Source organism: Delphinapterus leucas, unplaced genomic scaffold (assembly GCF_059928025.1).
Source record: "Delphinapterus leucas isolate spDelLeu-1000000601 "Yukka" unplaced genomic scaffold, BTC_Dleu_Yukka2 spDelLeu_asBTCV2_sq25, whole genome shotgun sequence".
NCBI lineage: Eukaryota > Metazoa > Chordata > Mammalia > Artiodactyla > Monodontidae > Delphinapterus > Delphinapterus leucas.
Genome location: NW_028322234.1, coordinates 12,237,677 through 12,362,934, shown reverse-complemented (window position 1 = coordinate 12,362,934; position 125,258 = coordinate 12,237,677). Strand labels below are relative to the sequence as shown.

The 125,258-nt window shown below is 54.5% G+C and overlaps 10 protein-coding genes across 22 annotated transcripts; 4 read left to right on the top strand and 6 right to left on the bottom strand.

The window, feature by feature from the left end:
- Nucleotides 1–14,923: 14,923 nt before the first annotated feature.
- Nucleotides 14,924–22,562, bottom strand: S1PR2 (sphingosine-1-phosphate receptor 2). Of its 2 annotated transcripts, none has more exons than XM_022557556.3 (2): nucleotides 22,381–22,562; nucleotides 14,924–17,386 (listed from the first exon to the last, which is right to left on the bottom strand). In XM_022557556.3, the coding sequence occupies exon 2, from the start codon at nucleotides 17,342–17,344 to the stop codon at nucleotides 16,286–16,288; it is 1,059 nt and encodes a 352-aa protein (XP_022413264.1). In that variant the 5' UTR covers nucleotides 17,345–17,386; nucleotides 22,381–22,562; the 3' UTR covers nucleotides 14,924–16,285. The 2 variants fall into 2 exon arrangements, with proteins under 2 accessions (XP_022413264.1, XP_022413266.1); XM_022557558.2 differs by lacking the exon at nucleotides 22,381–22,562 and adding an exon at nucleotides 18,888–19,281.
- Nucleotides 22,563–33,557: 10,995 nt separating this feature from the next.
- Nucleotides 33,558–40,917, top strand: MRPL4 (mitochondrial ribosomal protein L4). 2 transcript variants are annotated; one of them, XM_089905490.1, is made up of 9 exons: nucleotides 33,558–33,849; nucleotides 33,944–34,001; nucleotides 34,088–34,238; nucleotides 36,552–36,603; nucleotides 37,969–38,086; nucleotides 38,882–38,988; nucleotides 39,080–39,189; nucleotides 39,284–39,360; nucleotides 40,646–40,917. In XM_089905490.1, exons 1-9 carry the CDS (start codon nucleotides 33,793–33,795, stop codon nucleotides 40,789–40,791), a joined length of 876 nt encoding a protein of 291 aa, XP_089761616.1. In that variant the 5' UTR covers nucleotides 33,558–33,792; the 3' UTR covers nucleotides 40,792–40,917. The 2 variants fall into 2 exon arrangements, with proteins under 2 accessions (XP_089761616.1, XP_022413165.2); XM_022557457.3 differs by having other exon boundaries at nucleotides 33,559–33,849; nucleotides 33,935–34,001.
- An 8,280-nt stretch (nucleotides 40,918–49,197) lies between these two features.
- Nucleotides 49,198–58,037, top strand: ICAM1 (intercellular adhesion molecule 1). The gene is made up of 7 exons (XM_022557307.3): nucleotides 49,198–49,382; nucleotides 51,021–51,281; nucleotides 54,874–55,182; nucleotides 55,554–55,841; nucleotides 55,922–56,176; nucleotides 56,379–56,627; nucleotides 56,715–58,037. Exons 1-7 carry the CDS (start codon nucleotides 49,316–49,318, stop codon nucleotides 56,894–56,896), a joined length of 1,611 nt encoding a protein of 536 aa, XP_022413015.1. The 5' UTR covers nucleotides 49,198–49,315; the 3' UTR covers nucleotides 56,897–58,037.
- A 95-nt stretch (nucleotides 58,038–58,132) lies between these two features.
- Nucleotides 58,133–59,749, top strand: ICAM4 (intercellular adhesion molecule 4 (Landsteiner-Wiener blood group)). The gene is made up of 3 exons (XM_022557308.3): nucleotides 58,133–58,822; nucleotides 58,941–59,246; nucleotides 59,370–59,749. Exons 1-3 carry the CDS (start codon nucleotides 58,243–58,245, stop codon nucleotides 59,486–59,488), a joined length of 1,005 nt encoding a protein of 334 aa, XP_022413016.3. The 5' UTR covers nucleotides 58,133–58,242; the 3' UTR covers nucleotides 59,489–59,749.
- Nucleotides 59,750–60,996: 1,247 nt separating this feature from the next.
- ICAM5 (intercellular adhesion molecule 5) lies at nucleotides 60,997–67,761 on the top strand. Its single transcript, XM_022557304.2, has 11 exons — nucleotides 60,997–61,232; nucleotides 62,167–62,436; nucleotides 62,618–62,938; nucleotides 63,160–63,447; nucleotides 63,837–64,091; nucleotides 64,213–64,461; nucleotides 64,951–65,193; nucleotides 65,272–65,550; nucleotides 65,652–65,891; nucleotides 66,300–66,566; nucleotides 67,319–67,761. Exons 1-11 carry the CDS (start codon nucleotides 61,151–61,153, stop codon nucleotides 67,591–67,593), a joined length of 2,769 nt encoding a protein of 922 aa, XP_022413012.2. The 5' UTR covers nucleotides 60,997–61,150; the 3' UTR covers nucleotides 67,594–67,761.
- A 2,127-nt stretch (nucleotides 67,762–69,888) lies between these two features.
- On the bottom strand, nucleotides 69,889–73,358 carry ZGLP1 (zinc finger GATA like protein 1). The gene is made up of 5 exons (XM_030764427.2): nucleotides 73,110–73,358; nucleotides 72,487–72,861; nucleotides 71,605–71,690; nucleotides 71,155–71,248; nucleotides 69,889–70,988 (listed from the first exon to the last, which is right to left on the bottom strand). Exons 1-5 carry the CDS (start codon nucleotides 73,244–73,246, stop codon nucleotides 70,859–70,861), a joined length of 822 nt encoding a protein of 273 aa, XP_030620287.1. The 5' UTR covers nucleotides 73,247–73,358; the 3' UTR covers nucleotides 69,889–70,858.
- A 376-nt stretch (nucleotides 73,359–73,734) lies between these two features.
- On the bottom strand, nucleotides 73,735–78,299 carry FDX2 (ferredoxin 2). 2 transcript variants are annotated; one of them, XM_022557154.3, is made up of 5 exons: nucleotides 77,947–78,299; nucleotides 77,805–77,859; nucleotides 77,554–77,596; nucleotides 74,362–74,449; nucleotides 73,735–74,163 (listed from the first exon to the last, which is right to left on the bottom strand). In XM_022557154.3, the coding sequence occupies exons 1-5, from the start codon at nucleotides 78,183–78,185 to the stop codon at nucleotides 74,007–74,009; spliced, it is 582 nt and encodes a 193-aa protein (XP_022412862.1). In that variant the 5' UTR covers nucleotides 78,186–78,299; the 3' UTR covers nucleotides 73,735–74,006. The 2 variants fall into 2 exon arrangements, with proteins under 2 accessions (XP_022412862.1, XP_022412863.2); XM_022557155.2 differs by having other exon boundaries at nucleotides 77,490–77,596; nucleotides 77,947–78,229.
- A 33-nt stretch (nucleotides 78,300–78,332) lies between these two features.
- RAVER1 (ribonucleoprotein, PTB binding 1) lies at nucleotides 78,333–92,202 on the bottom strand. Of its 3 annotated transcripts, XM_022557149.3 has the most exons (14): nucleotides 91,918–92,202; nucleotides 90,289–90,355; nucleotides 88,233–88,702; nucleotides 84,307–84,498; nucleotides 84,058–84,187; nucleotides 83,628–83,722; nucleotides 82,690–82,777; nucleotides 82,135–82,346; nucleotides 81,946–82,039; nucleotides 81,746–81,870; nucleotides 80,891–80,965; nucleotides 80,286–80,426; nucleotides 79,815–79,898; nucleotides 78,333–79,727 (listed from the first exon to the last, which is right to left on the bottom strand). In XM_022557149.3, the coding sequence occupies exons 1-14, from the start codon at nucleotides 92,185–92,187 to the stop codon at nucleotides 79,581–79,583; spliced, it is 2,190 nt and encodes a 729-aa protein (XP_022412857.3). In that variant the 5' UTR covers nucleotides 92,188–92,202; the 3' UTR covers nucleotides 78,333–79,580. The 3 variants fall into 3 exon arrangements, with proteins under 3 accessions (XP_022412857.3, XP_022412856.3, XP_089761613.1); XM_022557148.3 differs by having other exon boundaries at nucleotides 81,746–82,039; XM_089905487.1 differs by lacking the exons at nucleotides 82,135–82,346; nucleotides 82,690–82,777 and having other exon boundaries at nucleotides 81,746–82,039.
- A 181-nt stretch (nucleotides 92,203–92,383) lies between these two features.
- On the bottom strand, nucleotides 92,384–97,825 carry ICAM3 (intercellular adhesion molecule 3). 3 transcript variants are annotated; one of them, XM_022557151.3, is made up of 7 exons: nucleotides 97,546–97,823; nucleotides 96,618–96,884; nucleotides 94,268–94,576; nucleotides 93,662–93,943; nucleotides 93,135–93,389; nucleotides 92,774–93,022; nucleotides 92,384–92,685 (listed from the first exon to the last, which is right to left on the bottom strand). In XM_022557151.3, the coding sequence occupies exons 1-7, from the start codon at nucleotides 97,625–97,627 to the stop codon at nucleotides 92,492–92,494; spliced, it is 1,638 nt and encodes a 545-aa protein (XP_022412859.1). In that variant the 5' UTR covers nucleotides 97,628–97,823; the 3' UTR covers nucleotides 92,384–92,491. The 3 variants fall into 3 exon arrangements, with proteins under 3 accessions (XP_022412859.1, XP_089761614.1, XP_022412860.1); XM_022557152.3 differs by having other exon boundaries at nucleotides 92,527–92,685; nucleotides 92,886–93,022; nucleotides 97,546–97,825; XM_089905488.1 differs by lacking the exon at nucleotides 93,662–93,943 and having other exon boundaries at nucleotides 97,546–97,824.
- A 2,658-nt stretch (nucleotides 97,826–100,483) lies between these two features.
- Nucleotides 100,484–122,606, bottom strand: TYK2 (tyrosine kinase 2). Of its 6 annotated transcripts, none has more exons than XM_022557235.3 (25): nucleotides 122,590–122,606; nucleotides 121,136–121,200; nucleotides 120,562–120,777; nucleotides 117,471–117,594; nucleotides 117,206–117,353; nucleotides 116,724–116,887; nucleotides 113,449–113,815; nucleotides 112,651–112,860; nucleotides 112,373–112,530; nucleotides 109,698–109,806; nucleotides 109,414–109,603; nucleotides 109,222–109,325; nucleotides 108,944–109,126; nucleotides 108,768–108,855; nucleotides 107,718–107,845; nucleotides 106,695–106,830; nucleotides 106,458–106,612; nucleotides 105,586–105,736; nucleotides 105,015–105,121; nucleotides 104,604–104,796; nucleotides 104,110–104,228; nucleotides 103,567–103,739; nucleotides 103,229–103,346; nucleotides 102,151–102,261; nucleotides 100,484–102,067 (listed from the first exon to the last, which is right to left on the bottom strand). In XM_022557235.3, the coding sequence occupies exons 3-25, from the start codon at nucleotides 120,755–120,757 to the stop codon at nucleotides 101,933–101,935; spliced, it is 3,567 nt and encodes a 1,188-aa protein (XP_022412943.1). In that variant the 5' UTR covers nucleotides 120,758–120,777; nucleotides 121,136–121,200; nucleotides 122,590–122,606; the 3' UTR covers nucleotides 100,484–101,932. The 6 variants fall into 6 exon arrangements, with proteins under 6 accessions (XP_022412943.1, XP_022412945.1, XP_022412939.1 ...); XM_022557237.3 differs by lacking the exon at nucleotides 122,590–122,606 and adding an exon at nucleotides 122,462–122,478; XM_022557231.3 differs by lacking the exon at nucleotides 122,590–122,606 and adding an exon at nucleotides 121,342–122,423 and having other exon boundaries at nucleotides 121,095–121,200.
- Nucleotides 122,607–125,258: the final 2,652 nt, after the last annotated feature.

The window sequence follows — 125,258 nt, the reverse complement described above, 5'->3', positions numbered from 1 at the left end:
ATCCAGAATGTATAAAGAATTCCTACAATGCAAAGACAACTCAATTAAAAAACAGGCAGGGGATTTGAATAGACAGTTCCATAAAGTAGGTACAGATGGACAACAAGCATATGAAAAGAACTTCAATATGACCAATCGGGGAAATGCAAATCAAAACCACAATGAGGGGACTTCCCTGGTAGCACAGTGGTTGAGAATCCGCCTGCCAATGCAGGGGATACGGGTTCGATCCCTGGTCCGGGAAGATCCCACATGCCGCGGAGCAACTAAGCCCGTGCGCCACAACTACTGAGGCTGCACTCTAGAGCTTGTGCTCCGCAACAAGAAAAACTACCGCAACGAGAAGCCCGTGCACCACAACGAAGAGTAGCCCCTGCTCGCTGCAACTAGAGAAAGCCCACGGGCAGCAACAAAGACCCAACGCAGCCAATTAATTAATTAAATAAAAAACACACACAATGAGATCACTTCACAGGCATTAGGATGGCCACCATCAAAACAAAAAGTATTGGGGAGAACACGGAGATTAGGACCCATGTACACTGTTGTTAGGGATTTAGAATAGTGCAGCTGCTATAGAAAAGTGTGGGGACTTCCCTGGCGGTCCAGTGGCTAAGACTCCGTGCTTCCACTTCAGGTGGCACGAGTGTGATCCCTGGTCAGGGAGCTAAGACCCCGCATGCCACTCAGCACGGCCAAAAGTTAAGGAAAAGAAAGAAAAAAGTACGGAGGTTCCTCAAAAAATTAAAAATAGAATTATCATATGATACAGCAGTGCCACTTCTGGATATATATGCAAAAGAATAGAAAACAGGATCTCAAAGAGATACTTGCACACCCACCTTCATAGCAGCACTATTCACAATAGCCAAGAGGTGGAAGCAACCCAAATGTCTTTGGATAGATGAATGGATAAAGAAAATGTGGCATATACATATCGTGGATTATTCAGCAAATCCTGCCCTTTTGCAACAACCTGGATTAACCTCGAGGTCATTATGCTAAGTGCAATAAGCCAGTCACCAAAAGACACACTGCATGATTCCACTTATTCGAGGTATCTAATTTAGTCGCCATGTAGAAAGGGAAAGAACAATGGTAGTTACCAGGGGCTGCGGGGGTGGGGTGGGGGGGAGGGGATTTGTTCAATGGGAATGGAGTTTCAGTTTTACAAGATGAAAGTTTCAGAGATCTGCTACAAAATAATGTGCATGTAGTTAACACTACTGTACTATACACTTAAAGGTTAAGATGTAAATGCTATGTGTTTTTTACCACAATAAAGAAGAAATAAACCATTAATAGGATAGGGTTGAGTTGAAAAAAAAACAAGTACTTATCTGCCACAACAACAAAAAAAAGCATCAGAATGGAGTTAGAAGTTATGGCATATATTTACATTTTTGTATTAAGATTTACAAGTGAACATGTTTGTAAACACACACAAACTAGGTTCCTCCAATGGCTGGTGGAGAGCTTCTAGAAGTGGACCTTAGACCCTCTGGTTGCCATGCATTACCCACACAGGGCAGGATCCAGGAGGACTGAAATATTAGGAATAGAACTAATAGCTATTAATTTCATATTTAATCAGCACTTCTGTACTTACTGTACCAGAATCTTTAGGAGTTATTTAATTTAATCCTTAACCACCATAAAGGGAGATATCAGGACCCCCATGTCCCATGGCCTAGGATATTTGTCACAAAGGAAGCTGCTTATACCCAAGATCACAGGCTCAGTAAGCAGCAGGGACAATGAATCCAGGTGTCTTTAGTTCCAAAGCCTGAATGTAAAACAGTGACCCAGCTGTCAAGCCCTGTAGACCTGTCAGAAGCCAGCATGTGGGTTCCTAACCCACCTTAGGAAAGGGGGCGCTCACAGGACAGGGAAGGAAGAGGAGATAGATGAGCTGACCTGCTCTCTTCAGGGGCCTCAGCTCACAGGAGAGCAGCTGCACTTATTGGAGCCTCCCTCTCAGGTAGGTTCTCTTTTTAATCCCTTTGCCAAGGGATGATTTGACCCATCTTACAGATGGGGCAAGGGCTCAGGGACAAAGATTTGCCTAAGGGCCCCCAGCAAGTTGGTGCCAAAGCTGGGCTTCCAGCCCAGCTGCTCTGCTCTCAAGTTGCCCGGAGACAAAAAGCCAGGCACCACCTCTAATTCCTCTCCTTCCCTCACATGCAGGAGGTGAGCAATCTTTGTTTGTTCTTCCTCTGATGAAATACACCCAGGTCTTTCTGCTTTTTGACTGGGCTGCCGCTCCAACCCAGACTGCCATCATCTCTCACCTGGACTATTGTAACAGCCTCTTTCTTCCCCAGTCTCCCAGACCACTGCATCCAGAGGGCATTAAAAAAAAAAAAAATGTGGGACTTCCCTGGTGGCACAGTGGTTAAGAATCTGCCTGCCAAATACAGGGGACATTGGTTCAAGTCCTGGTCCAGGAAGATCCCACGTGCCGTGGAGCAACTAAGCCCGTGCGCCACAACTACTGAAACCCGCGTGCCTAGAGCCCGTGCTCTGCAACAAGAGAAGCCACCGCAATGAAAAGCCTGCGCACTGCAACGAAGAGTAGCCCCCTCTCTCTGCAACTAGAGAAAGCCCGCGCGCAGCAACGAAAACCCAATGCAGCCAAGAATAAATTAATTAATTTTAAAAAATGTTAATGCCCTTTTCTTTCCCACTAGAACTTTCCAGAACTTCTCATTGCCCTTGAAATAAAATGTAAGCATTTAACTCCATTTACAGGGTCCTGCCCGGATGCAGCTCATTTCCCCCTCATTGAGCTCCAGCTTCGTTGACCCACTTTCAGTCTTTCAAGCTCTTAAGTGCCGCAGGGCTTTGCCTTTGCTGTCAATTCTGCCCAAGCCACTTTTCTGGGAGATTCACAGCTCAAAGATTGCTACTACCCAGAGGCTTCCCCCTGCCCACCTGGAAGCAGCCCCTCACCCCCAGTCTCTCTCTCCTATTATCCTGTTGCTTCATAGCATTTACCACTGTCACAGACTCATTTCTGTCTGTTGTAGCCTTTCTGTTCCACTAGAGCAGAGCAGAGGTCAGCAGTTTTTCTATAAAGGATCAGATAGTAAATATTTTAGGTTTTGTGGGCCACATGTTCGGTTTTAACTACTCAGTGCTGCCCTTGTAGCATAAAAACAGCCATGGACAATACACAAAAGAATAGGTATGGCTGTATTCCAATAAGACTTTATTTATAAAAACTTGACAGGCCAAGGAATTCCCTGGTTGTCCAGTGATTAAGGCTCGGTGCTTTCACTGCTGTGGGCCCAGGTTCAATCCCTGGTGGGGGAACTAAGATCCCGCAAACTGTGTGGCACAGACAAAAAAAAAAACTTGGCTGGCTAGATTTAGACCATGGGCCTTAGCGTGCCGACCCCTGCAAAGACTGAGCTCCAGAGGGCAAGGACTTGGTGGTCTGCCTCGTTCACAGCTGACCTCCAAGGGCTCACTCAGTAGGAATCCAAATATCGGTTAAATAAATATATAGGACATGGGAGATCGCACCTGGGAGGTGCCTGATGCAAATGTTGGTAGGTATAGAGCTGTTTTCTGCCCCACAACACAGTGATTTCCAGTTCACAAACAGGGAGACTGAGGCCCAAATCAGATCAGTTGCAAACCCAGTTTCTGTCTTTTTTTTTTTTTTTTTTTTTTTTTTTGTGCGGTACGCGGGCCTCTCACTGTTGTGGCCTCTCTCATTGCGGAGCACAGGCTCCGGACGCACAGGCTCAGCGGCCATGGCTCATGGGCCCAGCTGCTCCGCGGCATGTGGGATCTTCCCGGACCGGAGCACGAACCCGTGTCGCCGGACTCTCAACCACTGCGCCACCAGGGAAGCCCCAGGTTCTGTCTTTAATCCCTGAATCACCTGCCTCACTCGACTCACCTGACCAGTAATATATCAGTCAAGGTCATGGGGGAGGGATATTGATGGCTTCCAGGAGGCTCCAGAGTGACTGGCTGGACCACCAGAGACTCCTTCCCCACCTAGAAATGGGCTCATCTCTTGAGAGAAGCAACCGGAACTTCCAGAAAGTTAGATTCAGCTCCTGTGGGCATTCACTCTGACCCCACCTCTAGGTAGCATTCACAAACCCCTCAGAAGATCTGCCCCAGCTCCCTGCTTCCCAGGCCACGTTCCTGCCTCTAGCTAGAGGGCCATACTCAAGAGGCCAGGAGAGACCAGGGGTCAGCACAACTAAGGTCCAGGCAGCCCAGAGCACAGGACTGGTGGAGGGATGGTCACGTGTCCTGAGCCACAGTCAGTCAGAAGGCCAAAGCTGAGTCACGCCACATGCTGGGGAATTAGTCTGAGCTCTCACTTGGTGCCAGCCCAGCAGAGGCCCCGGGCGGTGACAGCGGCACTCGAGGGTCCAACAGGAACACTTTGCCACTCTCACTCCAGGCAGGCGGCCAGGCAGGAAGACCACAAGGGCAGGCCTCACAAGCTCTCTCTCCAGGCTCAAGTGACCGGAAATCGGATCTGGGGAAACCAACTCTGGGGTATGCTGGGCAAACCCACCTGCTCCTTTGCAGGGCCCTTGAGCGGGCGAAGGGCTTTCTGTTTGGGATCAAAGGAGGCTTACTGCCAAGCCTGGAGGGGTTTTCCTTCAAACAGCCCTTGAGTCCGTTAGCTGATCTGCCCCTCCAGGGCTACCACCCCAGCTCAGGTCATCCTCCCCTCTGTCCCGGATGCCTGCCCGGCCTCCTTCCTGGGGAGGAGCCCTCTCACCACCTATTCTCTGCAAGGAACTGGGAAGGATCTTCTTAGAATCTAGATCTGATCGTATCACCTCCTCCCTGCCCCACTGAAGGTACCTGAATGGCTTCTCAGTGCTCTTAGGGTAAAGCCAACCCCTACCCCTACAGCCAACCCCTAGCTCTGCCCACATCAGCTTTTGCCACTCATCCCTTGACTCACCCCAGCTGAGCTACATCCTGGACACTCCCTACCCCTTCCTGCCTCAGGGCTGTGGAAGCCAGCCTACTAGAGGGCCTCCAACATTCCTTGCCTCAGTATTCATGCCTTTGTGGAGTCCTCTCCAACAGTGAATCAGGGCCAGTCCCTGTGGCCAAGAGAATACGGTGGAAGTGAAGGTGCAGGACTTCTGAGGCTAGGCCATAAAAGCCATCACAGCACCACCTTGTTCTCATGGGGGAAGCCAGCCACCATGTTGTGAGGATGCTCAAGGAGCCCCATGGGGATGCCCATGGGAAGAGGAACCATTTTGTCAGCCATGTGAGTGAGCTGCTTTAGAAGTGGTTCCTCCAGCTCCAGTCAAGCCTTCAGACGACTGTAGCCCCAGCCTATATCTGACTGTAACCTCATGAGACCCCTCAAGCTGGAACTGCTCACTTTGCTGCTCCCCATTTCCCAACCTATAGAAACCACTGAATGATAATGTTGGGTTGGCCAAAAAGTTCGTTTGGGTTTTTCCATAGCATCTTGCAGAATACATGGGTGGCAGTGTTCTAAGCCACTAGACTGTGGGGCTTTTTGTTATTCAGCCATAAATAATTATTGCAAGGTTTTAGCACTTGCTGTTCCTTTAAACTGGAAAGCCCTGTTTCTCCATATGTCTACTTCTCCCACTTGGAGAGTCGCTAGTCATTCTTCCTATTTTAGCTCACCCATCACCTCCTTCAAGGAGCCTTTTCTGACCTCCCCCAACACTATCAGGGTGTCTCGATAGGCTCTTAAAACCACAGATCTTCCTTTTAGAGCCTTTGCCTCAGCTGGTGATCACACATTTTTGGGTGGTAACTTTATGCCAGCACCTAGCAAAGTACCTACGATGTAGTTGGCACACAGCAAAGGCTCATGTAGCCCTGCATGAGTGAGCGTGTGATGCCTCTTCCCCCACATTGACTGCTCAGTCTGCAAACATCCACCAAAACAACAAATGCACACACCCTTTTATTCAGCTATTCTACTTCTGGGAATTGCTCCTAAGATGTACTCACAAACACGTGCAGTGGTTAGGACTGCACATGGTGGTCCAGTGGTTAGGACTCGGCCCTTTCACTGCCAGGGCCTGGGGTTTAATCCCTGGTCGGGAGACTAAGATCCCACAAGCCGGGCGGTGTGGCCAAAAAAAAAAAAAAAAAGAGAGAGAGAGAGAGAAGTGGGCACAGCCATACACTGAGCCTTGTCTGTAGCAAAATACTGGGAAGAACCTAGTTCCCCATCAGTGGGGATTAGATAAAGGAATTGTTTACCATTCATACGGTGACAGACTCCACAACAACAAAAAAATAAAAGGATATTTTTCTATATAATATCCTAGAGGTTGTTTCCTATTTGTAAGTGGGTGTAAAAAAAGACGTAGGACGGAATGCATAGTGTGCTACTGTTTATGTAAAAAAGGGAGGGATGGAAGGAATTATGTATATTTACTTATTTACACATAAAATCTTGGGAAAGAAACAAGAAATGGATAAATTCCTGGAGATAAGGAATGTTCATTAGCAGGGTTAAATCTATTGGCAAACGAATTTTTCTGAATCTTTTTGCCCTTTTGGAATGCTGGACCATGTGGCTATATTATTTATGTCAAACAAAAACAACTGGCAAAGCATTGGTGAATGGATGGTCTTTTTGGTAAATGGTGCTGGCCCCACTGGATGGCCCTGTGGAAGAAAGTGAACTCTGATCCCTACCTCACACCACATACAAAACTCAATTCCAGATCTTGCAGATCTAAATGCGAAAGCAAAGTCAAGAAAGCTTTTCAAATAAGACATAGAACTTCTTCGTGACTTTGGAGTAGGTGAGTGTCTCTTCAACAGGACACAAAGCACTTTAATCATAAAGGAAAATACGCCAGGCTGTATTAAAATGAATTTGTTCATCAAAAGATACCACTAAAAGACAAGCCACAGACATATGTCTGCCAACCAAGGACTTGTATCTACAATACACAGAGAGTTCAATAAGAAAAAGACAGGCAATCTCTTTTACATTAAGTAGACAAAAGAGTTGAACAGGCACTACGTAAAAGAGGATATCTAAATGGCCAAGACTCAAATGGGAAGCTACTCAATTTCATCAGTCATCAGGGAAACGCAAAATGAAACCTCAATGTGATTAACAGCTCCCACATACACCCATCCATGCCAGGAAGACTAAAATGAGAAAAGAAATGCTCACAAGTTTTAGTAAGACCAGAACTCTCCTGTGTTGCTGGAAGAGCCCCAAATGGTACAGCCATTTTGGAAAATGATTTGGCAATATCTACTAAGGCTAAATGAACTCCTGCCCTCTGACCCAGTAATTCCACTCCTGGAATGAGTGCTTTGGTCCAGGGTACTTCTCCTCAGTTCTGTCACCCACTTCAAGCTTGGGCCTCATTCCTTTCTTCCTTCTAAGACACAAAGGTCCCACCTTGCCTCCCTCAGCCCACCCCAGCCATCGTCAACTGGCCTGGGTCCCATGGCCACTGCCCATTTGCAGCCACCAGTCCCTAGAGAAAAACAGTGGTCAGCCCTCCAGGCATCACTCACCTCCTGGCACACGAAGTGAAAACACACCGTGTCCACTCCTGAGCTGCAAAGAAAATCGTCCTCACCACGCGGAGCAGGGATGAGAATGGGGCCTGCTCTAGCCACTGAATCGAAGAACTTCACATGAAACCCCTCCTTCCCAGAAATGACCACTAATTAGCCAAAACTGCCTCTCCAAAAGCAACCACCAAGTTATTACAACTACCTGGCAAAGAGAGACTCCAGTCAGGGCATCTCCACTCTCCCAGGTGAACCAGCTGACCAGCTGGAAGGACCCGGAAGGGCAGGCACCACTGCCTGGACACCACTTTAGGATACTTGGAGCCAAATGAGCCTTTGTCATGGGAGACTGTCTTGTGCATTGCAGGATGATTAGTGACATCCCTGACCTCTACCCACTAGACGCCAGTAGCACCCCTACCCCCAGGCGGGACAATCAAAAATGTCTCCAGACATTGCCAAAGGTCCCGTGGGTGCGTGGAATCACCCTGGGTGAGAAGGACTGATTTAGACCCATGGAAGTGACAAAGCAGTGGTCTCATTCCAGCCATATTTCCTCTGGGCAATATCTTACAGCCTAAAGCCAGCCCCAAATCAGCATTTTGAAAACTGTAAGTCAAGGATGGTTCACATCAGGAGGGGTACAGTATAGAATGCAGAGTCCTGGGCCCTGGAGTCAGATTCTCCAGGCCCTGGTAGGGCCCAGGTAGCTGTATTTTTTTTCACACCCTCCCCACTTGGGAAGTTTAAGAAGCATTTCCCCCCAGCTTTTTTAAGGTATAATTGACAAATAAAAATTGCATATATTTAAGGTGTACAATGCGATGATTTGACTCATGTATACATTGTGAAAGGATTGCTACAATCAAGCTAATTAACACATCTATCACCTCAGTTAGTTACCATTTTTTGTATGTAGTGAGAACATTATTGTCTCAGCAAATTTCAAAAATACAATACAATTTTATTAACTATAATCACTATGCTGTACTTTAGATTCTCAAAACTTATACATCTTATAATTGAAAGTTTGAATCTTCTGAGCAACATTTCCTCCTTTCCCTCGTCCCCCAGCCCCAGGGCACCACCATCCTACTCTGTGCTTCTGTGAGTTTGATTTTTTTTAGATTTTACATGTAAATGAAATCATACAGTATTTGTCTTTCTGTTTCTGGCTTACTTCAATTAGCATGATGTCCTCCAGGCTCATCCATAGTGTTGCAAGTGGCAGGATTTCCTTTTTTATGGCCGAATAATATTCCCAGTGTATGTGTGTGTGCGTATCATGTTTTTCTTTATTCCCGGTGTATGTGTGTGTGCGTATCATGTTTTTCTTTATTCATTCATCCATTGACAAGCACTTAGGTTGTTTCCATATCTTGCCTACTGTGAGTAATGATGCAATAAACATGGGAGTGCAGATATTCTTTAGGATACTGACTTCATTTCCTTTGGATATACACCCAGAAGTGGGATTGATGGATCATATGACAGTTTTATTTTTACTCCTTTGAGGAACCTCCATACTGTTTTCCATTATGGAAACTTCCTAACATTGTATTATATATTTGCTTTTATGGCCTGTCTCCCCCACTAGAATGTAAGATCTCTGAGGGTAGGAATAAAATAGAGTGTTCAATAAGTATTTTGACAGGTTGGAATTACTTTTTAATAAGCTTATTGAAGTAAAATGTATATACCACAAAATTTTGACCCATTTTAAAATGTAGAGGGCTTCCCTGGTGGCGCAGTGGTTGAGAGTCCGCCTGCCGATGCAGGGGGTGCGGGTTCGTGCCCCGATCCGGGAAGATCCCACATGCCGCGGAGCGGCTGGGCCCGTGAGCCATGGCCGCTGAGCCTGCGCGTCCGGAGCCTGTGCTCCGCAACGGGAGAGGCCACAGCAGTGAGAGGCCCGCGTACTGCAAAAGAAAAAAAAAAACTAGAAATCGATGTTTTCTTAGTAAATTTGCCAAGTTGTGCAATTATCATCACAATCCAGTTATAGAATATTTCTGTCACTCCAATAAGAATCCTCATGCCTGTTTCCAGTTAATCCCCATTCCTACCTTCAACCCCAGGTAACCACCAATCTACTTTCTGTCTCTATAGGCTAGCTTCTTATGGATATTTCATATAATGGACCATACAATTTATAATATTTTGTGTCTGACTTCTTTCGCTTAGCATAATTATTTTGAGTTTCATGGTAAGTGGCAGTACCATTTTGCATTTGAGGTCGGGATTATGAATATACCATTTTACAGACGATGAAACCAGATTAGACTTGTCAGATGATTTGCCAAAAGTCTACTTGGGTTGTCAAGTGTTGGATTTGAGATTCAAATCTGTTTTTTGTTTTGGATTTTTTAATATAAATTTATTTACTTATTTTTTAAATTTTCGGCTGCATTGGGTCTTCGTTGCTGTACGCAGGCTTTCTCTAGCTGCAGCAAGCGGGGGCTACTCTTCGTTGCGGTGTGCAGGCTTCTCATTGCAATGGCTTCTCTTGTTGCGGAGCATGAGCTCTAGGTGTGTGGGCTTCAGTAGTTGTGGCACATGGGCTTAGTTGCTCCGCGGCATATGGGATCTTCCCAGATCGCAGCTCGAACCCATGTCCCCTGCATTGGCAGGCAGATTCTTAACCACTGTGCCACCAGGGAAGCCCTTTCGGTTTTTGTTTTAACTTTAGAGTATGCACTCTTGAAACTAACACCACAAATGCCGCTGACAATGAGTCACACCTACCCAAATTCACTTCCCTTTCGTGACAGATTTAACTATTCTCAGACAAGACATTTAGGGAAAGGTGGTGGATGTCGGATGTCTGACTTTGGGGAAGTACATTTGCTTTGTAGACAAATGAGAAAGATGGCCAGAATGTGAGGATGGGGAGGTGGATTAGAAACACTTTGAAGATGACTAATGAAATGATAGGTCCAAGCGACAGTCCACGGGTGATCAAACCATTAGGGGACAGTCGGATGGTGAATTTACAAACACAGGATCAGGCTGATGGCACGTGAAGCCCTTGATCGGTCTTAGTCCTCAGTAAAAGAGAGAGACAGCCAGACATCATGTCCTCCTGGTGAGTCTCCAGCACCACCTAGAAAGAATTGAATATCTTTCAATTCTTGAATTTGGGGACAAAGGAACCTGTTAAATGACATAAGGGGATGCCATCAGCCAGTACCAAATTATGGGAAACCGCAGTGTGTCCGTGCAGGTTCATCAGTAGTAACAAATGTGGGCTTCCCTGGTGGCGCAGGGGTTCAGAATCCACCTGCCAATGCAGGGGACACGGGTTCGAGCCCTGGTCCGGGAGGACCCCACATGCTGAGGAGCAGCTAAGCCCGTGCGCCACAACTACTGAGCCTGCTTTCTAGAGCCCGCGAGCCACAACTACTGAAGCCCGTGTGTCGCAACTACTGAAGCCCGTGTGCCTAGAGCCCGTGCTCCTCAACAAGAGAAGCCACTGCAATGAGAACCCCGCGCACCGCAACGAAGAGGAGCCCCCGCTCACCACAACTAGAGTAAAGCCCGCGCACGGCAAAGAAGACCCAGCGCAGCCAAAAATTAATTAATTAATTAATTTAAAAAAATAAAGTGGAGAAACTTGGCAGGTACTTCCAAGGGATCAGTTAGCATTGCTAGTAATGGAACTAATTGAGAAAGACGCATCATCCCTTCTTTGGTATTTCTGCCAAAATTGCATAACCTGAATTTAATCATGAGGAAACATCGGACAAACCCACGTTGAAGGACATTCTACCAAATTACTGACCTATATTTTTCCAAAATGTCAAGGTCATGAAAGACAAAGAAAGGTTCAGAAACTGCTCTGATTGAAGGAAACTAAAAAGACAACTGAATGCAAAAAGTGAGCTGGGAGTTTCTTCTGCTATAAAGGTCGGTAATGGGACAATTGGTGAAATCTGATTAAGGTTTGTAGATTTGCTGATTATGATAATTTTACTGAGGTTATATAAGAGAATGCCTTGTCCTTAGGAAACACAGTGAAGTATTTAGGTAGATGTATGTGTGAATAGATAGATACATAAACAGACAGACAGACAGGAGCCTGGACTGCGGGGAAGTGGGCATCGTCCTTCTTACCCAGGATCAATTTTCTCTGAAACGCTTATATATGAGACAGAAATTAATTTCTCTTATTTAAGGTACGAATATTTTGTGTTTTCTGTCATTAGCAGCAGAATATCATTGATATCATTATTAAAAGAAATAGTCCAAAAATCATAAAGTGATGTATGGAAGCTACAATGTCATTCACAATGATAGTAGTGGAAGACAGGAATTTTTGTTGAAATGGCAGCATCACGCCAAGTGAGTTCAGCTGCTCAGTTGCTGCAGAAACTACAGATATGGAATCTAGAATTGTGCAGTCAGTACTGTAGCCAATGGCCACATGTGGCCAGTTACACTGAAATTAATTAAAGTTAAAATTCAGCTTCACACTGGCCACATTTCACGTGCTAAATGGCCACAGAAAGTTCTACTAGACAGCACTGCTCTAGATTAAGGATTCTAGAATGTTTCTCAGAATATGGTCCCAAGATGATGCTTTTTCTTTTTTTAAAAAAAAAATATTTATTTATTATTCATTTTGGCTGTGCCGGGTCTTAGTTGCAGCACATGGGATCTTCACTGTGGCATGCAGGATCTTTTGGTTGCGGCATGCATGTGGGATCCAGTTCTCCAAGCAGGGATCGAACTTGGGCTCCCTGCATTGGGAGCTCGGAGTCTTACCCACTGGACCACCAGGGAAGTCCCAAGATGATGCTTTTTCTAATCACTGGCAGGGCTTGATGAAAAACATGCATCGCTAGGATCACTCCAGACCTATTTAATCAGAATCTCTGACTGGGGAGCGTAAGAATCTGCATGTTAACAGGTTCTTCCAGGCGATTCTGATGCTCCCTAATAGCCAACAGCCTCTGTAGGGAAAAAGGATGTGAAAGTCATCTTGCATCCCTACAGGTTGGTCCATTCCATTCTAGGCTCTGTGATTTGAGAGATATTAGCAAATCAGTTCTTCAGACGGCCATACTGAGGAGAATGAGATGTGATTTGGTCTTCAATCAAGGACTGCCTGAAAAAAAGAAAAAAAAAAAAAGAAAAGGGAATTCCCTGGCGGTCCAGTGGTTAGGACTCCATGCTACCACTGCAGGGGGCCCAGGTTCGATCCCTGGTTGGGGAACTAAGATCCACAAGCTGAGTGGTACAGCCCAATAAAAGGACTGCCTGGGTTCAAATCCAGACCCCTCCACTCATATGCTCCGTGACCTTGGGCACATTACTTGACCTCTCTGTGCCTCAGTTTCTTTCTCGGTCAAAGTGCCTATAATAATGCCTTCCCTACAGAATACAGTACCCCAAAACTGTTGCTTCTCCTATTTTATTTTCTTCACAGCACTTAACATTCACCCATTTGCTTTGGCTTTCATTCATTCAATATTTATTGAGCACGTGCTGTGAGCTGGCTACTGCTCTGAGCACTGAGGCCATTCAGAAAGCAAGATAGACAAAAACTCCTGCTGTCTGGCATTTAGAATGGGACTGGTATTCTAAAGGGGAAATAGAAAATAAACAAGACAGGTACTTCCCTGGTGGTCCAGTGGTTAAGACTCTGCGCTTCCAATGCGGGGGGTATGGGTTTGATCCCTGGTTGGGGAACTAAGGTCCCACATGCTGCGCAGCATGGCCAAAAATATAATAATGATAATAAAATGAACAAGATAAAGAAGCAAAATGTGTTGCGTATTAGCGAGTAGCAAGGGAGGTAGATAGGATAAAAAAAAAATTGTGTTCATGGCCAGAGGCCTCACCCAGGGTGTGATATTTGAATACAGACTTGAAGGAGGAGAGGAGAGTCACAAAGATGTCTGCAGGAAGATCATTCCCAACAGAAGGAACAGCAGGTGCTAAGGTCCTTTGGTGGGAACGTGCCAAGTACTATGAAAGATGCTGGAGATGGTGGTGAATAGGATGCAGTCCTATCTGCAAGGTGTTCATATTTTAATTAGGAAAAAAATTAAACAAAAAAGGGACTTCCCTGGCGGTCCAGTGGTTAAGACTCTGTGCTTCCAATGCAGGGGACGCAGGTTCGATCCCTGGTCGGGGAACTAAGATCCCACATGTTGCGTGGTGCAGCCAAAAAAAAAAAAAGTAAATATTTTAATTAGGGAGAAGTAGACCGATGTATATTACACCGCCAGGTGGTAAGAAGGTGAGGGGCTAGATAGAGGGAAGAAGGTGGTCAGGGCAGGCTTCTCTGAGATGGCATTTGAGCGGATGCCTGAAGGAGCAGGTGAAGGAAGCATGTGGGTATTTGGGGGAAATTTATTGACTCTGGCCTGGCCTGTGCTTCTTCCTCCTCCCAATCCCAGCGAGGGCTCAGGTTTCCAGAGGTTGTCTTTGAATTGCTGGAGGAAGGGGAATTCCGATGGGGGGTGTGGGTCTCAGCTTCTGGCCACCGTCTGCCCCACTCCTCGCTTCAGCTGGCTGCCCTAGCTTTGCGCTGGTGTTGCTGGGCGGAGCTTCAGCTTGAGGGCCTGGGTTCCCCATCAAAGCTCCAGATCTATCTTCAAAGGAGCCGCTGGGCCCTGTGCCTGTGGGCAAAGGAGTGTCACTCTGGAGCCGAGCTAGGGACCCATCTTTCAGCTGCATCCTAGCTGGGCATATCCTGGATCCTGCTGTTGCTGGTGGAGGCTGGCAGCCCACACTCCTCACTCCTTCCATGGCAAAGAGGGGTTTGAGGATCTTTTCTCTGACTCAGTGGTGGAGCTGGCAGGATCTAGAGTCAGCCCGCCTGAGTTCAAATCCAGACAGGCACTGGCCCAACCAGCTGTGTGACCCTGAGCAGCTCACTTAACTTCTCTGAACCCACATCTCCATAAAAGCAGTTTATAGTAACTCCAGCCTCCTGAGGATTCTTTCTTCCTGCCTGGAAAGTGCTTGAGGAAGGTGGGCCATTCCTTTCAGGAACACTGTGCTTTAGAGCGGTATCTGGGCCTGTGTCTCCCAAGACCATCTCTCTAGCTCCCCAGGAGGGATGTGTACTGGGGATGAAGAAGCGGGGCCCCCACCGCCCGCCAGGCTCTCTCTTTGAAGGATAGCATGGAGGTCCTGGGCCTAATTAATCACTGGGAGGGGCCAGATAACTGCCCTAGGGAGAAAGTCAGTGTTGACCCTGTTTTCTCAGAAGCCACTGCAATCCTGTCTCTGGCTGGGCCAGGGCTGGGGGCACCGAGGAAAGGCTGGCAAAGGATGAATTGTCTGAGCAGTAGCCACCCTCCCCTGTCCCATCCACCCCCAGCCACAGGATGCTAATGGGGGAACTGCCACCTTAAGCCTAAAAAGACAACAACCACCAGAAAGAGACATTGAACCGTTTATTGGCCTGGGCCTGGGTCTCAGGCATGAGGGGCATCCGGGGAGCTGTATGAGGGGAGACAAGCCCCCGACTGGCTCCTTGACCCCCCAGAGATCCCCTCTCCCAGCCTTTGCAGTCATGAGAAATCACTTTGAGGCGTGAAGTTTCCTTCCCCCAGGTGAGCTGCACCCCAGCTCTCAAGTGGGGACATAAGCAAGGAATTACAAAGGAGTCTGTGCGGGGACCAGATCCCTCTTTGGTAGCTTCAACACAGACGTGAGGAGACAAAATAGCATCGATTCTGGGGAAACAGGGTGAGCAGAAGGGATCACAGACATCACACACACACACACACAGACACTGACAGACACACATAAATATACATTTGTACCGCAATGTCCCTTCCATCTGTCCACAGAATTTAGCAAAGTCCTTCTGAAGCGGGCAACAGGAGGGCATCCCACAATTGTCCTCGGCACCCCTACCCCCATGCTCCGTTCAATACAACCTGAAAGGAGGCACAGCGGGCTCAAGGCTGCCCTGCCTTATGAGATCTGGTACCTCGGCTGGGTCTGGAGGTGAGAGAGTTTGGGGGTGGTTGTTTTTTGGGGGTCTGGGGCCCTGTACCAACAGCTCCCCTAGAACTTTCTCCAATTCCACCCTGCCCCACTGGGAGGCCCAGAGCCCTCTTCAGGCCCCCAGACCGGTTTTTCCAGCCCTGGGTGATTCCTCTGTGCCCCAAATAGTGCAATTGGCCAATGAGGTCTGAGAATGGGGGTTAGTTCCCCACCGCCACGTGCTTTCCTGGCATCTCACTCACAAGAGTCAGAAGAAAGGGAAGAAGTTGCCAAAGTGGCAGCTGGTAAAATTTGGGGAAGCTGTGGATTTGAGCCCGGGAACTGTTAGCCAGGGCCGCCCAGAACGGTCAGGGAGGAGGTCTCCAGCCCCTCAGGACAGTGGTTCTAGGGAAGTGGAACCACAAGAGAAGGTGGCAAGGGGGCTAAATTCAGAGAGGGGAGTCAGGCCCAGGGCGGAGGCTCAGACTGCCCCTGCGCTGTGCTCCTCTCGAGCACCTGCCTGCTGTCACCTGGGCTCTTTCCAGGTCTGCCCCCCGCCCGGCCCTCCCCACGATGCAGTTCTGAAGAGGTCACTCCAGCCACCTCGCTGGCCTCCAGGACCCGGCTGCAGTTGTGCCATCCAACTGGTCAGTGCCTCAGTCAGCCAGCCCAGGTGTGAAACATCTTCATCACCCAGGTCTGTGGAATGGGGGCATCTTGCTTGGCAGCCCCATGTCTCTGTCCCAGGGCACCCGGTGCCTCTCCATGGAGCCCTCTGCTGTGGTGGCCTGGTTGTCAGCCCACTTGCCCCTCAGACCATCGTGTTGCCCTCCAGATACGTGGGTGATGTGGGCATGTGTGTGCCCCTCTCCAGGGAGCTGGAGCTGCGGAGAGGCAGGAGGCGGTGGCCCGGGGTCCCGTCCCGCCCGCCTTGCACCCCTGCTGCCCGCCGCCAGCACTGCAGCGGCCGTAATACCTCCCGCCTCAGGTCCCGGCTGCGCCATGTGTAGATGACAGGGTTGAGCAGTGAGTTGAGGGTGGCAAAGGCAAAGAAGTAATGGGCCTGGTAGAGGACAGGGCAGGCCCGGACAGGACAGGCATAGTCCAGGAGGAGGATGCTAAAGGCGGGCAGCCAGCAGAAGATGAAGACGCCCAGCACGATGGTGACCGTCTTGAGCAGGGCCAGTGTCTGCGGGCCAGCCACGTCGGCCTGGCTGGAGCGGACCACACAGTAGATGCGGATGTACAGGGCTACGATGGCCGACAAGATGACCGAGAAGATGGTCACCACGCAGAGGACGTAGGGCTTGGCGTAGAGCGGCAGGACAGTGGAGCAGGCCTCCAGGTGGCCCAGGCAGTTCCAGCCAAGGATGGGCAGGCCGCCGAGAACCAGCGAGATGAGCCACGAGGCCGCAATGAGCAGCAGCATGCGGCAGCTCTTGTCGCTGCCGTAGAGCTTGACCTTGGCGATGGCCACGTGCCGCTCGATGGCGATGGCCAGGAGGCTGAAGACAGAGGCGGAGAGCGTGATGAAAGCAGAGCCCTCACGGGCGAACCACTGCACGGGTGTCAGCCCCAGTGTGACAGAGCCCGAGAGCAAAGTATTGGCTATGAAGGCCACGCCCGCCAGCAGGTCTGAGGCAGCCAGATTGCCCAGGAACAGGTACATGGCCGAGTGGAACTTGCTGTTGCGGGCGACCGCGATAAGCACCAGCAGGTTTTCCACCACGATGGCGCAACAAAGCATGATGATGAGGGCTGAGGCCACCTGGCGGGAGGGCGTCTCTGTCGTGTCCAGATTCTCCTTGGTGTAATTATAGTGTTCCTTGACCTTGCTGGGGCTTAGGTACTCCGAGTACACGTTGCCCATGGTGGGGCTTAGTAGCCGGCTGGGGCCATGGGGCTGTCAGAGCTGCAGAGAGAAAAGACAGACAGACAGGTCAGTGCCGTGGCTGCTGCCTGGGCTGACTCTGGACGGCTGTGGTTCAAGTCCCAACTCTGTCACATGAAGTCAGAATTATCATCATCTCTGCTTTACAAATGGGAAACCGGAGAGCTCAATTCACCTTCCCAAAGCCTCAAAGCTAGTCAGTGGCAAGAGCCTCAGACACCCACTCCAAAGCCTCTATAACCCCTAGGCTACAGTGTCCTTCAACGGAACAGAAGCTCCCCCAAAGGGCATGAAAGACACAAAATGGACTTCCGGAAGCCTTACCCACCTACCCAGAGAGGGAGTCTTAGCCAGGACCTGGAGGGATTGTCTCATTTCTTGAAAACACTGGAGCCTCGGGCCTCATGCCGCCTGCCAACCTGGGTCAGTGAGATGCTCTCGCTGATAGCACCATCCACCCACTGCCCTGGATTTCAGGCTGGGTCTAAGCCTAGAGGCCATACGTGTTCCCAAGATAAGGTCTTGGGGAGACACCTGAGGTTTGAGCATCACAGAGGTCATGTCGTTTTCAAGGACTCAGACCCTGCAGGCAATCCAAGGTTCAACTCTGCTCCACCTCTGACACGCTGTGGGATATTGTGCCAAGTCACTCAACACTTGACCTCTAAGTCTCAATGGCCTCATCTGTGCAGTGGGGAGAAGAAAGCCCACTTCAGAGGGGTGATGGGAAAATCCTGTTGAACGATACACGAGGCACCCTTAGCATACAGCAGGCACTCAATAAATATTAGCTAATATTATTAGCTTCCCTCTTCCTGCCACACCCACAGCTAGGGACTAGGTGCTCTCCTCCCAATCTTTTGGTAAGGGATGTTGAGTGAGCCAACCAGGCAAGATTCCCAACAGCCTGATTTCATCAGCACCATCTAGCCCTGCCCTGGGACAGAGGGTCCTAGCATGGTGGGCAGGGCGCTGGCACCCCCCTCCCCAGCCAAGATGAAATCCAGATGTGAGGCCCTTGGACTCAAACAGGGTTGAGTCCCAGCTCCCCAGTCACATCCGGTGCAGGGAGGCTGGGGGGGGGGGGGGTGATGGGATGGGGGAGCCACAGGAGACCCGTCTGGGAGGTCCTGGCTGGGAGGATGGGGCAGCTGTGCGAAGCCATGTGAGTGGTGAGGGGGCGTGAAGCCCGGCAGGGAGGGGGGGACGGTATTCACTTTCATGAAAGCCTGAGTCACCCCTCTCTCAAGGAAAACTGAGCCGTGGGGGGAAGGGGCGGGAAGATGCTCGTGGGCAGAGAGGGTGAGAGGCCGACTTCATGGCCTCCCCCCAGCTTGGTAGCTGGGGGGCAGGGTCTCAGAGGAGCTGGTGCCTTTCACGAGGGGCACAGGGGAGCCAGGAGGAAGCTCCAGACCAGCCTTTAGTTCAATGCGGGGGGGCCGTGGGAAGAGACCTCCCCAGGTCCCTGGAAACACGCCTAGCAAGGACCACGTGCACGCCAGGCGTGCCAGGAGCACCGTACCAGAAAAGGCTGGTTAGGCCGGTTCCCAGTGAGCCTGGGAGTGATGAGGGGCTTCCGGGGTCGTCCAGCCATCTCAGTCCCGGACACCCCCTCAGAGGGGGTGCCCTGGCTCCTGGCCCGATAGAGACAGCTGCTCCCCCTGGGCGAAGGGACATCCGTCCTAGTTTGGGAACAGAGAAGGGCTTGTGCACATCCCCAGGGACTGTCGCCCCGCCCTGATCGCCACACAGAGGCTCCTTGTTCCCCTGCCGGACAAGCCCCGGTCGCCCCGATGCCCTCTGCCCATTGCAGCCGGCTTGGCCCAGGTTTGGGCCTTACCAGACCGGCCGTCGGGCCAGAAACAGCCCGCGCCCTGATTGGCTCATTTTCAATTCCAGGGCATTGAGCAATTCGCCTATTGGCCTGAGCTTTCCATCCTCGACATTCGATTGGCCCAGTTGGGGGCGCTCTATGGCTAGCACTACTGATCTGGTCCTTTACAGGCGGTTGGAGCTCACTTCTTTCCAGGACATTATTAAGACTGTGTGGATGTCCCCGGGGAGAGTTTGAACCACGGCCTGACCGCTGGGTCACCCCGACCAGACGCCCCCAGGCTGCCCTGGCCTACTGCCCCTCCTGGGGATCATAATTGAGAATCAAGGACCCATCGCAGGTCTGGGAAGCACACTTGCTGGTGGGCTAGAAGCCCAGGGTGTGTCCCAAGGCCGCCCCCTCCGCCGCTGCTCAGACCCCTCTCTTGTCTGGCAGCCAAGAGAAAGATTTATGGCCGCTTCCTAGGGAAATAAGAAATGGTTTCAGGACTTCCCTGGTGGCGCAGTGGTTAAGAATCTGCCTGCCGATGCAGGGGACACAGGTTTGAGCCCTGGTCCAGGAAGATCCCACATGCCGTGGAGCGACTAAGCCCGTGCGCCACAACTACTGAGCCTGCGCTCTAGAACCCGCGAGCCACAACTACTGAGCCCGTGTGCCACAACTACTGAAGCCCGTGTGCCTAGAGTCCGTGCTCCCCAACAAGAGAAGCCACCGCAATGAGAAGCCTGCGCACCGCAACGAAGAGTAGCCCCGCTTGCCGCAACTAGAGAAAGCCCGCGCGCAGCAACAAAGACCCAACGCAGCCAAAAATTAAATAAATAAATAAATTTATAAAAAAAAAAAGAAAGAAAGAAATGGTTTCAGCCCTCGTACCCCAGGGACTGACCAAAATGTCTGTCTTCTTCCCTGAGGGGAAGATCCTCACTTTGGGCAGCCTCAGGAGGGGTGGTTCATTAGAGAAGGGGAATCTGAGGCCCACAATGCCTCCGTCTTCTCCACTAGGACCTTGCTTAAGGCAGGTTCATGCTTCCCAGAAAGAGGAAGCAGGGTCTGGAGGTTGGGGCTGGCACAGTCACCCCCAGGCCTTTCCTGCTTCCCCTCCCTGTGTCAGGCTCCCAGGCCTGGCTAACATAGGGCCTGACTCCCTCCCAGAAGACGTCCCTGGGCTCAGCACTGGGGAATGGCCAGGCCTGAAAGGGAGCAAGGGGGACAAGTGACAGGGTTTGGAGGGAAGGGAAGCGAGACAGACCAAGACTGTTCAGGGGGAGGTTAGGAGAGTAGAAGGCAAGAGGAAGCCTCAGTGGCTTCCAGGAGCCCCTCCCCCAAGTTCCATGGAGGCAGACCCTGTGGTTACTGTTCCCCTGGGCACTCACTGGTCCCATGCCCCATGCCCTAGGGCAGCCCCCTAGGCTTGGTTTCCCCTCAGTTGCCCTCTACACTGCCAGTCTCCAGGCAGCATCCAGGGGGAGCTTTTAAATTTATAGCTCCAATATGTCACTCCTCAGCTCCAGAGTCTTCCATGGCTCCCCACTACCTAAAATGGCCTGGCCCCTGCCCACCTCGCCTCCTCCCACTCTCCCCCAGGGTCAGTCCACTGCAACCACACTGGCCTCCGACGTGTCAGCCCCGTTCTTACCTCAGAGCTTTTGCCTCTGCTGTTTCTCCACCTGACATGGCCTTCCCACAAAGCCCATCTTTCAGGTTTCTGTTTGGTGGCCTCCTCTAACCACCAGGCTATCCTAGCCGCCTTCCCTAGGCCCTTTCTACCTCAGCATCTTTTTATTATATTCACAGCACTTGCCAATTTCAGCAATAATGATTGTATTTCTTGCTTTCTGTCTGTTTCCAGGGTAGAATGTGTGTCAGAGGACAGCAACTAAGTCTGTTTTCACTCCCTGGAATGATGCCTGGCATACAGAAAGCGCTCAGAAAACATGTAGGATGGATGGATGGATGGATGGATGGATGGGCGGATGGATGACCAAACGAATGAGGCCCCAGTGGGCCCCCGAGGGCGGAGGCTCCTAAACTCAGCCCAGGCCCAAACAACAGCAAGGGAGGCTGGAGACGCCCCTGGTCCGCTGGGAGGCCACCCCCACCAGGCGAAGCCCAGCTGGGCGTCTCCGTGGAGACGGCGCCACGACCCGCCCCCGCCCTCGGGCTGCAGTCTCGGCCTCCTTATCTGGCGGTGGAATGCACGGTATCCACACTCGCTGCCTCTGGGGCCGCGCCTCCTCTCTCCCGCGACAGCCACACGCGGGTGACCCACACATCTCCAAGTGGGGGTGGGGGGCTCCTCTGCGTCCAGCCAGGGGCCCAGCCTCGATATTCCCAGAGGACTGGGGAGAGGTGGGGACAGATCCCAGCAGCAGCTGCACCGCGAATGCCGCACGCGTGTCGCACCACGCGGGGGACCGTGGGCTCAGCGCGTGGCGCCCGGAGCGTCCGATTAGGGCACAGTCGGGAGAGGGGATGGAAATCCCCGGGTGAGTCAACTCGTGCCAGAGGAGTGGGCGAGGTTCCCACGCTTGGCTGGGCCCGGAACCACGCGGGGTCCGCGCCACGGGTGCCTTCACCCACGCCCCATCCCCGGGTCCCAGGGGAAAGAAGAGACGCCGGAGCCACGCAGTCAGGTTCACTTTCCTTCCAGAACAAAGCCACGACCCCGCGGGGGGACTGGAAGAGACGAACTACTCGGGGAAACTGAGGCAGAGGACCAGATGTGGAGGAGGTGGGCAACTGCCTTCCTCTGGGGCCCCGCCCCTTGGCCTGGAGGTACTGCGGCGCGCGGCACCTTTCGCCTTCGCCCAGCCGGAGTCAGAAAAGAGGGGAGTCCTCCCCTCCCCCATACACACTCCCCAAACCCCCGGTCCGGGGGCACGCCATCCAGCCTCCCAGTCTCCGGCCGAAAGCGCTCGGATTCCGCCTTCTCCTCGGGGCCAACTTCCTGCCGCTGGAGAAGGCGGGAGCTCAGTCTGGGGGTTCGCGGCTGAGGTAGTGGGGCCTCCTGGGGTCGTGGAGAGGGCGCACGATGACCACTCTCTCGGTGCAGCAGGAGCACGGGCGGCGCGTGCGCGCCCGCGACGCCCCCGACCCCTGGCCGGCGCCCCTAGCTCCGATCCCGCGACCTCCGGGGACCAGGGCCCGCCCTTTCTGCTTCCCCCTCGCCACGCACGCTCACCTGGCTAGGCCGACCCGGGTCCTTGCCCTGGCCGGAGGGGCTTTGGCGTCTGCGTCCCCGGGACGGCCGCGGCTAGGGCTGGGACTGCCCGCCGGGCTCCTCTGCGTCCCGGGGCTGGGGACCGGGGACGTAGGGGGACCGGGAGAGGCGCCGCCTCGGCCCCCACTTGCCCCGCCCTATCTCCGCCTCCTTTCCGGCGGCAGCAGCAATGAATTCCAGATGTGGCCTGCCCAGCGGGGCGCGCGCGAGGGCGGGCGGGGAGGAGGCGCGCGGGGTCCCTTTGTCCGCACCCCCACCTCCAGCCCTGCCCCTCCCAGCCCCCACCCGTGAGAAGCGGTCGGCGCATGACGTCACGCAGCCCCGTGCTGTCCAGTCGCTCCTGGCCAGGTGACCTCAACCTGAAACGACTGTCTTGGATTGCAGATGTACTCTTGGCCCATCCCTGGGAGCCTGGAATTGGAGGAGCACATGGAATCCCCTTTATTTACTCAGCGAGGAGCCACGAAGCACCTACTAAGTGTCAACACAACAAATAGGCATTAAGTGCCCACTGTGTATTCATCCAACAAATAAGCAAGTTCCTACTATGTGCCAGGCCCTGCCTCAAAGAATGGATTGGTTTTTGCCTTGATAAGGCCCCAGAATTCAGGCGCTGGTCCCTCTGCCCTAGAAGACTGGGCGCACCCAGAAGCTTCCACTGCCTCTGTCAGTCGATTGCTCTCGCTGTGGTTGACCAGCAGGCCCAGGCTGAGTCCTGCCTTTCAAGTTTTGAGGCCCAATCTTCTATCCACTTCTTTTTTTTTTGCCATGGCACGAGGGATCTTAGTTCCCCGACTGGGATGGAAACCATGCCCCCTGCAATGGAAGCGTGGAGTCTTAACCACTGGACCACCAGGGAAGTCCTATCCAGTTCTTTAGTTTCCCTCTTTTCCTCATTCAGCTTTTCCTGGGCATATCTGGGTGCCTGGCTGCAGAGATGAAGCACAACTTCATTTACTGATGCGTGTGTGTGAAATCAGTGACTAGACAACACACCCCTCACTCCTTCAACAAATGTTTTTGGTGTACCTGCTGGGCACAGCGGTGAACAGAACAGGAAAAAAAGCCCTTGCCTTCATGGAACTCATGTTCAGGAGGGTACTATTTGTGAAGATGAATACATAATCTGCTTATATGTTTACTTACCACATACAGTAAGCACCTGCTATGTGCCAGATACCACACTAAAAGGCTGGAGATAGATCAGGAAACAAAACAGATAAAACTCCCTGTTCCAATGGAGTTGATGTTCTACTGTATGTGCTCAGAATATCCAGAATATTGCAAGAAGAAACTGATAAATTTCCTGGGCGAGGAACTGAGAGATAGGGAACAGGGGACAGGAGGGAGGTAGTTTTCACTCTGTGAATGCTTTTGTACCTTTTGACTTTTGTAACATGTGCCCTATTCCAACAATAAATTAAATTGAAAGGTAGACTGCTTGATACCCAGACAGTGCAAGAAAAAGGAGGGAGAGGGTATTATCTATCTTCTCTCTATCTATCTATCTTTTTTTTTTTTTTGCGGCACCACGTGGCTTGTGGGATCTTAGTTCCCCAACCAGGGATTGAACCTGGGCCCTCAGCAGTGAAAGCGTGGAGTCCTAACCACTGGACCACCAGGGAATTCCCTATATGTATATGATACTTCAGTGAAGAGTGTTGAAAAGCAAAATGACAAAAAAGTGTTGAAAAGCAAAATGACAAAAAAGCATTATTCACAATAGCCAAGGTATGGAACCTAAGTGTCTGTCAACAGATAAATGGATGAAGATGTGAGATATATATATATATATATATATATATATATATATACACACACATATACACACACACAATGAAATATTATTCAGCCATGAGAAAGGAAGTCCTGTCATTTTCAACAACATGGATGAAACTTGAGGGCCTTATGCTAAGTGAAAAGAGCCAGACAGAGAAAAACAAATACCACATGGTATCACTTTTATGAGGAATTAAAAAAGAAAAAGTCAAACTTACAGAAACAGAGAGTAGGAAAAGTGGTTGCTGGGGCTGTGGTGGGTGGGGAAATAGGGAGAGATTAGTAAAAGGGTGCAAACTTTCAGTTATAATAAGGTCTGGGGATCTAATTTACAGCATGGTGACTACAGTTGGTAATACTGTATCAAACAATTGGAACTTCTGAGAGAGTAGAACTTAAATGCTCTCACATCCACAATAAAAAGATAAATATGTGAGGTGAAGGATGTGTTCATTAACTAGATGGGGGGGGAACTCCTTTCACAATGTATACATATATCCAATCACCTGGATGTACACTTTAAGTATCTTACAATTTTACATGTCAGGGATACCTCCGAAAAGCTGAAAATTAAAAAAAAAAATTGTGGATGCTTAAATCCCAGACAATGCAACCCATTTCAAAAAAAGGGAGAAGTTCAGCACACTCTTTTGTATGCATATTACACTCCATAGGCAGTGCTGAACAGCAAAACTTTGGAAAAGGAAATTAAAGTTGATCCGTTTATGCCTATTAGAAAGTAAAATTGGAGTAGTCTTGATATGAAACTGTGTTCAACATGTTAAGATGAAAAAAGCGCAATGTAAACCAGTTGCTTGCTTGCCTGCCTGCATTTCTGGGTATATTTATAAGGGCTGTATAAATACACACACATTTGCCTGTGGACCTACAGGCCGTCTCCAGGAGAAGGGCACAAGACACCGTCACAGCTGTTACCCCCAGGGAGGGGGACAGGGGGGCGGCAGGGGAACAGGTGAGAGGGGACCAGACTTTTCATGGTGTACCCTGGGGGTGTGGGGGGGTACTGTTTGAAATTTTTAGCTCATATTACCAATTCAAAAAATTTACAAAGACATGAAAAATCAAATCGAAGGTAACAAATCACCAGACTTCTAATGTAAAATTGTTCCTGTAATAATAATAATAACAAATAGTATCAATAATATAAATAAACAATAACATTGCTAATAAACATCTATGCTATTATTCAACGTGTCGCTATGAAATAAATTTGTATTAAGAGTAAACATATTGGGGGCTTCCCTGGTGGCGCAGTGGTTGAGAGTCCGCCTGCCGATTCAGGGGACACGGGTTCATGCCCCGGTTCGGGCAGATCCCACATGCCGCGGAGCGGCTGGGCCCGTGAGCCATGGCCGCTGAGCCTGCGCGTCCGGAGCCTGTGCTCTGCAACAGGAGAGGCCACAACAGTGAGAGGCCCACGTACCGTGGGTGCAAAAAAAAAAAAAAAGATAAACATATTTAAGTTATGAATAAGGAAATGAATATTAAGAATCAATATATTAATGTTACATACAGGTATACAGCATATATATTTATATAATGCAACATAGAATGCTCTGTGCCAGCTCTGGTGATACCTCGTTGGTTTCTGCCAACCAAAACTGACAGTCCGTTGGAGGAGACCGAAGAAACCAGACCGTTCTAACACAGGGTAGCAGGGCTTTGATGGGAAGATAAGAAAAGCCAGAGAGTGAATTCACTCCTTTTCCTGAGCCAGATTTCATTGTCCACTCAGCTCCGGGCCAGATCTTGGGGTCCACTCAGACCTCAGCACAACCTTACCAAATCCTCTGCCCAAATGAAGTGCAGCTGTACAACCTCTAGAAACCAGGTGTTCAACCCACAGAGGACAAAGTACTAAAAAAACTGGGTCCTCTCCTCGCCAGAGAGCTATCAGAGCGGAAATCTAAGCCCTCTGTGAGGATCTGAGAGCTGGGGAGGAAGTGCCCCCCCCCCCAGCTTGCCTTGGCTGGCTCAGCAGTTTGCTATCCCCTCAGGGACCTGTGTGAGGGGGTACTATCAAGGCTGCAGACATATCCGGCCGTCTGTTAGGGGGACCATGGCTCCGAGACAAAGGTGATGTCCCCAGGGATACACAGATACACCAGCAAGCTACTTCTGCCTCCCCCCCTCACCTCCCACTTCTGGGGTAACATGAGGTCTCCACTGGGTCAGCTGAGGGAACAGGCTAGAGAATTGGGAAACACTGGCATAGACGCCCTGATGGTCCAGGGGGTCAAAGGGGAAAGGTGAACCATCCCTAGGGGGGATCCCTGAGTGAGAGAACAGCAGGAGAGGAAGGAAACGGGGCCCTTGCCTTGGGGAGCTCCCGAGCAGGGGAAAAAGAAGAAAAGGAAGAGGCTTGGAGCAGCCTCCACTAATTACAGGGCCACTGACAATAGTGGCTTACACTCACACGGACAGACTGTGCTGGGTGCGGCTCTGTGAATCCTCCAGCCCTAGGAGGTGGGTATTATGATTATCATCATCATCCCATTTTTTTAAATAGACGTTATTTTTTAGAACAGTTTCAGGATGACAGCAAAACTGAGCAGAGCTAATTCCCTGCTGGTCCAGTGGCTAGGATCCCATGCTTCCACTGCAGGGGGCACAGGTTCAATCCCTGGTCGGGGAACTAAGATCCTGCATGCCGCGTGGCATGGCCAAAAAAAGAAAACGAAAAAGAAAAGAAAAGCAAACAAACAAAAAAAAACCCCAAAAACAAAATTGAGCAGAAAGTACAGAGATGTCGCATATATCCCTTGCCCCACACACACGTAGCCTCCCCACCGTCAACAGCCCCTACCAGAGTGGCACATTTGTTACTTTCGTTTTTTAAAATATATTTATTTACTTATTGGCTGCATTGGGTCTTCGTTGCTGCACGCGGGCTTTCTCTAGTTGCAGTGAGCAGGGGCCACTCTTCTTTGCAGTGCGCCGGCTTCTCATTGTCGTGGCTTCTCTTGTTGCGGAGCACGGGCTCTAGGCGCGCAGGCTTCAGTGGTTGTGGCGCACGGGCTTAGTTGCTCCGCGGCATGTGGGATCTTCCCAGACCAGGGCTTGAACCCGTGTCTCCTTCATTGGCAGGCGGATTCTTAACCAGTGTGCCACCAGGGAAGCCCACATTTGTTACTATTGCTGAACCTACACGGACACATTGTTATCACCCCAAGTCCATGGCTTACATGAGGGTTCACTCTTGGTGTTGTACAGTCTGTGGGTTTGGACAAATGTATAATGACATATATCTACCATTATATCAATAGTATCATACAGAATAGCTTCGCTGGCCCAGAAAGCCTCTGTGCTCTGCCTATCCATTACCCGCCCGACTCGTTGGCAGTCATTGATCTTTTTCTGTCCCCATAGTTTTGCCTTTTCCTCACCCCATTTTAAAGATGAGGAAAGTGAGGCACACAGTCGTGGTAGGATTTGAACTAGAGCTCTCTGTCCTCTTTTTCATCCCAAGTCCCAGACCCAGTCCTGCCGTAGTGACGCCCGTCCCCATTCCTCCCCCATTGATTTGGAATAGAAGGGCGGTGGTTATCACTGAGGACCACGTCGGTCACTGGTGACATGTAGAATGTTCTTCTCTGTAGTCCAGAGGTGAAGGAAACCCTCTGACCTCTGATCCCACCCCACCCCAAACTTTGTGAACTCCCCCCAGTTGATGAGGTCTGGGACTGTCCTCCATCCCCTCTGGGCCTCCACTCTCCCCCCACCCCCAGCTCTCAGGTTTTGGCAGGAGGAACTGCACAAGGAGAAGTGTCTGAGACAGGTCCCAACTTTCTCAACATCACCCCAGGGCTGGGGGAGGGGCCCAGCTGCCGAGAAGCTTTCCAGATGCTGATCTTGGCAGGCAGCGGAGCTGCAGCGGCCTTGTTTCGTCCATCCACGGGCTTGAGGTCCACTTTCAGCTTCAGGAATGGGGTGGGGAGGCTGCCGGTGGAGGCCAGTCCCTGCCACGTCTGCACCAGATGCAGTTTTAGCCCATTGAGCCTGGGAAGGGTGGGCTGTCTCTTCCAGATGAGGGAGACGTACATAGTTAGGGGAGAGGGGAACCCCAAAGGCCCACTTCAGCCCCCCTCCAGCATAATAATAACAGCTGACCCATATATCATGTGCCAGTTACTGTCCTAAGCTCTTTGCAAACCCATCAAAAGCTCACAACAGCTCCTTTAACTAAGGGATGAATAGACACACTGCAGTTTATCTTCACATGGAAGACCACTCAGGCATATAATATTTGAAACCTCGAGTTCTGAAAGGAACAAGCGATATAGAACAACATGGATGAATCTCACATGCATTATGATGAGGGAAAGAAGGCAGACACAGAAGACTATATACTATATGAGTCCATTTCTATGCCATTCTAGAAAAGGCAAACTGTAGGGACAGTGAGCAACCAGTGACTCGTAGGGCCTGAGGGTGGAGGGAGGGGTTGACTACAAAAAGGCGTGGGGGAATTTTTTGGTGATGGAACAACTCTATATCTTGATGGTGGTGGCGTTTATATGACTGTATATGTGTGCGGAAACTTGTGGAACTGTACACTGAAAAGGGGAGACTTTATTTGTTTCAAATTGTATCTTAAACAGAAACCCCTCACAACTGCCTTACATCAGTAAAAGTCCACTTAGGAAAACAGACATATCTCAAACAGAGGGGCTTTAATACAGGGGTTGGTGACCTAGATGAGAAACCAAAGCATGGTGGGGGTGAGATAACTTGCAAATTAACAAATAGGGAGGCCATGTCCAGTGGGAGATGCTGTCAGAAGCAGATGAGGGGAACTACCCTGGCTTCTCCCATCTTCTCGCCCTCCAATCTACCCTCAGTGCCTGCCTTTGGCTAAATCTGGGCACAGATGGCAGGGGACAAGGGGGCTATCCTGTGTAGGGGTCAGCCCTTAGCCATGGGGCAGGGACAGAGCAGGGAATGGGTGACCTGAGTGTACACAGGTGCAAGGCGGACACAAAACATGAGGAAAGGGTGATTATACCCCCATTTTACAGAGGGGGAAACTGAGGCCCAGACATCCCATGTGCCTTACCCAGGGGTTCAAGCCCTGAGGGGGTCTGAGTCTCTGCCAAAACCCAGGGGGCTGTCCCTGTGCCTTTTTTTCTGCTCCACGCACCCGCTTTGATGCTGAACTGAAGGGAATGGAAACATCTACGCAAATCAGGCCCGTCCCTAGGGGTTGGGGGAGAATGCCTCAATGGGGATCCCTCCTCCTCCTCACACGTTGTGGCAGTTACCCACAAACTGAGTTGCAAACAAACACACAGCAGATGTTTTGGGAGTTGATGGGGATGTACTTTAAACAGCTCCCCCAAAGAGGTCAGACCGCCCCCCTATCAATCCTGCACTCATACCCTGCATCTTCTATCTGAAGGTTGCCCCCCAATATTCCAGCCTTGACTCTGGCCTTTGTGAAAACCCTGGCACAGTGATGGGGGGCTAGGAATGGCCAGGTGTTGGGGGGCCCTCCAGCTTCCAATATATGCTCCCTAAATTGCTATCATGCCCGTGGCCAGCAAAGACCCTCTCTGGGCTGCAAGGCTGATGCTGGCCCATTGGGGACAGAGGTCACCTACAACTGAGCCTTTGATCCACAGGAATGGGCTGGACACCTCAACCTTTGACTCCACCCAGGCTTGGGCCAAAACGGTCAAACTTTGAGCCTCGCAGTGTGAAGGTCTCGAGGTCATTACCTCCCTTTCATTAAGGCTCACAATCAGTAACGCCAGTGGGGGAACCGTGTGCAAACTGCTTTCTCTACATTCCATTTGTTCAATTACTATGTATTGAGAACCTTCTGGGTGCCTGGCACCCTTCTCCTTCTTAGCATGGGGGCCCAGCAGTGAAAGAAACAAAGACCTCTATCCTCCAGGAGCTGATGTTCTAGTGGAGGAGACAGACAAGAAGCAGGATAAATAAGAACATGATGTCCTCTGTTAGAATGTGGTGTGAGTTCTGGAAACAATGATACTGGGAAGGCAGATTAGATATGTGGGGTAGGAAGGGACTGTGATTTTTAGACCCAGTGTCACCTGAGAAGTAAAGACCTGAAGGAGATGAGGGAGTGAACCAGGCAGATACTTAGGGGAGAGTGGTCCACGTACAAAGGACAGCCAGTGCAAAGGCCCTGAGGCTGGTGTGAGATGGACAGGTTCTGGTGAGAAGACCAGTATGGCGGAAACCACAGGGAGATAGAGGGGGACAGTGAGAGGAAGTGAGGACAGGTCCTGCGGGGCACTGTGGGCTGCAGTGAGGACTTCGGCTTCTTTTCTAAGGACTTTGGCTTTTGCTGTAGGAGGCATGGAGGGTCCTGAGCAGAGAAGGGACGGATCTGACTCAAGTATTTACAGGCTCCCTTTGTGGGGGTGGGGGAAAACACTGTGGGAACTGAGGATGGAAGGAAAGAGAACTCATCCTCCACACAGCTCAGTAGGGGAGAGTTTGTGTGTGTCCCACCTACCAATTAGGGCCAAACTCTGAAAGTGCTAACCACTGGCCCAGGGACACCCAACCAATTAGCAGCAGCCCCTGGATCTGAACCTGTCTATGTGACTCCAGTGCCATTGGGTAAATAATCATTCATTGGGTACCTTAGGTACCTGTGACCTCAGGGGGTTACAGATCTTGAGACCCAAGAGACAGAGAGGGGGGCTCTGTTTCTGGTAATACCCCTGCATTAGGATGATGAACAAAGGAATTCACTCAAGAAACATGTATTGAGCACCCACTGTGTTACAGGCACTATGCTGGCTGCAGGGAACAAGACAGAGCAAAATTTCTGCCAAGAGGGGGAGGCAAAATTTCTCCTCTACTAGGGAAGACAGACAAAAAGCATTAAAAAAAAACCCAGGAGGGACTTCCCTGGTGGTCCAGTGGTTAAGAATCTGCCTTCCAACGCCTGCCTTGGATCCCTGGTCGGGGAACTAAGAGCCCAAATGCCGCGGGGCAACTAAGCCCGCATGCCGCAGCTACTGAGACCCCACGCTCTAGAGCCCACGCGCCACAACTAGAGAGAAGCCCGAGTGCCGCAACTAGAGAAGCCCACACGCCACAACCAAGACCCGATGCATCCAAATAAATAAATAAACAAATATTTTTAAAAAGATAAAGATCCTTAAAAAAAAACCCAGGAAATTATATAGGATGTTAGAAGATAAGTACTGATGGGAGAAAATAGGGCGGGATAAGGCAGTCAGAAGGGCCAAGGGTGGGGATTGCAATTTGAAATAGGGTGGTCAGGACAGGCTTCTCGGAGGAGGTGACATTTGAGCAAAGAATTGGAGGTGAGGGATCGAGCCATGTGTAGCTCTGGGAAAAGTATGATCCAGGCAGAAGGAACAACAGTACTAAAGGCCCTGAGGTGGGTTCAACATAAATGACTGAGTCAATGAACTAAGCTTGTGGCCATCAGGAAAGTCCAGCCACCCCTTCCCCCAGTCCCCACTTCTGGCTTTTGCAACTGCTGTTTCCTCAGCCTGGATCACATTTTTTCCTTTGGACAAACTCCTGATGGACCCTCAAGCCTTAGCTCTCCGGTTGCAGCTTCAGAAAAGTTGCCTCTGAGACCCCCGCCGCCACAGATTAGCAGTTCTTCCCCTGTGCTCCCACAGACCCTGTAGACCTCCCCTCCCCCATTCTGATCTTTCAACCTTCTGTACTGGGCTGTGAGTATCTCAAGGGTGTCTGCTGGATTTACCCCAGCAGTACACAGTAGGTGCCCAATAAATCATTAAGCAGCTAAGTGCTGTTCCATCCTTCACCACATAAAATCTAAACTCTCTTGCACAGGACAGACATGTAAATCTGTCTGTAAAATAATAAACTGGTTCTGGGAGAAGACACACAGCTGGTTGTGGTGGTGGCTTCTGGGAAGGGAAAGAGGTGGGTGGGGGCAGGGCAGGGAACAGAGGGTGGAGACAGACTTTTCACTCTAGCTTTCTTGTTGTAGTTTTTGGACTTGTCTTTAAGAGGTGTGTGAATTACTTATGCAAACATAAAATGAATAAACAAAATTGTACAAAATTAAAAGACCTTTTAAAATTGCAAAGTGTGTGGAGTTTGAAACACATATCCACAGTTCTTGCAAGGATAGAATGCACAATGAAACACATTATAAGTTTTCATTAATACTTCACAAAAATATCCATATGTTATATATCAGATGCAAAAACACAAAACAAAAGCCTTCAAGTCTTCCACGGTCCACCCCCATCCCTACCTTGGCTTTTTTTTTTTTCCTTTTTGGCCTTTTATTATTTATTTTTATTTGGCTGCATTGGGTCTTAGTTGTGGCACGCAGGCTCTTCGTTGCAGCATGCAGTCTTCTTTCCAGTTGCAGCACCCGGGCTTACTTGCACCGCAGCATGTGGGATCTTAGTTCCCCCCACCAGGGATCGAACTCCCGTCCCCTGCATTGGAAGGCGGATTCCTAACCACTGGACCACCAGGGAAGTCCCCTACCTTGGCTCTTGTCTTGCTTTGATGATAAAACTCACCTTCAAAATAATAGTAATAATAATAATAATAAAGCTACGCATGCTTTGCCTCCATCATTTCATCGAATCTCACACCTCCCCATTTTCCAGATGAGGACACTGAGGTTGGCTCCCAGACCACCGTTCTCGGCGGCTAAACTCGGTCCATTTCTCACTGGTAATCAAGTGCTCAGGTCTGGCCCGCCAGGGCAGGCTGCTATGGGCTCGTGGCGCCGCCTGGAGGCCTGACGGGGAACGTGGCAAAGAACCTACAAAATGAGCGTTTGGATTTCTGTTGGTGAGAGTGGACGGGGGAGGCAACGCAGGATCTGTGGACTCCCCAGTTTGCTCTCGGAGAGTCCTGAAAGTCTGAGATGCGACAGGACCTTGGCCTAGGAGATGGGGGGAGACACATCTCCTAACCTGACGCATTTGAGGGGGACGTGCCCTGGGGGAATCTAAGAGGAGAAGCACGATCCGCCAGGCCCTACCCTGAGGGCTTTCTGTGAGAGATAACGTCCTGCATTTAAACAAGCAAACAAAACCACGTTTCTGGAGAAACCAACCGCTACGGTCTTGGAGGCCCAAAGCGGGCGGGCCCTGGGGACGTGGCCGACAAAAAAAAAAAAAAAAAAAAAGCCTAACAGTTATTGGCCATATTCCCTTAGGTGCCCGCCCTAGCACCGCCCAGCCACTTTTCCAGACTGAACGAGCTCATTGGCTGAACGAGGAGCGCGCCCTTTGAGCAGGGAGGTTTCATTGGCTGGATTACCGCACCGGCTCTTTGGGGGCGGGACCGAAGAGGGGGCGGGGTTTCTTGCTGTCGGGTCGCGCTCCCAGGTGTTGCAGAGGGTTCTTTAGGCCAGCAGTGAAAATTAGCGTCTGGGGTTAGTCTTGGGGCGGAGGTAGGGACAGGCGTTAGCGGACCCCGCCGTCTTTGCTCTTGCTCGCCCAGCTTTCTAACGCCGAATACAAGCCCGGCCGGCGGCGTCGCGGGCGTGACGTCATCGCGAGGCGTCGAGAGAGTCCCGCAGAGGAAGCCTTGACCTCTCTAAGCGTGGGGAGCTGCGGTACAATGCTGCAGCTAGTCCAGGCAGGCGCGCGGGCCTGGCTTCGGCCCAAGGGCTGCCGGGTGAGGCCGGGGACTGAGGGCGGGGTCGGAGGACAAAGGTTGGAGGGTCCGGGGATCGTCTCTCAGTCTTGCTTACCGTTTACAGGGCCTAAAGGCGCTGGCAGAAGAGGCAGTGCAGCCGGCGGAGAAACCAGAACCGGTGGCGAGCGCGGGTGAGGTTGCTGGGGTTGCCCTAGGAGGGGAGGCAACCGGAAACTCTGACCCTTGCTCCTGACCCTTGACCTCCCAATCGCTCCAGGTCCTCGGGTGCCCGTGCTGCGCAGGTGCGAGCTCCCGGTACTCGCGCACCGGCGTCCCTTGCAGGCCTGGGTCGAGTCCCTGCGGGGCTACGAGCAGGAGCGCTTGGGTCTGACCGAGCTGCACCCAGACGTTTTCTCCGCGACGCCCAGGTAAGTGGGAGCCGAAATGGTAAACTGGGTGGCAGAAGGACGAGGAGCGGGGATTTAGGAATCAGGATGACCTGGACTCGAGCCTCAGTTTCTCCACCTGTTAGAAGAGAGTGATGAAAAAAAAAAAAGAGAGAGAGAATGATGGTTTTTCTTGCTGCAGAGTTGTGTGAAGGTGAGGGCTGAGAGGTAACATCCTCTGAGGGTTAGGGACGCAGAGCTCTGGAACCCGAGTGACTGGATTCAAACCCTGCCTTCCCCCTTGTGCTTCAATGTCTCTATTCTGTCAAACCTCAAACGATTAAATGAGATCATTCTAGCCCATAATATGGTCTGTAGAAATGTTGGTTATTGTTGCTGTTATTGGTTTTTGCAAAAATGAGCACTAACAGTGGTTAAGTCCTTACTGTGTGCCTGGGACAGTCTGTTTGTATTTTATTTTATTTTATTTTTGGCCACGTGGCTTGCAGGATCTTAGTTCCCCAACCAGGGATTGAACCTCAGCCCTCAGCAGTGAAAACACAGAGTCCTACCCACTGGACTGCCAGGGAATTCCCTTTTTTTTGCGGGGGGGGAGCATATTTGCATTTTAAAAATATATATTTATTTAGCTGCGTCGGGTCTTAGTTGCCGCACGCAGGATCTTGGTTGCCGCATAGGGGATTTTCGTTGCAGCATGCAGGATCCTTAGTTGCGGCATGCGGAACCTTTTTAGTTGTGGCATGTGAGATCTAGTTCCCTGACCAGGGATCAAACCTGGGCCCCCTGCATTGGGATCGCAGAGTCTTAGCCACTGGACCACCAGGGAAGTCACCCTACTTGCAGTTTAGTTAACTAGATCCTCATAGGACCCTAGGAATGGATTCTATTATTCTTATTTCGTAGGTAAGGAAACTGAGCACAGACAAGTTAAGAAATTTGCCCAAGGTCACACAGCTTATAAACTTTAGAGCCAGATCTCAACCCTATATGGGCCAACTCCCAGGACCAAGTTTTCGCTTGCCAAGGTGTGTGATGTCTCTTACGTGTATGTGTCTGGCACATAAGTGCTATTAATCTATTACTGTTACTTATTTGTATGGTTTGCTCTCTGTCTTTACAGAGTCCCAGTCTGCTAGAGGGTGATAAAAACGACATATTTTGTTTATTCTGTAAATACTTATGAAGCACTTACTATGTGCCGGATTCCATTCTAGGTGTCAGGGATACAGCAGTGAATGAGCACCGAGGTTGCTGATGTTGCTCCCAGTCTAAGCCGGGATCAGCAAACTTTTTCTGTAAAGAGCCAAAGAGTAAATGTTTTTGGCTTTGCAGGCTGTAACGTCTCCATGGCAACTCCTCATCTTTGTCGATGTAGTACAAAAGCATCCATAGGCAGTGTGTAAGTGAATGAGCATGGCTGTGTTCCAGTAAAACATATTTACAAGAACAGGCAGCAGGCCAAATTTGGCCTTACTGGCCATAGTTTGCCAACCCCTGGCAAACCAGCCTGGCAGCACTGTCCAATGCGAGCCACGCATGTAACTGAAATTCTTCCAGTAGCCAAGTTTTCTTTCAAATAGTGAGAAACAAATGAGATTGATTTCAATAATATATTTCGTTTAGCCTGATAAATCTAAAATGTTGTCGTTTCACCATGTGGCACTGGCCACCTTTCAGGGGTGGCCAGACACATGTGGCCAGTGTCTACTGTATGGAACAGCACAGGGGTAGAGAGGCAAACCAGTCTGTAAAGAAGTGGCAGTAAGGAAGTCGTAATGGTAGGAAAGGAGTAAGGTAAAGTCCTCTTTAGCAAGGGGACTCCTCCTGGAGATACCACTTGGGCTATGACTGGTAGGCAGAAAAGGAACCAGCCAGGGGAAGAGCATTTCAGGCAGAGGGAACGGCAAGTGCAGAGGCTTGGAGGCTGGACTCCATAGAACGGACACAGAGTGGAGCTGGAGGTGGTGTAAGATGGGCTCAGAGAGGGACCGGGGCAGGTCACACAGGACCCTGGAAGTGGATGGGGACGAGCCGGAGGTTTTTTTTTGTTGTTGTTTGTTTGTTTGTTTTGCGGTACGCGGGCCTCTCACTGTTGTGGCCTCTCCCGTTGCGGAGCACAGGCTCCGGACGCGCAGGCTCAGCGGCCATGGCTCACGGGCCCAGCCGCTCTGCGGCATGTGGGATCCTCCTGGACCGGGGCACGAACCCGTGTCCCCTGCATCAGCAGGCGGACTCCCAACCACTGCGCCACCAGGGAAGCCCCGGAGTTTTCATCTAGTCGGGCGGAGAGGGTTTTAAGTGGAAGTGGGCCTGTCGTGTCTCCTTCCTTCACAGGCTGGATATCCTGCACCAGGTTGCCATCTGGCAGAAGAACTTCAAGAGAATTGTGAGTGCCCTGAGTGGGGCGGGGGTGGGGGGGGCAGAGGATGCCCCTGCTGTGTCTTCTCTGGACTGTGGGGCTCAGGCCCCATCTTCTCTCTCCTGACCCATTCACCGATGGGCCATTTGCCAGGCATTTTGTGAACTGCCACTGTGCCCTGGGCATTGTGCTGGGGGACAAGACAGGCAAGGTCCCTGTCCTTTTGAAGCTCCCAGTCTAGCTGGTGAGGAGAACATGAATCAAGTAGTCATGCCTGTAAATGTATAATTAGGGAAGTTGTCTCAGAGAAAGGGGCGTTTAACCTCAGGTGTGTGACAGGCGCTAACCAGGTGAAGCGGGCAGTGGGGCTGGGGTGGAGGGCATCGGAGCAACACAGGCAAAGCCTCTGTGGCAGGGATCAGAAGGGGCCCAGTGTGGCCATGGAGGTCAACAGGGGCAACGTGAGGTGTTTGGATCTTACGCCAAGAGCGCTGATGATGCTGTTATCCATCAGAGTCCCCGTCTTCCATCCGCCCACCTCAAGTCTGGCGAGTCCTCCCTGGCTCGCCGTGGCCCTGGAAATGAAGTCATCAGCCTGGCATTGGAAGCCTTGCATGATCCTCTAACCCGCACCTCTCCCTGATTCTCCCTAACCCCCGCGTCTTTCTCCATGCCCCACCTTCCTTTTATTTATTGATTTATTTTTATTATTATTATTTTTTTGCGGTACGCGGGCCTCTCACTGTTGTGGCCTCTCCCGTTGCGGAGCACAGGCTCTGGACGCGCAGGCTCAGCGGCCATGGCTCATGGGCCCAGCCGCTCCGCGGCACGTGGGATCTTCCCGGACCAGGGCACGAACCCATGTCCCCTGCATCGGCAGGCAGACTCTCGACCACTGTGCCACCAGGGAAGCCCTCCTTTTATTTTTTAATTTAATTTTACTTATTTATTTATGGCCACGTGGCTTGCAGGATCTTAGTTCGCTGACCAGGGATCGAGGGATCGAACCCCTGTGCCGTGCAGTGGTAGCTCAGAGTCCTAACCACTGGACAGCCAGGGAATTCCCCTAGCTTCCTTTTAGTTACAACTACATGGGAATCATTCAAAAAATACTAAGTACATACTGTGTGTCAGGCAGCAGAGCCCCTGCCTCTCTGAGGCTGGCGTTCTGGAGTGCAGGAGGGAACGCTTGATTTATCTCTCCCTTCCTCTCTCCCTCCCAAAGCACTCCGTGCTTGTCCCGATGGAGCCCCAGTCTCTGTGTCTCCTGTCCGGCTCCCCAGCGGCAGGCCAGTCCGCCCAGCTCACTGCTGTGTTCCTGGGCCTGGCACCTTTCGTCTGCAATGGCACCTCCCTTGTGAACCTGACTCTTTCCTCACTCTGCGCCCACAGAGCTATGCCAAGACCAAGACCAGGGCCGAGGTGCGGGGCGGTGGCCGGAAGCCCTGGCCACAGAAAGGCAGTGGGCGCGCCAGGCATGGCAGCATCCGCTCCCCAATCTGGCGAGGAGGTAAGCAGGTCTGCCCACGTGCGGTCAGAGGTTGGAGAGTCCATCCACTTCGCCCCATTTCCCTGCAGCTCTGGCCTTGGCCTCTCATCAGGCCATGGCCACAGCCCCTTTTGCCCCACTTCCCATCTCATCTCTCCTGGCCCACACTTCACACAGCACCCAGAGGGCTCTTCCTAAACCTCCCAGCTCCTGCGGCCTTTGCGTGAAGTCTGAGCCCCTCATCTTGGCCTTCCAGGCCCTGGTGGCTGCAGACCGCACCCCCTTGTCCCTTGCACACCCTCCAAGACCAAACAGAGCTGACTCAGAGTCATCTCCCATTTGTCTGGCCAATCCCTCTCATCCTTCCGATGTGTTTGGGCCATGCCTCCTCCAGGAAGCCCTCCCTGACCCTCTCTGGGTCTCCCCACCCCCTGCAACCCCCTGTGCTGCCTGGTTCCCTCTGGGATCAAGTCTCTGGCTGAATATGAATGGCGTGGGGGCAGGGATCCTGTCCCGCATGTTTCCTGCTGCACTCCCAGCGCCCAGCAGAGGGAAGACACACGGGTAGACCATCCTCACCCCAGGTTTGACGGCTGAAGACACCAAGCCCCAGTGAGGTGAAGTTACCTGTCCCAGGTGATGCCTGATGCAACCTCCCCTCTCCATCCCTACCTGAGGCCCTGCCCTCTTTGCTGGGGTTCTGCCTGGCCGAGGGCAGCCTCCCTCCTACCTCCCCTGTGCCAGCCACTGGGGCAGATTTCTGACCTCCAAGCCCAGCTGGGGCCTTCACCTATTCACGTACCTCTGCCCCCACAGGAGGCGTTGCCCATGGCCCCCGGGGCCCCACGAGCTACTACTACATGTTGCCCATGAAAGTGCGGGTGCAGGGCCTCAAGGTGGCGCTGACCGTCAAGCTGGCCCAGGTACAGCAGCAGTCCTGCTGGGAGCCACGGGGGTCCTGGGGTGTGGGCTGTGGGTGCAGGGTGGGCTCAGACTGTCCTTTCCTCCCACCAGGACGACCTGCACATCGTGGACTCCCTGGAGCTGCCGACCGCAGACCCCCAGTACCTGATGGAGCTGGCCCGCTACCGCCGCTGGGGCGACTCCGTCCTCCTTGTGGACTTGTGAGGGTGCCGGGCAGAGCAGGGGTGGCCGGGGTAGGGGGACGGGGGGGTGGTCCGTCCTCGGCAGGGGCTCACCTCTTGGCCTCTGTTTCAGAGAACACGAGGACATGCCCCAGAACATTGTGGCAGCTGCCTCTGGGTTGAAGACCTTCAACCTAGTCCCTGCTATTGGTGAGCAAAGGGCCCCGCTCTGTCTCCCAGACCCCCAGAGAGTACAGCATGGGCCAGTTCAAATCCTGTGTCTGCAACTTGGTCACAGAGTGGTCTTGGGCAGTGGCCACCCTCCCCCACCCAACCCTCAGTTTGCCCAGATGGAACGTTGGGAGAATGATGTGTTTCTTAAAGAAAACTTCTGAGGGGAATTCCCTGGTGGTCCAGTAGTTAGGACTCCATGCTTTCACTGCCATGGCCCGGGTTCAATCCCTGGTCCGGGAACTAAGATCCCACAAGCTGCACGGTGCAGCCAAAAAACAAAAAACACTCTGAGGTCACATCTGTCCAAGCTTGGGCCACAGTGCCAGGCGTGGAGTGAGTTCGAGGGCCCACGGGCTGTCCCCACCCGGCTCCTCACTCGGAGACGCAGGATCAGGGCTGTCCTGAGTACGTCACACCAGTGGCTGCGGTGACTAATCCCCAGGGCTCTCTCCTGGTCTCCTGACTGTGTGCCCGGCTGCCTCCTGGACAGCGGCACGTGGGGTCTGCTAGTCATCCTGGCACACGAGACCTTCCTCCCAGCAGCTCCGGCCCCAAACCACACTGTCCCCCTCCACTCCGGTCTGTTAGCTCACCCTGTCAGCGCTGTCTCCAAACATATCCAGAATCCCACCGCTTCTCACCGCCCTGGGCCAGCTCCCACCATCTGCCTGGACTGGCACAGTTAGGGCACAGTGGCCTGTGCCCTGGTCCCAGGCTCCAGCTGACCGACTCCTCCCCACAGTCTGTCCTGCACTCCCGTCCCCCCGCTCCCACTACGGCCACCAGAGGGCGCCTGAGCACCTGAGTCAGGTCCTGTCCCTCCTCTGCCCACCACCCTCCAGGGCTCCCTCGTCACTCAGGGTAAAAGTCCAAGTCTTCCCCGGAGGACCACAGACCCTGCATGCCCTGCCCTGCCCTGTCCTCCCCTTCCTTCCCCTCGTCACTCGCTGCAGCCCCATGGGCCTCCCTCAGTACATTGTGTTTGTTTATCTGCTCTGTTTACCGTCAGCCTCCCGCACTGGGGTGTGAGGTGGGAACCGTGCCCAAGCGCAGGGCACAGTTGGGTACTTAGGATGCTCTCGGTTGGAAGTTGACGAGCTAAGGGCAGTCTCTTGCCCAGGGTCTCGCTGGGGGTGAGCGACTGAGCCAGGGTTTGAACCCAGGCTATGGGGCTCGGGACCCTACACCAGACCCTGGTGTTTCTGTTGGGGGCAGGGGGGACCCGCCCTGACTGTGCCTCCACCCCGCCCCCCCACCCCAGGCCTGAACGTGCACAGCATGCTCAAGCACCAGACCCTGGTCCTGACCCTGCCGACCGTCGCCTTGCTGGAGGAGAAGCTGCTCTGGCACGACTCGCGCCACACGCCCCTCTACCCCTTCCGCCTGCCCTACCGCGATTTCCCCTGAGCCCCACGCTGCACCTCCAGGGCCCATCGGCCACCCTCCTTCCTGCTCACTGTCCACGCGGTGCGCCTGCTCCGAGCCCGGCCGAGCCCCCGGTGGGCTTGGGAGCCTCCCGCTCACCCTGCAAGGGCGGCCAGAACCCTCATCCCGGTGGGAAGCTGAGGCCACTCACAGAGCAGCCAAGCAGGCATCACTACCGGGAAGGGGCCGCTGACAGGAGCTTTGCCCCAAGTCTCTTTTGTGTAAGATAAATTTTACTTTTTAATCAAAGAGGAGAAACAGAACAACAGCTCCTTGCCGTTTTGTGAATAAGTCCATCTGGCGAGTTAGGCTCTTTCCCCGGCGCGCGGCACCGCTGGGTACCCGGCTGCCTCAAGGCACTGTTTATAGAAATGACCCACCATCAACTTTTCTGGGGTGAGTCAGCCTCCGAGCACGCAGAGAACCAGCCATCGCTAGGAACCCACTCATGGTGCCTCCCGATCCCAAGCACTTTCACCAAGCGCTTGCATCCCCGACGGGGCTTGTGGTCCCATTTATTATGGTCCTTCAGTCCAAGTGTGGACCTGATTCCCCAAGTGGGTGCAGTGTGGAGACCTGAGCTTTCATCACAGTGATTTTCCCTAAGCACAGAGTCAGTATCAACGTGGTCAATAAATGAGTGAATAAACATTTTTTTAAAACACCAAACCGGTATCCTGATCCTTGAGTCTGCTGGTGTTATTTGCCCCCCACAAGTTGTTGTTGCTAATTGTCACAATACAGACTATAAAGTAACGAGGTCAGTTTCTTTAAACTCAGCCCGGGGCTTCCTTGGTGGTGCAGCGGTTAGGAATCTGGCAGCCAATGCAGGGGACACAGGTTTGAGCCCTGGTCTGGGAAGATCCCACACGCTGCGGAGCAACAAAGCCCATGCACCACAGCTACTGAGCCTGCGCTCTAGAGCCCGCGAGCCACAACTGCTGAGCCCACGTGCCACTACTGAAGCCTGCGCACCTAGAGCCCGTGCTCCGCAACAAGAGAAGCCACCGCAGCGAGAAGCCCGCGCACCGCAACGAAGAGTAGCCCCCGCTTGCAGCAACTAGAGAAAGCCCGCGTGCAGCAACAAAGACCAAACGCAGCCAAAAATAAATAAGATTTATTTTAAAAATCTTAAAAAATAAAACAGTATGAATGCAAAAAAAAGCCAGAACTGCCATCTGGTGTGCAGGCCCAACCAGGCAGCCGCAGTGACCCATCGACTGGGCTGCTTCTCGCCGAAAACATCTCTGGAATGCTTCTTGGGAGTGCCTTCAGAGCTTACAACACGTTCTTTGAAAGTCCTCAATGAACATAAATTGTGATCCTTAAAGCATCAGATTTGACTGAGTAAAAAAGAAAAAGCTAGGACTTCCCTGGTGGTCCGGTGGGTAAGACTCTGCACTCCCAATGCAGGGGGCCCGGGTTCAATCCCTGGTGGGGGAACTAGGTCCCGCATGCCGTGGTGAAGATCCTGCGTGCGGCAACTAAGACCCGGCACAGCCTAATTAATTAACTAAAAGAAGAAAAAGCTATTTGGAGCCAGTAGTAAGAAGGGGGTGCAGGGACTTCCCTGGTGGCACAGTGGTTAAGAACCCACCTGCCAATGCAGAGGACATGGGTTCGAGCCCTGGTCCGGGAAGATCCCATATGCCACGGAGCAACTAAGCCCATGCGCCACAACTACTGAGCCTGCGCTCTAGAGCCCATGAGCTACAACTACTGAAGCCTGCGCGCCTAGAGCCCCTGCTCTGCAACAAGAGAAGCCACCGTAATGAGAAGTCCGTGCACTGCAACGAAGAGTAGCCTCCCCTCGCCACAACTAGAGAAAGCCCGCATGCAGCAACGAAGACCCAATGCAGCCTAAATAAATAAATAAATAAAATTTATTTTTTTTAAAAAAGAAGAAGGGGTGCAGAGACTGGTTGGGAAATGCTGGGCTAAACCCAAACCATTACCTACCTCTCCCTGTGCCTCTCACCAGCTCCGCAGGGACACCGAGGCCCCAGGTAAGACCCATCTGTTGTCCTGACAGTGCCCAGCCTAGTCGTAGCCATGCATAATCAGGCTCAGTCGTCCACATCACAGCCATCAGGAAATAGGGTGAAGGAAGGGGTCAGAACCTGTTGCTGACACTGGGATCCCTCTGCCACATCAAGGATGGAAAAAGACATCAGAAAAAAAATGATCCAGGGTCTAGAATGTGCTAATAATCAGGGCATAGTATGTGTATTAGTTTCCTAGGCTACCTTAACAAAGTACCACAGACTAGGGCTTCAACTACAGAAAAATACTGTCTCATGGTTCTTGGAACCAGAAGACCAAGATCAAGATGTCATTCCTTCGGAGGCTGTGAGGCAGGCTCTGTCCCATCCCCCTCCCCTAGATTCTGGTGGTTTGCTGGCATCCTTGGTATTTCTTGGCTTGACGCATCACCCTGATCTCTGTCATCATCTTCAAATGGCATTGTCCCTCTGTGTGTGTCTGTGTTCAAATTTCCCCTTTTTATAAGAGCAACAGTCATGTTGGGTTAGGGCCCACCCTAATGACTTCACGTGAACTTGATCACCTGCAAAGACCCTATTTCTAAATAAGATCACAATCTGGGGGTTAGCACTTTTTTTTTCCCCCGGGGAAGAGACGTAGTTGAACCCATGACAGGGTGCAAGGGGAAGGAAGGAACAGGATTGGCCATGAGGACTGTGGAAGTTGGCACATGTGGCTTCATCACATGTCCTCTTTGCTGATGTCTATTTTGAAATTCTGTATAATTTTTTTTTTTTTTTTTAGAAAGAGAGAGATGGGTGAAGACATTTCTTCAGAGGAGCTTCAGATATGCTACCTGCACATCCATCACTGGTCGGGGAAATAAGATCCCACATGCTGCGCGGCATGGCCAAAACAAAACAAAAAGCCCTATCACACCCTCTTGGGACATGCGTTAACCCAGAGCCTAGAGAGGAAGGTGACTTCACAGCCTCTGGAAAATATCCCTGAAGGCAGGACACCAAAGACTCAGGCTGACCCTGGCTTAAGAAAGTTCGAGTGAGTCAACAGGGCTGGGATCTGACTCCCAGGAGATCCAGGGGCGAGAGGTAGGCGGTTCTCATGGTGGAGTCAGGGTGTCTGCTTCTTGGTGGTCAGCATGGAGACCCACCAGGAGAAATAAGAGGGTAGGATCAGACCCCAAGGGCTGAGGGAAGAGCCACAACCCATATCAAAGATGCCTCCAGGCCAGCGAAGGGGTCTCCAGGAAGAGGAGGCCTCAAAGAGCCCCCCCAGAACACTTTAACACGCTGCTGGGGTACCCAAAAGGGCAAAGCCACCAGCCATGTAGGAAATGCCCTGTCCCCTCCTCCTTGCACCTGGGCAGGAGGGACCCACAGGCTGGTGAGAGGAGGTGAGGGGGACAGAAAGAGGGTCAACAGCAGGGGGACTAGGCCCTTCTTCTCTACCAAGGCTTCCAGCCTGGAGAAGCCTCACCTGGGGCTCCCATCCAACACCAAGTTCCGAGATTTGAACGTGATGCTGATCGGGGCCTGAGTCCGGGGCAGGATTCTCAGCCAGGGGCAAGGCAGAGTCCGCCACAGAATAAACTTTCAAGAGTGGAAGGAGAAGCCAAGTTATGGTTTTTTTGTTTGTTTGTTTTTGTTTTTTTTGCGGTACGCGGGCCTCTCACTGTTGTGGCCTCTCCCGTTGCAGAGCACAGGCTCCGGATGCGCAGGCTCAGCGGCCATGGCTCACGGGCCCAGCCGCTCCGCGGCATGTGGGATCTTCCTGGACCGGGGCACGAACCCGTGTCCCCTGCATCGGCAGGCGGACTCGCAACCACTGCACCACCAGGGAAGCCCCCAAGTTATATTTTGATCAACGTCCAAACGTCATGCATTTTTGCTTTACACCCTGGGGCTCTGATGAGGAACCGTGATGCTAGAATGAACTAACCTGTGGGAACAGAGGAGGAAGTCTGTATTTCTGCCTAGGAAGTTTGAGGGGGGATTCTCAGAGCTGAGTCCTATGGAAACAGACAACTTGTAACTCCTGTTATCTGTTCTCACTGCACATGAATGGTCTTACTGAAATCTCGGGACTTCCCTGGTGAGGCAGCAGATAAGACTCTGCCCTCCCAGTGCAGGGGGCCCGGGTTCGACCTGTGGTCGGGGAACTAGATCCCACATGCAAGCCACAACTAAGAGTTCACATGCCATAACTAAGGAGCCCGCGAGCCACAACTAAGAAGCCCACCTGATGCAACTAAGTACTGGCGCAACCAAAGTAAGTAAATAATGTTAAAAAAAGAAGAAAAATCTTAGACCCACCCTTTGAGGGATGCATTACCATCCCTTTCTACAGCTGAGGCCATCTAGGTACCACCAGGGGAAGTGGCTTGCTCAAGGTCACAGCTGGTGGCAGGTGCACTTTGGCCACATCCCCTCGGTACTTGCTGGTCCGTGCACACCCCCAGTTGCCTTTGCTGCAGGATTGTGCTTGGCTTGTCCACTGGACAGATCAGAAGGACTGGGGAACCACAGTGAGATACCACTTCCCACCCATTAGGATGGCAATCACCATAATAATAAAACAAAATAAATATTAGCAAGGATGTGGAGAAATTGCAAACCTGGAACACTTGTACATTGCTGGTGGGAATGTATTGATAAAATGGTGCAGCTGCCATGGAAAACAGTCTGACAATTCCTCAAAAAGTTGAACATGGAATTACCATGGGACTCAACAATTCCACTCCAAGGTATATACCCAAAAGAAATGAAAGCATATTCATACAACAACTTGTACCTGAATGCTCATGGCAGCATTATTCGTAAGAGCCAAAATGTGGAAACAACCCAAATGTCTATCCATTGATGAATGGATAAACTGATATAGCCTTACAATGGAATATTACTCAGACAATGGCCTGAACAGTATGGCGGTTCCTCAGAAAATTAAAAATAGAACTACCTATAACATTATAAATCAACTGTATTTCAATAAAAGTTTTTAAAAAATAAAAAATAAAAATAGAACTACCATATGATCCAGGAATTCCACTTATGGGTATTTATCTGAAGGAAACAAAGTTGTTCTCTTGAAAAGACATCTGGGAATTCCCTGGCGGTCCAGTGGACTTGGCACTTTCACTGCAGGGGCCAGGTTCAATTCCCGGTTGAGGAGCTAAGATCCCACAAGCTGTGTGGCCAAAAAATAAAAAAGAAAGAAAGAAAGAAAGAAAAAGATATCTGGACCTTGTGCTCCTAGCCCTGTTACAACCTGGTAGATGAAATCCTCTGGTAACCTCTTGTAAAAGCAGTAGGAAGAGAATTCTGGGCTGGAGGAACAGCATGTGCAGAATGTTCAGAGAATAAGAGAAGTTCATTCATTCAACACATATGTATTGACCATCTGCCTATAATGACCAGACATTGATTCAGATGCTGGAGCTGAGAGGGTCCCTGGCCTTCTGGAGCTCACGCAAATGAACGTGACACAGGTCAATCAAAAGAATTTCAGCAAGTGAATGAAGTTTCAGTAATGAAACCATTAGAGCAAGTGACAGGGAATGTTTAGGGTGCGGCCCAGGATGGAAGGAGTCAGGGAGTCAGGGAGCGTCCGGGAAAGCTTTTAGGAAGAGGCTCTGGCCACAAGAAAGGGCTGGCCATATCAGGGACGAGAAGAGCATTCCAGGTCAAGGGAACCGCAAGGTGGTCACGCCAGACCTCAGAATGAGGGGCGAGCAGGCATGATGCCATGGAGTGGGGTTTGGGTATTTCTGCCCTGGGTCCACAGCCTCTGGTCTGCAGTGGGGCCATTCCCTGACCTTCTTGAGACTGCCTGGCACCCTGGAGGAAGCCCTGCCCTTCCTGGTAGCTGCAGCAAAGGGACGGGGAACATCTGCTTCCCTTTCTTTCAAGAAAGCACAAAGGGAACATAGCCTAGGGGGTGCGTGCTTCTTCTGCCAAACTGCCCCCTATTATCACCCCATTCTCATCTCAGGAAATGGCCCTCCACCCTCCTAGGACCTCAGACCAAGACCAAGGGGTTGACCTTGACTCTGCATGCCCCCCACATCCCAGCAAACACAGTTGGACCTGCTGCCAAAATAAATGCCAAATTGGACCGTATCTCCCCAGTGCCATTGCCCACTCCAGGCTCCATCATTGCTCCCCTGCACTGGAGCAGTCACCTCCTCTCCAGTCTCCTGGCTTCCTTCTACCCTGTCCTCCCCACTACCTGACTCTAGCTCCTGCTCTCTTAGGAGGGTGCCTGTAAAGGCCTGAGTCAGGGCGTGTCCCTGCTCTGCTCAGAACCCTCCATGGCTCCCACCTCACTGAGAGGAAAGGCCAAAGTCCTCCCCAGGCCATGCTCTACCCCATTCCCTCCTTCCCTCCTCTCCTCCAATCCTCTCCCTCCCTTACTGCATTCCAGCAACACTAGCCTCCTGGCTGTTCCTTAAGGCAGCTCCTTCCTACCTCAGGGCCTTGGCACATTCAGTGCTCTTTGCTTGGTACATTCCTTCCCTGGTATTGTCAGAACTCTCTGCTCTTTGCTCAAATGTCACCTTCTCAGTCTTTCCCAGAATACCCTATTTAAAGGTTTATTAACCTTCACATTTCCTATTCCCTTCCCTGCTTTACTTTCTCTTAGCACTAATCACAAGCTATGTCTCCATATACCTTATTTTTGTTTCTGTCGTCCGGACTAAGACGATCTCTGCATGATGGTAGGGATTTTGGTCTATTCTGTTCATTGCTGCGTCCCCAGCACCTGGAACGATGCCTGGCACACAGCAGGCTCTCAATCGACGCTGCGTAGCAAGTGTTGAGAGACAGAAGGAAGAAGCACGATTTTACCGCTGTAAGGGGGACCAGAGCCGCGCGGGGGAGCTCGCCGCCCGCGCACTTGGGACAGAGGCCAAACAGTGATCGAACCTGGTAAAAATCCTCCGGAAAATGACCCCCCGGCGGAGGATTTTCCCAGACCCTCCCAGGGACGTCCCCGGCCCCCGCTCTGCGCCTTTGCCCAGTGCGTTTGGGGCGGGAATTCAACACCTTCCACACACCAAGAAAGATCCCCTTGGAAATTCCTTAGGAACAATCGGGGCGGAGCGAGGGACTCTTTTCCGGCTGGCGAGTAATTCGCAGCCCCTTCCCCGGGAGGAAGGGGTCGAGCGTCCTTGAAGCCCCCTCCCTTCCCCGTCTGCTGCGCGACCTCCTTGGCCCTTCTGAGGTCTCCCTGGCGACGCGGCGCGCGCGCCACAACAGGAAGCCTTAGGCGGCTGGGTTCCGCGCTCGGAGACTCCAGGATCCCCAGCCTTGACGTGGTGGATGCCGAGTCTTGGGCGGTCACACGCGCAGGCGTGGCTTGGGGGGAGGCGGTGGCGTGGGACGGCCTATAGACGCGGCGCGGGACCTCACAATGTCCCCCAAACACCCTAATGGAACAAGCCGGGGCAAACACCCGTACAGATTTAGTGCTGGCGCCCGCGATTCGAGTTATGGGAGCTGCGAGCAGAGGACAGGGGTTTGAGCGCCCCATCTCCCCGCCCCATTCCGGGGCCTGGGAGCTGCCTCAGTTTCCCTGCAGAAGGCAAGCATTCGAGCGCCCCCTCTCTCCTCCCCCGTCAAGGTCTGCGGCCTCAGTTTCCCCGCGGAGCCTGGGGACTGCAACGGAGGGGCTCGGCACGTCAGGACCACGCGGCTTCCTTCCTTTTTCTGGAAGCTGTAAAGACGCCCCCGCGCTGGTGGCCGAAAGGGGAAGCGAGGCCGCGGGGGAGTGGGAACCCCCCTCGGTGGGGGACGCGGAGCCCCGGACGTGATGCGCCTTACGTCCTCTCCCCCAGGGTTCACAGGCGCCTGAAAGTGCCTGGGCTTTCTGCGGCCGCTTCTCAGAGAATCTCGGTGTCACTGGGCGGGGACATGCCCCTTTGGGGAGGGGCACCCTTGATCGAGAGCGCCCCAGGAAGATTCCTGGGGCCCCACCGAAACGAGGGACCGTCCACTCGGTTAAAGAGGCCTGCTTGCAAAAAAAAAAAGAGGCCTGCTTGCGCTGGGGAGTCAGACTGGAGTTCGAATGACCTCGCAGCTTGAAGCCTCAGTTTACCCCTCAGTTTAGTCCCTACCGTCCAGGGTGGTTGTCAGTATCCAATAAAGCACTGTGTAAACGCGGAATCAAGGGTAGCCGAGCCCGGGGACGGGACCCCTAGCTCTGGGAGCAGTCTCCGGGTTGTTTCCTGGCCGCTGCCGCCAGGGAGCCCTCACTACTTCAATTCGGAAATTCCGGTGCGAGAGCGGCCAGCGAGAGGGTACAACCCTGCTCGGCCCCGGCACCCTCTCAATCCGGAAATGCCAGAGCCCTTGTTCCGGAGAGGAAAGCGCGAGGTTTCCGGGAAGGCAGCACCGCCCCCTCGGGCCCCCTTGGCTGGCCGCTATAAAAGGACCCACAAGGTCCTCAGCTCCACAGTCCGCGCCCACGCCTCTGCACCACCTCGTCCGCCCTGCCTCCGCCTGCGATGGTTCCCGGCGCTGCCCATCCCGCGCTGCTTGCGCTCCTGGCCCTGCTCGGGGCTCTGCTCCCAGGTGAGGCAGGGGTGGGGGGGGCTGCCGTCGGGTTAGCTCTTGGGATCTGGGCTGCGCCCTGGGAGCGGTAGGAGGACCGGCTCCCCACCGGCTGGGGACACTGGTACTTAGGTAGCTGTTTATGGGAAGTTGGGGCTAGAGCCATCGATTAAAAGTCAACAGCCATGGATTCAAATCCAGACCCTACATCATGGCTTGCTGTGTGCCTTCGGACTATGGGCTGCCCCTCCCAGAGGAGCTTCACTTTTTCAGCTGTAAAATGGAGAAGTTAATAGTGTTCACATCGCAGCGGTTGTGTCCTGGCCCCAGGAGGTGGTCAGACCGTGTAGAGATGTGGCCCCGCGCCAAGCTTAAGTAGACTGGGACCCCCCCCCCACACACAGACATTCTGTTCCTCATCCCGTGCCCTTGGGGGAAGTCCAGGACTCTGCCCAGGGGAATTCCAGGGCTGACTTGCCAAGGGAGCAGAGGCTAAGGAATGGGATGCCCCAGCAGCCCTTCATCAACTCCAGCTAGAAGGAGGGAGGGGAGAAGGGGGACAGTTGGTCTCAAATGGTGGTCAGTGTCGGGAAGCAGGAGAGTGAAAAATTCATGAGCAGACCACACCGTGGTTACCAGCTCAATGAAGCGTTCTAATCCGGACTCTAATCTGGACTTTACCACTTTCTAGCTGAGTGCCCTCCCTTCAGGTCTCACCATTTCCCTCTGTGAAATGGAAGCGACCCCAGAATCACCCTTGAGAATTCATGGAGCTGCTGTTTCCACACGCCTCCATCCCAGATGGAGTAGACCCAAAGCTGAAGGCAGAGATCTTTGGCGGGGTGGGGGGCAGCTTTCAGATGGGTGGGCTCAGACAGACTTTGTTTTTTAGCTTTGGAGGCACCACAGTCTGTGGGAGCTAATCCCAACAAGCCCCCTCCTTCTTACCTGCAGCCACATGCTACCTGCCCTGTGCTAGGAGTTACTTGCATCAGCAGGGGTTGGGGTGACTATATTCACCCACTTTACAGATGGGGAAAATGAGGTCCTGAGAGGGGAAACCAGTTGTCCAAGTGGGTAAGGAACCAGCCTGACTGGAACCCCTTTATCCCTGGAGGACTGACTCCCTCCACCTGACCTCTTGCGGGGAGGGGGGGCGGGAAAGAACACTGACTTCATGCCCCTCTTTTGCTAAAATCCTCCATGGCTGCCCATTGTCCTCGCAATGAAGAACACTTCCTTGGCGTGGCTTAACACTGCTTTGCATGATCTTCCTGACCTCATTTCCCCCCAACTCATCCCTGTGACTCTGCTCCAGCCACCCTGCCTCAGGACCTTTGCACTTGCTGCTCCTCTTGCCTGGAACTCATTTCCCTTTTCTCTCGATGGCCAGCCCCCGCTCATCCAGATCTCTGCTCACACATTACCCTGTCACCAAGGCACTGTCTGTTCTATCATCCCATTTTGTTTTTGCCAAAGCTCTTGTCAGCATCAGTTATTAATTATGTTGTGTGCTCATGAATTTTTCTGTCTCCCACACTGAAAGCAGAGTTTTGTCTTGTTCAAGGCTGTGTCCCCAGCACCCAGAACAGGCTGGATGCAGTAATGTTAATGAGCCCGATTTGTCATGTCTGACCCCTCCACATCTTTTGGTTCCAGGGCCTGGAGGTGCCCAAACGTCAGTGCAGCCTCAAAAAGCCATCATATCCCGAGGAGCCTCCATAATGGTGAACTGCAGTACCTCCTGTGACCAACACACAATGTTGGGCCTAGAGACTCAGCTGGCCAAGAGGGAAGTAGACCATGGGAAAAACTGGAAGATTTTTGAACTGAGTGACGTGCAAAAAGACAGCTTTCCAATATGCTACTCAAGCTGTCTCGGTAACCAGTCATCAGCTTTGATGAACCTCACCGTATACTGTGAGTGGCTGGGCCCAGGGGCTGGACTAGGCAGCCTGGGTTGGGGAGGTGGACAAGGGAGTCCCCAGCAGGTTGGAACAGCCTTTGTTACTTGGGGGTGGGGGTGTGTAGGGTCTCACTGAAGGGCAAGGGGGCCCATCTTCTGAAAGTCTCATTGTCATCTAGAACCCTTCCTTGAACTTCCTTGGGGGTGACTTCCAAGTATGGACTCAGTCCTCAAAATGTCACATGTCTGGGTCCTTTGACACAGAAAACCCACTCCTGGGAATTGGGCCTATAGGTGTCCCCACCCACCAGGGTACTGAGGGAGTGTGGGGTTATTCACTGTGGCTTGATCTGAAAGGGTAAAAGTTTGCAAGGCACTCAAATGTAGAGGGCTGGGGAGAGAAACTGTGGTTCAGTCATCCCATGGAATAGTATGCAACCGTGTAAAAGAATGAGACAGGTGCTCCAAGATGTATTGTCAAGTTCAAAAGTAAGGTAGGCCCAGAATGAGTGGCATGCCACCCACAGTGTTAGGGAGCCATGGGCTCGGGGTTAGGGAGGCTGTGTTTCTGCATTAAAGGGCCCAGAAAGGAAATACAACAAATGACAATATAGCTGGCTGTGAGGAGAGAAGGTGCAGGGCTCTGGGAGAGCACAGGGAGCGAGTTTTCTCCGTGTGCCTTTTTTTTACTTTGGGCATTTTGAAGTGTGACACTGAGTTAGCATGACTGTAAGCAAGAAATAGGTAAATGAAATTCAAATGAAAACAAAACAAAATAAAAAAGGAAGAAAGAAAGAAAACTGGCCAACTGGCCTTGGGATCAGACAGCCTTGGGTTCTAGTCCCAGCATGGGCCTCACTAACTGGGTGACTCTGATGTGGGGAGCGGGGGAGGGGGAATACGTGGCTTCCTGGTTGCTTTTCACATGAGACCTCCTCGGAAGGGTCTAATGATGCAGTGAGGCCTGGAGGACATTCCGCCTTCACAGGGCCTGCGTAAAAGAAGCTTTGGGGCAAACATCAGCTTTGTTTCTGATTTGGAGGATGTCTGAGCAGCTGCTGGCCAAGTGAGGGAAGTCCCCAAACATTCCCAGTGGCCTCTGAAAACCCCCAGAAAACCTTTTCACAGGACCTTCTGCATCTCACCCTGAGAGTTGAAAGCCCAATCCTCCAGGTTTGAGTCCTGGCCCTGATAGATATATTTCTCCCTCTTCGGGCGCCAGACTTTGCCTTAGTTTTCACCTCTGTGAAATGGAACAGACGGCTGCACACAGTAGCAAGGGGTCACCTAGGAGAGACTCGAGCTTGGTCCCGCCCCACTGCCAGTGTAAAGATGAGGGAGCATCTCTGGGTGGCTGAGCTTTCTCTAGAAAGAGTTGTAATTCCTGCAGGAAGTGACCCCTAACTGGGCCTTGAAGGATGCGTAGGAGTTGGTAAAGACAGGCATTCTAGACAGAGGGAATAGCCTGGGCAAAGATTTGGAGTGGGGAAACATGCTGACCTGGGGTTGGGGAGGCAAGAGGGATTGAATATCAACAGATCGGTGTGGCTGGAGCTGAGTTTGGCAGGACTTTGAATGCCAGGCCGAGGAGCTGAGACTTTCTTCTTAGGGTGACAGGGAGCCATGGAGGGTGTGTGAGCAGGCCAGGGATCCAGAGCAGAGGGCTGACCTTACAGGAAGCCAGAGAGCAGCTGCCCATGGACCCAGTCCAGGTCGTGCATGTTGAGCACAGTTTCGCATACGCAAAGGGAGGGGCAGACAAATATTTGAAGAGTGGAGTGACCAGGACTTAGTGAGGGACTAAAGATGGGGAGTCAAGGAGAGGTACAGGCAGAACAGACCTCCTCCCCCAGTCTGGCCTTCAGGGCAAGGATCTGGGCTCCAAGATGTGAGTTCCATTTGGAGGCTGTGGTTTGAGGGGGCTGCCAGCTCTGCAAGTTGGAGTTTGCAACAGATGGTCAGAGGTAAGAGTTGGATGTCTGAGGGTTTTCTCAACCTTTTTTTTTTTTTTTTTTTAACAGCTTTTAGCGTACACTGCAATGAAGTTTGGAGTATTTATAGTGTTGTAGAACCACAGTCTAGTTTAAGAACATATCTCTCACCTTAAAAAGTAACCACAAAAAAAAAATTTCAGATGTGGAAAACACAATATATTGGCTTCAAAATTTTTAAAAAGGCAAAATTAAAATGAATAAACACTTAATCAAAAGTCAAAAAAACAGTAACCTCATGCCCATGTACAGTCACTCTCAACTTCTGAAGTGGATTAATAATAGTCCTAATAATAATAATAACGATAATAATAGTCCTACCTTCATTAGCCCCAGGTTACAACTTAGAAAACTGAGGCATTTCTGTAGCCCCGAGGGCTGGGACTGTTCCAGTGTGCAAAGTCACTCCCCCACAGGCCAGCAAAGCTAGGAATCAACTCCAGGCTCCTGACATTTTAACATCACTGCTTTTTTTTTTTTTTTTTTTCCCTTAGGTTGGAAAAGGAAAGGTTGCTTTATTCAGGAGGTTGGCAACCTGGGGAGAAGGTGGACTCATGTCCAAAAATCAACTCCCAACATCACTACTGTTTAAGTGACATTTCAGGGCCCCTTGAGAAGGGACTAAAAGGGGGAGGCTTCAAGACCCCTCCCTAGGGAGCCTGGGGTCGGGGAGTGAGTCTCAGGCTAAGCCACAGCTCACCAGGGCTCTGCTGGTAATTTCCACTGGCGATCCAGGCTTGGAATTCTGTTACCTCATGCAGAATGGAGACCCTGGCAACCAAGCCCGCGTGTAGTGTTTTCAGGGGATATTCAGGGTTTCGTTCTGAGGGTCGGTGGGTTGTTCTTAGATTTTTAACATTTCAGGGGATCACACGGTTCATTCGGGAACCCTTAAAAGCAAGCTCCTGAAAGGCCTCGAATCGGTGTGGATGTCTCAACCTTATTCTTTCCACAAACATAGAGTGCCTAAGGGACTTCCCTGGCGGTCCAGTGGTTAAGACTCTGCGCTTCCACTGCCAAGGGCGTGGGTTCGATCCCTGGTCGGGGAGCTAAGATCCCACAAGCCGCGGGGCGTGGCCAAAAAAAAAAAAAATAGAGTTCTTATCGGGTGGCAAGGATACAACAGGGAACAAAACAGACAAAGATCCCTGCCCTCCTGGGCTGACATTCCATGGCAGGAATAGTGGAAAAGCAAATTAACTGAGTAGACGATCTTTTACCTCAGAGGTGAGGGATGCTATGGAGAAAAATGCTAAGGCCAAAAAGAGGAGAAGGAAAAACAGGAGTTTTTTTTTACAACAACGTCTAGAGACTGGACAGCTTAAACGGACTGTATTCATTTGCCGGGACTCCTGGCAATAAACCTCGAAATTCTTTCCCACTTTTCACTCTGAGATGCTGCAGTGAATAAAAATGTATTCTGCCTCCTTCACAACCACTTGGGAACTTCTCACTGGGTTATCCTGAAGCTCTTAACATTCCTCTCTAGCTTAGGTGGTTTGGGGTGTGTTCTGGGGAGAGCGTGGTGAGACTTCCCGAGCAGGTGTAGCCAGGGCCCCAACGTTCCTGTGGGCGGGCAGCCAGCCAGTTCAAACAACACTCCCCTCCCCTCCAGTGTTCCCGGAACGCGTGGAGCTGGCCCCCCTGCCCCTCTGGCAGCCCGTGGGCGAGAACCTCACCCTGCGCTGCATGGTGTCCCGTGGGGCCCCCCGGGACCACCTCACCGTGGTGCTGCTTCGTGAGGAGGAGGAGCTGGGCCGTCAGTCAGTGGGAGACGGGGAGCCTGCCGAGGTCACGGTCACGGTGCTGGCGAGCAGAGATGAACATGGCGCCAATTTCTCTTGCCACACGGAGCTGGACCTGCGGTCCCAAGGGCTGGGACTGTTCCAGAACAGCTCGGCCCCCAGGAAGCTCCGAACCTTTGGTGAGGCACTGGGGAGCCAGCAGAGAGGATGGGATGCCAGGGGTTTCCTGCTTGGGGTGCGGGGTCTCTGGGAAGGAGAGGCCCCTGGCTGTGGGGGCATTGAGAAGGTGGCAACCTTGATTGCAAAGGCTTCTGGGAAGAGCATCTTCTTGGCCACTGGGGTGGAGTGTTCTGGGATGTGGTGCCTGGACTGCAGGATCCTCTGAGAAGGCTGTGACCCAGGGCAAGTGGTACACGTGTCCTGGGACAAGGGTGACCCAGGCCACAGTCTCCCGGGAAGAGGGTGTTCCAGGTGGGGGAATGAAAATGCCCCGGGAAAGGGCTTCAGGATGTCTGTCTCCTCTCTGTTTACACCCACTGTCTCTCACCAGTCCTACCAACGACCAACCCGCACCTTGCTACGTACCCGGTACTGGAAGTGGGCACACAGTGCCTGGTGAGCTGCACCCTGTACGGACTGTTCCCAGTCTCGGAGGCGGAGGTCCACCTGGCGCTGGGGGGCAGGAGGCTGCAAACCACGATCACGTACAATGAATACTCACTCTTGGCCAAAGCCTTGGTCGAGGGAAAGGTGGAGGAAGAAGGCGTCCAGTACTTGACGTGTGCGGTGAATCTGGGAGGGCAGAGCCGGAGGTCTTCGGAGAACGTGACCATCTACAGTAAGTAGAAACCCAGGCGGGGCTTCTGAAGGGGTGGGGCTAATGCCAGGGGCGGGGCTCACTGTGCGCCCCACCTCCAGGCTTCCCAGCTCCCAACCTGACCCTGAGCCAGCCCGAGGTCTCGGAATGGACTACAGTGAACGTGGAGTGCGAGGCCCAGGTTGGAGCTGTGGTGATGCTGAACGGGGCCCCAGCCAGGCCTCCGGGCCCGAGGGCCCAGTTGCAGCTGAATGCCAGCGCCGAGGACAACGGGCGCAGCTTCTTCTGCTCTGCTGCCCTGGCGGTGGCTGAGCAGGTGGTACACAAGAACCAGACCCGGGAGCTCCGTGTCCTGTGTGAGTGGGGCTGCTAGACAATGATCCCTTACCTCCAAGGCCCAACCCCTAAGACCCCGAGAACTCCTGCCTCCACCCACTCCCACCCCCACCCTAGTGAGCCCCTTCCCCAGATTCCTACTTAAGTCTTCTTACCTAGACCTAGATGGTGAGTGATGTCCTGGTCCCTGACCCCGTCCCTTATCTTGCTGTGTTTCTTCAGATGGCCCCCGACTAAACGAGAGGGATTGCCTGGGAAACTGGACATGGCAGGAAGGCTCCCAGCAGACCCTGAGGTGCCAGGCCTGGGGGAACCCAACCCCCAAGCTGAACTGTAGCCGGAAAGAGGATGGGGCTTTGCTACCCATTGGGGACCTGAGACCCGTCAAGCGGGAGGTGGCAGGCACCTACCAGTGTCGGGCCACCAGCACTCGTGGTGAGGTTACCCGTGAAGTTGTCGTCAATGTGATCTGTAAGTGCTGGAGTTCAGGGCTGGGCAGGGCAGGGGCAGTGAGGGCAGCTCAACCCTCACCGCCCCCTGTGTGTGTCCTTTCCACAGACCACCAGAATAACATGGCCATCGTCATTCCGGTGGCATCTGTGATCATCTTGGGCACTCTGGCCGCAGCCGTTTACATCTATAACTGCCAGAGGAAGATCCAGAAATATGAGCTACAGAAGACCCGGAAGGCCCAGGAAGAGGCTGCCATGAAACTGACCACACCAGCCACGCCGCCCTGAGCCTACCCCCTCCGGACAGGACCTCCTCAGCCCCCAAACCGTGACAAGCAGGGCTGCATCAAACAATGGTGGACATATGCCATTCAGCTATACCCACCTTCCCAGGGTGCCAGAGGACAGGAGAGAGGCCTCAGTCAGGATACAGACAGCATCTGGGGTCATGGCCCCTGCACACTTATAACCCCCAGGCCTCACACCTGATGTGGAGCCACAGGACTGAGACAAAAGAAGGGGCCAAGGCTCAGGGCATCAATGTGAGGGATGTCGAAGTCTGACCTGGCCGGAGGGTGTATGATGGAGACCCTGACCTCCAGCATGGGGACACCCAACTGGGAAACATTGAAACTCACCCCCTCCTGCGTGTGCTGAGGCCTTACGGTCCTAAGAGAGAAGTGGCCCTGCACAGACACATGCAGCACTGAAACACAAATCCCCACACGTCCTCTGACAGAAGCCAGCTCCAGCATTGCTGTCCACAGACTGTTCCCAACTCTTGATGATGACCTATTTATTCATTTGTTCTCTTACTAGCTATTTATTGAGTGCCTTTTATGTGGGCTAGAATGGTAAACAAGAAGAACATTGATTCCCGCCCTCAGGGAGCTCTCAGTCTAATCTCATGCACATCGCCAGCTACAGTTGTACTGGTTGTGCACTGCACAAGAGTGCCTGGCAAAAAGATTAAGTGGGGCTAGAATTTCCCACTCCACTGGCCAAGCTGCTTTCTCCCAGAAAGGGATTAGTAACGGTGACAAGGTATAGCTGGTGACATGCCCAGAGATGACCCACTGAGCCCTTACACCCCAGCACTGGCACTGACCTCTGATAACCCACCTCTCCACCTATACCCATGTCTGCTAGTGCTCACAATGACACTTGGTGGCATGCCTAAACGTGGGTGTTCACTCCTTGATAGCTAAACCATGGAGTCCCAGGAAACTGTGCCCAACCCCTGTGTGTCCCTGTCTTGTCCTACCTGTTTCCATCTCAGTGGGGCCATGCAAGAACAGAACAGTCTGCGGGTCCAAATTCCTGCAGCGATGAAGGTTCTGCAGGCCGTGGGGAGGAGAGGCCTGGGAGAACCCCCCTCCCAACTGCGGAAGCCTCTCCCTTGTGCTAATAAAGCTATTTCATCCTTCCAGCGTTGTGTGAGTTGAGGGGAGGTGTCATGTCCAGCTGGAGCCTTTTCTGGCCTGTCCTCCCACTTCCTGCCCCAAGAGAAGGCTGCCAGTTCAAGGTCCAGCCCTCAGGCTCTAATCCAAATCTGGGGTTTATTAGGGCCTTTTGAGACTTTAGTGAAAATTAAAGATCCCTCTCCAGAAAAACACGATGACATTTGGTTTAGAATGGGGTGGAGAATCCCATTCTTAAGCTGTGGGAGTGGGGTGTATACCGCAGGGCTCCGGGGCCCCCCGGAGCCTCTGTTTCTCTCTCCCCGGGGTGGGGCTGAAGAGGCGGTGCTGCGGGCCTCCTTATCTCCGGAGCCAGCCTTGGCTCCCTGGCGCGGGGCCCCTCAGTCCGGGCTTTTTGCCATGGGGTCTCTGCTCCTCCTCTTGTTGCTGCTTTTGCTGTCGCCCTCCTACCCGCGAGGCGGGAGCGCGTGGAGGCGCCGGAGTGCGCGGACGCAAGGCCCGGGAGGCCCCTCTCCCGCGCCCCCGGAGACCTCAGCACCCTTCTGGGTGCGCATAAGCCCCGAGTTCAAGGCCGTGCCGCCGGGGGGCTCAGTGTGGCTCAACTGCAGCAGCAGCTGCCCCCTACCGGAGGGTTCCAGCCTCCGCACCGAGCTGCGGCGAGGCGACACGCTCAGTGGGCCCGGTTGGGTATCCTACCAGCTGCTGGATGTGAGGGCCTGGAGCTCCGATGTGCACTGCTTCGTCACCTGCGCGGGAGAAACGCGGGGGGCCACCGCCAGGATTACCGCCTACAGTGAGGGACAGGGGCTCAGGCCTGGCTGGGGTGCGGGGAGGAGGACGGAGCGGGGGTAACGGACAGTCGCGCTAGGGGGAGCCCTCGGACCTTGCCCAGCGGCCCCCTCTTGCTTTAGAACAGCCACGCAGCGTGATCCTGGAGCCTCCGGTCTTAATGGGCAGTGAGTACACTCTGCGCTGCCATGTGACACACGTGTTCCCCGTGGGCTTCCTGGTGGTGATTCTGAGGCGCGGTGGCCGGGTCATCTACTCCGAGAGCCTGGAGCGCTTCACCGGCCGGGATCTGGCCAACGTGACGCTGACTTACGCGTTACGCGCCAGGCCCAGTGACTTCGGGCAGCCCGTTACCTGCTACGCCCGCCTCGATCTCGATGGCCTGGTGGTCCTCAGTAGCTCGGCACCCATGACGCTGCCAGTCCTCGGTGAGGCACCCTTATAACCCTGGGAAGAGTGGGGAAGGGTTATGTGGGCCAAGCCAGAGCGTGTCCATGCGGGTTGTCACACCTCCAAGTGCTCTGTTCCTAATTCTCCCCTCTTGTCTCCAGCTTGGAGCCCTGCGTCCAAAGCCTTGGCCTCCACCTCCATCGCAGCCCTTGTGGGGATCCTTCTTGTAGTGGGGGCCCTCTGCCTGAGAAAGTACCTATCGATGAAGTCTCGGGCATAGAGGCAGTGAGTGGTCCATGCTGGCTGAGCTGGAGGAAAAAGGAATCTGGGACATTTGGGGGAACCTTGCCTGGATCAATAAAGCCTTCCTCAGCCAGCTTCTGCCCCTGGGCATAAAGGTCCCCCATTAGTGCACCTCCTCTGACTGAAGTGGTCTTCTTTTTGGCCTTGCCTCTATCATTTTCTCCAAATTCCTGTCTCCCTGAGGGCACCTGAGGTTTTTCACTCTGGTCTCCCATGCCGGAGCCCCATTCCCTCTGCATTCCCAGCCGATGTAGTAAAAACCTCTCCCGCGCGCATTATCAGTGCGGTGCAGAGGCGCAAGGCATGGGCCCAGGGGGGCTTTAGGCTGTGGGAAGGCTGGTTCATGGTATGGCTTCTCCTGATTGGCTCCAGCGCTGCCACGCAGCAGCTCTGATTGGATGTTAACTTTCCTACCCCCGCCCCCGCCCTTTAGACCCTGCACTTTCCTGGAGGGCAGGGGTGGGGAGAGAACTGATCCCCATAGTTCACCATTAGCTCTGGGAGTGACAACACAGGTGGGCTGGGTCAAATGTACTTTGTGAGGAACGTGGATACGCAGAAAAGATACCCATGTGTTGACTGCGGGGAAGGAGCAACCAGATGGTGAGGTGGGGGGGGGGCGGTGTTGTATGTCACAGATTCGCATCCTGGAAACGTCCTGTTAGTCACCGGGCCTGGTGAGCACATGGAGGGTGTCCAAACCTGGAACCCAGATGCGGAGTCAAAAGTATCACAGTTGGTCTCTTGGTCTCGCGTGGACGCAGAATCGGGGCCTGCAGTGGATGCCTGGCAAGGCCCGCGTGGTCCAGGGCCCCGCCCGCCGAGCAGAAAGCGGATTCAGAGGCGCTCTTTGGCGGCTCCTGCTCACACAAGTCGCGTAGACACGTGCCCGCTGCACGCTGGGTAAATACAGACCCAGAGCCGAGCCGACCCTAATTTAGACGCCCGAGAACGCTGCGCGCAAGCACACGCGTTCCCAACTCGCTGTCACTTTCGTCCCCGCCCCTTCTGTCGCGTGCGGGGGCGGAGCCAGAGAAAGACTAGAGGCGTAGCTGTAACCCTCAGCTCCCAGGGGTTAAAAGGGGAAGGATCAGTGAGGGAGGCATCCCCACATCCTCCCCTAGAGCCTTCTCATCCCCAGCCTGCACGTCTCAAATCTCTCCTGCCCCCAACCCATCTCCGCTCCAAGGGGGGGCTGGTGGGAGGGGCTAAATGTGGAGGCGGAGCTCGGAGTCCAGCTCATTATCATAGCATCTAAGCAAAGGGTGGGGTGGGGGTTTGAGAAGGGCAACCCTGCATCCCCACCACCTCAGCGTCGCCGCCGGGGACAACGCTGGAGTGCGCAGCCGCCCCCAGAAGTCTCCGGGCAATGGGGCCGGCCTCCATGTAGACCCTGGGGGCCGCTCGCTCCTGCCAGCACGCCTTCATCAAGGCCGGTAGCCTGGTGCACGCTCGCCTTCCCGCCCTCCCCGCGCCGCCTCTGCTGCCGCCCCCTCCTTGGAAACCAAGTTACCAACGTTAAACCAATCCCCAAGCGCAACTCAGCCTCCTCCACACCCCACCCGCCGCGCCGCGCAGTCCTCTAGCCCAGCTCAGCGCTCGCGCTCCCCTCGCCTCCTGCGCTTCCCCCGCGGCGGCGATGCCAGGACCCTCGCCAGGGCTGCACCGGGCGCTGCTCGGCCTCTGGGCTGCCCTGGGCCTGGGGCTCTTCGGTCTCTCAGGTAAGAGCCGGTCCGGCTCAGGGTGGACGGGGCGGGGTCGTAGTTTCTGGACCTGCGAAGCGGCCACAAGCCCCTCCCCGCTCCTCCCTCGCCTCGCTCCCACGCTTCTGCACCCACCTTGAGCCCAGGGCCTTCTTCTCTATCCCTCTTCCCCCCCAACACACACTGGACACCAAGCTTCCGGACTCCTCGCTCACTCAGGTCTCTACCCTACCTTCTTCGAGATCCTGGGTGCTCTTCTGCACCCAGCCTCGAGCTCTGGAGACTCCATTATCTCCCCTGTCCCCTCCCGGGGTACCTCCTCACGCTCTCCTATGCACCATGGTCCACGGACTGGCATCTTCACCACTCGAAATCCACGAAGACCCAAATCTCACCAACTGCCGTGACTCCGAGGCACTGTTCCCGCTCCACCCGGAGCCCTGGCAACAGAGCCCATCGGCTGTTCCCGCGGTTCCTTTCATGAGCCCAGCCTCGCGTCCTCTTTCCGTACTCTTCACCCGGGTTTGGACTCCTCCCTTAACCTCGCTTGACTCAGCCTCATCTCTCTTTTGCCCTCGCTTCAACCAGTCTCCCCTTCTCCTGGCGAGAACCGTGAGAACCAGTCCGCTTCCCTTCCCCCACCCGGGGGTCCCCTCTTCCCAGCATTGCTGTGTGCGTTGAAAACCCCATGTTTCCTCTCATCTCTCCCCTCCCCCCCATTCTTCCCCGTCACTCCATCCGCACCTTGGAGAGAAGGGCTCTCCGCTGCAATGTACCAGAGACACCCTCGAGGTCTGGACCGTGGGAGCGCGCTTGTAAACCTGAGACCTGGGCAGGACTTGGGACTCCTGGCTGTGGCCTCTGCTCATTCCCTGGGAATCCTGAGTCTGCATAGGGGCTCTTAGATCCCAGGGAGGTGGCTCCCAGGCTGAGCTCGCGTTTCTCCGGGCAGTGGTCGCGCAAGAGCCTTTCTGGGCGGACCTACAGCCCCGCGTGGCGCTCGTGGAGCGCGGGGGATCGCTGTGGCTGAATTGCAGCACCAACTGCCCACGGCCCGAGCGCGGTGGCCTGGAGACCTCGCTGCGCCGGAATGGGACCCAGAGGGGTTTGCGCTGGCTGGCGCGGCAGTTGGTGGACATCCGAGAGCCGGAGACCCAGCCCGTCTGCTTCTTCCGCTGCGCGCGACGCACACTGCAGGCTCGCGGGCTCATTCGCACTTTTCGTGAGTTCTCAGAGGCCAAGCTACTTTCCCTCCCTTCCAGGCCCCGCCCCCTGGGTAACGGGGTCCTCTCCTACAGGCCCCACCCTCTGGATCAGCACGCCCTCCCCCCCTTGGCCCCTGGGTTCCAAGCCACGTCGTGCTGAGCCTGGCATTTCCAACAACCGTGGTTCCCCCGTTGCAGAACGGCCGGATCGTGTAGAACTGGTGCCGCTGCCTGCCTGGCAGCCAGTGGGCGAGAACTTCACCCTGAGCTGTAGGGTCCCCGGCGCTGGGCCTCGTGGGAGTCTCACATTGACCCTGTTGCGGGGCGCCCGGGAGCTGATCCGCCGCAGCTTCTCCGGGGAGCCACCCCGAGCGCGGGGTGCGGTGCTCACAGCCACGGTACTTGCTCGGAGGGAGGACCATGGGGCCAATTTCTCGTGCCGTGCGGAGCTGGACCTTCGGCCGCATGGCCTGGGGCTGTTTGAAAACAGCTCAGCCCCCAGAGAGCTCCGAACCTTCGGTGAGTGGGTGTGAGGAGGGGACCCAGGGGGGTCGGGCCGATGTCTAAGAAGCTTGGAGGCAGAGAAATCTGAATTCTAATTCTTACCCTAACACTCACCAGCTGAAAGTTATTTTCCCCTCTGTGCCTTGAGGATAATACCATAATAGAGTGCCTGTAAAGCGCTTAGAACATATTGAGCGTTCAATACATAAGTTCAAGCTCTGTTCTTCTACTCCCAGCCCTGCCTCCGGAACCCCCTCGCCTCGCTGCCCCCCGGCTCTTGGAAGTGGGCTCAGAAGGACCCGTAAGCTGCGCCATGGACGGGCTGTTTCCAGCCTCGGAGGCTGAGGTCTACCTGGCGCTGGGGGACCAGAGGCTGAGTCCCGATGTCACCCTCGAGGGGGACGCTCTCATGGCCACTGCCACAGCCACAGCTAGCGCAGAGCAGGAGGGCGCCAGGCAGCTGGTCTGCAACGTGACCCTGGGGGGCGAGAGTCGAGAGACCCAAGAGAACGTGACTGTCTACAGTAAGAGGGAGTGGGGCCTCGGCGGCTCGGGGGTGGAGCCAGAGGAAGGCGAAGGCGGGGCAAATAGTGGGTGGGGCCCGGGTATCGGAATAGGCGTGGCCCGAGAGTCCCGAAGGGGCGGGGCAGATGGAAGACTCAATAGTAGCTGGAGAAGCGGAGTCTGAGCTGCCCAAAGGGGAAGGTCGCAGACCCGACGAGGATCCCTAGAGATGTGGCCTGACCACCTCAAAGCGGCGGGGCGAGAAGGGAGAGGAGCCTGAACAGCCCGAGGGGCAGGGCACGGTACCCACGGTTTGGCTGAAGCGGGGAAGGTTCGGGCTGATAAGGGGCAGCCTTGAACCGCAGGAGGGGCATGGTCAGTGGTCTCCCGACCAATGCCCCGTCCCCAGGCTTCCCGGAACCCCTCCTGACCCTGAGCGAGCCCAACGCCCCCGAGGGGAAGATGGTGACAGTAACCTGCGCAGCCGGGGCCCGAGCCCTAGTCACACTAGACGGAATTCCAGCCGCGGTCCCGGGACAGCCCGCCCAGCTCCAGCTGAACGCCAGCGAGAACGACGACAGGCGTGGCTTCTTCTGCGACGCCACCCTCGAAGTTGACGGGGAGACCCTGAGAAAGAACGAGAGCGCCGAGCTGCGCGTCCTATGTGAGTTGGCCTTTAACCTCTCGCCTACCTCCGCCTGCCTGGTCTCTGGCCGTGTCATGGAAGTGGAGGATTTCCCCACGGTCCACGTCTAGCCTCTTGTATCCCATGGCTCTGCCCGCAGACGCTCCCCGGCTGGACGATTCGGGCTGTCCCAGGAGCTGGACGTGGCCGGAGGGACCAGAGCAGACGCTGCGCTGCGAGGCCCGTGGAAACCCAGAGCCCTCGGTGCACTGTGCGCGGCCCGACGGCGGGGCGGTGCTGGCCCTGGGCCTGCTGGGTCCGGTCACTCGCGCGCTCGCTGGAACTTACCACTGCACCGCGACCAACGTCCAGGGCCAGGCGGTCAAGGACGTGACTCTGACGGTGGAGTGTGAGTGGAGGTGCATAGGGCGCACCTCTGTCTGGTTCTCAGTGTCTAGGGGTGGCCTGACTACAGAGGAAGGTGGAAACAGGGTCTGAGGCGTGCCTTTGAGCAGGATTCTGAAAAAGGCAAGAGGCTGGTGAGCCGGATTAGGGGAAGATCTTAGAGAAGGATGGAGGGGAGGGGGTGGACGTGTCCACAGGGGCCTGGGGCCTGGCGTTTGAGCTGAGTCTTGGAAACGTGGGTGCTCCAAACCGGCTAACAATTTTTAAGCTAAAGACTGGGGAGGGTCCTGTGGGCACTTTGTAGGCATCAGGAAAAAAGCCCACTTCAGAGCTCAGGAAGTCCCAAAACAGTGCACGGCTTGACTGGAGAGAAACTCCTTTGCTTTGGTGTCCCTGTGCAGAGCGTAGCCTACCCGTCTGGGATGGGAAAAAGGGTCTAGGGACATTAGACCTGTCCCTAAACCCCAAAACTCAACAACACCCTCCTCTCTAGATGCACCAGCGCTGGACAGTGTGGGCTGCCCTGAACGCATTACCTGGCTGGAAGGAACAGAGGCCTCCCTGAGCTGTGTGGCCCATGGGGTCCCGCCACCCAACGTGAACTGTGTGCGCTCTGGGGAAGCCAGGGTCGTCGAGGGCACACTGCGTGTGGTCCGGGAGCACGCGGGCACCTACCGCTGCGAAGCCACTAATGCTCGAGGGTCTGCAGCCAAAAATGTAGCCGTCACGGTGGAATGTGAGTGGGGGCAACACAGGGCAGGACGGGGTACGTCGGAATCACCCTGTCCTGACTTCCAGTCCCTCTGCCCCCCAGATGGCCCCAGTTTTGAGGAGGTGAGCTGCCCTAGCAATTGGACGTGGGTGGAAGGATCTGGGCAACTGTTTTCCTGTGAGGTGGATGGGAAGCCAGAGCCGAGCGTGGAGTGCGTTGGCTCCGGAGGCACCAGTGAGGGGGCGCTGCTGCCGCTGGCACCCCCAGACCCTGGTCCCAGAGCCCCTCAAATCCCTAGAGAACTGGCACCCGGAACCTACATCTGCAACGCCACCAATCAGCACGGTTCCGTGGTCAAGATGGTCACCGTGAGCGCGGAGTGTGAGCGAGGCCCAGGCGGGCGGGGAGTAGGGGGTGTTCCAGGTCCCGGCTTCTCCCTGAACAACGAGCCTCCCCGCCCCCACCCCATGGCTGTTTTGCAGCGCCACCGCAAATGGATGAATCTACCTGCCCGAGTCACCAGACGTGGCTGGAAGGCGCCGACGCTGCTGCGCTGGCCTGCTCCGCCCGGGGTCGCCCCTCCCCACAAGTGCTTTGCTCCCGGGAGGGCGCGCCCCGGCCGCAGCGGCTGCGCGTGTCCCGACAGGATGCAGGCATCTACCGCTGCCTGGCCACCAACGCGCACGGCACTGACGCCCGGATCGTCACCGTGGGCGTGGAGTGTGAGTTGCGGGCAGCACCAGATAGAGGGCATCCGGTCTCGGGCACAGTGACTAAAAGAGGTGGGATTCCCCGGGGGAGTTCAAGGACACCTCCCCAGTCCCATTTCTGGGGACAAGGAATCCTGGCCTTAACATGAAATGTTAAGGGTAATGAAAACTCTAGGGAACAAGAGCCCGAGCCCGCCCCCGCCCCCTCAAGTTCTGGGTCTGAAGGGCCCTGGCGTGGGTCCCCACCTCCTTCCATTCAGTGAAGCAGGGCTCAGGATTTTAGTCCCGACAGCAGTCCAGTTGTAGGGGGATGGGGCTCTGAAGTGAGGCAGGATCTTTGCCTGCTCATCTCAGGAGGGACAGTCTCAGAAGGGGGCTCTCGGTCAGCGGCTGGCCCCTTCAACCTCCTGTCCCCTGTAGACCGCCCCGTCGTGGCCGAGCTGGCTGCCTCGCCTCCAGGAGGCGTGCGGCCAGGCGGGAACTTCACGCTGACCTGCCGAGCGGAGGCTTGGCCCCCAGCCCAGATCAGCTGGCGTGCGCCCCCGGGGGCGCTCAACATCGGCCTGTCAAGCAACAACAGCACGCTGAGCGTGGCGGGCGCTATGGGCAGCCACGGCGGCGAGTATGAGTGCGCAGCCACCAACGCGCATGGGCGCCACACCCGGCGCATCACCGTGCGCGTGGCTGGTAAGTAGCAGCTGGTGGGGGGGGGGCCTGGGCGAGGGATCTACAGGGGGCTGTGACCCGCGCCTTGGGACTCTTGACCCCGTCCCTGCCTCCCTCTCAGTCCCCACAGATGAGACAGAAGTGAGCCGGGGTGGAAATTAGGGGCGCCCTGGCGGGTGGGGCTTTGATGGCGCAGTGGGGGTGGCAAGTGGAAGGAGAGGGAGCTGACGAGCCCAAGGGAAGGGAACCTTCGGGGCTGTGACTGCTGTGAGGAGGGACTTAACTTTGGGTGGGTTCTGCGTGGTGAAGGCTTGATCCAGTTCACCTTCCAGCGTGCGGCTGTGGAGAAGGGGGTCTAGAGAGGGACAGAGGCAGAGGGCAGTGGTGGAGGCCCAGCAGGATCCTGCTGCCGCTTCGCGTAGCTCTGGGGCTGGGGTCTTTCTGGGGTGGAGGAATGACTGGGTTCCCCCCCGCCCCACCATCCTTTTGAGGGTGAGGAGAGTTGCTTGACTTCCTGGGTATCTCTGGGGCTAGGGGCTTAAATCCTCCCTGTGATGGGGTGGCCCATAAAATGGGTCTAGGGCCTCACCCGAGCTGGGGGTGGCCTTACTGGGGTCTCTCCTTTCCTCTAAGGCTGGGTTCCCTGGAGCTCCCTGCCAGGCGCGTGAGAACTGACCTCATGCCTGTGGGGAGGGGCAGAAGTGGCCCGGGCTTGGTGTGTGGGATGGGTGGGGGGAGCTCGACCACCTTCTTTGAGCGTCCGCACCCCGCAGGTCCGTGGCTATGGGTCGCTGTGAGCGGCGCGGCTGGGGGCGCGGCGCTGCTGGCCGCGGGGGCCGGCCTGGCCTTCTACGTGCAGTCCACCGCCTGCAAGAAGGGCGAATATAATGTGCAGGAGGCCGAGAGCTCGGGTGAGGCCGTGTGTCTCAACGGCGCGGGTGCCGGCGCCGGCGGGGGCGGGGGCGCCGAAGGTGAGACTGAGGCTGTGGGCACCGCAGAGGCGCCGGCGGGGGGCGAGGTCTTTGCCATCCAGCTGACGTCAGCGTGAGCCTGCTCCCCTCTCCCCGCGGGCCGGGGGACGCCCCCCAGACTCACACGGGGGCTTATTTATTGTTCTATTTATTTATTTATTTATTTATTTATTTATTTAATTCAATTCCAGGGGCGTCACCCCCCATTTTCTACCCCCCTTCCCCAATAAAGTTTTTATAAAGGACTTCGGCTCCATCTGTTTCAGTCTGCGATGCAGAAGCAACGCAGGGTTCGAATCCCAACCCTGTGGGTGTTTATTCAAAAAACCATTTTTGCTTTTGAGGGCCTACTATGTGTCAGGCACAGTCCAAGCCGCCATTTCGCGATGTGACCGGGAGTTTGCGCTCTCCGTGCCCTGTTTCGTGCTCTCCCTGGACCCTTGGGCGGGGCTGGGGACCTGGCTCCTTCCTCCCTCTCAATGCTTATCTCTTCCGCCCAGCGCTGCCCTCTAATCCGGCTAATGTTGGGGGTGGGAGCTGGGTGCTTCCCCCAGGCCTGCTTCCAGGAGGAGCTGAGGCTGCCTTCCCTGGATGGGTGGAGGCCCTTTCCCAGGGGTCTGGGCATCGCCCCAGCCCTGAGGCCTTGCAGGGATGGGTAAAGGAAGCTGCAGCTCCAAGTGTCAGCCGCTGCGATGTCCCTCCTATTACAGGGTGCACCCCTGCCCCACCCTCAAGGCCTCCTCCATCCTGTGTCCATCCGCGGTGCCTCAGTTTACCCACAAGCTGCCTTTCGACTTGGCCCATCACGATTCGGAAGAGACACATAGGGTATCAGCCACATCCCCGCCCCCTGCTCACCACCAGTCAACCCCCTCACCCCCCACAGCAGAAGGAGAGAACAGCTGGGCCTCCTCCACCCCCAGTTTCCTCCTCCCTCAAAAGCAGGAACACAGAGCTGCCAGAAGGAAGCGGGCCTGGACTGCTCCAGCTCCACCGGCTGCCCCCCACAAACATTTCGGGAGCAAAAGTGAGAGCAGGAAACTGGGGCACTAGAGGCTAAGCCAGTGCCAGGTGCCAGGTACAAAAGGCCACAAGGCCCAAACGTGGTGCAGCCCCTGCTGTCCGGCCCCCATCACCTCTCTCCTTGCCCACCCGCATCCTTGAGGTTCCGTGAATCCCAAACTCCTGCCTGCCACGGGGCCTTTGCTCTTGCCATTTCCTCTGCCCCAGGTGTCCTCATTTCAAATAGTTCCTTTGTTTTTTCTGGCCGCACTGCCAGCATGTGGGATCTTAGTTCCCTGACCAGGGATCGAACCCGTGCCCCCCGCAGTGGAAGCGCGGATTCCTAACCCCTGGACCGCCAGGGAATTCCCAGCTAGTTCCTTATTGTCAGGTCTCTACACAAAGGTCACACCTGCTCAGAGAGGCTTTCCCTGAGAACACGGTAGCAGCCCAACTCCTCACCTCCTTACATACTTTATTTTCTCTGTAGCGTGAGCACTACTTGACATTCTATTAGATACTTACTGAATACCTGTTTCCTGTCACTCTCGAATATTGGCTTTGCTAGGGATCTTTGTTCCATTCATAACTGAGTGCCTCATTGGGACCTGGCACACAGTGGTTGGTCAATAAATGTTGACTACGTCGATAAAAACAGCCAGGGGTTTGTAGACACACAGTCTGAGACCCTCGTGTGCTGTGTCTCTCCCCAAAGAGCTTCTCCATGCTGGGCACTGGTGGTGGTGGGGGGGGCATATCACGGTCAAGAACAGAGAGGTGGTGACCTTGGACCTCTGAAGTCATGGTCCAGTAGGGGAGATGAATGTGGATGAAATAACCCTGGACCAGTAGTGAGGTGAAACTTCTGGTAGGTTCTAAGGGAGAGATGAGCAAAGAGCTGAACTAGAGCCTGACGTGGGGGGGGAGGGGGGGTGTCCATTTTAGGCTGGGGGGGGTCAAGGAAGGGGTCTCTGAAGATGTGGTGTTGGGGCAGAGCCCACCCCCACTCCAGTGATGCGAAAGGCAGCAGCTACGGGAGACCTGGGGGAGGGTGTTTTGAGCCAAGCAAGGGGGGTACTGAATGAGTCAGGGATCCGAGGGCTGAGGAATCTGGACCCAAGCCTTCCCCACAGGCTCACTCAGGAGAGTCAAAGGGGGTCTCAGAGGGGCTCGCCTTCCCAGGGCCAGTGGACCTGCAGGCCTCACTCACCCCTCACAGCAGGGACCACCCCTGCCCACTCTGCATCTCACCCATCCTTGATGCCCCCCTCCTCCCTCCCTCCCCCCAGTGAGTAGTGGTGGCCTGTGTGTCCTGGCAACAGGTGTAGAGCTCAGCGTCTCCCATGTGGCTTTTGGCTTCAGGTTGGGGACACACTTTGGTGGGGTTAGAGAGATCTTGAAAGGGAGGAGGGGACACAGTAGGGACTGGTGTGTGAAAGGATGCAGGACGGAGACATTCTCTAGGCAAGGGTGGAGCTGCCAGATAAAGGGCCCACTTGTGTATCACCGTGGGCCAACTTGTGCCACCTATGTTTCTTTCATGTGTGTCTGTATCGTGCATGTGTATGTGTCCTGTGTGTACATCAACACGTGTCTATTGGTGGATGTGCGTCTGTCAATGTCTTGCTGTCTTGTGTGTGGTCTGTGTGTCTCGTGATTGTCGGCACATATGTGTCTGCTGATGCGTCTCTGGCCGTGCCGCAAGGCATGTGGGATCTTAGTTCCCTGACCAGGGATTGAACCTGTGCCCCCTACAGTGGAAGCGGGGAGTCTTAACCACTGGACCCCCGGGGATGTCCCACTGTGTGTATCTTTCTGAACGTGTTGCCTGTCTCTGCATGTGGTGGCTGTCGCCCTGTATGGGGTGCTGTAATGAATGTGGCTAATTCCCAGGTGGTGCCTGTCTACATGACTGTGTGTGTCCCTCAGAACCCCACTGAGAAAACCCCTTCCCCACATTCCTGGGCCAGGGGAGAGGCGGGGGAGAGCGCGCAAGGTGGGATCCCAAAGTCACAGTGCCCTTTATCTGAGAAGTTTTGCTCTTTATTGTCACTGCTATTAACAATATGAGTTTCACAGCCATGAGCATTTCCTGAGGGGGTGAGGTGCCCAGCCAAGCCTGGCTGAAGCAGGGGCCAAGGAGGGGGCCAGTGACCCCGTGAGCCAGGAGCTCTGGGGCCTGAGGCCTGGGTCTTCCACCTGGCGTCTCTGAATGGGGAGGGGGCAGAGAGGAGGCAGGCTGCACCCCTCAAGACCCAATTCTTTCCCCTAGGAGGCCTTCAGCCCGTTCTTCCCCTGGAGAAACTGAGGCAGGACAGGCTCGGCTGGGTGAGGAAAGGCTTACCCTTCCTGAGGTGGGACTGGGTGGGGACCCAGCAACACCCCACATCTGCCACACAGCCTCTTGGGCTGGACACTTTTCCTGGGCACCAGCCAGCAGCTAGAGCAGCGGGTGCCATATTTCTTGTACCTGGGATGGGGGTGCAAGAAACCAACATTCAGCAGGGGCCCAGAAATCACCACGAGTGAGCCACGTTCCCCAAGAGGTGGGTGTTTTCTCTTCCCCAAACCCCACACCGGCTAAGCATGGACTGATGCGAGGACCCCACCCCAAATCCCTCCTCCGTTCTGAGGACCTGATACCACAGGCGTTGCAGAGGGGGGTCCCATCTTCTGCATCTCTCCAGAGTGGGGTCCTCTGGGTCCTACAGGAAGCACAGCGTCGGGGCCCTGAAAGGGAAGAGGCCAAAGGGCAAGGGTCAGAGGCCAAGAATCCGAGCTCAGGAGGCCTGTGTGGGATGGGCATTTTGGCGGGGTGGGGTCTCTGTGAAGGCCCCACCCAGCTCCGGGCCAGCCCCGGTGTTGCCAGGTCTAAGACAGAGGGAAAGCCAAGAAGGGAGACAGATGGCAAAGCTCAGCAGAGGAAGAAGCCGGGGGTGTGGGTGACTCAGCCTGAGTGGAGGGGGATGCTGAGACTCCTCCTGGATGGGTCTAAATAGGGAAGCGGGATGGGGAGAAAGACAAGGAAGAAATGAAACTGTACCCCCCCCCCAAGTATTTATAGCTCTCAAGTCTCCAGGACTCACCCAGACCCTCGCTGCCTCTTGCGTTGGCCTCTGGGACTCTGGCAGGGCCTGGTGGGGGACCCTGAGAGCGGGTGCTGCAGGCCAGGCTGGGGAGTAGACAAGGTGTTAGCACCGAGGGTCTGTCTGTATGCTGTCCCAGATAGCCCCCAACTGAAGATTTATGATCAGGCAACCCCCAAGGAGGCATCTGATGTCTGAAAGGCCTGGCCTTGCACCTCATTAATATCACAGACATAATCATTTGAAAAGACAGTAAGCCTGGGGCCAGCCTACCAGGTTTGTTTTTGTTTTGTTTTGCTATTTTTTTTTTTGGCTGCAACGAGCGGCTTGTGGGAATTTAGTTCCCCGACTGTGGATTGAACCCCGGCCCACGGCAGTGAAAGTCCACGTCTTAACCACTGGACTGCCAGGGAATTCCTCAGCCTGCCAGGTTGAAAGCTCAGCTCTCCCACGTCTTTGCCGTGTGACCAAGGACAAGAGATCTCATCCTCTGCGCCTTAGTTTCTGCATCTGTAAAGTGGGCCTCACGGGGTTCAGCGAGCCCATACACACCAAGTGCTACCTGTTACCTCTATTACTGTTGTCATGTCTGACAAACGGTAGCTATTATCATTGCTGGAACAACTAACAGAAGCAGCAGCCCCGGGTATGGTCAGGCCTCTTAGGAGGAGACCCAGGCTCAGACCTGGATGTGACTGGCTCATAGCAGCAGGGACAGGGACTGACACCAGCCTGAGGTCTCGCTCAGAGATGGGGCCATTTGTAAGGCAGGGCTGAGGTGGGAGTCCATGACGGCATTCCTGGGAGCACCTGCCCCCGGACCTCTGCACTGTTACCACTATTACTTGCATAAAGGGTGCCCTTGCTCAGGCCAGCCCCTACCTGTAGGTGGGTATGATCTGTAGGCTGGAATCTGGCTTTATCTGAAACTTCAGGGTCACCCCCTCGAACTGGGGGTCCACTTTCTCGGCGCTCCGCTGGGGGTTCGACTGCTTCCGGGGTCTCCTCTGTGGCTGGGCTGAAGAGGCCGGGGGAGCCACTCGGGGCCCCAGGCTGCGGCTCTGCTGGCTGATTGGGGTCAGCATGTTCTTGGTATCCTTGGCCAGAGGTAGGGCTCCCAGAGTCTCCAGGGCCTTCGGCTCCCAGCAGGGCCCTAGGGCCTGAGTGTCCCAGGTGGCGGGCTGGGCCAGCCCCTCTGCTGTCTCTTGGAGGAAGTGAAGGGCGGTGACCGAGTCCTGGTGTGCAGGCCAGAAGGATCTGGGGACAAGGGGCAGTGTGGTCACCCCACTCCCTGGGCGGTACCTACATGAGTCTCAGACACAGGGGGCAAGGAGAACTGTATAGCCTCTGACTCCCATATGACTCCAAGTATCCCTGGGGACTGGGACCTCTTCCTTGTAAGTACCAGGAACTAACATTTTGACCCCTGAGTAACCCCAGGAACCAGAGGTCATGATCCCTTGACCACTGGGCCAGGTTGGGGGAAGGGCTGCTCCTTAACGCACCTGCCACTGGGTCTGAGGCATCCTGGGGTCCTTGGTGCCTGCTGGGTGGCGAGTTCCGGGGGCGGTTCGGGGTCCAGACAGGGCGGCGCCAGCAGCTCTCGAAGCATCGACAAGTCCGGGGTTGGCTCGGCCTCCATTGCGCCCCAGCCCTTACCCACTTCCCAAATCTCGCCCGGCCCCGCCCACGCCGGGCCCACCCGATGAGCCCCACCTGCTTGGGGCGGGGGCGCTTCTGGCCCTGGGTGCAAGGAGCTCCACCTGAGGGGGGCGGGGCCAGTGGGATCGGGCTCCTCTGGCCTTCGATATTGCGCACGGGCTTCGAAGCCTCCACCCTCAGGCCAGCCTCCGTCCCTCTCTCCCTTCCGACCCTGCTTAGGTGGCCTGATCACCCCTTTCGGCCAAGAGCAGCCTGGACCCCTCCAAATCCTTCCGCGGCTGAGGGGCGGGGCCTTGCCACGCTGATCCTCAGGCTCGCGGACCCTCACTCTGAGGCCTCTTTCTCAGTTTCCCGCTGGCCCATCACCACCGTGGGAGGGGAAAGCTGGAGGCCTGGAAGTTGCAGTTGTAGACCCCAGGGCCTGTACTCCCACCCGCACCCCCCGCAAGGACACTCAAGATGCCGGAAGTCTGTGAGCCGGTTTTATTATCTCTCCGATTAGATTCCACCCCTGTCCACACCCCCATTTTCAGGGGTTTGGGGGAGGCTGCCCCAACAGGGGCCCTGTCCCCACCAGAGCCTGGACGTGGGATCTCTCTGAAGCACGCGTTCTGGCCTTCCGGTTGCTTCCGCCATCTCTCCCGGGCCTGTCTCGTGCTCTGGGCGGGGCTGGCAACTTGGCTATTCCTCCAGTCCTGGCCCTGGGGCCCTGAGTGTCTGGGACCATCCAGCTGCCTGTGTCAGTGGGGCTTGGGGACGTGGCCGTCCACGTAGAAGTTCCTGGTGATCTTGGGCAGGGTGAATTCAGCCCCTTCCAGCTCAGGTGTCAGCACAATCTGGCAGCCCAGCCGGGAGTTCTCTTGGAGGAGGGGGGCCATGTCCAGCATGTCGTCCTCCCTGGAGCAAGGGGGGCAGCGATTATTAATGGGTCTGGGGGAGTGGCCAGAAAGGAAGCTCTCCTGCCAGCAGCAGGAGCAGGGAGAAAAGCTGGGGCTGCCCTCTGCTGCTGACGGGGTGAAACTCTGGACACCCGGAACGCGAAGGCTCAGCAACCAAGCCCTGCAGCTCAGAGCTGGGAGGGGCCCCCCTGCTCACCTCTCGTCAGGAGGAGGCAGAAGGTCCAGGTGGTCCTCGCTCACATACACGTGGCAGGTGGAGCACGCCAGGGAGGCTTCACAGGCTCCTGGGGGCAGCAAGTGAGGGAGCATTGGTAAGGGGAGTGGTCAGGCAGGTGCCATTCAGTGAAGGACATAAAGGAGAATCCCTTTGTTTCTTTATTATCATTATTATTATTTTTGGCCACACCACATGGCTTGGGGATCTTATTTCCCCGACCAGGGATCAAACCCAGGTCCACGGCAGTGAGAGCCAAGTCTTAACCGCTGGACCACCAGGGAATTCCCAAGAATCCCTTCATTTCACCACTCGACCCTCATTTCTCCCTCCCGGGCCTGCACGCCCACTGTGGGCACCCTCCACCCACCCTGTCATTGACTTAGCTGGCTGTTCCCGACCTGCACATAGTTTTTGCAAAAGGACGCCCGGGGTTTCCCCCAAACTCCCCAGCAGGCTGAGGACCAGGCTGGATACCTGGAACCGTTAATGAGCGTGGACCTGACTTCAGTGTAGCTGAGAGGGGACAGGCCAGGCAGGTTTCCTGTAGCCTGTGGGCCCTTGCTGCGACCCTGCCACTGTGCTGGGCTTCCCTGCTGCTGCTGAAGGAGGGACCGGCTCACTCCGCATCTAATGCTGCAGCAGGGGAAGGGGTTAGGGAATAAGGGTTGGAAGATTGGAGAGTCTGGGATTTCCTGCTTGCCCCTGGACACATTCCCAACCTTCTGATTGATCACTGGGAACTGTGCTCCGGAATAATGTTCCTCCTGGCCTAAAGCCTTCCAAAGGTTTTTTTTTTTTTTTTTTCCCCCAAAGGGTTTTTATAGCTAGAATAAAACCCAAACTCCTTCACTCAGTCCTTGAGATGCTCCCACCCCCACACTCACCCACTTCAGCCACACCGGCCCCCTCACTCAACTCCTCCATGCCAAGCTCATCCCCACCACCGGACCTCTGCATCTTCCATACTCTTGATCTGGAATGCTGTTCTCTCCACTCCTTCCACGGCTACATCCTTGTTGTCTTTGGGGACTCAACTGTCCTCCAAGTGCCCCATTTCTTGTCCTTCCCCTGACCCTTGTTATCTCTTAAATAATTTCTGGACAGTATTTATCAGTGTGAAATTACCATCATAATTTCTGGGTTTACCTGTGCTCTGTCAACCTGCCCTCTTCTCTCTGTACTCAGCACTGAGCCTGGCAGGTTGTAGATGCTCGAGAGATACTTGTTATAAGTGAACGGGACAGAATTCTCTTTTCTCTTCCGGACATGTCGGACAATAAGGGTGGTGCTGCAAGGCAGCCTCCTGAACCAGCAGACCATCCCTGTGGGCTATGGTGACTAATTTGCCCACCCTTCCAGTCTCTGGGGAAGAAACTGTCTGGGCCTCGAAACTGCCAGTAGTTCCCAGGCATCTCTTCCTCAGCCCTCTTTCCCAACTCGTTGGCGTCCTTACCCCATGAGACAGAGATTATCTAATGTAATCGTCCCAGCTACTCACTGCACACCAACTATATGCCAGGTACTACACACTACACATGAGATCTGTTTAATCCTCACAGCAATCTGGTGAGATAGGAACTAAAATATCCCATTTTATAAGTGAGGCCGAGAGATGCTAAGGACCTTGCTCACGGTCACACAGTTGGCAACAGCAAAATCTGAACACAGCCCACTTGCCTTGAAAATTCATGTTCTAATCTCTGTCATGAACTGCCAATCACTGGATTCCAGAACAGAACTTTAGGTAGGTTTGCTATGACCCCCACGCCCCCCACACACATTCCTACAACTCTCCCCGTCTAATGATTAAATCAGCTCCCTATTACATACACCCAACAGCTAACCCTGTACACTTTTTTTTTGTTTGTTTTTGTTTTTGTTTTTGCTTTCGTTTTTACGGTACGCGGGCCTCTCACTGCTGTGGCCTCTCCTGTTGTGGAGCACAGGCTCCAGACGCGCAGGCCCAGCGGCCATGGCTCACGGGCCCAGCCGCTCCGCGGCATGTGGGATCCTCCCGGACCGGGGCACGAACCCCCATCCCCTGCATCGGCAGGCAGACCCCCAACCACTGCGCCACCAGGGAAGCCCCCTGTACACTTTTTAAAAGATTGCTCTTCCCAGTTGCTCATGATATAATTACATGTTTATGCATGGGATTATTGTCCCTATTAGGTTGAAATTGGTGTGAAATGACACGGGCCTTATCTGTTTTTTACATTGCTACCTGGCACACAGTAAGTGTTCAATATTCATAGAAGAGCAGCACAGATTAGTGGCTAAAATAGGCTGGGTTTGCTTGAATCTAGTTTTGCCACTTACTTGAACTTGGACCAGGTCTGCTCGACCTGAGGCTCAGTTTCCTCACCTATAAGATAGGATAATATTCTCCCCTCCTGCATAAAGTTTTCATGGAATAGATTCAATCAGTTAATATGTGTTAACAGGCTTAAAGTAATGTCTGCTATTATTGTATTTCCTCTAACAAATACTGATTTAATACCTGTTACGTCTAAATACCATGACAGGCAACAGATAAGTGTGAACAAGGCAAACAGGGTTTCTGATCTGATTCTGGGGAGAGATGGCAAAGAAGGAAACAAAACAATGAGAAGTGCTACGCAGAGAATAAAACACACTGAGATGACAGTTATCGGGGCATGGGGACTTTAGTTGGACCGAGGGGGACAAGACTGTCAGGAAGATGACATTTACATTGGGACCTGAAGGATGAGAAGGAGCCAGAAGATCTGGTGGGAAAGCACTTCTGATGGAACGGCAAATGCGAAGGCCTTGAGGCAGGCATGAACTGGGCTGTTTGAAGAAGAGCAAGAAAGCCAGTGTGGCTAGAAGAGAGGGAGGAAAAAGGAAGAGAATACAAGCTCCTGGAGGGCAGGAGTTTTACTAACCTCTAGCAAATGCTCAATAAATAACTGCTGAATGAATGAAGGTTAAGAGGCAGGGAATGAGACTGTGGTGAGGAGTCTGAAGTTTACCCGTGTTTGGTGGGAAGCCATGCAGGGTTAAGTAGTGGAAAATCATATCTGACTTATGGGTTTTTTTTAACGAATGAATACGGGCCTCCCCAGTTCCCTGTGCCCGGCTCCCACCTTCCAGATCCACCCCATGGCGCTGGGCCAGGTAGAGAACATTGTCCCCGACTCTGCCGCTCACCGGAATCCGTTGGCCTGACCGGTCTACGAACACCACGTTCACCCTGGGGACAGATCGGGGTGCAGATGACGAACTGGATGATGGGCACAGGGACCAGGTGTAATCTAGGATTAGGGAGTCGCGTTTGGGGCTTGATGGACAGGGGATTAGGGTGATACAGAAGGGGGACCCAGGGATGAGGCTGTAGGGCAAGGTGCGGACCGGAGAAACCTCGTGAAATTAGTAATGGGGGACCTGGCTCCCACACTCACACGTCCCCGGGCCGCTCGGGGCCGCCGGCCTCTTCCTCCCCCGCCGGGCGCGAGCCTAGAAAACACGGTTGGGTGAGCAGCCATGCCGCGCCCGGCCGGCGTCCAACAGGTTAACGCTGCCCGTCCGAAGCGCCCCAGGTACCTGTCGCCCGGAACTTCTTGGCTGTCACAGGCGCCTCCGCCGCCTCCCCGGACCCCCAAAAGCCCCCGGGTCGGCACCACCAGGCACCCCTGGCCGCCCGCAGCAGGAACCCAGCATTCACGCCTCCCCAGGCCACGGAGGCGGCCATGACAGGCATCATGTGACCCAGAGACGAAGTATGCGCCGTGGCGCACCCGAGAGAGATGGGCCCGTAATTGCCCGAACATAAGCGCCGACATTTTTACGTGGGGGCGTGCGACAGAAGTGAGTCCAGGAGGAGGCTGCCAGAGTGAGGAGCCGGGCAGGCTCGGCTGCACCAAGACCTGCAGGGCTTTCCCGGACCTCCCACCAGGCCAATTGTTATCCCAAGAACCAGACAGGTCTGCTTTCTTTAAAACAATTTACTTACAAACTTTAATTCAGCAAAGGTCTGTGTGAGAAGACTGGGGAGAGGACACCCCCCCGGCCCGGAGTGGATGTGGACCCCCAGAGTCAGGGGAGGGAAGCTGGTGGCCCAGCCGGCCAGGACCAGGGCCCAGGGTCACCTCAGGCTGACATGTCCTTATGGTGGGCAGGGGCAGAGCTTATTGGCATGTTGTTGAATTTTCTAGCACTGGGCCAAAGGGAGGCCAGCTCCGGGTGATCTAGCCTGGGGATGAAGAGGCAGAGCTCATCTTCAACATGGAGGAGACAGCAGAGGCTCAGTGAGATGCACAATGCCTGACAGACGGACAGCAGGGGGACCAATTTAAGCTGGCAGAGAAAGCCCATCCCTGCACCTAAGCCTGAGCAGAAGGGCTGGTGGGACTGGTTTGCCAAGACCAAGGCTTTGGCCTTCTACTGTCCCCACGATGGGGGACCGCGGGTAGAGGGGCCCAATCCCCAGGCCAGAGCCATTTGGTCCTGAGTCAAGCTTCCGGAGCTCAGCATCTGAGAGGCTCTGGCCAGCGGGGCCTGGGGCCTGGAGCCTGGCTTTTAAGGCATCAGAAGGCGAGGGGGCTGCGGTAGGGGGCGGGGGACCCGGACCTGGAGTACAGCTCAGAGAGGGCAGGCAGGGGCAGGAGACAGCCATGCCTGCAGCAGTTGTGGGAAACAGAAAAAAGGGCTGAGCCATCTCAAACCGAAAAGTGTGGAATGGAGGCCCAGACACGCTGGGCCTTGAAGGAATCAGAGCTGGGGGTCGTCCTGGATTGTTTAAAAAATAATAAAAATTAGAAAAGGAAACCAAAGTCAGCTGTCAAAGTTAAAAAAGGGGGACAGTCTCTGATCCTCACGGGAGGTCAGGGGAACCTCCAAGGCACTCGAAAGGCCAAGATACAGGAGCGACGAGGCAGGAGAGAACTCCCAGAGAGACGAACACAGGCGGACACAGGGGTGGGGAGAGAGAGCAGGCCATGGCCTCTCCCTCTTAAGGCTGCAGGGTTTCCACACTGGGAGCAGGCCAGAGGTGCAGAGTGGCTCCCAGACGCCCCTACATTCCTTGGGCTCCTGCTGGTTGGTCAGCAAAGTCTTTCAGAAATTTTTCTATTACCGAAAGGAAAAAAAGAAAAAAAAGAAAAATAACACAAGACAAAACACCAGAAAACCCAAAAGCGATTTGGTGCAGGCCCTTGAGCATCTCCAGCACTGGCCCCTTAGAAAATCCTCTTGCGCTTCAGGTAGGAATCTGCGTAGTGGCCTCCAAGGCCCTGGGAGTGCTGGCCCACATAGCTGCCTTCTGGGCTAGGCTCGGGTGAGGGCAGCAGGTGGGCGAAGCTGCGTTTCTGGCCACCCAGTGGGGTCTGGAGACAGAGGGGAAGGGGTGGCGGGTCAGGGGCCACCCAGGGGCCACCACTCCCCAGCCAAGTGTCCCCACCCCTCGCCCGTACCTTCAGCAAGTGGCTGTGGCCATTGGGCCCAGGGCCGAGGCCCAGGAGCCCTTCTCCAGAGCCCAGTGGGGAGGAGCCGACCGCCTGGGAGAAATGGGAGAGATGTGGGATGGGAAAGCAAGCAGCCCCCAGAGCAGAGGCAAGGGTTTCAGGTTCAAATCTTGCTGCTGCCACTTACTAGCTATGAGACTGGGGTCAGATTACTTCATCTCTCTGGGCCTCAGTTTCTTCATCTGTAGATTGAGGCTATACCACCCACACCCTGGACTGCCGGGGGAGGAAGTAAGAGGCCAAGAAGCCTGGGCAATACTGGGTACAAGACACACAGGCTCAGGGAGAATGGCTTGTTTCAGCTCGGCCCTGAGCAAAACTGACCCCTGCCACCACCCTGGCCTTGGGGCTGAAGGTCACAGGCCCCCGTGCATCCTGGCTGTCCCTGGGGACCTGTGCTCAGTCAGGGAGGCTCCTCACCTTGTTAAGGTGGCTCTGCTTGAGGCCAGCCTGCAGGCCGCTGGTGAAGTAGGAAGTGGGTGAGCCCGAATAGAAGTGGGAGAGGGGCCCACTGCCACCTCCGCTACCCCGCTCGCCAAAGCCACTGGGTGGGGGGGACATCTGCAGAAAGGGGGCTGGTTGAGTAAGACAGATCATTGCAGTATCACCCCTTCTGTCCCCCAAACAACTCTGGGCTTTGGACAATACGACAGTGGTGTGACAATGCCAGCAGAGGGGCCTGCCCTCCCTTCCTCCTCTGGGGAACCCTCCTCCAGGGAACCACATGCATGAGCACAGGGGGGCCTGCTGGAGGATGAGCTCCATGTGGAGCAGATAAATCACTATAGCCGAGGCTCTTCCCCAGCCTACTGACTGCCAGTTATATGAAGGAAGCCACCATGGACTGCTGAGCCCCAGCTGAACTGCCAGGTGACTGCAAAGAACTGCCCACCCACCACCCCACAGAATGGTGAGAAAATAATAAAATATTTGCTGTTCTAAGTCACAAAGTGGTGGAATTGCTTGTTATGCAGCAAAAGCTAACTGATACACCCAGGAGGTAGGGTGGACAGGGCAGCTCTTACTTTGTGTCGGCTGAGTCCATGAGGCCCGAGGGTTGGCTCCCGCGGGTGGGAGAAGAGCCGCCGAGGTCCCACATCCTGAATGAAAGTGGGAGAAGCACGTTGGGTTGGGGTCTGTAACCAACCTCACCCTTGATTCAATTCCACGGCACAGCTGTCACCGGGGAAGTCAGCCCCCTCCAGGAGAGGGCAAACTCTAGTGTATAGGGGCAAACTCAGCCAGCAGGGTGGGGCAATGAGACAGAATAGGTACCCAGTCCCAGGGGGGTGACTGTACCTGGACCCCAGAGGGCTGTGAGAGTGTGTGGCCCCAATGGAGCCAGGGCTTTGGAGTTCTCAAGGCAAGCAGGGCATCCAGGTTGTGTGAACTCCTGTGATTTTTTTTATGTTGGCACTGGCATTTATTTCGGTTATTTTTTAAAAAACCCACTGTGGGCCAAACACAACACAGGTGGCCAGCCTACAACGTCGGGCCTAGAGGAAGTCGGAATCATAGAAAGAGCAGCTCTCCAGGGACAGAGACATGAATCACAGAGGGGAGGAGGGGGAGAAGGACAGAGAGACAGAGCGGAGGCTGAGCCCTGTCTCTAAGGAGAAGCAGAGGTGTGGCTGCAGGCCTCTCGGGAGAGAAAAACTGACTGACAGGAAGCAGGGTTTGATGATGCGCAGAGACAAACAGACGAGAGACTTAAGGGCAGGGACTGTGTCCAGCACGTTCCCTGCTGTCTCCCTAACGCTTGGCCTGTCACAATCAGTACTAGAGAAATGTCAGTTTGGAGAGTGACTTGCTCCCAAGGGACAAAGGGCCACAGCAGCCGGCCTTTGGGAGGGCTGCCCCCAGGGCGGCCAGGTACTTACTGAGGGGTAGTCGAAGCCATAGCTGTCGGGCAGCCCTGGATCGGGGGGCAGGCGGGCGCTGGTGAGGGGGCTGAGCAGGCGGGACTTGAGCTGGAAAGCTTTGCTGCTGCCACCACCTCCAGGGGCTGGGGGGTTAGGCAGGGGGCCCTCAGCTGGGCGGCGGCTTCTCCCAGCGCCTCCCCAGCCCCGGGCCTCCTTACCCGCCAGATTGCTGGCTGGGAGCAGGCTGTGTAGGTTCAGGTAGGGATTCAGGGGGATCCGGAAGTCCTTGGGAGGCTCCCCCAGCAGCGAGACCTGTGGCAGGAGGGCCGGGTTCACGAGGGCCCCTGGCAGGGGGGCCCTCGCAAGGCAGGGGGCTGGAATGGTGCTGGGTGCAGGCAGGGCCTTACCCCAGTGGGCGTTGGCAAAGGCCCACTGTCCTTCTGCAGGCCTCTGAGACCAGTGCCTCGAAGCCCCACAGGAGCAGGGGGTGGAGTGAGTTGGGGTGCTGGGGGACCCAGGCCCATGGGTTCCCGGTCACCCCCAGAGGGGCCAAGCAGTGGCGGCAGCAGGGGTGGTGGCTTCCCTCGCCGGGGCGGCAGCTCCGGGGGCAGGCCCCCTCCTACAGAGAGGAGGAGGGTGTCAGCAGCCCGACCACACAGGCCACCTCCTCCCAGGGCCCTACAGCCTCCGCTTGGACCAGGGCTAGCAGCCGGGGGGCAACTATGTGCTGGACACTGAGCAGGACCCTCAAAGTGCATCAACTCCCAGATGTTCATGGCTCCCCAGGGAGGTGCACACCCACGCACTCAACCGACAGGCGAGGACACTGAGACCCAGAGGGGTTAGGTCACTTGCCCAAAGCTGCACAGCTGGGAATTTACCACGCCCAGTGAGGAAAGGGGCCCAGGAAGGGGAAGTGGGGTGGGGCCCACAGAGATGGGAAGGAGCAGGGTCTGCATTACCTGCAGACAGCTCCCCGAGGAGGGGGCTGGCCGGCTGGGCCCCAGACTGGAGGGTGCCTAGGGGAGAGTCTCCCAGGATCCCGGGTTTCTAGGGACAGAGCACAATCAGCTGGAGACGAGGGCAGTGGGTCACAATGCCCAGCACACCGAGACTCCAGCCCACAGCCAATCACAGGCAGACACACCGGGTGTCTCCCAATGTCTGTGATAGCCTGGCCATCACCCACCCAGCCGATGGTGACCGAGGCCTCCTGCATGCCAGGGCCTGCCCGAGGTGCTGGGGAGACCCAGGGAACACGGACCATATGCAGCGGATCAGAGCCTGTCACCCACACTGTCAATTCCTGTGAAATATCTACACTGTGACAGTCCTTCTTTGGCACCCACCATCTCACACCCAGCCCGCTTGCTGATTATCACGGAAGCACAGCGTCTTAACATGCACAACACCACGTCGACTTCAGGCACATGGCGTGTGACAGCCACATGTGGATTCAGTCACTCTTAGCCACACACGGCTCAAGCCCACACACAACCTTACCTTCTGTCAGTTACCATCAGACACATCTGCACCACTGACTTGGCCCCAGTGAATCAAACCACACAGGGCAGTGAGAGAGAGAGAGAGAGAGAGAGAGAGAGAGAGAGAGTGTGTGTGTGTGTGTGTGTGTGTGTGTGTGTGTGTGTTGAGGGGGTGGGGATGAGAGACCCCTCTACTCCCCTGTGCAGCCTCAGCTTTGACTGAATCACTTCCTGAGTCCTGAGCACCTGCGACAGGCCGGGCCCCATAATGGGCCCCAGGGCCCCAGTCTGATGGTCCACAGCCCCACTGATGGTGAACCACCCACTGGTGGGTACAAGTGGTGTTGGAAACGGAATGACGAGGGGCTGCGGGATGTGAGTGAGGAGGGAGCCCGTGGCCCACGGCCGGCCGTTACCTTCTGACTCTGGGTCTGCAGGGCGAGCTGCAGCAGCGCTGTGGACAGGGCGGGCCCGTTGAGCAGCGGCATGGCCGGGGGTGCGCCCAGGAGGCCTACGGGGAGACCCAGAAAATGGGAGGTGGGCCCCAGATGGAACCCCCCCATCAATTAAACACAGCCCCAGGCCTGTGGAGAGCAGGAAACTGAAGCTGCCACAGGGCAACGACAACCAAAGAAAAGGGCCTGGGAGATGAGTCCCCCTAGGAGGGGACGGTCCCTCCCTCCACCACCCTGCCTCCCCTTCAAGGGGCTGAGGGCACCAGCTCCCTCGGGACAGCATCACTCTCATCCCAGCCCCTGCGCATGGGCTCATGTCACTGGAAGCTCGGGTGGGAATGGTTGCGGGAGGTGCCCGGTTCTGAGCGCGCTTGGCCCCTGCTTGCCTTACCCTGCTTGCCACCCGCGCCGCCGTGGAGCAGGGGGTTGAGCAGCAGCTGGAGGGAAGCGGAGGGCCCCAGGTTGCTGAGCAGCTGCAGGATGCTGGGCTCGGGCAGGAGCCCTTTGCCCCGATTGAGGGCCTGCAGAAAGGAACAGAGGAGCAGCTCAGGGTCCTGCCTGGCCACAGAGGGTGCCCGCCTGGTCCCCTGGCTCCCCCATCTCCACCCTCTGGGGCACCCTCCCTCTGGCACACGCTCACCGTGGCCTGGGCAGCAATGAGCGCAGCCAGCATGCTGCGGCCAGGGGGCCCAGGGGCGCAGAAGGAGACGCGCAGGTGGCTGCCCCCCAGGGCCAGGCCGTCTGCCCGCTGCTGTGCCTCTTCCGCCATCTCCGCTGTCTCGTACTCCAGCACGGCGAAGCCCTTCAGCTGCCCGTCCTGGCCGTACGCCAGCTGGGGGGTGGGGGCAGAGGCAGTCATAAGCACCTGGGTGGCAGTGACCACCATCATGTGAAGTGACAACGGTGACCAGATGAGGATCCTGATGACAGTGACCCCCAGAGAGGATGGACTCGGGGCCCTGCACTGTCCTGTGCCTGGTTTCAGCGTTAGCTCATCGAATCTTCTGAATGGCCCCAGGATGCTACATTCTGCCCATTTTTCAGAGGGGGCAACTGAGGCTCAGAGAGGTCAGCGTGCCCAAGGTCATACTGTTGGTGGGAGGGCAGAGCCACGACCCACTCCATATGGGTCAACTCCCCCAGGCCTTGCTCCAGTGCCACTTTGGGACTTTGCCTGGGATTCCCGAGCACATGCTGCAGGGCTCAAAGAGGAGGGGCCCGCAGAAGAAGCAGGTGGCTCGGAAGTGCAGCCCTGCCACAGACCTCAGGCCGAGGATGCAGGTGGGGCTGGGAAGGGCACACAGCCTGGTGGTGAGGCAGGTGGCCACCAAGCTTGGGTTTGAGGCTGGTGGTGCTGGGCTGGAGGGTGGAGTCACACAGCCAGTGAGTGGCGAGAACAGGGATGTGGTCATGAGCAGGCCAGAGAGGCCCCTTCATCCCCCTTGACGCAGTCATTTGATACTTCCGGCCCACAGCCCCCTCTCCAGACCCTGGGGCCAGATATGTTCCAGGATTGAGGCTGTTTGGGAGATGAGAAAGGAGGGTGCCGCACACACCCTGTATTATGTATCAGTCACCCGCAGTGGGTTCTGAGGCGCCCTGGAAATCAAGCTTGTGAATAGCCCGGCAGCAAGATGCAAAGACAAAGGCCACAGACGACCCCACGTCAGTTCAACTCAGGCTTTGCTGCCCAGTGAGCCTGCCCAACTCGGAACAAAACTCTTGGTTTTCAGGGTGTTGTAGGCGCTGGAATTGTGGGCCGGGGCTGTCCCAGGGCGAGCAGATACTGTGAGAGCACTCAGCTGGGCCCTGCGCGCCCTTGGGCCAGGTGCCACAGGCGCTGTTTCAGCACTCCCACTTTGCAGGTGAAGTAACTGAGGCTCAGAGAGGGGCAGTCCCTTGCCCAGGCCACAGAGCTGGAGCTGGGGTCAGACAAGGCCAGGCAGAAGCCCTCAACAGGACTGGGCGCCTTGGCGCGGCAATGGCTGTCCTGAGAACCAGTGCTGTTCCTCTTGGGTCCAGAATGCCGCACGGATGACTGCAGTGTGGTTTGGGGCAACGCACTGCCCTCCAGTAGGACATAGCACAGAGTCCATAAAATGGAATATGGCGCAGCTACAGGAGAAATGAGAAAGCTCTCATTTCTGAACATGGAAAGACGCCCAAGATAAAGTCAAACCAATGAAGGCATGGCAATATTTGAGTCAAGAAAAGGGGAGTGCAGGAACATATATACGTATCCATTTGAAATGCATAATAAAATCTCACTGGAAGGACACACACAAACTGCTCTGAGAAGGGGTTGTAGGAAAAGACCCTGCAGAGCCAGGAGGGAGTCTTCACTGCAGGGCCCTTGTGGACATGCTAAGTTTCGAAATGGGCCTGGACTGCCCATTCATAAAAATGAATCAAGTTGAAAAGGCTTTTTATAACACCCCAGGGTCTTGGGACACCTGCTTTATACACATCCATAGCATTCAAACATTTTTAAGCAACTCTGCAATAAAACGAAGCAATTAAGATACACAGGGACTTCCCTGTGGTCCAGCAGTTGCAGCTCTGTGCTTCCTCTCCAGGGGGCATGGATTCGATCCCTGGTCAGGGAACTAGGATCCCACATGCCGCACGGCAGTAAATACATAAATAAAAATTATATATACATATAAAAAAAGATACGTCAATTGGCCTGTGGATAATTGGCAAAGTGAACTGGACTGGGTTGCTGTGGGCTTTCCTTCACGATCTCCTCTTGATTATGTCAAAAATAAAACACTCACCACATGGGCAGCAAACTCCCGTTGTGGGAGGCGGGGGCACCCAGTTGAGAGCGGGGGCCCCAGGGTCAGCTGCCTGATCTTGGCTCCCAGCCCACCGCTTACTGGCAGGCCAGCCTGCGGAAGCCACTGCACGTGCCCGTCCATGGCCCTCAGTTTCCTCATCTGTAAGATGGGCTCAGCCACTAGACCCACCTGGCAGGGTAGCAGTGGGGATTCAACAGTGTGCTCAGCAGGGGCGGGGAGGCTGTGGGCGTGGGCCCAGCACCCACTCTGAGTGCCCAGGCAGAGCAGGCTCGGGCCTTCAGCCCACCTCTAGAGAGCACGTCACCTTCACCTCTGGCCAGGCCCGGCACCAAGGCCTGGATGTGCTTCTTCTCACAGTCACGCTCGTCTCATCAGACAAATAGAGAAAGGGGTCAAAGAGCAATCAAGGCCACAAGGTTCCTAAATAGGGGGACCGAGGCTCACACCTCAACCTGCCTGACTCCCAAGCCCAACCTCCGTTCAACCAGGATGCCCAGCATGACTGGGCTCCTCGGAGGTGGTCTCCTCAAGGCCTGGGACTCAGCAGGTGCTCAACAGACATCTGGTGAATGCCTAAGTGGAGGAATGCGTGAGTAGCCGTTTGCAATAACCTAGTCACAGAGCACGGCCAGACCCATTTTGAGATGGGGAAAGCAAGGCCCAGAGAGAGAACCTGTAGTTGGCCACAGCCCTACAATCTCCACACGAGAAGAGGTGGCTGCTAAGCTATATGTATATGTCATCTGTGTCCTGAGTCCCATCCAGGGCCTGGCACACAGTAAGTGCACGGCAGAGGCAGCAGTGAGCAAAGAGAGGGGCTCCTACCAACGCCAATTCCCCAGCACCAACACCCAAGGCCACAGAGCTGTGAGCCCAGTACCAGCCTCCTCCAGGGTGGCCTGGGGTTCCAATGCTGGCTCTGCCACACCCTGGCTGTATGTCCTGGGGCATGTCAACTGACCTCTCCATGCCTCAGTGTCCCCACCTGAAGAAGCGGATGACACCTGCCTCTCCAGGCTGTTACAGGATGGAGGGGTTGCAGGTAAGCCCAGTGAGTGCTGAAGGAATGTCCACCCTGGGGGTCTGTGGGCACGACCACCTGGAAGCTCTCCGAGAGCTGGGTCTGACCTATTCTCGCCCCACCGCGCCTATCACGGGGCTAGACACCCTCACAGAAGGGCCCAAAAAGTGAGACCAGAATGAACCAGGGATTGTTTTGCTAAACCAGTGCATGAGTATTGAACCCCTTCTTATAGAGGAGGGAAACCAAGACTCAGAGAGTGAGTGACTTGCCACAGAGCAGGGCTGGGATCTGGCCACGTCCAACTTCCTGACCTCAAGGCTTAAATGGACTGTGGGCTCCTCCAGAGTAGCCTCCTTGATGCTGGGCCCGGGGCCTGGGACCCAGGAGGCGTGAGCGCAGAAGTGGATGTGAACACAGGGTGAGCAGGCCTCACAGCCATTTTTTTTTTTTTTTTTTTTTTAACAAAGGTAGCCTCGCCTACATTTTACAGTGGGGAGGTTAAGCAAGTCGCCAGAGGGTGTGCGGGGATCCGAAGCCCAGCCACCTGGCTCCTCGGTGGGCTGTCACGCACTGCACCATGTGGCCTTTCTAACAAGAAGCCCCTTCAAAGTGGCATCACTGCTGCCTTACTGAAATGGGACCCAGGAGACTGGAGAGAGCAGGTGACTCAAAGAGCCCCTCTGAGGTGCTCTGGGCTTCGCATCTGCTCCCCGAGATCCCCGCACTGGGCACAGGGCTCACCTGGCAGAAGGTGGGTGTGTGAACGGCCGAGAGCGCCTGGCGCAGGGCATCCACATCACTGAAGCCGGGCGGCAGGCGGTCGACACAGAGGCAGCGGGAGTGGAGCAGGAAGGGCGTCAGCTGCCCGGCGTCTGTCCAGTGCACGTAGAGGGTGCGTGGGCCCAGCGGCTTGCCCAGCAGGTCCGACTTGGCGCGGGCGGCCGAGTCCTTCTTCATGTACTCGGCGAAGCCATAGCCCTTGGAGTGGCCGGTGCGCTCGCTGTAGACCAGGAAGCAGCGCTCCAGGCTGCCAAAGGGCCGCACCAGCTCCTCGAACTGCTGCTGCGTGAGGCTGGGGGGCAGGTTGGCCACGCACAGCAGGGCGTCCGTGGGCTGCAGCTGCACCGACAGCTCGCGCTCCCGCAGGCGGGTCTGGTGGAAGGCGCTGATGGCGGCCTCGGCCTGCTCCCCGTTCAGTAGGGTCACAAAAGCTGCGGCGGGAGGGAGTGTGGGTCAGTGGGGCCCCTGAGGGCCTGCCCCTCCACCCCATGGTCACCCGCACCGACCTCCCTCCAAACCACATGTGACCTCAGAACACCGAACAGCCAGGACATCGCAGGCACCAGCTGAATGGAACAGTCGCCAGCCTTCAGCAACAATAGCCAGCACCTCCTTGCAACCCACGGTGACGCTCACCTACTGGGAGCCTGGCCCCATCCTAAGAACTACATGTGTAACTCGGGTGACACACAGGGTAGTGGTTAAGCATGTGGTCACTGGAGCCTGGGTTTCAACTCTAGCCCCTGAGTGGCTTTGAGGTCTATTTCCTCGTCTGTCAAACGGGAATAACTTACTCCTCACAAACACTAATTTTCCAGCAATGAAATGGGCCCAGAGCAGTGCCCTGCCCAAGTGCCTGGACTTGAACCCAGGCAGGCCGGCTCCCAAGCACCCACAGTTTTTCAGGTGTTTTAATACGTTTGGCTTCACAGCCAACTCCAACAAGTCATGTCCAATTTGCTGGTGAGAAAACCAAAGCTGAGGAGGGTAAATCACTTGCCTATGGCCATAGAGTGAGGACAGACCAGGACTAGAACCCGGGTCCATTTGCCTCCAGGGCCCAAGATCTTAAGCACTACTCCAGCCCACCAGCTAGGTCTCGAGGGCTCACCAGTCCTCAGTTCCTTCTCAACCATGCTATAGTTCACAGGCAAAGGCCCTGGCTGGTTTAACACCTGGCCCAATGCCTTGTGGGCACAGACACCCACAGAGAGCCTCCCATGTAGTGGGCCAAGGCTAACAAGACCTGTCCCCGCTCTCACAGAACTGACCACCACGTGCAGGAGGCAGGTGAGTGGGCTGGCAGCGACAGCCTAGGGTGGTCGGTGCTATGATGGGGCGGGGAGGGTGCGCTCAGGGCATTGTGAGGAGCTGCCTGACGCCAGCTGGATGGAAGAGGAGACAGCTAAGAACAGTGGCAGAGGGAACAGCCTGGAACCTTAGGCACCTGAGGAGACAATGAGGCTGAGGCACATCCTTGCAAGGTAGTATCAGGAGGAGCCTCAGACAGGTTTTGAGAAGAGAGAAGAATGATCAGGGTTAGGACCAGGTATGATCAGATTTGCAGTCAGATCAGAGCTGGCGGTCTGGTGGAAGGCAAGCAGGGGAGTAAAATCGTGGAGGCAGAGAGGCCAGAGGGAGGCTGCCATTTCGGCAGAGATGTACCCTAGGTCCAGCGCAGGACAGACTGTTGCCCCAATCTGTCCCTCATCTTGGGCGCCCATCGTGGAGCATCCTTGATTTTCCTCTTCCAGGCTACCCAGCAGATACCTGGGCACTGGGTACCCATTCCCAAGCCATCTCCCCGGCCGGCCAGTCACCCACGCCTGTCTGGTCTTCTCCTGCAAGTCCTCCAGAACAACTGGTGCCCCTCCATTCTCTTGGCTTCCTTCTGGTCCACATCCCCTCCATCACTGCTGAATGTTGGGCCTGAAGTTCATGAGACACTGGGCCAAGATTCTCCCAGCTTCAGGGGCTGTCATCCCCTGCCCCTAGCCCACCCCACAGTCCCACAAACCTGTCCCTTTGTATTTGTCCACAAAGCAATACTTGAGCTCATAGTCGCCGAGCAGGTCGTGCACCTCCTGTGGAGACAGAAGCCAAAGGACAGGGAATCACCGAAGGCTGAAGGGAGCAACCCAGTGCCACCTTCACGTGGACCAGCTGTGAGGGCAGGTCAATTACCATTCCCATTTTACAAAGGAGGAAACTGAGTCTCAGAGCATCTACTTGCCCAAGGCCATTGAGGCCACACCTGGCAGAGCTGGGATTCAGAGGTTAGCTGCAGATCCCATGTTTTTCACCAACAAAACACACTCTTATTAGAGAGTCAGGTGTGTCTGAGTTCAAGTCCCAGCTCTGCGTACACCCACAGGGAAGTTGTTTAACCCATCTGAACCTCGGCTTTCAAGACTGACTCTTTCCAACAACCTTGCAAATCAAGTATTAACAAATCCATTTTGTACATGTGGAAACTGAGGCTCAGAAAGGTGAAGAAAATTGTCACAGGTCATGCAGTTGGTCAGGGCAGCAGTGGGAATGCCACCCATGGGTACCTGACTGGGGACCCTGTGTACTTAATAAGTCCACATTGTGTGGCTTCACGTGCCTCCCCATTCCCTCCTACTGGCAGGGCTGCCTTCTTGCAAGCCAGCTATGGAGGCGAGGCTCTGGGGCCTGCTTGTGCCAGACACACTGTGCACCCTGCAGGAGAGACAGCGTGTTCCCAGCTGAGAGATGGTGGGCACTAGGAGGATGGCTGACTCTAGAAACAAGCCAGACTATGCTTAGGGGCGCCTGCCCCAGGTCTGGCCCCAAGTCACACTCCTCCCAACACTCCTAGGGCCCCACCAGCCATGTGACCACCCATGGGCAGAGAGAGCCAATGGCAGGTGTGTTGGTGGGCCAGAGACCAGAGATTCTCCACAGCAGGAACAAAGAACCCATTCCATCGCTGATGGGCAGGGCAGACCAGATGCAATCTTCCTGGGTTCAAAGAGCACTGGGAAGTCCTGCCCCATTTGGCCCCAACAGAAGAGCACCCTTGGCCAGATCAGCCAAGGGGGGGCTACGTGGAACAACACCCCCCCCCTTTTCTGCAGGTCTGTGGCATGGGGACAGGAGGAGACTCCATTTTTCCAAATTAATCCCGAGGCTTTTGGGGAAAAAAGACCCCAGAAGCTGCTATAACTTCCGGATCTACCTCTAAAAGGAATTAATAAACGCTTGCTAGGAAAAGGCATAGTCTAGTCAACCATGAAACTTATGGATATGAGGTCCCACCACTCCATGGTAGAGCAGGAAGAAACTGGCGTCCCGGTTTCCACAGTCCCAATCTGGCTGCCCATTCACAATCCCCCAACGTGGCCAAAGCTGCCCGCCCCCTTCCATTCCCCGCCCCCTTCAATCACTTGGTTTCGTCCAAGCCTGTGGTCGCCCCTAACAACGTCCCCTCAATCAAGTTGGTTTCACCCTCCATCTCCGACCCCCCACATCCCGCTCTTGGTCTCTCCCGACCCCGCGTGGATCCCGCGCTTGGACTCAGCCTACGCCCCCCGCCAGAGCGTTAGTGTCGCCCGGTTCCCCCCGCGCACGCGCACGGTGGTATTTCCCGCCACGCTCCCACAGGGCACCCCCCCCCCCACACCTGGTTGGTCACGTCCCCCGGGAGGCCCCGGATCAGTATCTTGCGGCGGTTACGGAACTGGCGCTCGGTGTGTTCCAGGCGTTTCCGGATCTCCTCTGGATCTAGCGGCGGCAGTTCTTCTTCGGGCGCCCGGCGCTCCGCGACATCACCAGCTTCAACCTCGGCCCCAGCCTCCGGGCTCAGCGGGGGCCGGTGAGTAACGGACACGTCGGCCGCCATCTTGGGAAACCCGGCGCCTTCTGGGACCAGCGAGCCGAGGCGGAGCGGCATAGAGCGGCAACGAGGACGCGTCCGTCGATTGGCCGAGAGAATCCCCGCCTCCTTCCCGACCCCTCAGCCCATTGGATAAGGCCCCGCCCGCCTCTCAGAGTTCACGCCGCGTCTGGGCGCTACAGGCTCCGCCCTTTTCCGCTATCAAGGTGTCACTCAAAGGACGCGCGGAGCAGTGGTATGGCAAGCCACAGTATGCGGATTTTAAAGCCTTTATTAGTGCGGAATTCGGGGATGCAGCCAAACTTGCGTCGTCTTTGCCCAGTATCACGGCACTTTGCCCAGTATCATGGCACTCTGATGCTCAGGATAACTCCACTGCCGCAGCCTCGTCGGGCTGTTCAGGCGCGAGGGGCAACCGGGTGCTGCTTTGCCTCACATGGTAGATGTCACGCCGCTTCTGCACCCCAAAGACGTACACTAAGGCCGCAGCGAGGATCACCAGGCCCAAGATCGTTAACACCCCCAGGACAATGGTGATGGCGATGGGGTTCCGACCTGTGCAGAAAAGCGAGGAATAAATACACGCGTCTCGGCCCCTCCTAAGCTTGCCAGTCTAGAATAAATACGCCCCGCCTAGGCTCACCCTGAACGTCCATCATCACTGTAAGAACGTCCATGCCCCGTGAGCTTGCCGCTTGGCAATAGTAGGTGCCACTATAGTTTAACCTGACGAGGAATGGGATGCCGACGGGCACCTTGAACATGGAGCCTTCCTGCAGACACTGTAGTTTGGGGTTCGGGTTGCCCCGGGCCTGGCACTGCAGGATATGCATAGTCCTGTCTTTCCACGTCAAGCGCTGGGGACATTTAGCTCGGTCAATCTTGGGGCCGTCTGTGGGGACCACCAAATGATTAGATACACCCGAGGCACAATGGGACAAGGGAGAGACAAGTCTTCCCAAATCAAGGAAGCAAGGGATTAAAGGTCAGAATGACCTACGCACACAGGACACGCAACTGGACGCTCCTGTTACGGTGCAAGATCACCCCATGCACCTCGAGGGTGGCATTGCAGAAGAAGGTGCGCCTGTCGTCCTTCGCAGTGGCGTTTAGCTGAAGGTGGGCAGGCTGTCCCGGTGCCGCGGCTGGAACTCCGTCCAGCGTGACCCGGACTCGGGGTCCGGCCGCGCAAGTCACAGTTACTGTGGTCCCCTCGGTGGCGTTAGGTTCTCTCAGGGTCAGGTTGGGCCCCTGGAAGCCTAAAGGCGGAGCATTGCCCGGGAGTTTGATGACCACACACCTCCCTTAGGTCAAGCCCCGCCCCCACCCGCCTCCTTCCCCTCGGAGTACCCAGGCTACGCCTTCATCTACTCTGCAGCCCCCGCCCAGTTTGGGGCGCTCAGGCTCTTCTTCTCGGGTCACTTAGGTCCCGCTCCTCTCCGGTTTAGTCTCCGCCCAATGCCACGCCTCCTTGAGCTATGGAGGCCCCGCCCCTTGCCTCCTGAGCTATTTTGGCTCCGCCCCCTCTTACTATAGGCCTTCACGTTCCCCCGGGTCTCGCGGCTCTCGCCCCCCAAGGTCACGTTGCAGACAATCTCCTGAGTGCTCTCCTGCTCTGCTTTCGCTGTGGCTGTGGCCGTGAGTGTGTCACCGTGGCTCACGACTGTGGCATTCAGCATCTGGTCCCCCAGCGCCAGTTGCACCTGGGCCTCCGATGCTGGGAACAGCCCGTCCAGGGTGCAGTCAACGGGCCACGACGTTTCCACCTCCGAGAACCGGGGGACAACGAGGCGCGGGGGGGTCATGGGCATGGCTTGAAAGGAGGGTGGGAGTGAGCGGGAGGAGGTCTCACAGCCGTGGAGGCCCCTTTTCCCATGACACTCATCCCCACAAACCAGGGTCCTTCTTTCCCAGGATACCTTGCGGCCTGGGTCACCCCCTTCCCAGGACACACACTCACAGCCTTCTCCAAAGGTCCTATGGCTGCGAGCCTCCCATATGAGGCTACCCGTGGCTAAAGACATGTTTTCCCAAAAGCCCTTGAGGTCCAGGCCACCCCCTTTTCAGGAATCCCGCCGCCAGGGCACCCTTACTCTGGCTCCGCTCATCACCCACCGTCTGCAGTCCCTTCCCTCACCAAAGGTTCGGAGCTTCCTGGGGGCCGAGCTGTTCTGGAACAGTCCCAGCCCTTGGGACCGCAGGTCCAGCTCCGTGCGGCAAGAGAAATTGGCGCCATGGTCATCTCTGCTCGCCAGCACAGTGACCGTGACCTCGGCAGGCTCCCCGTCTCCCGCTGGCTGACGGCCCAGCTCCTCCTCCTCACGAAGCAGCACCACGGTGAGGTGGTCCCGGGGGGCCCCACCGGACACCATGCAGCGCAGGGTGAGGTTCTCGCCCACGGGCTGCCAGCGGGGCAGGGGGGCCAGCTCCACGCGTTCCGGGAACCCTGCGTGGGGGGTATGAAGGGGAGAGTAGAACTTAGCAGCCAGCCTGGCAGCCTCCACACTAGGGAGTGGCGAGGAGTCAAGGGTGGCCCAGTGCAGAACTGTGAACTTTGAGTTAATAAACCTCCAGGGCTTAGAAATGTGCTAGTATAAGTGTTTGCTACTATCATTAGCATCATGATTATTATTTCCTGTTTTGTCGGACACCTTGCCAGGCACTGAAAAAAAACTCAGATTTTCTGTTCCCAAGGACCTCACCATTAAGGGGTGGGGGAAGGAAGGAAGGGGACTAAAGTTTATGGCCACTTATGATGTTAATAGTAATCATAAAATTTCCTGTTTATTTTGAGTTTTCCTTAGACTCTCCAGATGTCATCCACCTTCATTCACACAGCAACCAAGTGAAATCTCTTCTATTATTCTTCCCTTTTATGGATAGAGAAACTGAGGCCTAGAGAGGTGAGGATGAGGTGATCTGCCCAAGGATGCACAGCCAGGAAAGGGCAGAGCCAGGGTTAGACCGGGGTTTTCCCAAACTCCAGACCTGTGTGTCCACCTGCCTCCTTGATATCAAGTCTAGAAACTCCCCTGACCCCTCCTCCCAGCTTCTGGCCTGGACTCTGGTCTTGGCCTTTCCCAGAGCTTGGTCTAGCCCTCCCCAATCAGTCCCAGCTGCTCAAGGCCTAGGGCAGCCTCTGAGGGTGCTCTGCACAGTCCTTGGGGACTCAACAGCCCCAGGCTGGGTCCTCTCCCAGCTGCAGCTGCAGTGGCCCTCACAGGCACACATACCAAACCCTGGGCCTCCTTTGGGGGAGCATCTCTCAAGCCTGGATCTCAAGCTGTCACACGCAGGCCTACGGACTGGCTGCTATGGAAAATATTTAACATCTAACTGTAATTTTAGAATATTTAACAAGGAGGCCCTCATCTTAACCTCTGGTTAAGGGACAGTGGTATGCTGGCCAATGCTGATTATGCTTGGGCTCTCTGGGGTGAGATGGGGGAGCCCCAACATGGAGCATTTGCCAGTTTCTGTGGTGTAAATACTTTGGCTGATTTCAAGCTACTCAGTGTGACACATTGAGTAGCTTGAAATCAGCCACTCAGTGAGCTGGGAAGAGACGAGCACCATGGACTCTCATAAGCCAGGACCAACAGGCTCTTGCACAGCACTGGACAGAAGCATCTCACGGTCACACAGATGGGGACACCCAGATACACACATAGGCAAACATATACACACGCAGATGTACATGTTACAACAAAAATACGCACAAAGACATATACAGACACGTACTGACACAGAGATCCACACTTGCTCACACACAGAGATACACAGATACCGACATATAGACATATATAGACATTCACACATAGAGATATACACAAATCCAGAGACACATACACACAGGCACACACAAACATACAGACAGACACATATACAGACACACAAGTACGCTCACACGGTCTCACAGAGATAATGACAGATACAGAAGCTCACAGGCACACACATAGGTACACAGACACGAATACAGACACTGGTGCACACAGGAGGAGCACACGCACAGTTACACATGTACGCTACACTTTTCTATGGCTTCACAAAACAGTAAGCGCCATGACTGATGTGCTCTGCTACTTTCTAGTCTATTGTTTTGTTGTTGTTTTTTTTGGCCACACTGCATGGCTTGTGGGATCTTAGTTCCCTGACCAGGGATTGAATTCAGGCCCTTGGCAGTGAAAGCATGGAATCTTAACCACTGGACCGCCAGGGAATTCCTCAGATATATTTAAAATGCTTATTGGGACCCAAATAAATTAATTCACAACTGCTGCCCTGGCATGTGGTCGAGATGCATCTCTCTGTCTCTGTCTCTGTCACACACACCCACACACACACATTCAGGTCCAAGCTCTGGGTCAGAGCCCAGGTCCATTCCTGCAAACTCAGGGCCCTCATGCCCGCCCCACTCCCCTGCACCATTGGTTATCTAGCACCACTGCTGCCCGAAGCCAGCTCCACCTCCAGGCACAGCCACTCACGGTACACTGTGATGTTAGAGAAGCCTATCATCTGGAAGCCATTGCAGAAGCCAGAGCAGAGGAGCTGGGTGTCACCAGTCACATTGCTGAGTTGGAAGGCTGCCCAGCCCAGGCCACTGCCCACCGACTCCTTGAGTAGGGACGTCTCCAGGGAGATGAGTTCAGCGCTGGGGCAATCTGTACTGCAATTTACCAAGAGGGACTCTCCGGCAGGCACCACTGGGTTCTGCGGCTCCACTCGCAGCTGGAACTCCTGCCCTTGGGTACCTGGGGGAACAGAAGGAAGCTCTCCTGGGGGTTCCAGTGCCCCCCAACCCACCCATTTGCAGACTCCACCATTCAAAACTTCCTCTTGCCGAGATATGATGGTCTCTGCCTTCATGGTGCTTCAGTTTAGTGAGGAAGACAGATGATGGATCAGGAACCAAGGAGAGCTGGGAGGGAGGCCAGGGGAAGCCCTGATCAAGCCTCTAGGAGGAAGTGAGTCAGGGAAGGCTTCCTGGAGGAGGGGACCACTATGGTCAGTTTTAAAGTGTCAAGGAGGCGTTAGCCAAGTGAAAGGGAAGAGTGAACCTGTCAGACTGAAGAGCATACGCAGAGGTTGAGGGTCCAGAGAAACCAGGGAGGGAATGCGTGCATGCATTCGTGCGTGTGTGTGTGTGTGTTTAAGTGTGTGGGTGTGTGTGCGTGTGTTGTGCAGAGGGAGAAGAACAAGTCAAATGCAGGGACTGTGTCTCTCCGGGAGCCCTGAAGGCTGTGTTAAGAGGCCACCACTTTCTCCCGAGGACACTGGGGAGCCCCCTGGCCGATCTGAGTTTAAGAAGTGTTATTGGCACAGCCCGGGCAGCAGGGTGTGAGGCGCTCTGTTCTCCTTCCCCTCCGCCACCAATCCCGCAACTCCAGCCCGCCCCAGCTTGCCGGGCCTCACCTGGGGGCAGCAGACAGCAGACTAGAAGCAGAGAGATGAACGAAGTCCAGCAGGCCCTGGGCAGTGGCCCTGAGGGCATCATGGTGGCCAGCCTGTAGGAGGAAGTTGCCTTAATGAGGCGCTGGGCACTGGAGAGCAGGCGGTTCACCCAGGGGAAGGAAGCACAGCCACCGCAGTTAAGAATGCAGAAGTCCAGGGGCTACACCTTGCCCAGGCCTAGGGAGGGGCAGGGGGATATTGCGCAGCCCCAGGGCTCCAGAGTGGGGGGCCCAGGGAGGTGGAGGGCGCTGGCCAGTCTCCAGGGAGTCTCAGGTAGGGTAGACCTCAGTCACCGCCCCTCCCCTCACCCCCGGCCCCCAGATGAACCCACAGGAAGTGCTAATGCAGTCTTCTTCCTTTGTTTTTAGCACAGGAAAGCCTGGAGGGGGGAGGGGGTGGAGGTGGTAAGACACCTCCTTCCTGTTGAACTTAGGTGAAGTGGGGGTGTTCTGTTCCCAGAGAGGAAGTTAACGGGGGATAATCAGACACTTTCCTTGAAGGGATAGGGTGGGATTTCAAGGCAACATTTCAAGGAGGCAACAACAATGGGTGGACTTCTAGGCAGGGCTTCGCGCAGTTAGCGCAAGATCCCAACATTCCTGGGGGGCAAATAAGAGATTTGGGGGGTGATAATGAGGGACCCCTAAGATAAGTGAAGCCATGAAAATGAGCAGAGCCCACATTTATTGGGGACTTGTGCTAGGCTCTGTGTTGGCTGCCTGGGTGGCTTTTATAGGGCCCCTTATCTTTGAAGATCTTGTGGGTGGGGTCCCGTGTTCCCTGTGTGCAGTGCTGAGGTAGAGTGCTTGGGGGACAGCTAAATCCTGAGCCACCGTCTGCCAAGGGTGCTACTTGTAACCGGCTCTTACCCCTGTCCCCCTCCCACCTTGCCCTTCTTCTCCAGGTAGCTGGTCTCTTTATCCCAACAGCAGGGACTTGGCGGGGCGGGGAGAGGGGTCAGGTGGGGACTCCCACCTCCATCAGTTCCATCTCTCAGGCCTCTGACCTGCCTCCTGTGCCTCTGACCCGAGCTCCAGGGAGGGACCTTGTTGAAGATCTTGATGGCACTCAGCATTCATCCACTCTCCCCATCCCTAAGGCCACACCCCCTCCTCTCTCACCTGGAGTACCCTCCCCAATGAGGTCTCTCCTCGCCTGCCCCGCCTCCCAAAAATCCGTTTCGCACATGGTGCCCAGAGAGCAACTAAAACCCAAATCAAAAGTATTTGTAAATAATATATCTGATAAGGTATTAATATCCAGATTATAAAGAATTCCTACAACTCAACAACAAACCCAATTCAAAAATGGGCAAAGGGCCTTACCTGGTGGCGCAGTGGTTGAGAGTCCGCCTGCCGATGCAGGGGACACGGGTTCGTGCCCCGGTCTGGGAAGATCCCACATGCCGCGGAGCGGCTGGGCCCGTGAGCCATGGCCGCTGAGCCTGTGCCTCCCGGGCCTGTGCTCCGCAACGGGAGAGGCCACAACAGTGAGAGGCCCAAGTACCGCAAAAAACAAAAAAACAAAAAAAACTACAGGGACTTCCCGTGTGGTCCAGTGGTTAAGACTCCGCGCTTCCACTGCAGGGGGCATGGGTTCCATCCCTGGTCGGGGAACTAGGATCCCACATGCCGCACGGCCAAAAAAAAAAAAAAATTGACATGTGCAAGGATTCTCACAGAACATCTACTGAACTCTGGCAGAAGATACCAGACTTCCAAACGGGCAAAAAAAATCTCCATGTAACTGGGTATGACAAAAAAAAAAGAAAGCGAATAAAACAGAGAGAACAACAAGGTCCTACTGCATGGCACAGGGAACTACATTCAACATCCTGTGATAAACCATAACGGAAAATAATTTTTTAAAAATATTTATTTATTTAGTTGCACTGGGTCTCAGTTGCAGCAGGAGGGCTCCTTAGTTGCGGCTCGCTGGCTCCTTAGTTGTGTCATGCAAACTCTCAGTTGTGGCATGCGGGTGGGATCTAGTTCCCCAAACAGGGATCGAACCTGGGCCCCCTGCACTGGGAGCGTGGAGTCTTAACCACTGTGCCACCAGGGAAGTCCCGGAAAATAATTTTTTATAAAAAAGAATTGCAAAAAAAAAAAAAAAGTAGCTGCCCAAGAACAAGCCAAGATAATTTTGAGAAAAGAATGAGGAGAGACTTGCCCTATCACCTCTCAAAATATATTCTAGTGGCAATGACTTTCCAAATTACCAGGTTAGATCGTGCAGCTATTCCCATTGGGAATTTGTCCTACAGATACCCTTGAACGTGGGTGAAACCATGTGCACACATGCTTACTCACTGCAGCAGCCCAGGGTATGGCAAAGGATTAGAAATGATTACATGAACAAATGCCGATGACATTTGAATGATGAGCTACAACACAACCATAAAATAGAAAGAGAAAACACTGTTTGCCTCCAAGGCCTATTATGTGGGAAAAAAATAGAAAAGATACAGGCTAGAGCTCTATATAGCAGCACACACTATTATTTTTGCAAAAGATGGGGAAATGTAACATGTGCACAGATTTCCTTGGATCTGGATAAAATGTCTCTGGAAGCCAAAAGAGGAAACCAGATAACATTAGTTGTCTCCTGGGGAGGTGACAGTGGTGGCTGATGGACAGAGGAGGGAAACATTTCACTGCCTATGGCAATATCAAAAAAAAAAAAAAAGGAAGATTTACAATTATAATGAATATTTAATTTTAAAAACTGTTATAAAAAGCAAATATCACTAAAATAGTGTGAAACTGACCAGTCAGGAGGGCTGCAATGCACAGGGTCTTAGGAAATCCCATGGGAAAGAAATCTAACTGCCTTTCACAATGTGGCAGACCCATCTCAAGTATACCTGTTAAGCAGAAACACGTTGGCAAACACCAGATTAACAATAATATCAAATGTTTATTGAGCAGTTGTTTGCATATCTCTCTGCTAAGCATTTGACAGATACGACCTCATTAGCTCTTTTTTTTAAAAAATTATTTATTTGTTTTTATTTTTGGCTGTGTTGGGTCTTCGTTGCTGTGCGCGGGCTTTCTCTAGTTGCAGCGAGCGGGGGCTACTCTTTGTTGCAATGCGTGGCCTTCTCATTGTCGTGGCTTCTCTTGTTGCAGAGCACGGGCTCTAGGTGTGCAGGCTTCAGTAGTTGTGGCACACAGGCTCTACAGGGCAGGCTCAGTAGTTGTGATGCATGGGCTTAGTTGCTCTGCAGCATGTGTGATCTTCCCGCGCCAGGGATCAAACCCGTGTCCCTTGCATTGGCACGCAGATTCTTAACCGCTGCGCCACCAGGGAAGCCCTCATTAGCTCTTGACACTAGTCCTATAAGGCAGCAAGCATGACCATCCCAAGTTCATAGTTGAAAGCTAAGGCCCAGAGAGAGGAAGCCACTTGCCTGAGGTCACACAGCGAGAAAAAGGTGAAACTGGCAATCTTATTTACATGGCATGTGGTCCTCCAGGTCCTTTGTTGATATATTTAACATACATCTTGAGGGCCTTCTGTGTTCCAGGCATTGGTCTAATTGCTGGCTGGTGATTTAGAGGTGAGCAAAGTTCAATAGTTGAATCTGACTTCTTCTGCAGTGAGTGTCTTGCTCTAGCTGCAGTCCCCAGGATAGTGGACATTTGCTGAAGAAGGGCCCAAGGACCATGCCTCTAGCAGAGGAAATATGAGTTGTTAACCAGTTAGGGGAGATAGTGGGCTCCAAGGGCAGGAGCTGGGGGAAGATAAAACGATCAGATTCAAGGCCCTGTTTAGCTCCTTGCTTGTCCTGGATCCCTCAGGAGCCTGTGTCAGGCTCATGATCTTGGAAGGTTCTATGGTTTGAACGTTTCTGTCCCTTCAAAATCACTATGTTGAAATCCTAACACCCAACGTGATGGTATTAGGAGGTGCATAGGTCATGAGGGTGGAGCCCTCATGAATGTGATTAGTGCCCTTATAAAAGAGGCTCCAGAAAGATGCCTTGCCCCCTTGGACCTTGTGGGGACATAGTAAGAAGGCATAGGCTATGAACCAGTAAGAGGGCTTTTGCCAAAATTCAACCATGCTGGTGCCTTGATCTTGACTTCCCAGCCTCCAGAACTGTGACAAATAAATTTCTGTTGTTTATAAGCCACCCAGAATGTGGCGTTTTGTTATAGCAGCCCAAACAGACTAAGACAAGGAAAGTCAGTTCAGAGGGGTGGGGCATCCAGACAGGAGTAAGGCACAGGGAGTCAGTGAGGCTGACCACCCCCTCTTGGGCTCCTCTTAGGGTGGGAAGCAGAAGGCCCTCTCTGTGGGTACTGTCTGCTCCAATCCCCCCAAGCAGAGCTGCTGGCAGGCTTCAGCAGACACTGAACACTGAGGCTGCCTGGCCTTGGTATTTCTCGTGGACCGTTTTGAGGATGGGTATGAGGTTCTGGAAGGTCGGGCGGAATGAGGCCTCTGCTTTCCAGCAGTTCTTCATGAGGCAATAGATCTGGGGAAGGAAAAACTGAGGCTGTGATCTCTGCTCTCTCCCTGGTCCGATGGTGGGGGCAGGGGGAAAAGGGAGGGTCTCACCTCACAGGGACATTTCTCTGGCTGTGGCAGCCTCTCTCCTCGTTCCAGCAGCTCAGTGAGCCTCAGCACTGTCATCTGCCCCTGGGTGAGGCCTATGAGCTCGATGAATTTCTACAGAAGAAACAGGACAAGCTCTTTTTAAGAGGCGGGGCTGCCTAGATAGAGGTCAAGAGTCTGAAGCCGGACGGCAGGAGTTCTAATGCCATCTCTACCACTTCTCAGCTGCATAACATTGGTCTTATGACTTTGCCTCTCTGGGCCTCAGTTCTCTCATCTGTAAAATGGGTGATAACATCTACCACCTGGGGTTATTGTGAAACTTAGATAAACTAATATTCATACAGTAAGTCTGAATTAGGTGCTTGCTATTATTATTAAGCCTCAGCAAGTTGTTTTTGCCTGTTCAGAAAATTTTTTTAATTTTTTTTAAATTAAAAAAAAAATTTCCTATAAAGGCACTCTGATTGGCTTTGGGAATAAACCCTTAACATACTCTAGGCTCCTCCCCTCAGCCAAGGACTACACAGTGAGTGGCTCCCTGGAGGGCACGTGAGTCAAGCTGGGCCAATCAGAGAGTCCTGAATTATGTTGGAAAGAGAAAGACCCTCCTCCCCTCAGCTGCGTCCACTGTTGCCACAACAAAGGGAAGGCTTGCTTAAGAAATGCTACCAGTGGTTAAGACTCGGTGCTTCCACTGCAGGAGGCACAGGTTCGATCCCTGATCGGGGAACTAAGATCCCACATGCCGCGTGGCACGGCAAAAAAAACAAAATGCTACCATGGAAATCAGCAGAGCCGAGAGATGGAGAAAATGGGATTCCTGATGGCATTTGAAGGTCTAGATCAAGCCATGTTCCCACTGTCCCCTTGGGGTTTGCAAATGGCAGAATAAGCCGTTCCTATTTGAGTGGGTTTCGGTCACAATCCAAGCCCTCTGCAGTGTAACTGGCCCACTTTACAGAATGCGACTGTGAGGCTCAGGTAGGTTAAGTTCTTGCTAGGGTGGGGGAGCTGGGAACTGAATGCATGCCTCGCTAACTCCTCTAGGATAGGGTCGGGGGGCAGGCCTGGCTCTCACCGAGGGGGGGCTCTGGGTGGAGTCACAGTAGGTCAGCAGCTCATACATGGTGACCCCAAAGGACCAGACGTCGGATGCATAGTAGAACTTACACTCCTTCAGGCACTCCGGGGCATACCTGGGGAGAGAGGGCACTCAGGCCTTGGGCCAGACCGAGCTGGAGTCCTTACCCGAGGCTTAGGAGCCCTGTGGTCCCAGTTAGGGCCCCACCCTTAAGAGGGGGGGCAGTGTCACTTGACCCAGGCCCTGTCGTCTGAGACCCCGGAATCCATCTCCTCCACCCTGTCTGCTCCAGGTGACCCTGGCACCCCTCCCTCCGGCTGGGTCCCGCTGGTTACCAGAACACGGGACTGTCCCCATCCTCGCGCACACAGTAGTACTCATGGCCTTCGGGCACGGCCTTGGCGAGACCGAAGTCCCCAATCTTGACCAGCCTGTTGTTGTCCAGCAGCACGTTGCGTGCGGCCAGGTCTCGGTGCACGTAGTGCTGCGCGTGCAGGTAGGCCATACCCTGGGGGTGGGGCAAGTCAGGATCAGCGCGGGGGCAGGACCGGGCCTGAGAAGCAGTGACCAGGATGGCTAGGGGACAGTCAAGTTGGCGGGGACCAGGCGCGGGAACGGGCAGGATGGCAGCTGGGGCCAGAGAGAAAAGGAGCAGAGCCGCACAGCAGAGGTGGAGCCACATGGGGGGCTCCCCCGGGGCAGGGGGCGGGAGAATTGGGAGGGGGGGGGGCCTGGGCCAGTGGGGGTGTGGCCAGGTGATCTGCTGAATGGACAAGGATGGAGGAGAGCAGGCCCAGCGGGGTTGGCGGGGGAGATAGGGAGCTCAGGCCAAGCCAAAGAAGCGGGCAGGTTCTGGGAGCAGGGGCAGGCAGGCCCACCTCACAGATCTGCTGGGAGAAGAGCAGCAGCTGGGCCAGCCCGACATTGTGCCGAGGCAAGTAGTCTCGGAGGCTGCCCAGGGGCACGTACTCCATGACCAGCTGTACCGACTTCTCGCCTGACACCGGAGAGGAGCGGCCCGTAAGGGTGGTAGAGACCTGGACCACAGGCTGCCCACCCTGCACCCCCTATCCCAAGGTGGGGAGGGAAAACCAAGATCCATCCACACTAGGACCAGTCCTCAGGTGGGGCGGACCCATCCTGAACCCGTCCACAGGCAAGGGAGCTGACGGTGGCTCCCACCCATCCTGGCCCCAGCAGAGCACCTAAGGATGGAAAGGAGGCAGCCGGGCCTCGCCCACCTTGGTGTCTGCAAACTGCATCTTCCAGCCTGGGGCTGAGAGGCTCTAATTGGCCAGGTCCTGCTGGCCCCGCCCACCAAGCCACACCCAAGCCATAGCACCGCCCTGTTACATCTCTAGGCCCCGCCCACCTTGGTCCTCGCAGCAGCCCTTGTACTTGACAATGTGCTGGTGGTAGAGTGTGCGCAAGATTTCGATTTCTCGCCTCCAGCCTGTACGGAGCTGGGGACCGCAGCCTGCCTTGAGGGCCTTCACGGCCACCATCTCACCAGTGCCGTCATTGGTTGGATCGTAGCAGTACAGGCTGACCTTTCCGAAGTGACCCTGGCCGGAGCGTGCAGGAGCGTCAGCCCCACCCCCAGCTCCCCAGGCAGGTTTGTTTGGAAAATCCAAGGCCCCACCTACTCCATGTGGATGGGTCCCCTTGGGGCTGAGGCCTCCCTTTCAATTCCCCGGGGCCTCCCTTGAAGCTGAGAGTCTCTAAGGCCAGGGCCTTGGAGCAGCCCATGCCCCGCCGCCGGTCCTCCAGGCCTCGCCCTTACCTCACCCAGATCCCTGATCTTTTTCAAATAGCGCTTGTGGAAAACCGTAGGATCTGACGCCGGTGAGTCCGGGTTCACAGACAAGACATCAACGAGATCTGGAAGAGCTACAGTGGGTGAGTCTGGAACACAGCCCTTTCTCCAAAAGGGTCCACACTTGGGGACACAGAAAGCCAGCTACTGCTTTCCCCAGCATCCGATCCCAGAGATAAGCAAACTTTTTTTTTTTTTTTTTTTTTGCAAGGGCTGGAAAATTCCTCTTATTGTCGAAAACACAGAGCTGGCTGCACTATAACCAACACCTGGGATGTTCTGAGATTGGGTAAAGGGCACAAACTTTTCATTAATAACCAAAAAATTTGCCAGGGTCTAATTCATCCCAAGAAGCCGTGGCTCTCCCCAAGCAAAACATAAAGGAGAGCTTGGGGCTTCCCCTCCCCCTTACTTAAGTGAATTAGAAACCGGCACACACCCTAAGCCACTGTACAGAGACTTGGGTGCACCATGCCTGAGTCAGCAGGGATCCCAGCCCCTCCCCCCCCCAGGGTCCCCGCCCTGGAGTGATGCTCACTTTGGGGCTGCAGCTGAGTGAGGTCACGCAGGATGGTGCGGAAGGATGGCCGCTGGGCTGGCTCATAGGTCAGGCACTGGCTGGTGAGTATGGCCAGCTCTGGGCACGAGGGCTCAGGCAGCTTCTGCTGCTTCTGGTAGAAGCGCTCTTTCTGTTGGAGAGGGGACCGGAAGGAGTCAGTGTACACCCTCAGTCCCCTTCCCCAAGAGGCGGAGTCAAGTCCCCAGAGCAGGGCTAGACCAGCCAGGTCCTTGTTCTTGTCATTCCCATTTTACAGATGAGGCCACTGAGCCTCGGCAATGGGATGCAGACTTGCCCACCACCGCAGAGTCAGGATTGGAACCCAAGTAGAGCAGGCTGTGCTGTGCTGGAGCATCTCACACTTGGCCCTTCCTGCCCTGCCTTCCACCCACCTCTGCTCCCAGAACGCTTTTGCATACTGCAGCTCCCTGAACGCCCCAAAGCCTCCCGGCCTTGGCATAGGCTGTGTCCACCACCTAGGCTGCTCTTCCTAGCCTGGGACACTGATATTCCTGCACTTAGATTAAAACCTCCTCTGGGAAGCCCTGCCCCATCCCTCAGCTGGGTCAGGGGCATCCTCTGGGTCCCCTTCCTCCCGACTGCCTGTGCCTCCCCCTTGATGCCCTGGTCACTCTGCCTAAAGCATGTGATCTATTTGCTTTGTGCCGTAACGACCTTATGAGGTTGGGACTGCAGTTCACTGCAACTGACAGATGACCTGATGGAGCCCCAGAGAGATGAGGCTGCATAGCCAGAGGGGAGGCAGCTCTGGACCTTGAATGTACCCTCTGGACTCCTTGGCGGTGCCAGCCCTCTTTGTGCGAAGGGCCCAGGGGGTCCCCTGGACATACCTCGGAGGGGCTGCGGCCCTGCAGGGGGGCCTCCCCATCGAAACAGATCTCCAGGAGGGTGGCACCAAAGCCCCACTTGTCGGCTGCAGTGCTTAGGCTGTTGGCTCCACCGGACAGGCACTCAGGGGCTGTCCAGGGGATCCGCTCCACCCGTTCTGGGGGCCAGAGTCAGAGGTCAGCAAGGTAAAAGGAGTGGGGGAAGCCCGCCCCTGTGCCCAGCCCTGCCTGCGTCCTCACCCTCCCTGGAGAGGACGCTCAGGCCCACACCGGGGTCACTCAGCTTGATGAAGGGGCTGGTGCCCTCCGCCAGCCCCAGCCGTGCCAGGAGGATGTTCCGGCCACACACGTTGCTGTGAACCAGGCTCTTGTCTTCCTGGGGTAGGGGGGAAAGGGGGGCGTGGCCACTGGGGGCTGTAGACCCCACCCCTACCCCATCCCACATCGTCCCCCCAGGGACAGCCCAAGCGAAAAAGACAATCATGGTCGTTATGGAGATGCCAGTCCATTGTCATAGTGACAAGGCAGCACTGGGTCTCCAGTGGGTCCTTCCTGTTTTCCCAGTGCTGGTGGCCAAGGCTCTCAGCCAGGGACAAAAGGCCAGAGGACCCTACTGTGGTCCTCAAACCCATGGCAGGCATGCTCCTTCCCCAGGGCCTTTGCACTGGCTGTCCCCTCTGCCTGGAATGCACTTCTCCCAGATACACTCACAACTACCCACCTCTCCCCTCACCCCATGTCACCTCCAGGTCACCTTAGTGAGGCCTTCCCCAACCCACCTGTTTAAGACATCACCTCTTCCCCAAACTGTAACAAATCCTCATCTCCACCTCTGCTTTTTTGCCCGCAGTTCTTGCTACTTTCTGGCGCACTATGTAATAATGTACGAATTATTATTTCTCGCTTGCCCCTCCCAACTAAAATGCCAGCTCCCCAAGGACAGAAACTTCTGTCTGTTTTGTTCTCTGTTGGGTCCCCAGGGCCTAGGACAGAGCCCGGCACACAGGGGGTGTTCTGGAAACTGGGGTGACTGGACCGGGAAGGGCTAGAGAACAAATGGCAAGAGTGACAGAGGCGACTGCCACAGGGCCTTGGACACCAAGTGGAGGAGGTGGGGAGAGATGGGAGCCACAGGGGTGCGTGAGCAGAGGAGGTTCATGGGAAGATCCAGTGCGTGGATGGGTGCATTCAGGCCTCCATACGCAACGTGGGAGCTGCCCTGGCCCTCCCCACCCACGCAGGCCCCGCCCACAGACCACGCACCAGGTAGCTGAGGGCGCTGGCCAGCTGCTGGGCCACTGCCAGCTTCCAGGCCAGGGGCACGTGGCCCCTCTCCCGCCGCAGCCACACGTCCAGGGGCCCGTGCTCCACGTACTCCGTCACCATGATATCTGCAAAGGCCCAGCCACTGCAGGTGCTGCCCACCAGCTTACCCTCCAGGGCACCAGGGGGCAGGACGGGGATGGGGGGGGGGTGCTGGGACTGTAGGTGGGGAAGGTGTCGGGCAAGGGTGTGGGGGGAGGCTCGGGAGCGACTCTGGGGAGAGGAGGAATGCAGTACGGAGGACCGGAGGAGGTGGGTGCAGGGTGAGGCCGAGCTGAATGCTGGCATTTGGGTCCAGGGTGGGACTGGGGTAGAGAGGAGGCTGCGAGTGAGTGACAAAGGTCAGGACGGGATTGGGGAACCGGGGGGAGGGTGCAGACGAGTGGAGGGAGTGGAGCTGGAGGTTGGGATCCCACAGGGCTGGGGGTGCCTGTGCAGTGAGAGGTGCGCAGGCTCGGCACGTAGGCCAGCGTTGCAGGGAAAGCAGGAGAGACGGACACGTGGTGCTGAGGTCGGTGGGCCTGGGGGCGGCCGTGGGCACCCTGTACAAGGAGATGCGCACAGAGTAGCGGGAGAGCGGGGGGAGAAGCAGGGGCTGAGGTCTGGGAGGATCGGGGTGCCCGACAAGGCTGGGGTCTGCATGCTGTCACGGTATCGCAGGGGTCAGAGGATACACAGGGGCCGGATTGTAGAGGTGTTTGGGTGGTAGATGGAGCTAGGGATGCAGTCTGGAGTCGGGGTGCAGGTAGACGGTTGGGGCGTAGCCAGGGATCAGGGAGCCGCTAAGGGTCATGGTGTGGACAGGGTTTAGGCTGGAGATGAGAGTCGATGGGCACAGGCTGGGGTACGTTCAGGGCTGGGGTGTAGGTCAAAGGTCAGTGTGCAGTCAGGGATAAGGATGCAGGCCAAGAGTGTAAGCGGGGTCGGGCTGTAAGTGGGGCAGAGTGGGGTGGGGTGTGTGTATGTCGGGGGCGGGCAGGGCCCACTCACTCTCGGAGCCATGCACGTAGATGCCATGCACGAAGACCAGGTGCACGTGGGAGACCTGGCTCATGAGGCTGGCTGTCTCGTAGAAGGCCTGTGGGGACGGGGCAGGTTAGGGGGCTGCAGGCCCTGACCCTGACCCTCTTCACCCTGCCCCCCATCCCCTGGCCACGCTCACTCACCAGGGCGATGTCATGGTGACTGGGATCTAGCACCTTGAGTACCACTCGCAGCTCCTGTTCACAGCCCGCCCCGGGCATGGGGGGGTCCCCGCCATCCACCTTGTCCTCTTCAGGGCCTCCGCCCTCCACTCGCAAGAGGCCCTCATACACATTGGTCCTCGTGCCCTGGCCCAAGTGGGACAGCTGGGGGGACATGGTGTGGAAGATCTCCATGACAACGGCTCCAGGCTGCCTCCCTGGTGCCCCGCGCCCGCAGGGGCCACCCCCGCGCCACGCACCTGGGTGATGTCTTCCTGGCGGATCTGGTGGAAGCTGAGATGGCTGAGGTTGAGTGGCCTGCTGCTGGCCCGAGGTCCCCGCGTGACGATGAGGTTGGAGATCTCTGGGGATGGAAGCAGTCCCTGAAAGTTGGCACGGAGGGAAGAGGCCCCCCCCACAACCCGAGCCCCGTGGCACTCCCATCTTGGTACCTCCTGGCCGTGGCAGGCAGCAGTGGCGCAGGGAAAAGCAGTCGTCGCCAGCCCGCAGGGAGCAGCCCTGCAGGGCAACCCGCAGCTCGCGCACGCTGGGGAAGGACCGGTCCCAGCCCTCCAGCGCGACAGTCCCAGCCTGCAACTCGATGGGGAACTTCCGTAGGTGCAAGCCCTTCACGCCAGGTGCCTGGAGCAGGTGGCAGCAGGGGTGAGGGCGGTGAGCAGGGGTCCAGGCAGGGAGCACGCCCAGCCCCAGCCCAGGACCCCCGCCCCAGGCCCACCTGGTCACGCTGGGCCACCGTGAGGATAAGGCGGTGGAGGTGGCTGGTGCTCCAGTGGATGAGGTAAAGGCCGTCCTCGGGCTGCAGCCTGGCCAGCACAAACGGCTCCCTGGGCGGGTGGGGGCACAAAGGGGCACCATCAGGGCACCTGGGAGCACTGCTGGACCCACACCTGGCAACAAGGACACACAAAACCTGCCCAGCAGGGCACACTCCAGCTGGGATAAATGTCAGACACAGCTTACGTGGTGACACTGTGTCTGAACACACACACGCAGGTAACCCTGTCCCGTGCATGAAAACTCACACACAGACACAGGTACCGGAACAGGCACATGCTCGTGCGTAACAACTGTGGACACTGTGGCCGACAAAATCACACACACACACACACACACACACACACACACACACACACACACGGGAAACAGCCATCAGATGCCAAATGGGCACACACCCAGCCATAGACACTGCCACTCCCAGGGTGACCCACAGTGCAGTCTGTCACACACCGAAAGGAAAAGATCACAGACAGAGGACTTCCCTGGCGGTCCAGTGGTTAAGACCACGCTTCCACTGCAGGGGGCGCAGGTTCAATCCCTGGTTGGGGAACTAAGATCCCGCATGCCGCACAGTGCAGCCGAAAAAAAAAAGAAAACAAAAGTATGAAAGATCGCAGACACAGCCGCTGTGTAACGTAACAGCACAGGGGCACTGGCATCCCAGACCCAGAGGGGACAACTGTCATAAGCACAAACAGGTACTACAAGGTGACACAGCCACACAGACTCTGACAGTTACCTATGTGGTGCCATAGACTGAATGTCTGTGTGCCCCCCAAATTCCTACGTTGAAGCCCTAACCCCCGACCAAGGTGATGGCCTTAGGAGGTGGGTCTTGGGGAGGTGATTAAGTCATGAGGGTGGAGCCGTCACGAATAGGATTAGTGACATAAAATGGACCCCAGAGACTCCCCTGGTGGCACAATGGTTAAGAATCCGCCTGCCAAAAAAAAAAAAAAGAATCCGCCTGCCAATGCAGCGGACACGGGTTCGAGCCCTGATCCAGGAAGATCCCACATGCCGCAGAACAACGAAGCCCGTGTGGCACAACTACTGAGCCTGCGCTCTAGAGCCCGTTAGCCACAACTACTAAAGCCTGAGCGCCACAACTACTGAAGCCCGTGTGCCTAGAGCCCACGCTCTGCAACAAGAGAAGCCACCACAGTGAAAAGCCAGGGCACCGCAATGAAGACCCAACGCAGCCAAAAAATAAATTAAATAAATATATTAATTTAAATAAATAAATACAAAAATAAAATGGACCCCAGAGATCTCGCTCACCCCTTCCACCATATGAGGACACAGCCAGAAGACTGAACTTTGGTTATGTAACAGGAGGTGGGGCTCTCACCAGACACTGGATCTGCCAGCACCTTGAATTTGGACTTCTAGCCTGCAGAACTGTGAGAAATAAGTGTCTGTGGTTTCTAAGCCGCCCAGTCATTGGCATTCTGTTACAGCAGCACGAATGGACTAAGACACACGCTGACATGGCCCATAGGCCCCGGACGGCCACAGCCCTTGAGAGGTGAAACGACCACTTCACCCTCCTCTGGTGTAGAGACTAGGCTTGGAAGGGTGAGACCTCTTAGACTGACCCAGGGGCCAGTCCAAGTGTCACAGATAGGACAGGGGATACCCAGGCACAGGGCCAATGACCAGATGAGCTGATAGTCACCAACCCCAACCCGGCAGCATACAGGATGGCCACACACACCTGATGACCACGTAAGCCCTGACACTTCACATTCTCAGCCCCACACGTCCAAGCAGGAGTGCTCAGTCGGTGATCCACAAGTACCAGGACAGATACATGCCTGCAGGGGTGTAAACACCCACACGTATATCTGAACAGCCACCAGCGTTTGGACAACGCATAGCCCAGCAAAACTCACCAGTCCTGTCACGTGCAAAAACACACACTGACGATTTAAAACGCAGTTGGAGGACCTCCCTGGTGGTCCAGTGGTTAAGACTCCGCGATTCCACTGCAGGGGGCATGGGTTCCATCACTGGCCGGGGAACTAAGATCCCGCATGCCCCGTGGCACGGCCAAACCAACAACAACAAAACCAAACAAAACGCACTCCCCAGAGTAGTGACACAGCTGCGTGCCAAATGGGCTGTTAAACATTCAGACATGCGTGGTGACAGTTCCCAACCCAGGCACTCTCAGCGTGACACACCGTCCATGCCGTTACAGGTGCCCTCTCTCCCCCCATCACCCCTGGGTGCACACATGCACCCACATGAGCACCCACTGACGTGAACGCATGCACAATGCTGTATGAGCAAATCCTTGCACGTGTACCCGCACGCACACACAGACACGCGTGTGCACACTGGACACGAATGCTCCTGCACACGTGCATGCACACTCATGTACACACCCAGGCACACACACACTGACAGGTACACACTGAGACACGGATGCTTGCACACACATGTGCACTCATATACATGGGTGAACACACAGGCCTTCACACCCTAAGACACACACACACACACTAAGACACCGACATGCACACACCTCATTCAAACCCCACAGTCCCTAGAGCTCACTGCCCAGTTCAGTCACCACCACGCAGCCCACCCGCCCTTCTCGGCACTCACAGCAGGGGTCCGTGGATACCGTCCTGGATACTCATCACCAGCCGTGGAGGAGCCACCTCATGGCATAGGTAGTGGCTCGAGTCGGCCGTCAGGCGGAAGTAGCCATCCACCAGTGACACCAAGGACAGGGCTGCAGCCCGGGAAGGCAGGGTCAACTCCTGCAGGCCAGGGGACGGTGGTGGGGAGGACAACATCAGGCAGATGTCACAGGCCAGAGGCTCCCACTGTCACCCAACCCTCCCCCCACGGCCAGCCCGGGCCCCCGTCCAGGGCCCCACCAGGCACTTGTTGTCCTGACAATGAATGCTGACGCGGCGTTCTTTCAGCACCACGTGGGTAATGTCCTGGAAGTCGCAGAAGTAGGCCCATGGGGCCTCCTGAGGTCTGTGCACTGGCTGGTTGCCCACCTCCTGGGCCTTGGCTTTCTTCCCAGATGGGCCAGCATGGGGCATCCTTCTGCCGCCACCACCACCACCATCACTGGGAGTCTGGAAACCAGCACGTGGGGCAGGTGAATGGAGCAGGGCAGTGCCTGTTTAGTCCCACTGCACTTTTCCCCGGGGGAGAGGCGGGAGCTGGAGGGACCAGGCAACCCCCCCCATCAACCCCAGTGTCACAGGCTGGACAGGAGACCCACCCAGAGAGATACACATGCCAGAAACTGGAACTTCGGGGAGAGTAGAATGGAGGTTCCTCACCCTCTCGGCCCCAGATGCCAGACCCCAGAAATCAGGTCCCCAGGGGGGCAGGCAGACAGAGGACACTCCCCAAGAAACAGACCCCCAGGGACTTCTCTGGCGGTCCAGTGGTTAAGACTCCACTCTTCCAATGCAAGGGGCACGGGTTCGATCCCTGGTCGGGGAACTAAGATCCCACATGCCATGCCGCGTGACCAAAAAAAACAAAACAAAAAACCAAACCAAAACAAAAAAAAGGAACAGACTCCCAGGCACAGACTGACACACCCCAGAGGCACGTGGGGGAAAACCACCTTCGGAGGCCAAGGCCAAGGCTGAGCAAGGGCGCGCCACCCCCAGCTGCCCTGGACTGCTAGATGGAAGAGGCGCCCCGCTCACCTCTGCCTGTACCAGCCGCCACTGGATGCCGTCGGTGCCCGACACCAGCACCTCGTGAGTGGGGGGTCCTGTGGCAGACTCGGGCCCGGGGTCGGGAGGGGCCTGTCCGCCATCCCGGATGTAGCAGGGCTCCCCCTCGGCCTGGGCCAGTAGCTCCAGGTGGCACACGGGCACGCGCTCTGTGCCGAAGCGGGGCGCCAGCCGCTCGAGTGTGGCCAGGTACTTCACCATGACAACCTGCTGGGAGAGGCAGCCTGGCTGGAAGGCCCGCAGGAACTTGCGGAAGATGCTCCGCAGGCGCAGCCGCGTCAGAGCATTGTGCTGTCGGATCTGCTGCCGGAAGGAGCGTGGGATGCAGTCCTTGAAGCTGTGGGGACGACCAGGAGGGGCCAGTCAGGGGCTGGGATTGCAGGCCTAGCTGGGTGACGTGGGGCAAGTGGCTTCATCTCTCTGAACCTCAGCTGCCTCGTCTAGAAAACAGACAGGCTGCAACCTACATGGCCATCAACAGATGAATGGATAAAGATGTGGTACGTATATACAATGGAATACTACTCAACCATTAAAAAGAATGAAATAATGCCATCTGCAGCAACATGGATGCAACTAGAGATCGTCATACTGAGTGAAGTAAGTCAGGAGGAGAAAGACAAATACCCTATGATATCACTTATATGTGGAATCTAAAATATGACACAATGAACCTATCTACAAAACAGAAACAGAATCACAGACATAGAAAATAGACTCTAGTTGCCAAGGGGGAGGAGGTTGGGGGACAGATGGAGTGGGAAGCTGGGGTTAGCAGATGTAAGCTTTTATGCATAGAATGGATAAACAACAAGGTCCTACTGTACAGCACAGAGAACTATATTCAATATCCTATGATAAACCATAATGGAAAAAGAGGATGAAAAAAACAAGAATGTATATATATGTATAACTGAATCACTTTGCTGTATAGCAGAAATTAACACAACATTGTAAATCAGCTATATTTCATTTTAAAAAACATTAGGGGGGGCTTCCCTGGTATCACAGTGGTTAAGAATCCACCTGCCAATGCAGGGGACACGGGTTCGAACCCTGGTCCGGGAAGATCCTACATGCCTCGGAGCAACTAAGCCTTTGCGCCACAACTACTGAGCCTGTGCTCTAGAGCCCGCAAGCCACAACTACTGAGCCCATGCGCCACAAGTACTGAAGCGCACGCGCCTAGAGCCCGTGCTCTGCAACAAGAGAAGCCACCACAATGAGAAGCCCGCACACCTCACCAAAGAGTAGCCCCCGCTCGCCACAACTAGAGAAAGCCCGCACACAGCAACGAAGACCCAGTGCAGCCAAAAATTTAAAACATAAAAATAAAAAATATAAAAACTGAAAAAAAAACCCAAAACAATAAAAAAAACAGGCAGGCTGTCATGAAGGTGGACAGAGAATGCTATAAAGGGCCAGCACAGGGAGGCCAGGTGGTGTCTGGGCCCAGGGCCCAGGACTTTGGAGGAGACTATAGGTCGGAAATCCCAGCTCTTGGGCAACTTCCTTAAGCTCTAAAGGGCTCTGTCTTTTCATCTGTAAAATGGGATCAAACAGTGCCCACTTCTAGGGCTGATGAGAGAATCAGGACTATTGATTGGCATAAAATAAGGACTATGTGAGTGTTGGCTATTATTATTATTGGAGAAGTCGCTATTGTTTTGATCAATATGATTATCAATAAAAGGCACAGCTCTGGGAAGCCCCTCTGCTCTTCACAAAGCCATACCCTTCACCCCTTCTCCTGCCCTGCACTTGCGCACCAGCATAGCCCACTTAGATGAGATTTCCAAGCCTCATCCTCCATGTCCCAAGCCACCTCTTCCAACCTTTGAATACAAAGATCCTAAAGGTCAAGGTTCTAGCTGCCTTCTGCCCCCACTTCCAAGCTTTCCAGGGCTCCCTAGTGCTCTCAGGGAAAAAGGTTCCCTGACTAGTGCCTGGCCGTCTCCTGCACTTGGGCAATCACATTCCGAGTTCAGTTCCCCTGGAAACTAGGCCTTTGCCACCTCCTGCCTCTGGGCCTTTGTATATGCTGTTCCCTCTCCCTCGAATGCTTGGCCAAAGCAATCCACATCTGGATAAAGCCAACTCAACCTTCAGGTCTTAGCAGAAATCACCTCCCCCCAGGAGCATCCTCTGATCTCCAGGCTGGATAGGGTCCCTCTTCTGGGCTTCCCAGCATCCTGGGCTTCACTGTCACAGCCCTAGTCCTCCAGTGATAACACGACAGGGATTGAAAAATATGTGCTTTAAGAACTGCAAGTCCTGGGAAATTCCCTGGCGGTCCAGTGGTTACGACTCGGCGTGGGTTCAATCCCTGGTTGGGGAACTAAGATCCCATAAGCTGTGTGGCGCGGCCAAAAAAGAACTGCAGGTCCTGAAAGACCCATTTCTCTTGCTGCCTCCTCCAGGCAGTGTGCCCTGATTGCCCCAGCCCTCACTGCAGTGGAGGCTAGCAGCTCTCCAGACTCTTGCCTCCTTTTTTCCCTTGAATTCTAGGGAGTCCTCCAAGCTCACCCTGCTCCAGCCACACTTCCTCCACCACATATCAAGCATGGTACAATCTTAGGGCCTTTGCACTGGCTGATCCCTCTGTGGAGAATTCTCTTCTCCCAAATACCCACCTGGCTCCCTCCTTCACTTCCTTCAGATTTTTGAATTTGAATGTCACCTTCTCAGTGAGGAGTTCCCTGATGACCCAGTTTTTTTTTTAATTAATTTATTTTTTATACAGCAGGTTCTTATGATGACCCAGTTTTAAATTGTACGCCCCCCATTCCCTGACACACCCCTTCTTTCTCTGTTCCTGCTTAATTTTTCCCCATTGCACTTATCATCGTCTAAAACACTATACATTTTATTTTTGTATTTTGTTTATTGCCTGTCTCCTTCATCAGATGTGACCTCCAGGAGGGCAGAGATTTTTGTCTGTCCTATTGACCGTTGTGTCCCCAACACCCAAAACTAGTACCAGGGACTTCCCTGGCAGTCCAGTGGTTAGGACTCAGTGCTTTCACGGCCAGGGCCCTGGGTTCAATCCCTGGTCAGGGAACTAAGATCCTACAAGACGCTCAGCACGGCCGGAAGAAAAAAAAACTAGTACAAGCATACAGTAGGCACTCAATAAATGTTTGTTGAATGAATGAAGGCATGACAGTATGCAAGGTCTACCCTGGCCACCAGATGCCTGGGCATGTCCACCCACCTATGCAGTGTTTCCGCCTCATTCTCAATACCTGATCTTCTTGGCCACCTTCTCAAGGGGGACATCATGGCAGAGAGCGAGGTGGCAGAGGTGCAAAAAGGCCATGCCCAGGCTCTCGTTCTGAAAGTGGTGGATCTCCTCCTCGCTTGACAGCTCCCACAGCGATGCCACGTCATTTATGAACTCATGCTTGCCCTGGGGATGGGGAATCAGGCAGAAAGGGAGGCATGAGAACCTGTTCACTCCCCAGCTTCTGGTCACTTTGGGGAAGGGAAGGACCCCACATGTGTGCCTCCTCTGCCCAACCCCATGCCTGTGGCAGACATCACTAATCAATCACAGCACTTACCCCTACAACCCTAAGAGTCTCAAAACCCTTTGGTTCAGGCAGCCAAAGGATCCCAGACGGCATGAGTTGAAACCTACTAGCTATAGCAAATTGGGAGGGAAGTGAGGACTCCTCATTTGCAACCTCCCTCACAAACAGTCTCACCTCCCCAGCCCTGGTCACACCTGCTCAAAGAGGTACTCAAAGGAGGCGGGGTCCAGGAGTTGCACCCCCTGCTCGGCCTGTTCTGAGGAAGGCTCGGACCCTGGGGGACCACAGCGGTACACAGCCGGCTCCTGGGGATGCATGCCATGCCAGTTCCGGAAATAAAACCTGCAGGAAGGGAGGGGGCGCAGCTGGGGTTTAGCACAGATTCAGACCAGGTCCAAGAAGGTGGGGACAGGGGAGAGAGGGGACAGAATGAAAGCCTTCCAAGGGGACTTCACCCACCTCATGCGGAAGTACAGCATCAGGCTCGAGTCTCTGGACATATCCAGGATGTGGTTTGGAGGCAGCCAGACCTGGGCCTGGACATCGAAGAGGGCAAAAAGATTGAAGCAGGGTGGAGTGATGCCTGGACAGGGGAGAAATGAGTCAGGAGTGAGTGCCTGCTGCCATTAGCCCTGTGGACCCCCAGACCCACTGTCTCCCTTCACAATCCCTCCCTGGGCCTCCTGCCTTGCCAACAGAAGACAATGCAATATGTAAACCATCCTATGGCCTCACAGGAAAACTACATTTCCCAGCCTCCTTTGCAGCTAGGATGGAGACATTGGGCTGGTTTTTGGCCAGTGGGATGTGGGCATAAGGGAGTACATTTTTCCAGGCCTAGAAATAAACTTTCCTGCCATCTTCGCTGCCCCAGGGATGTTGGAGACCCCTTATGCCTAGTGGTGAAGCTATAAGATAGAGGGGAACCATCTGACCTGCATTAGATTTTAGGTCAATTTTCATTGTCTTAACCCAGTAGAATTGGGGGGGCTGCTTGTTACTACAGCAAAACCTATCATAGACTGACTAACACAGCTCTACAGACTGCTGGCACTTTGCCTGGTCTCTCTCTGAACTCCAGACCCAGAGAAATATCCAACTACCCCTTGGCTGTCTTCCTCTAGACATCTCGGGCCCCCTGAGATGTGCCTTGTTCCAAATAGATCTCATCTGAGGTCCCCAAACCTGCCCCCTCTCTGCCGGACTTCATCTTTGTCCTCAACTCGTCCCACCCCCTCCACATCAGATTGGTCACAAGTCCTGTACTTTCTGCATCCTCCATCTCTCTGGGATCTACCCACTTCCTTCAAATCCAAAACTCAGCCCTAGTTCAGCCTCCAAACTTACTGTCATTCCCCACACTGGCTGCCCAAGCATCTATTTTTTATACACATCACTTAAAAATTGTATCTAAAATAGTTCAGAATTATTTATTTATTTTTAATTAAAAAATTTTTTTTTTCTTTCTTTCTTTGTTTTGGCTGTGCCGGGTCTTAGTTGCGGCATGAGGGATCTTTAGTTGTGGCATGCAGACTCCTTAGGTGCAGCATGCATGCAGGATCTAGTTCCCCGACCAGGGATCAAACCCAGGCCCCCTGCATTGGGAGCACAGAGTCTTACTCACTGGACCACCAGGGAAGTCCTTCAGAATAATTTATAATCACCTAAGTACCAGCCACGAGAAAAAGAATAAAACCTGGCAAGTACAACTGAAGCCCCCACCTACATCCACCTCCTCTCCCCTCCCACAAAGAGGTAACTATACTCCTGAACTAGAGTTTATCATTTTCGTATTCTCTATCATCTTTGAATGTTATAAATTCAAATGCGGTATTATACCATAGGCGTCCTGCAATTTGCTTTTTCAGGCTACGATAGGTTTTAAGCTTCACACGTGATATGTGTAACTTTGGTTAAATTCCTTTTTCCTGGCTGTATAGTATTCCAGTGTTCAGCCATACTGCAACTGATTTGTGCATTCTCCTATACACAGACGTTGAGATGGTCTCCTATTTTCACTAAGATAAATGAAGCCACTCTGAACATTCCCATGTACATCTCCTGGAACACATGAGCTGAGTGTCTGTAGAGTGCACATCTAGGAGTGGAACTGTGTGCCCTCAGGGGATGTACATTTCAACCATGTTAGACGATGCCAAATTGCTCTCCAAAATCATTGCATCCGGGAATTCCCTGGTGGTCCAGTGGTTAGTACTTGGTGCTTTCACTGCCGAGGGCCTGGATTCAATCCCTAGTCAGGGAACTAAGATTCCACAAGCCGCATGGCGCGGCCAAAAAAAAAAAAGAAAAGAAAAGAATCATTGCATTCAAGTGTACTGCCCCCCAAAGAAAGAGCATGCCTCCCTATGAGACAACTTCCTAAAGAACCAATCTGTTTCACTCTCTGGCTTAAAACTTCCATCACTCCCCTTTGCCCCCTGAGAAAGCCCAACCCCCTCAGCACTGAAAAACCATGACCTGGACCCAGACAATTATTCTCTGCTTTCAATTCCTACTTCCCCTTCCAAATTCTTGAAAACTATGCTCCAGTTACTCTTAAGATCTTTTGCTTCCTCAAAAAGATCAGGTTCTCTGGGTCCTTGGCCAGGCATGTTTCACACCACCCAGAAAACCAGTACTTCTTTAAGAATCTGCCATTGATGGGAAAGTACAAGGTGTTAAAGATATCTACCAGAAGGCCCCTATCCAGTTGCGGGACAGGGGGTTTGAGAGGACGTCCTGGAGGAAAGGGCATGTAAGCAAAGTCCCCTTGCAGAGACCTTCTCCCCCTCCGGCAGGAGAAACTAACTTTCAAGCACGTGTGCTGCAGGCTCTCTCAACCATTCCATGCTTCACTACTGTTCCTGGGGAAAGCTTTAAGCCCTAAACTCCTCCCTCTGGGGTTTAAAACACTGTAAGATCTGAACCTGGCTGACTTCTGCCCCATCACCTCCTACTTGGAGGCCCTTACTCCCGCCCTCGCCCGCCACAGTCTGCTCCCCCTACAGCAGCCAGAGATCATCTGTGACACTTGCGTCCAATTACGTTCCTTCTTCACTCACAGTCCTCTGTGGCTCCCACCTCACTTGGAGTAAAATCCAAAGTCCTCCCTGAGGCCCAAGAGGCCCTGTACAACCTGTGCCATCACCTGCTTGCCCTCACCTATTCCTGTCTCCCCTTCACTCACTCGGCTACAGCCACACTGGCCTCCTCACTGTTGCTGGCAAGTTCCCACCTCAGGGCCTTTGCACTTGCTGTTCCCACTGCCTGGCGCCACCTTCCCCAAGATATACCCGTGGCTCAGTCCCTTATCTCCCCAAGTTTTAAATCTTTTACCATGATCTCTGGCCTCCTATACAGTTTTCTTATTTATTGTGTTTCTTGTTGATCCCTATTAGAATATCAGCTCTACAAATGTAGTAACTGGGGGCTGGCACACACTAGGTGCTCACTCAATGTCCTCTGAATGAATGGGCAGACGATTGGATGGATGAGGCCCGGCGGCTGCCAGCGCCTCCACCCCGCCATGGGGCTGATGCCCGGGACTCACCGACTTTGTGTGCAATGTGGAGGCAGACCTCCTCCGCAGTCAGTGTGGCCTCGCTGAAGGTGACCCAGGGCTCCCCGCCACCGGGGCCAGCCCAGTGCAGAAGCACCTTCAGGCCTCCTCTGGTGGCCATGGGCTGAGCTCCATCCCCATCGGGCTTTCTGCCCCTGGTGGTGGCCCCCCATTGGCACAGAGGCATGCTCTTGACAGCTGGCTTGCCTAGGAAGGAATGACATCTTGTCAGCCCCAGGCCTCAGTCTGGAGGCCCCTTTGAGCACCTCAACCTTCCAACCATCCAGACTGAGGCTTGGGGGGAAGATTCTGGATCCCTGCTCGCTGTGCAAACTTAGACACCCAATTCCCCTTCCTGAGCCCCAGTTTCCACAACCGTTTGATGGAGTTGGGGTATGTGTCCCCACCTACCAGATCAGTCATGAACAATAACACCACCAAACCCCTTTATTGGACAAATTCACCAATATAAAAATCTGCTCTGTCCAATAAAATTTTTTTTTTTTAATCTGCTCTGAACCCACCTTTCCAAAATAACCAGGAAGACAGGGGTGGCCAGACAGACCTGGGGGTGAATCCTGTGTCGACTCAGATGAGTCACTTAGCCATGCTGGGCCTCAGTTTCCCCATCTGGAAAATGGAGATGCTGAGAGTGTTGCCATGAAGAGATGGTTGTGAAGTTTCTACATTCTTTTTTTTTTAACTTTTAAACTAGAGTTGTAAGTGAATTACGCACCACCGTCACCATATTACAGATAGGTAAGGACTTACTATTGCCATTTTGTTGTTTTCTCGTTGTTTTGTACATCCATTGTTCCTTGTTTCTTATCCTGCTGTCTTTCTTTGTGTTTGGATGTAATTACTATAAGATTTTTCCTTTGTGGTTACCCTAAGTTTAATGTTATAAGTTTAAGACATTTTATGAGCCTTACATAACATACCTCACACTTGTAACACCCTAGCACCTAGCAGCTTCACTTCAATAGGACTGGTAAACACTATACTTTTCATTCTCCTCCACCTCATATTTTGATTACTGCTGCTACACTTTACATGTTTTTTATATTGTGTAACTAAAACAGATTATTGTATTACGGTTATTTTTTCTACATCCTTTTTTTTTAAAAAAACTAGAGTTGTAGATCAATTAGGTTGTGACGTTTCAACACAATTCTGCACGTCACATGTTCAGTACCTTGATACAGGCATGAAAAAATAACAAATATGATAAAAACAAGAATGAAGTCATTATTGGTTTTATCACCATAATCCTTTTTCTCTTTCAAGCCGAGATTCCTGCATACCACATCTACCCCCACCAGCGACCCCAGTCCCTGCTGGCTCCCTGAGCGGAGAAGGGGCTGTGTTCAGCTCTTTCCCCAACAATCTGGAACTTTTCGAGAGCGAGGCCCAGGGCTCAGGCCTCCTGAGGTCTCCAGTATTTGCAGGGAGGGGCTGTCAGCGATTCGACCGATGTTACTGATTTAAGACAGTGATGGGGGAAAAGAGAAGGTTGTAATAGCACAATGTCGGAGTCGTCAAGAATCAACTCCTCTCTGAACCTGTTTCCTCATTTAGAAAATGGGCATAAAACAGTCTCTCTCTCAAAGGGTTGATGGGAGGATTCAGTGAGGTGAGACAGGGAAAGGGCTCCGCACCGGGCCTGGCGTGCAATAAGTGCTTGATAAATGTTCGCTATTATTATCTTATTAATGTTCGAGATAAGATCTTGGGAATGGGGTTTTGCAGGTGCCCATCTCCTCCCTCCTCGTCCCCATTGGGCCCAGACCCAGCTTTGAAGATGAGGTCTGGGTGAGGTCCGCGGCCCCCGCCCCCCAACAGAAATCTCCAAACCCTTCTGGCAGGGGTGGGAACCGCGACGTGTACCCACCGGGCATCAATCAGTCCCAAGGCAGTGTGGGGGCTTCTACCCACCTCCTGCAAAGGGCAGTCCCGCCGGCCGCAACCTTCTTGATGACCTCCCGGGCGCGCCCCCTCCCGCCCCCCGTCCAGACTCACCCTTTCCGGGGAACTCCGGCTCGAACCTAGGACCCCGCCCCGCCCAGCAGCCAGGGTCAGCCGCCGCTTGATCGCCGCTGGGACACCGCCTCCCATTGGCTGCCTGAAACGGGCACACTCATTGGCGGCCGCTCTGCTCCGCCCCCTCGCTGCTACGGCGGCGCTCCCATTGGTGCGGGCTTCAAGTTTTGCTCAGCAGCGGGCGGGCGTGTGAGGTCTTGCCGGGGCAAGGCTGCTCCCATTACCCACGCGGGCGGTGGGCCTAAGTCAGGCTTCCGTACCCGAACTTGGTGCAAGCCCAGGTCCTCAGCTCTGCAGTCTTTCAGTCCTCCAACTCCCCTGCCATATGGCCCTACATCTGTCCTGCCTTTTGTCCCTGTCTGCCTGGCCAGCCCTGCTTTGCGGCCTGAGACCCCCTTCCTCTAAGGGAGGCATTTCCGGCCCACCAGCTCACATCCCTTTTCTGATCACCTGTAGCCCTGTCCTCCGAGGGCCCCTTGCTCTCAAGGTAGCAGCTTGGACGTCCCACCTGATCCGAGTTCTGATGCCTACACAGTAAGTAGGTCGCTGTCATTTTACAGAAAAGGCTATGCGCTGAGCGTTTTCCACGCGTTATTATCTCATTTGATGCTAGCAGAAGTTCCTCTGGGGACTATTATCCCCATTTCTCAGAGAAAAAAACTGAGGTCCAGAGAGGTGACAGACTCTCTCCTTGACCAAACTGTAGTCTTCTGAACCTTCTTCTCGACTACTCCTCAACCTTGGCCGCAGTCCTGTCTTTGGCTTGCACAGTACAGTCTGAGCAAAGAATCCTTCTAAGTCATCCCCCAACCCTTGATATCTGATCAAGTTTCTCATTCCCCACCATTGATGTATACATCCTTGGCCTCTCTTTAGCAAGAATCCCCCTACCCTCGATGTCTCCATGGACCTCATCACTCTGCTCTGGCTGTCAATCCCCAGCTGTCTTTGCTGCGTCCAGAGTTGAGCCCAATGCTCTCCCCTTTTGCAATCCGCCTATTGCAATAGTCCTGAATAAAGTCTTCCTTACTGTTCTGTGAATGAAAAATATTGCCTGCCATATCAATAAACAAAGGATGTTGTAGCCATCAAGCCATCACATTACAGCCCCCCAGATGGTGACCCTGGAGGGAACTCAGGATAGAAACAGGATGCCCACCATCAAGCCATCAGCCATAGCACACCACACCCCCCAACCCCCGCAATGATGCACCCTGAGGAGACTCAGGATGAGAAAGCCCAGGATACTGGCCCTAGATAGCTGAGGTGCCTATCAAAGGAACGACTTCAGTGAGCCCAGACTCTTGCATCTTCCCATACATAGAAAAGTACTAAATTCCTTAACTTGAGATAGCTGGTTTTCTTTAATTAACAATAATCTTTTGATGTTCCGACTACCTGGTCTTTGATGCAAAAACTCCTGTATATCCTGGATCCCCACTTGCCTCTTCAGAGCAATCTCTCAGAGTTATCTGAGATGCTGTGTCCCAGACTTAATTCTCAGTTTTGTCTGCTGAATAAAATATAACTCTCAACTTTTAGGTCATGCTTTTGGTTTTTTTTCAGTCGACAGTTTTTAACAAGTGTCACAGTAATTTTTTTCTTTAACAGAGGCTGAGTAACTTTCCGAGGTTAGTTAGTTTCCCAGCACAAAAGAGCAGAACCAGGTTTATTTCTGAAGGTGGAGCCATAACTGCTGTGGCCAAGGGCATGTGGCTACTCATCTTAGTCTGAGAAAATGTGGGGAAAAACAGACTCTTCTTCACAGGGCAGCTATGGAGATTCAATGTGAAGTTGTAGATAGAGACTTAGCCTAGCACCTGGAGGCTAGTGAGTGCTAGGAACTTGGGAACTGGGGAATCAACAGTGATGTATCCTGACAAGGGAATAATTTGCAACTGGGGAAAAAAAAAAAAAAAGAGGAGCTCTGTACTGATATGGAGACATCTCCAGAGTGTCTGTATATTTCATAACAGAGAATGAAATATATAGAATAAAGAGAATGTGTTATATTTCCCTGTGCCTGCTCAGCCCACCTATGGGAAGACTCAAGAGAAATATAGAAATATTGGTTAGCTCAAGGAAAAAAATTTCAGAGAATCTCAGGAAAAAAAATCTCACATTTGTCTCACACCAACCTTTGGTTCATCAGCAAAATCTCACCCCTCCTGGTCCAGCCCCCATCATCATTTGCCTGGACCAATGCAGTTGCTTCTATCCTGGTCTGAGGCTCCTCCCCTTGCCCCTGCCCACCCCCACCTCCTTGTCTATCCTCCCTGCATCACCCACAGGGCATCTGTGAGCATCTGAGCACAATCTCCTATCCTTTATAGATATGGGTGATCGGGCCCAGAGCCTGATTGTGTGGGTTACAGAATTGTAAAACCATTTAAATGCTCAGGGTCTCTTATGCTAAGGTAAGGGCACTGACTGGAGAGGTTTGGAATGGAAATATTGGGCAGACACAGATGACCCTGAGAACTTTGACCCCATCAATACACTTGTCTGAAGGAGTTGGCCCTTCTACGGGTGATATTGTGATATAACAAGAAATATATATTTGGTCTTCATCCCTGATTCCTGGCACAGAACTTCGAAAACTCTTGAAACTTGTTGAGTGAAAGAGCTGATAGCATCATGTTTTGTTA

Bases quoted from the DNA above. Each gene is read 5' to 3' on its own strand.
- S1PR2 (XM_022557556.3), bottom strand. From the start codon at position 17,344: ATGGGCAACGTGTACTCGGAGTACCTAAGCCCCAGCAAGGTCAAGGAA.
- MRPL4 (XM_022557457.3), top strand. From the start codon at position 33,793: ATGCTGCAGCTAGTCCAGGCAGGCGCGCGGGCCTGGCTTCGGCCCAAG. The intron at 36,604-37,968 runs GTGAGTGCCCTG...CTGCGCCCACAG, and splicing joins AGAAGAACTTCAAGAGAATT to AGCTATGCCAAGACCAAGAC. The intron at 39,361-40,645 runs GTGAGCAAAGGG...CCCCCACCCCAG, and splicing joins CAACCTAGTCCCTGCTATTG to GCCTGAACGTGCACAGCATG.
- ICAM1 (XM_022557307.3), top strand. From the start codon at position 49,316: ATGGTTCCCGGCGCTGCCCATCCCGCGCTGCTTGCGCTCCTGGCCCTG. The intron at 51,282-54,873 runs GTGAGTGGCTGG...CCTCCCCTCCAG, and splicing joins GATGAACCTCACCGTATACT to TGTTCCCGGAACGCGTGGAG. The intron at 56,628-56,714 runs GTAAGTGCTGGA...TCCTTTCCACAG, and splicing joins AGTTGTCGTCAATGTGATCT to ACCACCAGAATAACATGGCC.
- ICAM4 (XM_022557308.3), top strand. From the start codon at position 58,243: ATGGGGTGGAGAATCCCATTCTTAAGCTGTGGGAGTGGGGTGTATACC. The intron at 58,823-58,940 runs GTGAGGGACAGG...CTCTTGCTTTAG, and splicing joins CGCCAGGATTACCGCCTACA to AACAGCCACGCAGCGTGATC. The intron at 59,247-59,369 runs GTGAGGCACCCT...TCTTGTCTCCAG, and splicing joins CATGACGCTGCCAGTCCTCG to CTTGGAGCCCTGCGTCCAAA.
- ICAM5 (XM_022557304.2), top strand. From the start codon at position 61,151: ATGCCAGGACCCTCGCCAGGGCTGCACCGGGCGCTGCTCGGCCTCTGG. The intron at 64,462-64,950 runs GTGAGTGGAGGT...CCTCCTCTCTAG, and splicing joins CGTGACTCTGACGGTGGAGT to ATGCACCAGCGCTGGACAGT. The intron at 66,567-67,318 runs GTAAGTAGCAGC...CGCACCCCGCAG, and splicing joins CATCACCGTGCGCGTGGCTG to GTCCGTGGCTATGGGTCGCT.
- ZGLP1 (XM_030764427.2), bottom strand. From the start codon at position 73,246: ATGGAGGCCGAGCCAACCCCGGACTTGTCGATGCTTCGAGAGCTGCTG. The intron at 71,249-71,604 runs GTGAGTCCTGGA...CTTCCCTTTCAG, and splicing joins AAGAGGCAGCGAGGGTCTGG to GGCCCCGACGCTGTGCTTCC. The intron at 70,989-71,154 runs GTCCTCAGAACG...CCCCCATCCCAG, and splicing joins TGCAACGCCTGTGGTATCAG to GTACAAGAAATATGGCACCC.
- FDX2 (XM_022557154.3), bottom strand. From the start codon at position 78,185: ATGTCGGCGCTTATGTTCGGGCAATTACGGGCCCATCTCTCTCGGGTG. The intron at 77,860-77,946 runs GTACCTGGGGCG...CGTGTTTTCTAG, and splicing joins CAAGAAGTTCCGGGCGACAG to GCTCGCGCCCGGCGGGGGAG. The intron at 74,450-77,553 runs GTGAGCGGCAGA...TGCTGCCCCCAG, and splicing joins GGTCAGGCCAACGGATTCCG to GAGCCTGTGAAGCCTCCCTG.
- RAVER1 (XM_022557148.3), bottom strand. From the start codon at position 92,187: ATGCCGCTCCGCCTCGGCTCGCTGGTCCCAGAAGGCGCCGGGTTTCCC. The intron at 82,778-83,627 runs GTAACGGCCGGC...CTCTGTCCCTAG, and splicing joins TGCAGACCCAGAGTCAGAAG to AAACCCGGGATCCTGGGAGA. The intron at 82,040-82,134 runs GTAAGGCCCTGC...CTCCTGCCACAG, and splicing joins CTTTGCCAACGCCCACTGGG to GTCTCGCTGCTGGGGGAGCC.
- ICAM3 (XM_022557151.3), bottom strand. From the start codon at position 97,627: ATGATGCCCTCAGGGCCACTGCCCAGGGCCTGCTGGACTTCGTTCATC. The intron at 93,390-93,661 runs GTAAGAGGGGGC...CTCCGCCTTTAG, and splicing joins GGGGAACGTGAAGGCCTATA to GCTTCCAGGGGCCCAACCTG. The intron at 92,686-92,773 runs GTGAGCCTAGGC...TTTTCTGCACAG, and splicing joins AGTGATGATGGACGTTCAGG to GTCGGAACCCCATCGCCATC.
- TYK2 (XM_089905484.1), bottom strand. From the start codon at position 121,378: ATGTACAAAACAACGAGAAAACAACAAAATGGCAATA. The intron at 117,354-117,470 runs GTGGGTGAAGTC...CCCTTCCTGCAG, and splicing joins ATGCTGTACTTCCGCATGAG to GTTTTATTTCCGGAACTGGC. The intron at 116,888-117,205 runs GTGTGACCAGGG...CCCCATCCCCAG, and splicing joins TTGAGTACCTCTTTGAGCAG to GGCAAGCATGAGTTCATAAA.